General features: G+C 40.3%; 14 protein-coding genes across 20 annotated transcripts in view; 7 read left to right on the top strand and 7 right to left on the bottom strand.

Annotated features, from left to right (window-relative positions):
* Positions 1-12,805, bottom strand: part of hic2 (hypermethylated in cancer 2) — an 18,744-nt gene extending 5,939 nt beyond the window's left edge. The window contains exons 1-2 of the mRNA XM_034691318.1: positions 12,565-12,805; positions 1-1,779 (exon numbers count right to left, since the gene is read on the bottom strand). The exon at positions 1-1,779 is cut by the window's left edge and continues 5,939 nt beyond it. Of these exons, the coding sequence (XP_034547209.1) occupies positions 1-1,711 (1,711 nt within the window). The 5' untranslated portion in view covers positions 1,712-1,779; positions 12,565-12,805. The remainder of the gene's footprint in view (positions 1,780-12,564) is intronic.
* A 5,790-nt stretch (positions 12,806-18,595) lies between these two features.
* LOC117818569 (C5a anaphylatoxin chemotactic receptor 1-like) lies at positions 18,596-19,462 on the top strand. The gene has a single exon (XM_034691508.1). The coding sequence runs from the start codon at positions 18,596-18,598 to the stop codon at positions 19,460-19,462; it is 867 nt and encodes a 288-aa protein (XP_034547399.1).
* Positions 19,463-24,502: 5,040 nt separating this feature from the next.
* On the top strand, positions 24,503-26,636 carry LOC117818568 (G-protein coupled receptor 183-like). Its single transcript, XM_034691507.1, has 2 exons — positions 24,503-25,389; positions 25,512-26,636. The coding sequence occupies exons 1-2, from the start codon at positions 24,503-24,505 to the stop codon at positions 25,558-25,560; spliced, it is 936 nt and encodes a 311-aa protein (XP_034547398.1). The 3' UTR covers positions 25,561-26,636.
* Positions 26,637-28,236: 1,600 nt separating this feature from the next.
* On the bottom strand, positions 28,237-30,810 carry LOC117818451 (protease-associated domain-containing protein 1-like). The gene is made up of 5 exons (XM_034691319.1): positions 30,563-30,810; positions 30,188-30,288; positions 29,966-30,075; positions 28,568-28,735; positions 28,237-28,462 (listed from the first exon to the last, which is right to left on the bottom strand). The coding sequence occupies exons 1-5, from the start codon at positions 30,636-30,638 to the stop codon at positions 28,342-28,344; spliced, it is 576 nt and encodes a 191-aa protein (XP_034547210.1). The 5' UTR covers positions 30,639-30,810; the 3' UTR covers positions 28,237-28,341.
* A 3,110-nt stretch (positions 30,811-33,920) lies between these two features.
* si:dkey-88e18.2 (interleukin-12 subunit beta) lies at positions 33,921-38,763 on the bottom strand. Its single transcript, XM_034691321.1, has 8 exons — positions 38,536-38,763; positions 38,146-38,227; positions 37,731-37,985; positions 37,390-37,492; positions 37,073-37,254; positions 36,465-36,613; positions 36,263-36,373; positions 33,921-34,223 (listed from the first exon to the last, which is right to left on the bottom strand). The coding sequence occupies exons 1-8, from the start codon at positions 38,536-38,538 to the stop codon at positions 34,107-34,109; spliced, it is 1,002 nt and encodes a 333-aa protein (XP_034547212.1). The 5' UTR covers positions 38,539-38,763; the 3' UTR covers positions 33,921-34,106.
* A 2,017-nt stretch (positions 38,764-40,780) lies between these two features.
* On the bottom strand, positions 40,781-44,773 carry LOC117818455 (transcription factor BTF3-like). The gene is made up of 6 exons (XM_034691322.1): positions 44,671-44,773; positions 42,946-43,014; positions 42,733-42,846; positions 41,660-41,861; positions 41,504-41,560; positions 40,781-41,157 (listed from the first exon to the last, which is right to left on the bottom strand). The coding sequence occupies exons 2-6, from the start codon at positions 43,012-43,014 to the stop codon at positions 41,111-41,113; spliced, it is 489 nt and encodes a 162-aa protein (XP_034547213.1). The 5' UTR covers positions 44,671-44,773; the 3' UTR covers positions 40,781-41,110.
* A 1,192-nt stretch (positions 44,774-45,965) lies between these two features.
* On the top strand, positions 45,966-51,881 carry utp15 (UTP15 small subunit processome component). Its single transcript, XM_034691320.1, has 12 exons — positions 45,966-46,147; positions 47,045-47,158; positions 47,254-47,346; positions 47,474-47,658; positions 48,226-48,404; positions 48,572-48,697; positions 49,028-49,163; positions 49,319-49,403; positions 50,204-50,359; positions 50,579-50,680; positions 50,916-51,049; positions 51,196-51,881. Exons 2-12 carry the CDS (start codon positions 47,069-47,071, stop codon positions 51,494-51,496), a joined length of 1,587 nt encoding a protein of 528 aa, XP_034547211.1. The 5' UTR covers positions 45,966-46,147; positions 47,045-47,068; the 3' UTR covers positions 51,497-51,881.
* A 201-nt stretch (positions 51,882-52,082) lies between these two features.
* LOC117819585 (rho guanine nucleotide exchange factor 28-like) lies at positions 52,083-94,352 on the top strand. 3 transcript variants are annotated; one of them, XM_034693025.1, is made up of 38 exons: positions 52,083-52,301; positions 53,242-53,285; positions 58,069-58,210; positions 59,061-59,170; positions 59,474-59,660; positions 61,949-62,132; positions 63,324-63,525; positions 63,771-63,846; positions 65,187-65,233; positions 65,841-65,913; positions 74,850-74,971; positions 75,113-75,495; positions 76,368-76,548; positions 77,111-77,222; positions 78,467-78,509; positions 80,627-80,750; positions 81,527-81,671; positions 81,945-82,000; positions 84,465-84,522; positions 85,125-85,251; positions 85,440-85,570; positions 85,685-85,825; positions 86,298-86,548; positions 86,631-86,756; positions 86,852-86,969; positions 87,632-87,886; positions 87,972-88,048; positions 88,154-88,332; positions 88,441-88,538; positions 88,637-88,828; positions 90,362-90,490; positions 90,632-90,765; positions 90,855-90,902; positions 91,179-91,283; positions 91,379-91,543; positions 92,222-92,473; positions 92,579-92,957; positions 93,281-94,352. In XM_034693025.1, the coding sequence occupies exons 2-38, from the start codon at positions 53,253-53,255 to the stop codon at positions 93,469-93,471; spliced, it is 5,376 nt and encodes a 1,791-aa protein (XP_034548916.1). In that variant the 5' UTR covers positions 52,083-52,301; positions 53,242-53,252; the 3' UTR covers positions 93,472-94,352. The 3 variants fall into 3 exon arrangements, with proteins under 3 accessions (XP_034548916.1, XP_034548917.1, XP_034548918.1); XM_034693026.1 differs by having other exon boundaries at positions 52,097-52,301; positions 93,284-94,352; XM_034693027.1 differs by having other exon boundaries at positions 52,097-52,301; positions 53,242-53,289.
* Positions 94,353-94,486: 134 nt separating this feature from the next.
* Positions 94,487-103,215, top strand: osmr (oncostatin M receptor). Of its 2 annotated transcripts, none has more exons than XM_034691231.1 (17): positions 94,487-94,608; positions 94,693-94,847; positions 95,224-95,377; positions 95,859-96,131; positions 96,240-96,369; positions 97,432-97,580; positions 97,709-97,842; positions 97,933-98,074; positions 98,429-98,514; positions 98,594-98,807; positions 99,523-99,708; positions 99,793-99,894; positions 100,763-100,930; positions 101,150-101,302; positions 101,428-101,509; positions 101,611-101,695; positions 102,066-103,215. In XM_034691231.1, exons 1-17 carry the CDS (start codon positions 94,521-94,523, stop codon positions 102,444-102,446), a joined length of 2,682 nt encoding a protein of 893 aa, XP_034547122.1. In that variant the 5' UTR covers positions 94,487-94,520; the 3' UTR covers positions 102,447-103,215. The 2 variants fall into 2 exon arrangements, with proteins under 2 accessions (XP_034547122.1, XP_034547121.1); XM_034691230.1 differs by having other exon boundaries at positions 94,684-94,847.
* Positions 103,216-105,858: 2,643 nt separating this feature from the next.
* On the bottom strand, positions 105,859-108,768 carry sb:cb288. Its single transcript, XM_034692967.1, has 5 exons — positions 108,600-108,768; positions 108,055-108,112; positions 107,399-107,470; positions 106,880-106,964; positions 105,859-106,642 (listed from the first exon to the last, which is right to left on the bottom strand). Exons 1-5 carry the CDS (start codon positions 108,657-108,659, stop codon positions 106,594-106,596), a joined length of 324 nt encoding a protein of 107 aa, XP_034548858.1. The 5' UTR covers positions 108,660-108,768; the 3' UTR covers positions 105,859-106,593.
* Positions 108,769-110,310: 1,542 nt separating this feature from the next.
* On the bottom strand, positions 110,311-117,441 carry ykt6 (YKT6 v-SNARE homolog (S. cerevisiae)). The gene is made up of 8 exons (XM_034691597.1): positions 117,232-117,441; positions 116,661-116,827; positions 116,406-116,488; positions 116,081-116,181; positions 115,884-115,988; positions 113,425-113,490; positions 112,237-112,338; positions 110,311-112,140 (listed from the first exon to the last, which is right to left on the bottom strand). The coding sequence occupies exons 2-8, from the start codon at positions 116,762-116,764 to the stop codon at positions 112,105-112,107; spliced, it is 597 nt and encodes a 198-aa protein (XP_034547488.1). The 5' UTR covers positions 116,765-116,827; positions 117,232-117,441; the 3' UTR covers positions 110,311-112,104.
* A 1,062-nt stretch (positions 117,442-118,503) lies between these two features.
* Positions 118,504-125,179, top strand: gck (glucokinase (hexokinase 4)). Of its 4 annotated transcripts, none has more exons than XM_034691593.1 (12): positions 118,504-119,226; positions 121,107-121,269; positions 121,354-121,508; positions 121,710-121,829; positions 121,981-122,076; positions 122,170-122,269; positions 122,367-122,550; positions 123,241-123,396; positions 123,775-124,008; positions 124,171-124,277; positions 124,368-124,483; positions 124,591-125,159. In XM_034691593.1, exons 1-12 carry the CDS (start codon positions 119,182-119,184, stop codon positions 124,618-124,620), a joined length of 1,506 nt encoding a protein of 501 aa, XP_034547484.1. In that variant the 5' UTR covers positions 118,504-119,181; the 3' UTR covers positions 124,621-125,159. The 4 variants fall into 4 exon arrangements, with proteins under 4 accessions (XP_034547484.1, XP_034547485.1, XP_034547487.1 ...); XM_034691595.1 differs by having other exon boundaries at positions 118,517-118,632; XM_034691594.1 differs by lacking the exon at positions 124,171-124,277 and having other exon boundaries at positions 118,506-119,226; positions 124,591-125,179.
* A 535-nt stretch (positions 125,180-125,714) lies between these two features.
* On the top strand, positions 125,715-127,257 carry myl7 (myosin, light chain 7, regulatory). Its single transcript, XM_034692311.1, has 7 exons — positions 125,715-125,808; positions 126,013-126,114; positions 126,236-126,311; positions 126,441-126,545; positions 126,645-126,723; positions 126,839-126,887; positions 126,978-127,257. Exons 1-7 carry the CDS (start codon positions 125,806-125,808, stop codon positions 127,080-127,082), a joined length of 519 nt encoding a protein of 172 aa, XP_034548202.1. The 5' UTR covers positions 125,715-125,805; the 3' UTR covers positions 127,083-127,257.
* Positions 127,258-129,963: 2,706 nt separating this feature from the next.
* On the bottom strand, positions 129,964-137,606 carry agpat9l (1-acylglycerol-3-phosphate O-acyltransferase 9, like). The gene is made up of 14 exons (XM_034691843.1): positions 137,478-137,606; positions 137,013-137,219; positions 136,833-136,899; positions 135,149-135,297; positions 134,890-135,032; positions 133,875-133,949; positions 133,673-133,762; positions 133,492-133,585; positions 133,289-133,404; positions 132,884-132,939; positions 132,607-132,692; positions 132,384-132,512; positions 132,176-132,255; positions 129,964-131,511 (listed from the first exon to the last, which is right to left on the bottom strand). Exons 2-14 carry the CDS (start codon positions 137,154-137,156, stop codon positions 131,403-131,405), a joined length of 1,338 nt encoding a protein of 445 aa, XP_034547734.1. The 5' UTR covers positions 137,157-137,219; positions 137,478-137,606; the 3' UTR covers positions 129,964-131,402.
* Positions 137,607-139,422: the final 1,816 nt, after the last annotated feature.

Raw genomic sequence — 139,422 nt, 5'->3', positions numbered from 1 at the left:
GGTGACTGATGAGGTTGCGCTGCTGGGTAAACTTCCCCCCGCATAGCTGGCATTCGTACGGCTTCTCCCCAGAGTGGACACGCATGTGCTCTGTCAGACGGTACTGGCGTGTGAAGCGCATGCCACACTCTTCGCAAGCAAACGGCTTGAGGCCAAGGTGGCTGCGCATGTGGCGTGTCATGGTGCCCCTCTGGGTGAACATTTTGCCGCAGATGTTGCAGGGGAAAGGCCTGGTCAGCCAATGGCTCTTTTCGTGCTGTCTCAGCGTTGCCGGGTCTTTGTAACTCTTACTGCAGACTGTACACTTGAACGGACGTGTTTCAGAGCCAAAAGTGGAGGGACCCACCGGTGCAGAGAGGTCCTCTGCCTCCTCCTCGTCTTCCTCTTTCACAAAGGTCCCTCCCTCCTCTTTGATGTAAAGCTCATCCTCGGTGTGTGACTCCACATGAGCGTTGAGCTGCTCTGAACTGGGGAAGCCCTTACCACAGGGAATACACACATAGAGGTTGTCTCCGAATGCTGGCTCAAAACCCTCCTGTCGATACACATAGTTTGCACCGTTTCCTCCTCCTGCTCCGCCTCCTGCACTCTCCCCATCACTTTGCCCACTCTCTTCACTGTGGTCCTGACCGTTTTCTCCTCCTTCTTCCTCATCTTTACACTGGTCAGAGGTGAAGCTGCTGCCACTTCCCCCTCCGGCCCCAGAGGAGCGCTCTTTAGGCCCCACAATAACCCCGTTAACCAGGGGCTTCTCGTGGTCTTCAGACTTCAGCCCTGACGCCTCTCTCTTAGGCCATTCATTCTTGCGAGCACCCTGTCTGGACTTCTTCTGGGGGGGCGGGCCATCAGGCTGAATTTCCTCTGAGGCTTTGGAGGAGGAGTTGAGCTCTGTGGTCTCTGAGCCACATGTGTCAACTCCTGGTAAGGTGGTGGAGGAGTCATCCAGTGAGGCACTGTTGGTTGTGGATACTGAGGCAGATTGAGGGGATTCTTGGGAGTTGCTGTTTGGGCTGAGGGCATCAGTTACTGTGCCCGCAGAGGGAGGGCTCTTCTTGGACAGGTCTAGTCCAAGGTCTGGCTCTCCAGCACTTCCTGCACTGCTGAGGTTACCATTACTGCTGCCATTCCCCCCATTCCCATTCCTCCCAGAGCTGCCGACAAACATCTCATCGTCTGAGAGCTTGTCCCGAAGGCCGTCATCCGGCTGTGGCTGGTCGGCATCGGAAGGGGTGGGAGGATAGTGGTTGTTTGGGCCAGCAGGGGTCGAAGAGGAAAGGCGCTGGTTGTTGAGGCGTAAGCGGCTGAGGGGACCTGGAGTGGAGGGTTTACCTGGCAGTGGTTTCCCGCCACTGCGCTTGAGCTTCTTTCTGCACAGAGCAGCGAGGTCATGGAGCTGGAGGTAGCTAGCTGCGGTTAAGAGGGCACTGAAGTTCTGCTCACTGCTCTGGTCTGAGGAGGACATGAGCTTCCCAGTGTAGATGAAGTCCAGAACTTGTCTGAATACAGAGGGGTTAACCATCTCTGTGTCGAGGTTAATGAGGTTATCGTGGAGGACTAAAGATTTGAAGTAGATGCTGCTTGCCGCGAGGATGTTCTTGTGAGCGCGGAAGAGCGCATTTTCCACCACGATGATGACATCACACAGGAAGCCCTTGGCTCTCTGCTGGTTGAGTTGCAGCAGCAGTTGTTTGGCATGATTTGGCAGTTCCATTTCCACCTTCCTTCTTTCCTTCACTCTCTCTCTCTCTCTCTCTCTTCCTACACGAGCACCACCTAAAGCTGAAAGAAAAAGGAAAAGCGTCAGTTGTACAGTTTAGACATGAAGTATAAAGACTGATACCATTGAAAATGACAGGTTGCTCAAATCAGTTTGTAAGCCGGTCCAAAGAAACTGGGGAGGACCAGTGTTCCCTGACAGAGTGCACAAATGGTTTCCACACTTGAGTTGGCAATGTATAAGAGGAAGTCAAAACTTGTGGACCAAGCAATGCTTTTTCATTTGCTTTGTCAATGCAGCACACAAAGAGAGTTCTCTTTGTTGAAAAGCAATATTTTTTTTCTATGCATCCAGTTTATTCCAGCCTTCAGTTTGATTCAAATTCATGACAGGTTGAGAAAATTGCCAGTGGAGCCCTGATAAGTTTTTTGCTGTTCATGAAACAGACTGACCTACAAGAGCAAATTGTACTTTTAGGAAGAAGGCTGTTCATTACAATATAATAATCCTTAATGCCTGTTTCTGCTGCCACCAGATTGCTAACATGCATGGTGATTAACAGGACACCAAATAACGCTTTTTTCAATTGTTCAAATTAAAGAATGACAGTGAGATATTTAGAATAAAGCAGCATGAGATTTTTGACAGAAAAAAATGGCTTACATAAAAAACAGGACAAGATCAGGACCGACATAAGAGGTACTGGTTTGTCCAGAGAGATTAACGAGGAATGAAAGTTCATCAGTACTCTACATCTAAAAGAGCAGTTGTTTTATGATGTTTGTAGTGCTGTCAGTGTTGACACATTTATGATGATGCGATTGAGATCTGAAATTAGTGTGCTATTTTTCCAGTTGCATTCAATTTTGTTCCTTTTGGCACACAATAGTTTCACTGCCACAGTGTCTTCCTGCTTCCTCATGAAAATAAAACCAGAATTAAAATATACTCAAAGCTAGCACATGTGCTAAGTTTGCAGGTGCAGCTAATCAGACTAATGTCAACTTGCAACTACGTCATAAAAGCTGGCAGAACACTACTTTGGAGAGCATGAATTACCATAGACCTGTGGATGAACTAAACTGAAGAAGTTAACAGTTTGCTGAACAGGTGGCAACTGACTTTAGGCCTCCGAACACTGCCGAAGGGCTTGTGTCTGTATTTTCCATAAAAAGAACTGTGAAGCTGTCATGGTTCCAGATCACACTGATATAGCGGTGCAGCATTTATTTGAATAATAAATCTGAAAGTGGGGATCATAAGGAACATTTCATAGAATTCATTTGTTTCACAGATCAGATCAATTACTTAACACTGAACTTAAAATCTGTAATGAAATGCAAAAAATACTGGAACTTTGCATATGAGATTAAAACGTGATAGATCACTTTCAGAGTGACAATAAAAATAATAAAATATTAAAAAGGTTGAATCACAGCCTTAAATTGATTCTGTCTTGACACGTGCCACAATACAATGCAATGTGTTATGACCCCCACTGTGAACACATCAATCCAAGTTTTTTCTTCTAGCGGGTAAATCATCCAACTGTTAGCACAGCATGCCAAATAATCACACGGTAGCTCAGAAACTGGAGCCCTCCCATCCCTCTCATCTTCCTTTTTTAAACAAATTGCAACCCTCCAAGGATCAGGTTCTGATTGTCCACATTGCCACTGTTCTGGCACAAAAGGTAGAAGGGCGGAGCAGGATAAAGGGTAAAGTAACTGCTTCTGTAGGGTGCCTCCCCTCAGCCTCTCCTCCCTATCTCAATGGAGTAACTCTAGTTTCGGTGGGGTGCCCTCTTTGGAAACTTGGCCCACTGTCTTCTCCATTAGGTCATGGCAATGTCAGTCCTGCCCTATTGTGTGGGGTTGGGGGTCGGTGGCATGGCAAGGCCGGGGGGGAGAGATTAGGTGACACCTGAGCAGGTAAAACTACACAGGAGCTGGGGCAGAGGAGTGGGGGAGAGGGTGTGGCTCAAAGACAAGGACGGCAACACCTGATCCTCCGGTGAGGCCCTCATTTATGGAAATAGGACAGATGAATCTCATTCCCTGTCAAACTACATATTGATGACCTATTACATACCACAATGCTGTCCTTATGGTCTTCATTAAAAACCTACATTTAGTTTAAGAAACCTGATGCCATAGCTGCAAAGAGCATATCCACAGCTGTGGTAGAAGTATTAGTGTGCTTCAGCTGGAAAAGCAGTGTCTATCCTTACTCATGTTTAACATGTTTTTAAAGCCCTGGGTATGCTGGGAAAATGGACACACAGCTTTAATGTCCTGTCCCTGATCAAGGCAGGGTGTACTGTAATACCGGAGATTACTGTAATGCAATGAAATACTTAACTCAAGCCGTAAATACATGTAAAAATGTGCCATTTCAACCCAGTGCCAGCCTGGAGATTTAATGAAAATGATGTTTCATAATATGCAGCTGAAAAGGAAGGGGTTGGTTCTCGAACGCAGCAACAAGCCTTAATGCAAACATACACCACTGATGTCAGGGTGAAGACTGAAACTTAGAAAACTGTATCAGACCAAAGCTGATTCTAAAATCACATGATTGATCAAAGATGACTCAGCCTATTTTTTATGTTTAGAGTTATCAAAAACTGCTGAAAAGAAAGTAGCTTCACATCACTTCAAACTGAGATACCAACTGTTAACAAAAATAGGGACTTTCCATCATATGGTAACAGTGGCATGCTGTACCACATCTACATAAAAGAGCCTAAAATATAACAGCTGTTGTTTTCATCAATAACACAGCCTAAAAGAACAACTCATATACAAACAGCCAATGAAGAAGCTGAACGCACATGGTATAAATGTATCTGAAATATCTGGATGCAAAAATAGTCTACAACAGGCAACATGGAACGCTGGGCAAATATAACAGAGTGGGAATTGTTACAGGAGATGGCTTGCTGATCAGCCGTCTCAGTTGGAACAGTCAGGCTAGCTGATACAATCAGCTGGAGTGATCATTACTCTCAGGTCTAGGCCTGGGCTTGCCTCCTTTGCTTTGACACTTGTACTCATGGTCTTCTTCTTCTTCTTCTTCTTCTTCTTTTTCCCCTCCCCCTCTTTCCTCAGCTGCACTCTCTCCCCCTACCATCACCAGCCTCTCACCGGGCAAGCACACATCCCAGTAACCCACCGCTGTCCTCAACATGAATTATAATGAGCTACTCTGGAATACATAACCCAGATCTGCAGTTAATCGCAGAATGTGCTACAGGGGTGCACGGCACTCAACCCCGCAGGCAAGTAATGGAGAAAGGGGCTGCTGGAGAAAGAAGGGCCTCAGCTATGATGCCAGCCAGGAAGCCATATATCAGTCAAGTCTCGCTTTTAGCATACACACACACCTCTGCAGGCTTTATGGGGGGATTCAAGAGGCTTTTCCAGTGGGCCCGACATAAAAAGGGGGCTGGGCTCGTGGTAGAGGAGCCAGCTCAGGAGGAAAAAAAAAAAATGAGCCCTCCCCACCCCCTCCTCTCCTCATCCCTCGTTCTCTCTCTCCTCCCCCCATCACCCACTCGGCTACCCTCTCCCCCTGGCCCCTCCAGTGCTGTGCTGTGCTGTGCTGTGCTCTGCTGTGCTGTGCTGTGCTGTGCCGGCTGGATTCCAGGGAGCTGCTAATGGATTACGGCTGATCTATATGCAGCTAGGGTGGGACACGTGTAGGCCCAGCTCCCCTTCCAATGGAGCTGCCCAGGAAAGCAGGCTTAATACCACAAGGGACAGATAGGCCAGCACCATCATGGAGCCTCCATCTGTGAGTGCATGGTGCTCTTTGCAGTTTGTACAAACACTTTCAGCACATTATCTTGTTCCCTTCGCAGCATCGCAGCCAAAGAGTTGCAGTGTGGATGGACGATTAGAAAGAAGAACCCACTCAAACAGCCAGAGTGATGTTTCCAGTATCCAGGCTGGCTATGTATAATGTTACCCAGTTATCTAACAGCACTTCCTGCAGGGTTGGATCCCTGTATTTTTAAGCCTTGTGCTGGCAGAGAGATCAGGATATGGTTAGGTAACTGGTACAAAGAGCCACGAGAAATGGAGATGTTCCAAAACAGATACCAGTGTTGATATAGCCCTCTTATATTCGATAAAACAACACACTATATCAATATCATTAACAATAAGCTGCAAACTGGTAAATTATCATTTGACCAAAAAATAAATCAATATATTGAGAATATATCTGAAGGGTACTCTGTATCAGAGTGTGTATTGTAAGGACAAAATTGGTCTCCACACGTCTGTTGTGAGAAACAATACTTTCTCAGACCAACTATGGCACCACATACCACCAAAAGGCGCCGGTTTTGGGCTTTAGACCGCAGACCAAGAGGGTAAATGTTGCCCTTCAAACCCAGGTACAGGATCAGTTTACTTTTCCTGCAGTGTTAACCTTTTCAAAAGCACACCGTGGCTTAATGACAGAGAGAGAAACCTCATTTGAAAAAAAACAGTGCCCTACTGCTCGGCCTCAACCTTGACTCACATCAGGAGCCTGCTGAGGATGGGATGAGCAAATAGGGATGTTTATACACACATGACACACACGATCAGGATAACATTGTTTTTCTTCTGAAAGCTAGCAAGTGTCAAAGTGCCCCCAGCAGTAATTTAATGTCAGGCTCCTCTCAATTAAACTGGTTACACTGCAGATCAGGATTATCTGGTTTGACTTCATTTACGGCTTCCTTACATTGGTTCATTTTTTTTTCACAAGGAGTTTATGGATTAAATAGGGAGCTAGTAAACCTTTCAGAGTTAGTGTTCATGCAGGGAAGGTGACGGAGGGAGCAGTGGGCTGTGGCACTAATCTCCTGAGCAGAGGGGTAGAGACGAGGAGTGAGGGCAGAGGTGAGGCAAAGTCCTGTGGCGCAATAACAAAACACACCCAACTACTGTGAAAGGTCAACTGCTAAACAACCAACAGAAAGCAAGACTGAGGGGAATTCTAAAACATATTCAACCTCAGCATTACAGCAGGGTTATATCCTCAGGGTCTCTTTTAAAAAACTTCTGACTTTGTAAAAGTGTGTATTTTGATACAAAAAGGTAGAAAAGACAGATGTGTAGGTAATGTATGAAGAAGATTGAGAAAGAGAGCCAATCATGTGCACGAGCAAATGACCTCTGTGTGCACACACTTACAGAGACAGTGCACTTAAACACATGCACATGACATGCACTTATTACAGATACACACACACTCACGCACCAGCACACCAGTGAGTGTGCTGGTGGGCAGAGAGAGTGGGGGAGGGGTTAGGGGGGGATGGTACAAAGCCAGTTTGAAATACAAACACAGAGCAACCACCTCTGAGCCGTTTCAACATGGCTGACAGTGCTGCATGGGTACGGGTGAGCCTTGCAGGACCTATGGGTGCTTCAATCATTTGAGTTTCAGTGCTCCCCTGAGCAAAAAGGATGTCTCAAAGCACAAAGAGGAGATTAAACAGAAGAGCTCTGCTTTACTGCTACTCACTGGATTCTTTCCACCTGTCTAATAAATCTGGTGCATCAGAAGAAATGCTTAAAACCTCTCGAATGATCTGCTCATGATTTTATTTTAACTGGATGTTTTATATTTGTTCAGCCACAGCTTTTGTGTTTACATGATAAAAACAAAATTACAGGTTATGGTTCTAATTAAGACAGGGTGTGTTTACATGTTGCAATGTCCTTGGTGAACATGACCACTGAGTTTTCTCTCCTTATGAAAGTCTTAAGCAGCATTAAATTTGACGTTAATTAGTGCTGGAGATTAATTTACTTATTTCACAGCTTTGCAGACCATGTTTCTCAACTGTTGGTAACTCATTTGAAGTAAAAAATCTGTTTTCTTCTTCTGGCAAATGTAGTTTCCTCGTAGTGTTTGTCATGTACACGCACTGAGAAAAAAAAAACTCCATTAGAAACTCTTTTAAAGGCATATATTGAAAAAAGAGGGTTATTTCTAGCGTAATCTAGCAGAGTTAGCTGGGTTTCCCCTAATCCATTACCTCGTTGTAAGAAATCTGTGTTCATACTTAGTTGAATAAATCAGCTAAGGGCTAAAGCTTGCCGGAAAAATAAGTAAGCAGATTTCTGAATGAATCCAAAACTCTTAATATCTATATTTTTTTATGTTAATATCACTGAAATTCACTTTGTTCTATACAGTCTTGTGTTGAAATTTCTAAGCTGGATCTATATAATTATATAGTGTGTTACTGGAGTGCAATGGAAGGCACTATATACAGGGTTTTTGTTCCAACCTCACACTACAGATGGTGAAATCCCCTGCTGTGGTCTTTGCATGAAATAAAAACCTGCCTATACTCGTGTCTCCATGGCAAATTGTTGAACAGCTCCAATGCAGTGCATCTACTATAATTTTGGACACTGATCCAATCTCCTCAGAAGAGCTGCAGAAGGGATGTCTTGCTGATAAACAACACAGAAAAAATAAGCACTCTTCTCTTTTCTTGGAGGCATGGATTTCTGAAAGATAACTGGATACAAATGCTCTAAAACAGGTGCATGAGCCTTTAGCTGCATGACTGAAAGGAGAAGTACACGGGTTACAGTTTCCCCACCGCAGTGTGGGCAGGACCCAATTAAGACTCATTTTCTGTCAGGCAGCTCAGCCATGTTGCAGACAAACAAGTCCTGCCCGGGGTGCAGTGGAATGAAAAGAGCCCCGTCCATTTCTTCACAGGAGGGGGCCAATGTCTGCAGCATACCCCAGATATGCCAGTGCTGTGCAGTATGGGAAAAAAACGGCAACTCTCACACATATACAAAAGCACGAGAACACTGTTTGATGGTGGCAGCTTAACCCTTAATCAAACAGTAGGTCCATTTTTGTGCATAATCATGCTAACCAAGAAAACAGCTGTCTAAAAGCATGCTCTGCATTTCAGCGCATATAAACATTTACAAAAGAGATATGTTTGGAAAGTTCATAATATGATTATCAAATACATTTGAGCTGTGGTGTACAAGTTGGTAACACTAGATGCAAAAGTTATATCTTCAGGGTGTAATAGGCAAGTATAATAGCTCCTGATGTCTGCAAAAATAATGTTAATTTACAATTAGCCCAACTCAACTCATCACTATGGGATCATTTCTGTACTTCAGAGTTATTAAGATGTCCACTTGCAAAGATTGTTAGAACAGGACAGACTGTTGCATTTAAGGCTGCCTTGCAGGTATGACAGAAGCTGTCAGTCCCATGCAGAAAGATGAAAACATGAACTTAAAAAACAATCGTTCACTACCTTCAAGGCATCATAAATGTTCTTAAAAAGTTTATTCTGTTACATGTTGACAGTTTGTAGGACTTTCGTTGGCTCAGGCAAGTTCCACTTTTGCATAAATACACAAAAGCTTGTTGTCACTTGCTATGAGGGGTTACTGTGAGGAGATTGGTAGTTCTGTGGACATCCATAAAGTGTCAACACAGGGTAAGCCTCACTTAGAGCATTTAGAGTCATTAACTATTAAAGTTAATTTGATATTACATCAATCATTGGGAAGCATGATTTGACACGTTTACTGTATGATCCAATGAATTCCTGATAATGGGGCTCTGACTTATAAGAAAGGGAGGAAGAAAACGAATCATACTGTATTTGTGATTTGAGAAGAGTCTGCGGTATTTAAGCAAATGTTGAAATGTTAGAGCAAACCATCTTTGGCCTTTTTCAAAAACAGTCAAAATCTCTCCCATCTTTACAAATCAAAGAATGCAATGATCATGACGCCTCCAGCAACACTGACTTACTGCTGGCACCCATGACTGTGGTATCCAACTGTGTATCCTTACCAAAAGTGAAGCAATCAGCCTCCTCACTGAGCAGTAAACAGATGATTGTATGATAAAGTGCCCTCTGTGTTGAGAGAATGAACTCTGTTGATGAGATAAACCCCCCACCCGTAAAAAGCAGCACATCCACATGACCTGGAGCCTAATGCGTTGGCTAGGGACAGAGGGCATGTTGGGTAAGGAGAGATCCTGTATGGTCCAAGGTTTTACAGAGCTGCCACCCCCTCCTCCTCCTCCCTTTAAACACTGCATAACCTTCTGGCTATCAGCTCTACATTCCACAGACTGTTTCTTCTTCTTAAAGAACAACAACAACCCTGCCCTGAGGTGCTCCAGCCACTCAACCAACCCAACTGCCCTCCAACAGGCAGCGCAACAACAGAACATGCAAATCTGTTTAGGTACAACAGCCCCAGCACAATCCATAAGTCGTCCTGGAACATGTCAGCAGAACATATAGCCTAAGATGCCTTACTGCGTTTGCTGCCCACACACGCCACTGTAAGCCATGATGTACAGCATAGTGTGCATATAAAGGATACTGTTCCTGTGCTGAGAGGAGGAAGGGACAAGGAGGGTGAGGCAAGACAAACCAGCCTATCATGAGGCACACACACACACACACACATACACACACATATATAGGAGCCTCAAATTACCCTCCCGGCCCCACTTTGTAGTCTATAATCAATGAAAGTAGTCACACTGATCAGTTGACTTGACTCGCTCATTTTAATGGCCTACTATTAGACATACTTACTCACAATTTACATTGGACAAAAGCTACAATATGTAGATAGCTAGGATTAGCAATGACAAACAATTTCCAGTTTCATATTTAATCTATAAACTGCAGAAAGCAGGTGTGATTAATTAAAATACAACAAGGTAGCCTCACCACAAAATGTCCTAATTTCTGCAATCATTATGACTACTTAAAAGTCTATAAATGACTAAGTATTGAAATAACGAGATCACATGAACTAAACATTTATCACTGTCATTCTTCAACATGTATTGCTCTTTCAGATGCAGCACTGCCATCACCAAATGCTTCAGGGAGCACGGCCAGGAGCATATTCCTGTTTTGCAAGCCCAATTAGACTGTGTATACAAAGTGCAGAATACATGTGAATGCACTGTAAAAAATTAAAAAACTCCTAGGAAATTTCTGTAAAGCACATCCAAGCTTATTGTTCTGCCAAATTTCAGGGTGGCCACCAGAGAAACTGCCCACTCGACTGTAATTCCAGGAGGGTGTGACCACCTAAAATAAAAGTCCTTTGACTCTCATATTATAGGCTTAAGCACCCTGCAACCATGACCAGGCCAAGATGTAAAATATATATGGATTTGACTTGGTGTAGGCTAGAAGTTGTGACTTGATGAAGAAGATATCTTAACATCTAGAGAGAATGAAGAAAGAAAAAGGATGCATTTTTTTAAAACTCATGACCAAGTGTTAGACTAGTTTATGTCATCAATTGTAAACTACAGGAACACAAATACAAAAAATTATGGCTAACCAACTTAGAACCGCTGTTCATAGACAGAACTTGCTGTGACTTGACAACTGAGGGCCCCTAGCTTCTGCTGGATCAACCCTTTTTTGTCAAGGAACACATTTAATACAAACCTGGCTCTGAGTTTTTGCTTTACAGTTCTATCTGCCCTGTGTAAAACGCATTATCAGAGGTACTTCTCGTGTATTGTTTAGATTATGTTTGTCAAATGTAAAAGGTGAACAGCAGACCTTACGCTGAACTAAACATTTGGTTGAACAGCAGCCAGTCAAGGGAACCCACATTTCTGACATTCCTGTGCCTTATTATCGCCTTGCCCCTTACCACACTGATCACCTGAGAAGCCAAGCTGCCTTCACACCTGAGCATATCAATGTTTTACCAGCTAAAATGAAATCTAATGTTTGCACCAATTAAAGTTAAATTCAAAGAGGCAACATTCTGACACGTCTTCTTATTTTTTTTGCTTAATGGAGATTAAGTACTACGCCCGGAAATCATTGTCGCGAAACACTGTTCCTGTAGAGCAGTTTTGGGTCACAATGTAACGTTACACCCACACTGTACTGTAGCCGATCACAAAGATGGTCGATGTAAAGCAGTATTCCACCTATAGGCTCAAAAGACACACAATCGCCTGCATGGATTTAATGGTTGCAAGACAATGTTTGAAATCTCAGTGTAGCTGCGTCCACATTGCACTGAGTATATCTGCAATCCCATTAAATCATTTTTAATTAGCTCTACCTAATACAGTGGAGGCTTAACCTACATATAAACAATGCAGGTTACACTACAGGTATCGACTGCAACATCTCACGATTAAAAGGTATGATTGCGCAAAATATTATCCGTAAAACCCAAAGAAAGACTTCAGTTTCATTGAACCCTTTAAGTGGAAATATACTGCTATTTGAAAAGCTCAATGTTGTGATTACATGAGAGCGATCGATTAAAATGAAAACATCCAGGTAGTAGCTATTCATTTAGATAAACATTCATTCATCCAAAGGAGTATTAAAAAAGATACAGCGAGGAGGAAACATTTCAATGAAGCACTACGACAAGCCGTTTGGAGCTTCTCTCTGTCGCCTAATGTACTTTGCCAGCCTGGTATTCGTTTGGTACACATTCATCCTGTTGGGCATCTCTTTCAACAAGCACACGACGCCAAATGAGATGTCAAAATTTGTTTCGTATTTACGTTTCGGTTTTAGGCACGAGATCCGATAAGCGCGAGTAAATAAAGTACGATTCCTCGGCTTGCCAAGCAGGCTGGTAGAGCCAGAATAGGTACCAACGGAGCCCCTTTTTGTTGGCACGCCGTGGAGAAAAAAACACCAGCGTAGCGCCGAAAACGCTCTCGATCCTTGCAGCAGCAGCGATAAACACAATCCGACCAAAACAGACGCGAAAGCAGTATCTTTGCGCGTAAACAATTCATCTACAAGAAAGAAAAATCATTTAAAATACCTTATTACATCGGTAGGATCGTTCTCAAGCGTTCTTTACCATCCTCCAGCTCATCTCACAGCCTTCGGGACGCCATGTTGCAAGCTTATGACGTTAGGCTTCCTCACCCCTGACCCACATTTGAATAGGAACCAGCCCAGAGTGCAGCAGAGAAAACATCCCACTGTGGGAGGGTTTGGCCACTTTCTCAGCCCAGGACCCCTGGCAACTTTACCTGCAAGATGGCAGAGAGAAAGAAAGACAGAGGGAGGGGTGTGTAGTGTTCACACAGAGGTTTAGGCCTTCTTCTCTCAGCAGTATGACTCTACCATGTAGTTCTATACTGCTCAATGCAGCGCTACGCTGCAAAAAATGTCATGCTTGGCAAGTTATGTTGTATAATGTACAGACTTGCCTTTTCTTATGGTAAAAAATAAATTAGAATACACTGCCTATTCTCTAACAGAGCGTAGGTGAAACTCGCTGGTTTCGGGTGAAGTTTCATCTAAATCCTTAAAATGACATGGTGGAGCAGGGGACTTTTTCAAAGTGGTAAAATCGATCATCATTTTCATTGAGTGATTTTTTTTTGTCTTAAATCCAGTTTGTACGACCTCTAAATTGCATTTTCATTAACGTATTTACTAAATATTTATATCTGAAACTGTTTGCACTGATGCAGATAAAGTTATTTGATATTTTTTGCAGTGTGCACCATATTTCTCTGCAAGCTCAGAAGACCCTCCACTTGTACACTGTGATTTTGTAATGTACTTAATACATATGTTACAGTCACCAAAGGCAACTTTATCAACACATCTCTGTTCAGACTGGATTAACTTGTCTGTTAGATTTAAGACTATAATTGCAATCTGAGACTTCATGTCATAACAGATCTAAAGATGATTGATGGAGTATCATTGTATCAGAGAGAAAGGTGGAAAGAGTTTGAGTGGGAGATGGTTTTGGTTCGTGAATTGGGCACCAGATGTGCGGAAGTGTGGCGATCTGTTAGCTCCTCCTCTTAGCACAGAGGGTCCTGGCCATCTGTCAGCCAATAGGAAACCACTTACTGATGGGTTTCATCATTACATTTGTATCAACAGGATGACTTTAATGATGCCACCTTGCTGCAGCTTATCATAAATATTCTTTAATCAAAACAGCCGAGGAGGAACAGGGATCCATATATTGAACCAGTTTAATCTCCCATGCTTTAAATGGTTTACATTCCACTGATGTCCAAGTTATGGCTCGGTGCCAAAGAGCTCTTCTGACACTGTGTGGTTGCCGAGGAAACTGCATCCTCTGCAGGGAGGGGAGGCACGCTTGAGCTGTATTGCGTAATCCAGGTGCTTAGACGCACTGCATGTTTCCTCACGAAGAGCTTTCTCTTGCAGGGGATCCCCTCTCGAAAATCAATGACAACGAGGCAAGCGTGTTATTAACCCTTTGACAAACTAATTAGATTTAGTAACAGTCTGGGGTTTAATGGACAATTTAATAGAAGAATTTGATGAATACAGCCAATACATTTGCACAATTGATTTCCAATGACTAACTGTTGATATCCTGCACTTCAGCAAGAAACATTAAGCAAAGTGGAAAATACCAAACCTTGCAAGGATGTTGGAGACGTATCAGAACAAGTTATAACAAAGCCATTGGTAAACAATCATGCTTTGAGATACACCGAGGAGTGCTTGTTGTCTCTTCAGAACAAGTTATAACAAAGCCATTGGTAAACAATCATGCTTTTAGGTTTATATCTAATACAAAAACAATCAGCCCTTAAAGAAATAACCAAAGATTGACAAATTTAAATTTCAAATGAAACATGCAAACAAACAAAAAAACCCACCCCAAAACAATAATAATTCAAATGTGGCATAACACGAAAGTTAATTTGTAACCGAGTATGTGCTTTGTGGAACAATGTATCTCATTGACAAATAACTTTCAGTGTGATTTATTTAAAAATGGGAAAACACCACTTTGTTCAACAGTCTTGAGATATATTTTAAACGTCCTTCCATCATTGTTTTCAGAGTAGTTTGGTTGTGTTGACATAGATTGAAACAAGCGTTTACTTAGACATCCTTCCTTTCAAAGTGGGCCGCGGGGACAATGTGTCCGATGGACCAAGCCTTCCAAGAAATCGCCTAAGGAGCAGGTGGAAAGAGAAGGAGAAAAAGTTTCAGTTTTAAGATTCAGTCACTTACTGGTAAAACAAAACAAAACAAGCAAAACAACTGGAGACACTTTTGTGAGATTTAATAAATGAGGGAAATACAGCAAATTGAAGTATTTCAGGCAAGATCAAATAAAAAAAATGTAAAAACTTATTTTGGTGATTATGTGACGTGTGGTTCAGTTTCTGCGTAAAAAACGGACTTTGAGAATCATAAAAGCCAGATTTGGATAAAACTGAAAAGCACACATCAACCATCATTATACTTACCTCCGTCTGCCGCAGAGTCTCCACACCTTGGAGAGCAGCGTTACTCTGAGCGCAGTGCATCCTCTGATGTACAGGATAGGGGTCAGACACGCGTTAACTCGGGGCATAATACGCATAGGGTCAGTGCCTTCATTCTTAAAGGTTGTACATTCGGAACCAATAAAATTACACGCCGTGACATGACAGAATATAGGAAGCCATGTACCCAAGAAAAACGCAGCCACCACTAGAATGAGATACACCGAGGAGCGCTTGTTGTCTCTTTCATCAGATGGTGGCTCTCTCTCCAGCTGGAACCTGGCAATGATGAACAGTTTGATATTGAGCCCTATCATTATGATTACTGTGATTATGTTCGCCACAAACGTGCCAATGCTTGTGATCCGTTTGGCCACCCCGATCGTGACCACGTTGTGCGCAGCCACGATCAAAAAAGCGTAGACCCAGTATGAGGAGATGACTATCAGGGTTCTGTTTCTTGTCATGCGCTGGGAGTATTTGAAAGGTGCCATCACCGCGTGATACCTGTCCGCCTGCGCGGCCAGGATCGCCATGTAAGACAGGCCGAGAAAAGTGGGGACAACGTAGTAGGTTCTTTGGGAGGAATCGAAGGTGTCTCTTATATCGAGAACACCAACATAATAATAAGACACACCGGTGCAGATGTCGCTGAAGCACGTGCTCAGCATGTACATGAAGCGGTTCTCGCTGCGAAGCGCCTGGTTCATCAGGATGGACAGAGACACAGACACGTTGAGGAAAATGATCGTCGCTGCCAGGAGAATGCTGAAAAGAAACATCAACACATTTTCGAAGCTCGTGAGGGGGAGAACAGTAGATAATATCCAGCTGCTGTTACTCATCGGTGCAAAGTAGAAGTTTGCGTAAAAGAGGATTTAGGTCATCATGGCACAGCGCAGACAGACACAAGAGCAGCTGTGTGACTTTAAAGCTGAGAGGCTCAGCCTCTCCTCTGATTTATGGAGGGGGAGCAGTGAAGCGTGCTGGTGACTTTAATTTCCCTGGACAACAAGTCAACAGGCTCCTGTCACAAACATAGAAGTTAACAGCTACTGAAATAACTGCATAAACTGGCCTAGACTTGTTGAACATTTTTGCAAAAAGTTATCTCCTATCAATATCAAGCTTACCTTGTCATCACAGCTTATTGCTCTTACTTTAAAAATACTTAAAGCCTCACACTTGGTCCAAAAAGAAACACCAAGAAACACTGGTGCAATAATTCAGCTATTTCAGCCCTTATCAACAATCTACTACTGCAGACACCCTACACACATTTTGAAGTTGAAGATATAGAGTAATTCTTGTGGTTTAAGGCCAAAAACTATAGTACTTGGTTTTATATGTTCCAACAAAATACAGGATACATCCAGTGTAAACAATATTAAAATAAAATGTCATCTACTTCACACCAAGGTAGTCAAGGTGTGCTGTTGTGAAAATGTGAACTTTTTTTGGTTGTATCAGCATTTTAGAGTAAGTCACTTTTGATGATTAAAAACTTTGGGTATTATTGGTGATGCCAGCTGGTATGGAAAGGAATAGTTCAAGGACACCAGAGCTTACTGTTGAGCCTATCTGAGCTGTTGTGGGCCTTACTAGACCAAACACTGGTAAACATTGGTGCCTATTTGATAACCTTGATAATGTCATGGCTCTTGCTGCACATCTTTCCACAGGAGTGCATATTCTTTTCATCAGAGCACAAGTATTTTGGTTTTGTGTCAAATTTAACATGTTGTTTTAGGCCACAAAAGAACAATGATTTACTGTAAGTTCTGATAAGATAAGTCTCTTATATCAGCTATGGGAAGTACAGGTGTAGGACTGGAGGGGGTCTGGGCTCACAAGGTTCTCATTAGGAAAGGGCCCTCACAGATATTTAATTGAGTATATGCTGGGAGGGGCCATACAGACTCCTTATGTCCAGGTCCTTGAAGCTAATGACAACATATTCACTTGAGTGTTCTAGATTGTTTTTTTCAAGAGACAGATTGCTATTAGTCAAGGCGGTTAACTCAGCTGAGTGTTACATGTTTCTCACATTTTTAAACTTCCCTCGCCCTTTCTATTAATCCTATTGTTTAGGACAAGGGATTTTTTTCACATGAATTTGTTGCATTTATTAATGACTATTACTATTTAAGTCATTGAATTACACCTGGTTGTATTTTAAGTGTTTGTGAGCAAATTAACTTAAGGAGGAAACCCCATCAGTGCATTGTTGCATTCTGGTGTCCAAGCATCACTATGCGAGGGGATCAAACTTCCAAACAAAATATGTGTGAGAGTCATTAAACTGTGTTTACTGGGTTAAAATAAGGGCTGAAACGTGGAAAACAATCAAAGGTGATGACTGAATGTGAAGGATGAGTTAAACCTCCAACAGAAACAGAAGTCTTAGGCCATGGTACAATTTGCTTGTTAGACATATTGCTCCCTCTAGTGGCTGTAAAACAGATGTCAGTCAGATTATATATGGCGGAGAGTCTGAAATGTGTGAAGATTCTTTTAATGACACATACGTAGACAATGCACAACTGTAATACAGCAATACCTAATAGGAAACTTTTGTATGAATTAATCTTTTTTTTTTAAAAAGGGACATTCAAGGGATTTTTTTCGAATTGATTTGGAAACTTTAACTAAACCCTCTACTCAATTATACCCTGGTAAAAGACAATAAAGTGTCCGTGTTCATTTTGGTATCCTAGTGCAACTTAAAAAAATGTGAGTATTATGAAATGTACATTCTCAATGGTAACTCAGAGTAGTGAAGTAACCCAAAATGAAAACTTCAGATTTTTGAGGTATGTCTTTAACGTCTGTTAAGCTGTAGATCATAATTGTCACATTAAAACATTTAACCTTACATGTTACGAGTCAATAATATTTTCCTTTTTTACATCCCAAATAGCTGTAAGAAAATTTAAAACATTTTCCAGTTAATCTACTTCCACAAGTAATACTATATGCCCATACAGGGTGATAATATAGCGTTATAAATAAATAAAAACAGTAATGTGTCACAACAAAATCCCCCTCCATTTCAAATAAAGTAAAATGATAATCATACACATAATAATAAATGGTAATAAAAGAGCAATATACAATCCCGCAGTCTTAAAACGTCTTAAAAAAATCTTAAACTAAAATTAAGATGGATATCTTGATAAAATAATCCAGGCTATTTAATTTTACATTTTGATTTATGTTGATATAGGAGATAATAGTGCTTTTAATCTCTAATCACTCTAACCAGTGAGGGATTTGACACATATCAACCAAACATATGTAAGCGCATGTCTGGATCATCTTGAACCATTCAGAATCAAACACTAAGAAAGTTTGTCAAACTCGTAAATTATAATGAGCAGCTCAGCGCTGCTCATTATGACACGTCTGACTGTATTTGTTATTTTTCCAGCTGTCTGGCACGCGTCAGTTCTCCCTGTACATGTCGCTTGTTTGTGCTCAAACCTCCATCCTCTGGGGATCAAAAGGTTTGAACATCTGGGCACCAGTCCTCTATAAATACTATGACTGCTCGCCCTCCCGCGGAGCGTCAGGATGCTCCTCAACGCCACAATTCCTCTGTCGGTCGACTTTGACAGTCCGGAGGACTTCCTCATTTTCATCTTCCACATCCTGTTCGCCACCAGCTCCGCGCTCCTGGCCAGCTCGGTGGTCATCGGGATCTCCTCCACGCGCTCTCTGAGAGGCCAGAACCGGTTCATCTTCATGCTGAACACGAGCATCAGTGACACTCTGACCGGATTCTCGGCCTACTACCTCGGCCTCTTCGACGTCCAAGAGGGCTATCCCTCAAGAAACGGGACTTTCTACATTTTACCCTCCTTTCTAGGTGTTAATGTGCTGACCTTCCTCTTTGCTCAGTTTGATCGATACTTTGCTGTGTGTCATCCTTTCTTTTATAATCGCTACATAACGAGGTCTGTGGTGATCGGGATCTGTGCGTTCTGCTGGATTTACACATATACGATACTCACCGTGCAGAACATGGTGCCTATTTCAAAAGCAGCTCAAATAAACGCGTTTGGTGTGATGACTCTGCAGATTATAGTTCTTATTAAAGTGTTGATGACGATTAAATTATACATCATAGCCAGGAGTCACCTGGGGAGAGAGGCGCCTAGTGCGGAGAGAGACAACAAGAAGGAGTCTTTGCGCATTATTGTGTTTGTGGTTATTTGCTTCTTGGCTCTGTGGTGTCCGTCCTTTGTAAACATCATAGTCAGACAGCTGACCAGGAAAGGGCTGAGATTTAAAAATGAGGCCACCAACCTGTTTGCCATCATGGCTCGTCTGAACGCGCTGGTCACCCCGGCTTTGTACATCTGGGGAAGCCCGTCACTGCGCGAGGCCGTGTGGAGGAGCGTGTGGAGGAGGGTGTGTCCCTGGAGGAGGGCCAGGTGAGAGTGGTGTCAACAATGTGATAAAAAATGTCATGATTCAGATGATTTCCACAGGCTATGCGATGTTTGGCGTTAAGTTACTTGCTGTCTGTCTCTTTTTGTGTGTTGAATTCATGAAGTTATTACTCTCTCTGACCCCAACCTATCTCTCTCTCTCTCTTCCAGAATTGGCTTTACCTTCAGTGGAGTCACGACCAAATTATAACTAAGCAGACCGAATCATCACCATAAGGTATCTGTAGGAAAATTGACCAAATGTTTGGCTCACATGGCTGGCGTCAAAACATCGTGTGATTCAATCTGGTATGAAAATCGCACTATTTAAATGGGATATTTATCCTTGTGTGCACATGCAGTTCGGAGGTGGTAAACAACAATGCATTTATTTAACATAAAAAAAACACTGACAACAAAAGCCTCTAAAACAGTGCAACTGTATATCCGGATAGCCTGGATCAAAACTGCTGGAATTGTCATCTAGCTGCTTTTCGAGTTTATATTATATTTTCTCAAAGCTAATGTGCACAGTTTGTCACTTAATGATGCTCAGGTTAATGTAACTCCCTCTTTCCATCAACACAAATTAACTGTCGGTGGTGTGACTGTTCTTGGATACTACATGAAAGTGTGATAATGGTTTCATTTAATGTGCAGCAGCTGAGGTGGATCATTTGTGAATTATGGCTGTGCAACTGATACCGAGACTAATGGGGATCAAGAGGGAACTTCTCAGGATACGAACATACACTGATACCTGACTTAACAATAACAGACGGGACCGAATCATAGCCCTTTGGTTTGAGTTTGAGAAATGAGATTGCATTTTACTGCTCGTTTTTAAAACATGAACATTTGGGTCAACGCTTAATAATGGTGGTTCCCTATCGAGAAAAAGGTATTTTCTTCGTTGGCCCTTCAGGTCCGGAGCTCCTGGATGGAGATGTCTGCAAGGTTTTCGTTTATCCATGGAAGTGTCGTCTTAAGACTCACTTTTATCAAATAGTTGATCTAAACTAATGGGATTTCTTACGGTTCTTCCAATAAACCCATAACTTTATGATGTCTCATGGCGACAGGCTTGACTTGTTGTTATTTCATGATTCGATCTTATGAGGGCATATTCATTTTCTTTGTCTCGGCCTCATTGTTATGAGGTGTGCAATGTAAATAAAGATATTATTATGACTGTTATTTATGGCTTGTGTCTTGTCTTGTAATAGTTCCAGACGATTAGTTCTGTTCTCCGTTTTGATCGTGCGATGTCCTGTTGCCAAATCGTCTCCAAATGATCAAATGATTTTGCTAAATAATATATGAATGCACTAAATAAAGACAATTGTGTTTCAGGAAAGATCTAAGACTCAACACAAGCGTCAAAATAGTACACTTAGAGTAATACTAAAACTAAATATTTTTTTTTCGTAGGCTACATGTTGATTCATAATGTATTGAAAATAACTAGGCCTACTACAGTATTTCAATGATGTGTTCGATAGCATCTTTGAATCTGCTTGACGTATTCAGGACCATGGACAGCTACGTGGACGCTCATGATTAAGGTCACGGTAGAGTCCTCAGGATGCCCGGCCGTCTGTTCAGGACCGTGGTCAGCTCCCTCTTGTTGTCAACTATTTTTAAACACGGCCCGAATGACTGTGGTGTCTTTGACTCTAATTACGAAGATGGCGTGACATCTGTAGTCATGGAACGATGCTTGAACTCAACGGGATATTTCCTAAAAAGGGAAAAGAGAAAAGGCTACGGGGCGTCATTTATTGTTGTATTACATGGACCCTGTCTCCTCCTATCCCATCCAATCCCTAAAAAGGCAAGTGCATAAAAAGTCATTAAAACAGGGGTGCTGCTATATCGTCGGGGCTGCCTCCTGGCCCATCATGCGTTTTTCTCTCAATAAAACGCTCGTTCCTCTGAGTGTTGACTTTGAAGGTGCAGGGGACTACTGTCTCTTTATTCTCCACATCCTGGCAGGGGTAAGCACCGTGCTGGTGGCCGGTTCTGTTGCCTTTGGTATCATCAGAACTAATGCGCTGCTAAGACAAAACCACTTTATATTCATGCTCAACACGAGTGTCTGTGACACAATGACTGGCTGTGGTATTTTCTATCAGTTTCTGTTTGATGTGAGGGTTGGCTTCCCGTCCAAAAACGGGACTTATTACATCTTGCCCTCTCTTCTAGGAGTTAACATCAGGACGTTTCTCTTCGCCCAGTTTTACCGTTACTTCGCCTTGGGTCATCCGTTCTTTTATGGTCGCTTTGTCAACATAAGATTGGTGATATGTGTTAATGTGTATAGCTGGGTGCATGTTTACAGCTTCTTATACAACAGACTGTGCCGCTATCTAAAGCCATAGAGATCGGAATATATAGCAGAATAAGTCTAATGTCCATTATTATCACTAAAGTAAGCATGACAGTGAAGCTGCTCATCGTGGCCAGGTATCAGCTGCTGCGCGAGCCTCCGGGCCCGGAGAGAGACAGTAAGAAAGACTCCTTGTCGATCATAGTAGTGGTGGTGGGTTTTTTTTCTGCTGCTGTGGGGCCCATCCATACTCTACACCGTGGTGTCTTCGCTGACGGGGAAACATTTGGTGATGAAAAACGACGCTGTGAACCCCATGAAGATTTTGTCCAGAACTAACGCTCTGTGCACCCCGACTCTGTATTTTATGCGCTAGCCCCTCTCTCAGGGTGGCCGTGTGGAAAACAGTGTGGAGCAAAATATGCAGCTGCAAACCACTTCAAAGGTTGGTTGGAGTGTAACAACGAAAAAAAAAAAAAAACAGCAATTAATGTTTGTTTGTTTTGTGGAGTGTAAAGACATGAAAGGGAATTTGAAAATCTACAAATACACATTACTCACTGTGACTTTAAAAGGTCGTACATCATCTAGGAGTTTTTCCTTGGGTGGCCCGTTGAATAATTTGATGGCAAACCCTGCCCCCAAGAAAAAATCTTACTATTCAAACTATTTTTAAAATCTATATCTTTAAGAGACCTTAACACATTAGTATTTCTGGTTAATATGAGAAAATTTTGCATATTGCAAATTGTTCGGAGTGAATTATCACCAAATAGATAACCACTTACTGTTTCTTTCATTCTTGCAATAAAATCTATTCATGACACACACATCACTTTGTTTATAATGTGAATGCGTGAGACAGAAGTTGCACTTGTTCTGAAGACGACTGAAAAGAAAATATTTACAGTTCAGGCAGCCTTCACTATTTTTCATGCTAACGTCAAGTCTGCCTCGTTAAGGGCCCGTTCAATCAGAATAGTTGTTTAAAAGATACATAGACATGATCTCTGCCAATTAAATCATTGGGACACAAATTATATTTAATATAGGATATTATTCATAACTGATCAGCAACGTTTCCCCCCCCCCAGGCTCGGTAAGGTTGACGGGGTGATGAAGACTTCGCAGTGAAAGAGTGCTCATCTCTGTGTCCTCTCGAGTATTTAAACAAAAGACTCCACATGTGAGAAGATTAAAGATTTAAAAAATGAAAGGGATTTTTTTTCATTATGTCTCTCTTTTTTTCCTGTACCATTCAGTCAAACTGTTCGCGTCCAGTGGCGCACAGTCAAAAGCAAAAGTCCTCAGCAGTCAGTTTAGTGATGAAGTACAGCCATCGCTACTGAATTCTGCTATATTTTTATTTCAAGAAGTCAAGATCTTGATATTAGACTAAATAATTCTACATATTTAATCAGCTCAAACTACAAGTACAAGAGAGAGCATGTAAAAAGATCATAACAAATTAGACGACAGATGTGTCCATATCGTGCTCTGCTGTCATACAAATATTTGTAATGTCTCTACTTTCTTGTACTTTACAAAATTATCAAATTGAATGAACTTAATTTTAAATAACTTACTTTTTTCTGGCTAAATAAGTTGTGAGTATTGTTTTTTTCTTTTGCATACTTTATATTTTCCATACAGTAAAAGATGGTGAGCTGTTGTTTTGTTGCTGCAGGATGGTTCAGATGATGGAGTCAGCCCAGACTTGTTGATAGCAATAAAGTTGTTCTCTACACTACCGGTGCCTGGCGTTTTGTTTTTGGTATAACTTCTTTCTGATAATAATTCAACAGTTATAAAAAAATGTCTATATTTAGACGGTTGGTGGTGATGGTTGTGAAATGTAGTTTATTACAATGGTAAAGAAGCAAGAAAGCACACTAAATGTCCTTTCATAACTTTTCAGGAAATCTAACACTGACAACTATATTTCAGAACCCCTGGCTTTCCAAAAGACAATAACAGGTTTCAACCATCATCAAAAAATAAATAAATAAAATAAAACTAATCTCATGACTTCACATTAAGATCTACTTAGCCCAGTAAGCGATGGTATGACATTGAAAGGTCACTGAGGACAGTTCCTGGTGCTGAAGTTAGGTCTGATATTTAACCTATCAGAGCACCTCTTTTCAAATACAAAAGGCCCTTTGTTTAGAGTGATAGAAATTGCTATCAGTTTATAGGACTGAAGCTCATACTTATTTCCGGGTGGATTAATCTACTGATTTTTTTTTTTTTTTTTTACGACTGACGGTTTATATTTTGGTTTGAGAGAATACTTAATAAAATAAAAAACGAATTTCTTAGATCAAAAGTCAACACCTCACATGTTTCTCTTGTCAAGACATCTTCCAAAATAAATATATATTTTCAATTCAAGAAAACAATCCTCATTATCCATAATGAGTTATTAAAAAAAATCTTCATGGTTCAAAATGTTGCAGTTTTATTTTCTTCAGGTGGTTGAATGAGTATGTCTCATGTTTGCAAAATAAAGCCTTATCTTCGTCATGTACATAGACTGAGAGTAAACTAGTTAAAGTGGCTTTTTCTTTAAAGTGGACTGTTTTCATGAGGCAGGGGTAAGGGGGAGAAATAACGACGTTCGATCCACGCATCTCTTGAGATCAGGGCTCGTGACTTCACGGTTGTCTTACATATAAAAATGATGGACTCACTCTCAAACCATTTTACGCACGAACAATGCTCCTCTCCAACACCACGGACTCTCTGACCGGAGGAGGAGTGCCTCTCTCGGTTGACTTCGACAGTCCGGAGGATTACTTTGTCTTCATATTCCAGATTGTATTCGCTACCACCACTGTTCTCGTGGCTGGAACTGTAGTCATTGGCATATTGGCCACTAAAGCGCTGCGCCTCCAGAACAGGTTCATTTTCATGCTTAACACCAGTATCTGTGACACTCTGGTTGGCTTTTCAGTGTATTATCTGGGTCTGTTTGATGTTCAAGAGGGATATCCGCCTAGAAACGGCACTTACAATGTTTTACCGTCTCTCCTAGGGGTGAATATATTGACATTTATGTTCGCACAGTTTGACCGGTACTTCGCTGTGTGTCATCCATTCATCTACAGCCGCTTTGTAACCAGACACTTTGTGATTGGCGTCAATATCTACTGCTGGCTTTATAACTTCGCTCACCTCCTCGCCAGGAACTTGTTGCCTGTGTCTAAATCCTTACAGCTGTTCGTGGTCAGCATTATCTTATTTCAACTAGTCGTGTTCACCAAAGTGGCCATGACGATCAAACTGTATGTCGTTGCCAGATTCCAGGTGGAAAAAGACCCTCCGAGCGCAGAGAAAGACAGCAAGAAGGAATCCCTGAGAATCATCATTTTTGTTGTCATAAGCTTCTTGGTGTTGTGGTCTCCCTCTTTTGTAAATATAATTTACAAGTTTGTGACAAGGAGGGGGCTGACCTTCAGAAACGATGCCACCAATCTTTTCGCCATCATGGCTCGACTGAACGCGGTGTGCACCCCGTCTGTGTACATCTGGGGGAGTCCGGCTCTGAGGGACGCCATGATGAAGACAGTGTGGGGCAGAGCGTGTCCCAGATGCAAGAGAAGGTAAACGGTCTGCATGCAAAAAGCAACCCCATGTTCAATGTATTTATCATAAAAATACTGAGTTTTTTTTATCAATTTGTGCAGTCATTACTGATAAAAAAGTGTCTAATCATTTTCCTCAGAGTTGACCCATGCCACAGGAGGGAAGATACGAAGACTTCGTGGAAATAAGAACCAGAGGTCTCCGTTCAGCACGTGACGCTAGTAACACTATCATTTTTGGACATTTTCCTCTCTCTCTGTAAAAAGGTTAGAAATCTGTGGAATGGATTTAGAGGATGTTTAAAAGTTATGCTGCAGTAAATATACAGTCAAAGACAAAGACGGTCCAAATACGCAAGGGCCCGGCTATGCCCAATTTCCAAGGAAAGTATGTGTGTCTAAATTGTCACGAAAACATGAAAAATCTACCAACCAGTTGCAGTGTGGTCATTAAAGGTCAAAGACAACAATATTCTATTTTTCAATGATATTTCCACTGTGTTTTCAGCCACGGTAACTTACCCACATGTGCATTCTTGTGATCAGTGTCGCTGTCCACGGTGTGTGGTGCTGAACCTTACAGCACGCAAGTCGTTTTGGTTTGTTTTATTGTTTATCCAAATATTCTGTTGTGTATTGTTTTGTTTTCAGACTTTTCTCAGTGTAGCTTCACACGTTTAGAATCAAATGTATCACTAATAGTGATTTAATACAATACAATAAGTACGCACAAAGGACACTAAACAGGAAGATTTTCTTTGTTCTTATCCCAACTTAAAATGTAATAATGCTAAAAAAAAAATTGATCTTGTTTCTGATTTTATCTCATTTTTATAAAGGGATGTTGAATAATCACAAGTTGCTGGGTGTCTCAAAAATCTCACCTTTAGATATTTTGTGTACAGGGCATCTATGGGACAAAGATTTTAATTTAGGGGATAAGGTATGCAGTGGCTTCATCTTGGACCTGCAGAAAAAAAGCAAAACTTGTACCACCATGTTACTAAAAGGCTATCACTTCAAGTAAATCCAACTTTAGGTCTATATTTAATTTAAGTCCTAATGTTTATTGTCACATGTTTATCCACTATTAAGGATGCATCACAGCACTGACATGACTGCAGGAAGCTTTGCCACCACAATAAAATGGAGTTTTTATTGAAAGATTACTTCTACATAAACAGACATATTTTCAGACTTAACAAACTTCTCTTTCTACTTGAATCCATACAAATGAATAATGTGTATGTACTGAACATATTCATAGCCCCGTCTTTATTAAACAGCTTATGTAATGAAAGCTATTTTCTTATATTTAATTCTTTATTCATATGCAAATTAAATATTTGCTTTTGTGGGTCAATACATCTTGTAGTTTCAGACACATAGCTATTAATTCCCTGAAACTGCGCATGATTGCACAGATTCCCTCAGACTTCATCCCTAAGATTTAAATTGAACACGTTTCAATAAATGAAATAACTTTTTATACTTTTAGCAAAAATAACAAAAGTAATACTTGCTATCAGACTCAAATGTATTGGTTCTTTATCTATACCTGATTTTTTCAGGGACACCGATATACACAGTTTATCCAAGAGAAGTATCACATGTCTGTATGTTGGGGACTGTGTAACCACATGTTTTGCAAAGTTGATTAAGCCCCTCATCAATTTTCAAAATACAGCTTTGGTGGAAAATTTAGGGCAACATTAAGACCTGGACACTTAAATGTCCACTTCAGTAATAGGGTGAGTCCTGTTCAAAGCTCCTTACAACTGTAGTGCTATTTGCAATGTATGGGTACTTCACTCCATGTTATCAGACATTCACACAGTCCAAATGGGAAGTCAATGACATATATATGTATCAAATAGGGTTTAAAACCTGTTGGAAATGATTCCTGATCAATCCAAATCTATCTGAGAAAAAGAAAATAACTCGCTAAAAACTCTCTTGAATATTGTCAAAATCCTGGCTGGAAAAGCTGAGGTCAAGGCAAATGTGAAACTATTTATTCTCTGGTCAAATCCCCACAATGACTCAGAGATTGACATTAAAGCATTCAAATTAAATCAAAGGGTCCCTACAACTTACATTAATAGAAATACTGAAAGCAAAACTCTTCCTGCTACAAAGGCTGAACCCACAGAGTGAGGTTCAGGTGTTGATGGGAACACAGCACACACAGAACTCAAATTTGCCAATTGCTTATTTGGATGACAATGAAGTCACTAGATAGCTAAATCAGATGAACAAATATATCATATGTAGTTACTGATATCATTATGATTGATCATGCACATTTTAGTAGCAAAGTAATGAAAATGTCATTAGATATAAACACGTTTAAGCTGACGATAACATGTTTCACTACCAAGTCTGGGGGAAGAGAAAATGTACGGTCTTGAAAGTTGTATCAATGTTACCTTAGAAGGTAGGTAAAAAAAACTTAATTTATTTACCTTAGAAGACTCAGTGTTTATTTTTGGTCAGGGTTCCACTTTTTATGTTAATGAAAATAAGCAGAAATTTACAGCTGGAACTATTAGAAAGGTGTGCTTCAGTCTATATGTGTGAAAATATCAACTTTCCACTTGTCTTATTGCTTACTGTTGACCAACATATCATCTGTATGTACATTCTGTGATAAATAACAAAATAAAACGCTAATTTGCTTAAATTACATTTGCTATTTGAGTCCAAATTAGTTGAGATTAGCATGTTTCATTCTTGCTGAGTTGTACTGTCCACACCTGGTTTAAAGGTTTTGCTCAATCCCTCTTGACAAAATTCAAAGATTTAACAAATGTAGCTGTATGTTTCAGCCTTATTTAAATCATTATTTGTTTAACCAACACCAAATAATTTCCATAGAGGTGAGAGTTTATTCAAATCTGACAGGATATGCATGATGAAGGAATGTTCACTGAAAGAGGAAGTGGATCAAGTTGTGGGTGTGCGTCATTTCTACCACAGTGTCCATGGAGGCTGCTTCAGTGGGAAGGAGGCCAAAGAGGAAACGTTGACAGGGATGGAAATGACAGCCCACGGCAGTGCTTGTCTCTGAAGGGTTCGTCTGATCATCATCCTACAGTACAAGGAACAAGGAATCAATGTCAGTAAATGTTTTGTATTCATGCTTGTAAAGAATAAAAACAATCTGAAGGGTTTTGTAGTGCACCATCAGTCTTACCCATCGCGTCCCAGCAGGAATAGAGCAGGTATGCTTGGTTTAGCAGTGCTCCCATCTGTGATCATATCAAGGTAATGACTGTCATTGTCAGCTGCATTATCCGCAATTAGAACAGCCTTGCCTCCTGCTTCCTCCACATTTCTGGCCTTTTGTACAAAGGAGCAACCTCTGGAAGGAAGACAAAAAGGGAAAAGAAATATGAGAAATTACATCGTGTAAATGATCTGCAGTTATGTAGTATGAAGTAAAAGATTCCAAAACTACAAAGACCTGCCTCACAGCTAACAACTAGAGGGGGCCTCGCTTGTGAATTACCTTCATGCACAAACCCTGAGAACCAAAACTGAGCACGGATCAAACTCTTTCAACAGAGCCAATCTATACATCTGTGGTAACTATAAACATCTCTTAGCATCAATCAATACTCAAGAATAAGTTTGTCACATTTTGTTTTCATTATTAGGGCCCTTCAGTTTGGTTTTGAGGCTGAACACTAAACGTAAAATGTTCTTATTCCTTGAATAGACTGAATAACAACTCACCACATTTACACCTGCAGTAGTTCTAAAAACGTTTTACAACAGAAAGAGCTGCATTTAGATTGAAGAGAGCTACAAGTCAAAGCTACAGTCTCCTGTTTGTCTAGCAGTGCCCAACCCATGCTACTCAAAATGTCATGTACAGCAACAGCAATGTGTTATCTTTGCCCCATGCAGTTATAAGAGCATGCAGGCAGCCAGTGTCATCAGATAAAGACTCTTACATGTGGAAGTTACATGCCAATATATCAGCTTTGATTGATAAATGGCTTTATCCAAGCTTACAATCCCAGCTTCCTACTACTCTTCTTAAAACTCTGCACTGTCTCCCTGTTTCTTTTAGAATTTATTTTTAAATTATTTTACTTGTTTTTAAAGCTCTTAATAGCCTTGCTCTTCCATACATCACTGATCTCCTGTCATTTTATGTTCCAGCCCGATCACTGAGGTCCTCGAATGCTTCCCTTTTAAATTATTATTTTAATCATTGCTTTAATATATATTTATCTTATTTATTATCATTTATTTATCTATTTCTTATATTCATCTGATCTTGTTAACGCTACCTTATCTTTAACTTTTCTTTCCACTCTTACTTATTTTATTAATTTTACAGTATTCATTTTATTTTATTTCTAAGCATTTTATTTATAATCATGCCTTTTATAATTTTACCATTGCTGTTGTTTTCTGTCTCTCTGTTATTCTGTGAAGCACTTTGGGCTGTATGTTTTTATGTATGAAAGTTGCTATATAAATAAAGTTGAGATGAGTTGAGTACTTTTCTACGTTCACAATCTTTTGTATGGTTAATACAGCATACAGAGGACATTGTAGGTAAATAAGCTTCAGTCCATACCCTCTTTCTACCAGGATTACTTGTCCCTGAACCATTTCTCTGTCCTCCAGGTCTGTGCAGCCATCTGCTGGGTTTGCTGGCACCAGGAAAATCTCCTCATAGGATGATGTCTAGGGACAAAGAGGACAGGATCATGATTAGGTGGAGTGTGTCCATTCGTCTGAAGCTTGAGAATTATATGGAAAACTAGTTCAATTGAGAAGGCAGAGGAAAAGTACTCACAAAATGTCCCCCAAAGTCTTTAGCAGGTGCAGCACTGAATATATATCCTATCTCTTCTGGACTGATGACCCGGAAATAAAGCAGTTCATTGACCCTTAGACCTAGAGGAAAGGAAAGAAAGAAAGACGACCAGCTTACCTCTGAGCTGTGAATAACTCTACCGTCAGTATGAAGTCAGTGTTGGTTAACCACAGCTGCGACTGGAAATGAACCCGAGACTATGACACAGTGCGACTATGAGACAGTGCGCCTCTGCACTTGACTTCATCAGTGACACACTGTGAAGCATGCTATTTCCGTCAAAACCAACATCTAGCGTTTTTAGAGGTTTTCCCACGTAAGCAATTGAAACTTGTCCCTGCCCCACGCGCTCACCTGACATGCAACTGAGCTGCATGAAAACGCTCCAGAGATATAACAGTAAAGCCCCTGTGCGAACAACTATTGCCATTTTCAAGACAATTGTCGAGCTCCCCGGCGTTACATAGACGAAGCGTCAGTTTGGTTGTCTTTTAAGGAGCGCTTTCTTATCCATAAGTGGCTGATATTATGTTTGTGTACACTGAGGCTTCAGGTTAGCAACCACTTCCGCCATTTCTTTGCTGCGCATGCGTATGTTGCAGAGCCGGATTAACCTGCTCGGTAGCCGCGGGAAAGTTGGGCCCCCTTTTCTGGTATCCCAGAAAATGTTATTTCCTAAGTTGAGCTGTTACTATTCTTTTATTGTTTTTATTTATTATTATATTTGTGTATGATTATATTGTATCTTAGTAACTGTACAGCACTTTGGTCAACTGAGGTTGTTTCTAAATGTGCTTTATAAATAAAGCTTGACTTGACTTGATCCCTCGCCAATGCCATTAAGAGAAACACTTATAATTTCCACAACAATTAACCTTTCTGTGCTTTCTGTGATTGTGTAATCTGAATTTATATTTTATATATCAGTCACCAATTATAAGCATATGCTAAAACATTTAAAGGTGACATTTTAGGCTCTTTTTCATCAATATATATTGGTCTAAGAGGTCCCCAAAAAATGTCTTTAAAGTTTATGCTCAAAAAAACACTTTGAGGAGCACTGGTGGCCTAGCGGTCTAAGCGCCCCACATACAGAGGCTACAGTCCTCATCGCAGGGGTCGCCGGTTCGATTCCCGGCCAGTCGACCATCTCCTGCATGTCTTCCCCCATTCTCTACTCCCCACATTTCCTGTCACTCTTCAGCTGTACTATATAATAAAGGCAAAAAATATAACTTAAAAAATACATAAATAAATAAATTTGAAATCAGATTTTGGCATGCCTGAAAAACCCTCTTTTTCAGCCCTGCTCAGAACAGGCTGTTCACTCTCTGACCGCGCCCCCTCAGGAAGTGGATGTGCCCACGTCTGTCCAGGACCTTGATCTAATGTATACATGTTTGCTGAATATACACGGCTGCTTACAGACCCGCGTTACTTCAACCCTCTGAATTTGATCCAGAATCTGATCCTGACGGAGATGCGCCTGCAGCAGGACCTTTCTGAATGATTGGTCACAGATTTAGTGTTTCTTGTTGTTTTATTTGTCAGTATGTCGACGTGTGTCTTGGAACACAGCTACGAACATGTAGCTATGTGGCTATGCTAACTAGCGCTAGCACTTTTCCATGAAAAATACAAATCATCCACTAGATCTTCAAATCTGCAGACGTGGGGAGTAAAACCAACCTTTGTGTTTATTAAGACAGCCTACAACTATGCCTCCCTCCTAAGCTCCTTGTTACCTGATTTGTTTTCCATGTCTGATGAAGATAGGATTCAATTCCTGTTTACTCACAAAGTGTCTCAGTTTGCTCAGTTTGTGTTAAATGCTGTTCAGCAGCGTAGGAGCACACTCTATGTCTGATTTAGTTTTCACTGTCAAATGTCTGAAGTGTACCACTGTGCTATTGAATTACTTTAGGTCATTGTTGGGCATGTGCAGTATTGTAACTGCTCTTCTTTCTTCTTTTTTCCTTTTCTTCTTATGTTGTTGCTCCTATTTTTTTGTTTTTGTAGTGTCTTGTAAGTCCATATGGGCTGGGCACCTTTATGGTGCACGACACGATGAATAATAAATAAACTAAACAAAAAAAAAAAACCTAAAATAAAGTAAAATTTCCACAACAATGAACCTTTCTGTGCTTTCTGTGATTGTCTAATCTGAATTTATATTTTTATATATCAGTCACCAATTATAAGCATATGCTAAAACATTTAAAGCAGGGCTATTCGATTAAATATTTGGTTGGGCTGGATTTTGAAACTAGGGACATGAGCTGGGCCGGACATTTTTAGCAGACAGTGAGTAAAGTTAACCATTTTAAAAATACATATATATATATTATATATATATATAAGATAACAAACACACTGGATGTTTATTCATGTATTGCCACATATAAAAGGGCATAAACATAATAAAAGAGCAGTACTTAAACTAAACCTATGCTGAAATACTGCTTCTTTAAGTTTTTACATTTAAAACACATAACTTCAACACATTTTGACAGGTAAATACAAGCACATGTTAAGGTGCATATGAACAAAAAAAACAAAGTGCAGATTAGGAACACCATCTTTTGTTTATTCTGAAAGTGCATAAAAAAGTAACTTGCTTAACAGCAACTTTTCAGAACTTGAGGTATTTTTCTTCTTTTGAAGTAACAAAAAACACAGTTTGTCCCTGTCCTTATTTGGTCCCATTTGAGACAGTCACAACTTCAGTGCATATAATCAAAAAACAAAAACAAAAACAAAACAGTGGGCACGGTGACACTTTTCCTTTGAAATGAAATAAAGACCCAGCTGACATCAAAGTGCATAATGAAGCGCAATGAAGTGAAATAACTGTGCGAACAAAATGTCTTTCTTAAATGTTAAACTTATAATAAGTGAATCAGAAAACAGTAATACACATAAATACATCTCAACTTATGTGATGTATGTTACAGTTCCCTTGTTGATTTTTGTAGTGGGAGAAATGAAACTTCTTTTGAACAAGAGCACGGATTTTTGGCTCATAAGATGTCATGCAATCCGAAGGCAGTGACGAAGAGTACTGTCGGTCAAAAAGCAACGATAGCAGCTTTTTATCATGTTCATGTGTGAAAAGCTTGATTCTAATGTGTATGTTGATCCAAACATACTGAGCAAGTGGACTGGCAGTTGCTTTCGGGCCACTCAAGGGTTGCTTTCAGGCCGCTTATTGAATAGAGGTGATTTAAAGAACAGTTTGGAACTTTGGGAATTTGATTACTTGTTTCTGTCCTAGATGTTTAGTAGGCCCACTCTAATGTGTTCATTGTGTTCAGTCACCCCAATTCCCCTGGTGATGAATATGTATTTCTAATTTCTAATTAATGATGTAAGTATGATCCCATTTTGAGATGAGTATAATTTTTTGTAAATTGTATATCCACATATCAAGCCTCATGGTGTATTATAGAAAGCTAAACTTAGCAAAGGTCTGTGCTCAATGCATGGTTCCATTTATTCCAAGAAACACTATTTTTTGAAGGTCAATTTGAAAATGTGCAAAATAATATTTCAGTACTACTTTTCTGATCTTAATATGTGACAGAGTTACTTGTTTGTGATTACACTGTGACAAATAAAATGTAAGTAATAATAATCATCATAATAAGAATAACTATAGCGCTTTTCTAAATACTCAAAGATGCTTAATAAACACTAGCATTGTCTTATTCAATTCACAGCTTTCAAAATACAATTTAATGTTCTAGTATCATCCAAGCAATTCACAAATACATTCAAAGCACAGTTTAATCCCTTCATACATGCCCATTATAATTTCCTACCAGTGCTTTTCACAGTAGAACAACTACATTTAAAATGTAGGTTTCTATTGAACATCTCCTTTTTGAGATATTTTGATTTAGTTAATAACGTTCTTTCCTTTATTCCTCTTTCTCTTCCTGCAATGGAGCAACTCTGGACAGAAGGATTTCCCTGTGTTCCTACATTTGTCTTTCTTCTGTTTGCCTGTGGTTACCTGCAATGAATAAATGAAAGATTCCGAAATAAGTAAGAAATGAAATGATAGCACACACACACACACACACACACACACACACACACACACACACACACACACACACACACACACACACACACACACACACACACACACACACACACACACACACACACACACACACAATTCCTAAAAACTTGCATATGCAAACTTCCATTTCTATTTCAATCATCTGGATATGATTGTGAGTATCGAAGATGACTCAAAAGATAATTAAATGTTATTTTGGTAATTTTCAGGACCATGCCTAACATTCATACTTGAGCTTGTAGTCTCCTCACACCATAGTGTTTTTACATCTCTTACTGGGAGACAAGTAAGCTCTGCTGCAGGTGTTATAAGATCAGAGTCTTCACTAAAGATTGTTTTTTAGTTGATTATAAGCTGTGAGCAAATATACACATTTTTCATTGTCGGTTGACAGAACTTGCTCTGCATGAAAATGCAGGTAAACTAGCAATTACTGCAAAAAATTCTAACTGGACATCAATGCATTTGTCATCTATAAACATTTTAGCTTTAGTTCAGATAAACTCATAATTCATTATACATTTAAAAGGGAACACATTTTACACAAATAGCCACTGAGCCAGATTGTGTAGTTTTTTTTCCTTACCAAATGTTTCCTTTTCATTCTACCACTGCTTGAATTCTTCAGATACAGATGGACGGGCGCAGGTTTAGCTTAGCGGTGCAAAGAGGCTGGATCTTGATGCAGAAGGCCCAAAACCTTTTGCTTCACGTCGTTCCCCAGCCTCTTCTACACTTTCCCGCTCTATTCACTATTCTATCCTCTATATAAAGGTCTATAACAAAAAAATAATCTTTAAAAAAGATGGCCTTATATTTCTGGGTTTCCCTGTCTAAATGGGTTGAATGAAAAATTTGATATAAGGTACTACTGTTCCTTTTACCGCTGAATCAAAAACAGTTGAATATCAGTCTTTAAAAATGAATGAGAGTGAAGTAAACTGGCTCATTATTTAACTGAAATGTTCAGTACACCACATACTGCAGTCCCCAGTGTAGTAGCAAACTTCAATTTGTTCCTGTATAGTTCCCTTTTTATTGTAAACTTGCTTTTAACTTCTCGATTTGAAGCGACATTCTCTTTTTTTAAAACTCTATTTTCTACAAGTGACTCAGAGTATATTTGCTGCTTTGACTTAACTCAATCAGTACACACCTAATGACAAATCTTTCTGAGAATCTATCCACCCCCTGAAGAAAATGTTAATTAAAACTGCAAGGGGGTTTTGATTGCACATGACATGAGAAACACATAAATAAAGAAGGAACATGTATAAGGAAGGAAGCAAAAAGCTTTTTTTATTTCTTTTTTTTTTTTGCGAAGTGCCAAATCACCAAAGTACAAAGTAACACCAACACACTCACACAGACATAACATGGACAAGAAACACAATGTGGGATATTCTGCTTGAAGTGCAGAGATGAAAACATAACCTCTGATTGTTGTTAACTTAATTATTTTAGGTTGATATTCTATGATTTTTATCTTCAGGATATTATGGATGGGGAAAAACAGTCAGAGACCCGTTGTTAAAGATTTTGTCCATCTGTATCTGACATTTGTCATGGAGAATGGAAGTGCTTTTGTAAGCAAGAGAGATGTTCCCTTAGGTTATTTTTCTCTCTCATAGTGTCTGTATAATGATGTTTTCTCAATTTTCTGTTTCATTTTAAATAAATAATAAATATATATTCATATAAATAGTTTGGGTTCAGTGAATAAATAATACATTAAATTGTGTGCTGCACTTATCTCCTGCCAGTAAACAGAGGTCATGACCTAAAACAAATCTTTTTGTGGTTGTTGTGTTTTCTCTTGGTCATCAGTGTGTAAAAGGAGACAGTCAGAAAACAAATTGACAAACAGTAGGTGAAAGGACATGAAGGGAACCTGAGTTACAGACATGTAGGAACAAAGAAAGAGCAGGAGCAGACAGTTAAGTGTTGAAATAACTTCAGTGGGTTACATTTTTCCAGGGAGTCCACTGGCTCCAGGCGGAGCGCACAAGCGGGTCTCTGGAGCGAGCCCTCAGACGCCTGATCCTCTTCGGTATCAGACCAGAAAAAGAGCTTTCATTCTGAAACACAGACAGGTCACACAATAAGAAACCCAAATGCAGACACCTGATGAGAGCCCCTGGTCTTCTTTCAGTATAAGTTGCTGTTTACCTGGCCGTTGTCTTGAAGTTCATATTGAATCTCGTGCTCAAGGCTGAAGTAGCTGTGAGGAGCTGACCAGCTGGATGGAGGCTCAATGGTCACCATCAGGTTCTGCTCCACCTCACGACATCTGCCAATCTGGGGACTATCTGGTTCAACTATGGAGAACAAAAATGACAGCAAATAATCATAACATTGGTCAAATTTAACAGTTGTATAAATCTAACCAATTACAGAGTGTGTTCAATTTGCTCAATAATATTGCTAGTATGATCAAATGAAACATAATGATGAACTGAGGAGGAAGAGCAGTGCTGCCAAGATTTGACTTCTTTTCCTCTTTAAAATATCAAGTTTGAATATTTCAATGTTATGCTGTCACAGCTTTTTTTGTTTGTGTACAGATTACTGGAAAGCATTTCTTTTCATAAACATTAAGCAGTTTTAATTTTGGTATATGTGGAAAATGGCTTTATACTCGAGAGAGTAATTATATTAAAATCACACTCTTAATGAATAACTCTATCAGAGATCTTTGCAGAAGATGCTCTTTACTGTTTCAAATTAATTATATTCTGATAAATGCCTTTAATGTGGCTCCTTTTTGCTCAGCTTACCAATGTCTCTGAGATAAAACTTCTTGGTTCGCCTGAAGACGGAGAGGTTAATGAAGGCCTCGGCTGTGAGTTCAAGCATGGTGCTCTCCTCACCATATGGTGAGAGGAAGTGAGAAACCTCAAACTGTAATGCCCCATGATCACTGCTGTTGACCCAGTGACACGACTTCCCACCTTCACTGCTGCAGAGCAAAGAAAAAAAAAACAGACTTAGAGAGAACTTTGAAACTTAGAAAGGTAAAAGTCTGTCTGCTTCTTAGTCTCTACTCATACAGTAGTTATGTCTTCTTTACAGGAATGTGCTTTTATTTATTTACCAGTCTTGGCCCAGCCCAAGGCGCACTAATTTGAAGTCCCTGTTGGTCCAGTCACAGCTGAAGACACAGTCATAAGACTTTGCCCGACAAGTGAGAAAAGAGTCTGTAAAGGTGCACATGTTAAATGTGAGTTACATTTCAAACTGTCTAATCAAAAAGGCAGAGAGTGTATCACTGAATGTGAAACATTCATTCTGTTAGTATTTCGTAAAATATTTCAGCAAGTCAGTAAGTTTCTGTCTTGACCTTGAGAGAGAAATATTCCACAGTCTGGCTTATGTTGGAACAACAAGTTCCTTATTTAAGAATGATACATACAAATTGCAACAAGGGCATCTTACCCAACTCCACTCCTTCCTTGGCCTCCAGCAGCAGATAAGTTGATGACAATAGCTTCTCTCCTCTCCAGCAGCTGTATTCCCCCAATGTAGGAATATCTACTTCTGACACCAACAGATTTGGACCATCCTGCTGGAAATGTTCTTCTGAATCGAAATCAATCAGATCCCCATCATACTTCCACGTGACATTTTCATTGGTCCCCACAACACAGGTCAGTGTGACTGGAACTTCATTGTTTCTTTTGGCGACCACATCTAAAAAAAGATAGACACAGAATGTCAGGTGCGCACACACATGGAGTCTACACAGAGACATGCAAAAAACACTTCAATTTTCAAAATGTTTGAACCAAGAGACTGTTCTAGATAGGAACAATGACTTTTATAAAATATGTGAACCATAAAGAAGATGTACAATTTTCTGGGAAGCTGCTGAGTCCATGTGTTTCAGAGAGGCTGAGAAAAAGAAGCCCAAATGTCCACAGTGCCAAGGTCTTCTGATAGATTGTATGAAATCAGGAGGAAAATTGAATATCAGTCATTTTCAATTGAACATCTTCAAATCAATAACTTCATGCTTTAAACTCAATAAATAATCACTTCATTTGAAAGCTGTTAATATTCATTTCATCTTAACTTAAGAAACAAGAGGACAAACTTGTTAATGGACATTTAAAGTAGTGAAAAGCAAATGTATTCTTTGATATGACATTTAAAGACAAGAAAAACAAGGTTGGTTGTGTATTCCTTATTCTGACATCAAATAGTCTAACACCTGCAAAGACTCAAAGAAGTTATTTCTTACCATTGGGATGATGTTACACTGAAGAGCGGCAAAAGAAAAATTCAGGAGCAGAAGTTCAGCCGTGGTCGTCTTGATGATTGTATGCTCCAAATGTCAACTGACCATCATATTTATAACGCTGCCTACAGCATCATCATCGCCTTCAAAGGTGTGAAAGAAACTGAGAGGTATAGTAAACAGATTAGGAACCAATACGCAGAGTTTTCCTGCAATGCATTTCCTCAACAGTTATTTGCATTTGTTGACTAGATAAAGTTACAAATAAGGAACTGCAAGATAGAGATAACAAGTATGAAGTGTGGGTGTGAAGTGGGGTGGGGGGCTGCCCTTGGCCTTTAAAATTAAAACACTGCAAACACGCCACATCTGAGATATACTTTATCTGATTAACATTTGTGGAACCACACAAATGCGACTGACACATCAGAAATACACACTCCAAAAAGGTATACACACATTTGATCCTCAGTCTTCACAGACTCCTATTGTATGAACTGAATCAAAAGACAGTATTTTGATATAACATGGAGATCACAGACTCTCTGCTCTAGTTATCTACTCCTCAGGTGTTGTGAAATTTGTTTTCTTGTTGGTCTTTTTTTCTATAGCTGATTTAAAGATGAAACTCATGAAAATCTAAACTTGATTGTTTTTTTTTTATACTTTATTTACAGTGTTTTAGTATTTCTCAAGCTAAAATGCCGAATCAAACACAAGTTTCACCTTCTCAAATATTAATAATTGTTATTTCTTGCCATTTAAAAAACAAGAAAATGGAATGGTCTTTACTTCTGTCTTAACAGTTGTACAAAATAAGCAACTTGACCATTTAAACCTGAGCTTTAGGAAACAACAATTGACTACTCCTTCCTCCCACTTAATACCAAATGATTTATCACTTCATTTTAAATGACTATTAGTCATCAACTGCGGCTCTACAAGAGAAATTCTCTTTAAGTGTATTTTGGAACTGATGGTTTCTTTTTTCTTGTAGACCTAGTTTGAACCCAAAACTCGATGAAACTGGTCACCTGTTAGAGGATTTTCCCCCATCCTACGGTCATTTGAAGACATGTGGTACCCTCAAATACAGTATCAACAGGATTCGCACATCTGTGCCCCCTCTCACATAACACAGCAAAAAAGAGAGGACTTCCCCTACCCTGGGACAAACCAGTTTGCCAAATGTCAGCTATGAGAGAACTAACCATTAGATTCACATTAAGTTAAAAAAAAAGTGTCTGCTCTCACACATAGGTGAATGATCTAGTCCCAGCAGGTGCTGAACTGGTTGTGACGTACTTACATAGCAAACAAAGCCCTTTAGTTCATGATTTTTACATATTTGTCCTCCTACAGTTTGAATACATTGCTTAAAATGTGTATTTAAAAACCCTTCTTTTGAACATATAAACCACATTACTGACCGAAGATTCTTCAAAACCTCTTGCCATTTGAGCAGAAATAGTTGGTTTCGGTTCCTTAAAATCCTGAAAAGCATTATTCATATTTCAGCAGTGGAGGAGCATTTCATGTACTAAAATAACCTCTCAACCTTCCCTACATAGTTCATATTTTGTAAAAAAGTATCACACTGATTTAAGCAGGTGAACTTTACAAGTGGATGCCATAATACAGGACAGAGTACAACCTTTATCAAAGTACCTGTGGTAGTACTATGTGTTAGCATGTACAGTAGAACACAGCTGTGTACTAGTCCATAAAGGTTCATTAGGTCTGACACTATATCATATTAAGACAGTTCTAAAAAAAAAAATTTTCTTGATTATAGGGTTATGAATTAAACTCAACATAGGTAGTTTCACTTCAACAGAAGTGAAACCAAACACTTTGACTGTGATGGATTTTTCAACTAAACCTTGGATTAAAATAGCATCACATCTTTTTCTCTGATATTAGATTAGTAAGTGTGAATAAAGCAAAAAATCCCTTGCAATTCCATGTAGTACTTTCATCAAGGCTACAAACTGAAATCACTTTCATTAATACGTTTACAGATTGTAGCACTATGTACAGCACCGAGGTCACTTCAGGCTGAACAAAGTGAGAAATCATTCACAGCCCATAAATGAAGTCAACTGTTCCAACATCAAAGCCAGTTATGACAAAGATGATAAAACTTGGGCCACTAGTTCAAACATAATGAAGTCAACAAAGTTAACATGTTAAATCCTTAAATGAAGGAAAGATATTGGAGCTCATTAACCAAAACTTAACAGAGAGATATATCTGAATTTTTTTATTACATGATCAATTCCACCAATACATTTTTGATGTGTAAGCATCACCATGCAGGAGAGACAGCGTGAGAAAGAGAGAGGTTTGCACATTCCACCAAGTTTAAGTATTTCACTGGTACTGTAGAACGAGGTGAATCAGACGAAGGGTATTAACAGCCATAAAAGTTAATCTGACTTGTATTAGCTCAATTGTCAATGTTACAATTAAAAGCTACTTTTGCTAGTTGGCAAGGACCAATAACAGAGCTGAACAATTATAAAATGCTGCTTTGTCAAAGAACAGTGAGTCGAGAGGAGCCTTGTATTGTTGCTGGCTAGTTTGCCTCATCCTTTGAAGCCTCGTCAAAGTTTTCAACAAGATCTGAAATGAAAACAGAGGGGCAAAGAAATGTGGAAACAGACAAAAAACATACAAAGATTAGAAATATGTCTCAATGAGCATAAGAAAGGTTTACCATACCAATTAAACTTGCTTATAAATAGAAACAAAACCAAATGATCAGCCCCTTGAATAAACTCACAAAAGGCTTTTCTTGTGTTCTGAAATACTGTCACTGACACCTACTATAGTTAAACTAATGACATCATGTAAAACTCCAAAAACACTAACACCAAGGACAGTCCCTTCTAAACTGCCAAGTAGTAATTATGAGTCTAATATTTATGAGAATGTATGCAAATCTTTAAAAAAAGGTTAATTTTCCTACCTGGAACCTCATCATCCTCCTCTTCAACAGTAACCATGGGGGGGTTGTTCTCTCCAGCTATGAAAAGGGAGGAGATGGACAGTCAACTCAATGTTGAAAGATACCACACACGCACACTTATGCATGCAAATAAATCCCTAAGAGCTTTATGGGTACCTGGTTTGGGCAGAGTCTCTGCTAATCTCCGGAGGCTGGTCAGACTGTCAGCTCCCAGCTGGTTTAGGATCCCTGGAAGCATCTCTGTGAGCTGCTTGTTCTCAGCATGCCCTGTGATTGTGAAGGTGTTGGCAGCCAAGGAGGCCTGAACTTTGGGATTGTTGAAATGGATCACTGTTCCCTGGTTTGTGAACATATTCACCTACAGCAGGACATCAGATGATTTGAAGGAGAAAAAAAGAAGTAAGGCCACTGGAAGCAATATTTATGTTATTGTTTCAACAGGTGATTAGACTTTGTTCCAGACATATGACCCTTTTCATAAGAGGGATGCTTACTGGCAACAACAAGTATTTAGTCAATGATATAGCACCATGCATGCATAAAAGGAGTTTCTTTTTTTTTTTTAAACCAAAACCTTTTACAGATAACATGGACAGAGGTGATGTATGTATTGGACTGATTATCAGATCAATGCATTCACATTTCTCCATGTATGATGTTGTATATAATCATTTAATAATGTAATATATAGTATAGGGCAGGGGTTCCCAAACGTTTTAGCCCGCGACCCCCAAAATATAGGTGCCAAAGACTCGAGACTCCCACTGTCCCTCACAGTGATTTAATGTGGCTTCATTTAGCTGGTTTGCAGATAATGACCCTACCTATATGAGCATGTGGCTGTTTTTCCTGTTATGAATGAACCTACTGCTTCTGATGCTTTTGATAATTAACTGTTCACTAACCCTAAACTTAGGAGTCATCTGGCAAAAAGAAAGACAGAAAACTCATTACATTTTCTTTTTTCAAGGTTTTACTTCAAGTTGAGCTGATATTTTTTACTATAATCGGTAAAAAAAAAAAACATTCTGGAAGACATCTCACGACCCTCTATTTGTGTCCCGCGACCCCCCATGGGGTCCCGACCCACACTTTGGGAACCACTGGTATAGGATATGTAATGTTAAGTATATATTACTAAATCCTCACCAAAATGAAGACCTGTCTACCTACTTATTTGTGTACATAAGCGGAGGAAGACAATGGATGAATGTAAGAATATCCTGTACCTCCTCAATGCCAGAGATGTTGTTGACTCCCAGCTTCTTGAGGGAGAACTGCAACTTCTTATCATCTGCTGTTGCTGTTCTGTGAACCACCTTCTTCTTCCTGCGAGCTGACCCCTTGAGAGGACAAAAGAAACAGATTTAATGAATGAGCCCAATGAGTAATCTCTTTGAAAAACCTGTTTTAAAAGGTGCATGCGCATTACTCCAACTCACCTTGCCGCCTATGCGGACCTGCGCCTGCAGTTTGGCGAGCTTCTCCTGGTTCATTATCGACTCCTTCATCTTGACACATGAGAGTAAACAGACATGATGATTTTTAGTATGTCAAAAAGTTACAGAAACACCAGTTAAATTCCCAAACTGTCATGGCAGACTCAGGGGCGTGTCGAGGACTTTTTGACCGGGGTGGACCAACTGAGGCTCTCTCATACCCCTTTTCGACCGAGGCAGTTTCAGGGCCAATTCGGAGCCGATGCTCAATTGAGAACCGGTTTTTCGTGTTTCGACTGCGAGTGAACCGGCTCCCGGCCGGGCTCCAACTCCTTGCTGGTCTAGAACTGCAAACTGCTTACGTCAGGGGCGAGGGGCGGGGCGCAGAGTTGCCATCATCAAAAACACCAAATGTGTTTCTGCCATTGTCCTACAGCTAAAAAATAAAAGAGACTAATGGATTCCAAGGCAAAGCAGTGGTCGGCTGAGGAGAAAAGCTGCCGTTGTTCGCCATTGATGTTGTTGTGAGGGAAAGTTTGCGCTAGTGCTGCTGGGAAAAGTGGTCACTTAAATCTGACGTCATGACGTGCCTCTTCCACGGGCTCGAATGGGTGGAAAAACAAATGGGTGCTGTGTTGGTTCGCAATTCAACCAGCTCCGAATCAGCGCGAGCACCAGCCCAGAAATACAACCCGGTTCGCGTTGGTCAAAAAGGGGTCACAAAGGCAGGGGTGGCCAGTGCATTTACAAATAAATAACATTCACCCTTTCTGTCTTCACAACCTACTTTCATTAAAGTATTAAACAGTTGTTATATTCCCTTTGACTTAATAAAAAAAAAAAACATGACAAAGTGGCATAAGTCTTCTAATCTTAATTCTTTAAGGACTTACAAAATATGTTTTTTTTCAAAGTCACATTTGAGGGCACTAATAAAGAAATCTACTGTCAGCATTTTAACTCATCCCAAATTACAGATTTGAACAGAAACCCCACCTATGACAAGGCAAAAAACCAATATAGTTTAGGATTTTGGGGTGGCCAATTGGATTTCCAGGGGTTCCAGTGCCACCCATCTCGACACGCCACTGAGCAGACTAAAGGTTTGATCCAGATAAACACGCAAAGTAGTGCTCACAATCACAATCAATTGCATGACTAACAAAATTAAAATGAATGTAACGGCATTTCATATCGAGGACTTGTCACTAGAATTGGGTGACAGACCTAAAACTCCCCCAAATCCCCCTGTCCTTTGGTCTTTTAAGCCCAGCACATTTACAAGAATGCACAGCTGCATGAAGCCCAAAATAGCTGCTCACTTTTTAGTCCTGACTCAAGTTCTGCAGAAATCTATCAGAGGTGATCAGATAGAGATAGTGGCTATGCTCTTCAGCGCGTGAACAACGGGTTACCTTATTTATAAGATAGGCTTAATTCTTCAGAGTTAAAGTGTGCTGTGTGCTTAGGCTCATTATTCTAGCCTTCGAATTGGGAAGGGAATTTGTCCACCCGAGTTTTCATACTGACAACTGATCTACCGGGTAGTTAGCAAGCAAGGCTAAACAGCTAGCTCAGGCCCTTTCAATTTGAAGCTAGCATTCAAGTATAATGAACATTTTCCTCGCATTCAAACGCATAATGTAAGCTGGGGAGTTGTTCTTTCTTTAATACTGAAAGTTAGTAGAGAGTAGGACAGTCTAAAAGGCCACAGGGACTTTGACTGACCTGGGAGTGTGTAAACACGCGGATCCCACAGTCGACAGGAGCTCGGAGAAAGGAGGGAAGGACGGAAGTGACGCACTGTCATCGATAACACGCAGGATGAGCCCTACATAAAATATATTTTATTAAAATATATAAAAACACAATAAATCAAAGTAAAACAAACCAAAGTTAAATTAAAGTAGAAGTATCTCATTTCAAAAAGCTAATTTAAAATCTACATAGAGCTCTGTACAGCAGCTTCTTATCAAGACTAAAAATAATTACTTCTGACTAAAATGTCCACTAAATTATTGGTATGTTGTTTTAACTGCATTTCTATACACGAAAATTGCCATAACCCTTTAACCAAGGCATTAATAATCATGCATATGACAAATATACAGTGGTCCTGAAGGATAAAACAAATTTACAAAAGATGAAACGCTTTTACAAAGTTAGAGACAAATTTACAATTTGGAAAACATTTTTACAATTTATTAAACAAAATTAAATCAGTAAAACACTTTTGCCAAGGCCAAAACCAATTTCCATTTAAGAAAACAAATTTACAAAAGATGAAACGCTTTTACCATTTCTGAAACAAATTAACGTTTCATTTTTACAGAAAGGGAATGTACCAAATACTGTAAGTGATCCGTAAGTGATCGTGTGAGAGGTCATTCAGTTTGTTTTGATGGAGAGAAACCAAACAGAGGGACATGGTTTACATATTAGGACATCCTCTGGTTTCAGAGTGAGGTGTCAGACCTCAGATGAAAAAGCATCATGTCTCCAGTAAACCTTTATCATGTGTCAGAATTCAGATGAACCGGCCTCAGACCACATAGCCTCAGGCTAAACAGAGTCAGGCTAAAAGGAGTCAGACTTAATGGTAAAAGTGTTCCGTCGTTTGTAAAATTGTCTCCAACTTTGTAAAAGTGTTTCATCTTTTGTAAATTTGTTTTCTTAAATGTAAATGTGTTTTGGCCTTGCTAAAATTATTTTGCTGATGTAATTTTTTTTATAAGATGTAAAAAAATGTTTCCAAACTATAAATTTGTCTCCAACTTTGTTAAAATGTTTTAACTTTTGTAAATGTGTTTTGTCCTTCAGGGCTACCATACAAATAAGTACAAGAAACAGATCACCGAAAGATTAAAAAAAACAAAACAACCAAATACTCTCACTAATTTCAGGCATATTCAGACATTTAAATTCTAATGCTACCGTTTATCGCATTCAAAACGCAAATGTATAACAAATTGTTGCGTTTTGGTTAAGCGGTATATTTTGGAGGGAGTGATAAATGTGTGACATAAACAACGGAAGTCGTCACGTTGGTAATCATGGCGTCCTCCAGTGCGCTCAGAGGCAACGTGATAACTCTTTAAAATGAGAAACTTTTGGTTTACTCGATCAACCCTTATCACTTTCGTTTAATTTTAACACATTCAACTTCGAGACACAAGTCTTCACATCTGGGCTGTTTAATTTAAAGGTGAGCATCATCGGAATTCAGTAGATTAGAACATGTGAGCAAGCTGAACCGCTTTGTGCTAACTGAACTGTAACATCGGGCACCGAGCACGTTGGTATAATAAGGAGATGTATGTATAGAGTTGTTGTTTTCAAATCAATTATGCAGCATTAAGTGGAAAGATATTAGTAAAGGATTGATCATAGGTCAAAAATACGTAATTGAATGGACAGTCCAGTGAGCATGCGGCTGTCCCGAAGTAGCACTAGCGTTAGAATAGCGTTGAAGACTGACATAGTTTGGTATGTTGTGATGCTGTGTGATAGAAAGTCTAAATATGACCTTGGACGCTACTCATTTCATGTTGTTGGATATTCTGCCTTCTGTACCTGTGGCTCAAGACAACCTAAGCCAAAGCAGTAACTATCCTAAGTGGTGTAGCTATAATCCTACCTCATCAAACTATAAACCACTAAAGACTTGTGATATTTCACATACGTGCAATACTTTGATTTACGGTGCAATACCTCAATAACCACGTCCAATATTGTAATTTATTCCATAACATATCTTATTATTATATTCATCTACTACACATGTACTCTGGCTTAGGTTAATTTTAACGTATTTCATGTCTTTAAAAGTACTTATACATTTCTTTGCACAGATAGTATTTTTATTTTTATTTAAGCAAAGCGCCTTTATAAATAAAATGCATTATTGTTATTATTTAGATGTTTGGGATTTGTGTTTAGGTTTATATATTTATTGCCCTTACTGTCTTGTTGTGTCCTTACTGTCTTGTTGTTAAGTACCAGTGTTCCCTTCACCTTGTCAAATTCCTTGTGTGCGAGCTCATTTGGCAATAAAGCTTTCTTGAATCTTGAATATGTTTTTTTATGCTTTGTATCATTTCAGGCAAAAAATATTCTCATAGCCAAAATGGCTTCATTCAAACCTACAAAAATACAAGTGTATCCTAAACTTGGAGAAAAAGTCACACAAGACACCCTGTACTGGAAAAACTACAAGGTGAGTCTCTATATCATTTCTTAATAATGCTTTGAAGCAGATCTGAGAATGTTGTTTTTTTTTAATTCCACTGTATCTTGATTTTCTCCTTTCAGGCTCCAGTCCAGATAAAAGAGTTTGGAGCAATCACAAACATAGACTTCTCCCCAGTGGCTCCACATAACTTTGCAGTGACAGCATTCACAAGAGTATGTTAGCTTCTCTTGTATGAATTCAGCAAAATTAATCAATATTTCCCTTTTATATAGCAATTGTGTTTCCTGTCCATTTTTTGAATATCAAAGTATTAAGTGTGCAATATTGTTTTCCCCGCAGATCCACATTTACGGGCCATTCTCCCAGGAGCCTGTGAAGGCATTTACACGCTTTAAGGACACTGCTTACTGTGGGAGGTTCAGGTCAGATGGTCAGCTGCTCGTGGCGGGATGTGAGGACTCTGTGGTCCGGTTGTTTGATGTCAGTGGCAAGGTGGCACTAAGGATGTTCAAAGGACACACAAAGTAGGTATCCCATGTGTCACTGTCTTATAGGATTTTAGTAGCACTTTGGAAAGAGTTGTGTAAAATGTGTTTTAAACACCCTGCTTTATTTTTAGGTGGCCCCTCTTATCACGTTTATGTTGAAAGAAACATTTATTTTAGTCATTTATCAAAACCAATGCTGAGTTTAGCGGAATCTGAGCAGTTGTTGACTATTCACTTGTTATTCTTAACTGTTCAGAGATACATAACATGTTGGACTTGCATACTGAGTTGTCTGAAGTTCTTTTTGTGAACAAATTGTTGAATGATGATATCTTGAGTGATCCATCGGCTGAATTTCATGATGATCTCAAGTATTCTGACAACCTGTAAACTCTGAGATGGTAAACCAACTGCATCTCATCTTTAATAAATGGCACCTTCATTAAATTTCACATTAGCTTACAGATTGAATATGCTTTTGGGAGCATTATGTTTATTGTGTAGGATGAGTAGATGTCTGTTTTATCTGTATAGTTCTGACCTACAAACACTCTTATCATGTAATCAAACTGAGATAAACTGTCTTGTTTTGTGTCCTCTCAGGGCTGTACATGTGACAGATTTCACTTCAGACCGTTACCAGATCCTCACAGGCTCAGATGACTACACCTGTCGGCTCTGGGACATTCCAAATGCTACAGAGCTAAACACCTACCAAGAACACACAGATTACATCCGCTGTGGTGTCACAAGCAAACTCAACAGAGATCTCTTTATCACTGGTGAGATGGAATCTCCTTACCCAGCATAATTGAGCAGACAACATGTAAAGTCTGGTAGCCATAGAAAACTAATTTGATTCAGTGTTTTTGCAAATGAAAAAAATTAAATCAAAGCTAAATGAAATAGGTCTGTTTAGTGTGACATACAATCCATATTTTTTTCCCAGGATCTTATGACCACACGGTGAAACTGTTTGATGCCAGAGCTGATAAGAGTGTGATGACAATGGATCATGGGCAGCCAGTGGAGAGTCTGCTTCTCTATCCCTCTGAGGGACTCCTCGTATCTGCAGGTAATTGGACAGGGGTGTCCACAACGTGTGCAAACTTGTTGTTTAGCCAAACACTTCCTGTGTAAATAGCAACTGAAGAAACATCCATAAGCCTACTTCAGATTGTAATGGTATTGCATATGCACAACAAGTTAAAAAGTAGATAGTGCTTGACAGACAAGGCCACAAAGGATAAAATCCTGTCATTCTGTTGAATATTTTACTCTAAAATCAACCAAGACACAAAGAACCAACCGCTCGTATAACCTCCCTGCACTTTTACATAAATACTTGACTCTTTTTACTGTTTATCCAGGGTGTAAAAAAACATCTCTTCATCATTCTCTATAGGTGGTCGCTTTGTGAAAGTGTGGGATCTGCTAAAAGGAGGTCAGCCTCTGGTATCTCTCAAAAACCATCACAAAACTGTCACTTCGTTATGTCTCAGCAGCAATGGACATAGACTGCTGTCAGCTTCTCTGGACAGGTATGTGGATGAGTGTTTGCACAGCAGACATGTGTAACAGAGCAGGGAAAATATTAGAAATGTATTAGTCACAGTTTCAACTGACCATTGACCATGACCATTGCAAAATTCTAAGTTTTTTTAATGTGAACCTGATGCCACTATTTGTTTTTCAGGCATGTGAAGGTGTACAACACATCAAATTATAAAGTGGTCCACAACTTTGACTATGCTGCCTCCATCCTCAGCATGGCTTTGGCGGTAAGAAATGACCTTCATCATCAAACAAAAGAAGTGGAGGAAAGTGTATTAAAGCCAAAATGATGGTGCTCACTTCATAGATAGACTCCAAAGGTGGTCAATTCCTTGTTGGACTCATTCTTCTCTCACTATACAAAAAAACCCTGAAAGTGAAGCGGTTCAATTTGCTAGTTTCTAAAACCTATCTTCAGTTGGAGCCCTGAGAGTCTTAAGATGGCTTTGCTGCAGCTGACAGAAAAATCAAGTATCACCTGATAATAATGAGTAAAATTGGATGAAACAGTATATCCTTGGTTTGGTGTCGGAATGAGGATGTAAGATTTACAGAACACACTGTGCAACCTCAGTCTGAACTGAAGACACTTTGCACTTAAAGCTTTTATTATTTTTGAGATGTGCTTTCAAGCTACAGTGTGGAGAAATTGGAATGTTTAGTGATATCTACATCAGATTCTCCCCCTCATATCCTCCCTTGTCCTTGAAGTGACGGTGGCCTTCAAGGACAAAATACTCCTGTGATGCATAATGAATATGATCCTCCATTTGTCAAGTTTTTACCATCAAAAAGTCTATCAGTACTATTTTTTGGACACAACCACTTCCTCTTCTTCCAATGTTGCATAGCCACTAATGCTGCTAATTACAACACTGAATGTACTCTGTTTTTCAAAGATGAATATTGATATATTTTATATCCCAAGGATTATGTTATGCCCTGCTATTACATTAATTGTAGCAGTGTTACTAAAGAGGCCCTAAATCCTTGAATGATAAAACACTACATGTGTTTTCCTCCTCAGCCGGATGATGACTCCATCGTTGTGGGTATGACCAACAGCATTCTGAGCATCAAACACAGGAAAAGCCCAGAGGAGCCAAAGGAAACGTCTGGCCAACAGAGGCGACGACCATCATATCGCGTCTTTGTGAAGGGGAAGAACTATGTCCCTAAACAGGTAAGTTAACAGTATTATACTGTAGTGTATCACACAGTAGCTGAAGTGAGCAGTTTTATACATTGTGTTTGTTCCCCAAGAGATACAGTACATCGAGTGAATTCTGCAAAATTTGATGACAAGCTGACAATGGCTACTGTTTATGCCTCGATCCCTCAGTACTAAAACAAGGCTTATGGGGCTCTTGTAATTAATGTCTTGGTTTTCTGTCTTCTTTAGGATGATTATCTTGTCAGTAAGTCAGTGAAACAGCATTTGGCCAAATATGACAAGCAACTCAAGAAGTTCAATGTCTCGAAGGCTTTGGATACAGCTCTGGAGGTATGCTTTATGTTTATTAAAAACATTAAAAACAAGGGATATTATTTCCACAAGTTTTGTTTTTGTCTTCAGTGTAACTCCTTTTTTTCAAATGTGCTAAACGCAGCAGTGACATGCATAGTGTTGTACAAGTGCAATTTTGTAACTTGGAAGTTGAACTGCATCCCCCTTGCATAAATAAACCTTTGGAAATGGCAGTAGTGTGATTTACAGACATTTTTTATGTTATTCATAGACATGGATAAGACTGAGAAAGCCAGAGATCACAGTAGCTGTAATGAAGGAGCTGGATCGAAGGGGGACATTGAAGAACGCCTTGGCAGGAAGAGATGAACAGGGACTCTCTCACCTGCTACACTTCCTTGTCGGGTAAGATGCAGATAAAACTTCATTCCCTAACCAAATGCTGACAAAATGTATTATCAGATGCAACAAGTTTGATAGCTTGAAGTTGAACTTTTGATCAAAACTACACATTTTCATGAACAAATGCATACTTTTCACATCTTGTTCAGGAATTTAGTGGACCCCAGGTTTGCTCCGGTCCTTGTTACAGCGGCCGAGATGATACTAGACATTTATGAGTCAATCATTGGACAGTCACCAGTCGTGGACCGGCAGCTGATGCGTCTGCAGGAGCTGCTGGAGAGAGAGATCGACTATCAGCAGGAACTCCTGGAGGTGCTGGGCATGTTGGACACGATGTTCGCCACCTCCCTCCCCAGGAAGGAGGTGCCTTGCTCTGGCACCAGCAGGTCAAATGGCCTCGTGCAGGGAGAAGCAAGCACCTCAAGACCACAACTTCAGACCACCTGAGGCTTGTTGAAGGCATAAAAACTACTTTAGACCTGGTTAGAGTGCCTTTAGAACTCTAAAGTCTCCTTTTTTGAGACATCAGACACAAGTTTTCTGACATGACAGGCTGCATGTCCTCAACAGAAACATTTTAAGAGACTGAAAAACCCATGGTCTCACTCTGGTGTGAATGAAAACAAAACAAAGATGACATGCTTTTATTGTATGAAATGTGTGTGTGTGTGTATGTATGGGACAATTTAAATTACTTTCAATTGTAAATGTGTCGTGTGTGGGTACGCCTGTGTTTGAATGACTTCACTGTGATGTCTGCTTTGTGTTTTCATTTATTTGGCATTTACAAATGTTTTATAAGCAGATAATAAATAAATCTTTGTAACTGAAAGTGACTCGAAGTGATTGTGTTCAAGTTGTTTGAGAAAAGATGACAGAGGTTGCAATATGCACTGATAATCATCCTTTGATCATCATCCATTTTCATGGTGTCCTCAGGGTCTATCGCCTTCCACTGGAGGTCGCTGTAACCTCAAGGAAACAGTCAACTTTCCCACATAGGAATGAATTTGCATTAAAACAGACGGAAGACAGAAAGCATCAACACTGTCTTAGAAGAGGATGCTGTGTCAGAGGAGGCTGCAGCTCACACTGCGAACAAACGACAGAAAGCCTTTTCTCAACTTGTCGCTTTAACAGCGACACTTTGAAATAGCACACCGAGGATGAGTCTGAGATAGCTGCTCTTTCTTCCTGCGACATTCACGCGTTCTGTAAGGTTTCTTCAGTGGGAGTTTGAGCTCCTGTGAAGGTAGGTGCATGGATATTATTTAACCCTTTCTTCCAGCTGTAGACTTTTTAAAATGACGAGTCTATGTGTTAAAATGTCGAGGGTTTGCTAAAAGTAAACCTTGCTAATTGGGTAAAGAGACCTGTTTCAGTTATTGCGCAGCTAAATAGGTCAACACTTAACTCATTTTGAGTCACTGAAAAACATAATTGATATTTATAAAGCTGAACTACTGTGTTTGCATGTGGATATTAGATTATGTAACATTAATATTAGATCTGTAATGAGCATTTCTTTTTCTATTTCACAACATAAGGACTCTTTTTAGTCTAACTGCTTCTTAGCTTTTTCATGCTGTAATATATGGTCTATAATTGTTCACATAAATTCCTATAAATTCTAAAGAAAGAGTAATGCATTGGAAACTCTTTAAAATGGTTTAGATATGACTTGGCTGTTCTGTTCAGTTTAGAAAGAAGCCACCGGTAATAAAATAAATAAAGATCTGGTTCCTGCGGCAATGAAAATAATCAATCTCCCACTTGACTTGCAGTACTTGCTTTCATATTGCTTGAATTATTTACTCTGTTTTGTTCTTTTGCACCACTATACTATGGAAAATTCCTTGTCTGTAAAAACTTGCATTGTAGAAGCAGACTAACTCTGCCTGCATATGAGATATTTGGTCTATTTGGTGTTCTGGTTTCTTTTCCTTTGCATTGCACAATAGGATAAAGTATCATCATTACAATCAGTATTTCCATATTTGAGATCAAAAGATGATCCTGTCTCTTCAGACACCCACCCTGGCACAGAAAAGATCTGATAATCTCTTCTGGATCTGAGTACCAGGCAGTATGGCCAAAGTTACTGAAAAATGATCATGAAATCACTGCAATTCTTCCCTTTTTTAGTTTTGTGTCTCATACTTTATCTGTTCATGTTTATCTTTTTCCTGTAGTTTCTGAGGAGATGGAGCTGAGCAGGAGGAAAGTGCCTCTGTATGTGAGTATGTGCTCCAGTTTACAGTTCGAGACCAGCCTATCCTTTTAATCTTGAGAGTTTGCTATCCTGCTGGAAAATCTCTGCAAATTGAATTACGAATGCAAGAAGAGATCAGCAGCCACATTTATATAAACTGAGAGCCTGTGTAGAGGTTTTGTGCTTGTGACCAAACAATTGCGTTAAATCAAACTGAATCGACTGTTGGTCTGTATCTGAAATGATTTAATTGTTTCCTATTTAAGCATCAGTACAGAACATGTAATTTAATCACGTTCAGCAAAGTTGTACGTGCTTTTTGAATAAGAAGTCAGACTCGGCACTGGGGTGAGTGAGGGCGCCTGATGAAAGGAGAATAATGCTTTCAACTTTGATCAAACATATTGGTCTTTGAATGAAACATTTAACAGTTTTGCTGACAGAGTATTTGAGCACTGAATCCTACGTCCTTTGCGGAAAAATATTCTTATTCATCAGCCTGGCATTTGTGTATATAACTAGTAAATCAGTAACTCTGTGATTCATTCATACTGATGTTTTTTATTTGTGCTGTACGCCAAGAGGCTTGTATTTGCACATTTGATTTGCGATGTCTTTGGTTGTGTTGAACCTTTTAATGGATCTGTTTCTGTAGGGTTAAGCTGAAGTCAAACAGGGCATGTCTGCTGTCAAATATGTTTTTATTAGTTTCAGTTTGGGATCTTATGTGCTGCTGAAGATCAAAGGGGAACAACATTGCTCAAACTCGATTAATTCAATTGAATCCTTTCTAATTTCACATGTTTTTAATCCTGTTTTCCTTTAACTCGAGGTTACTTAAAGGTTACAAAACTTTGTTTGTCGACACTTGCCTATTTCATGTAATGAAACAACCACACCCCAGTTTTGTACTTGTTTTCCATACAAGCCAACAAAGCAAATAATCCATCCATTTATTACATGAGAGCAAAGGAGCAAATGGCTGACATCAGTGTCCTGAAATGCCCACAGTAATAATATGATATAAATAATAATGCTTCATATGTTTATCATCTTAGCCTGTTATTGGAATGTGACTTCAGGGGTGTGTCCAGAGGGGTGACAAGGGGTGGCTTCGGCCCCCCTGGAAATCTGATTGGCCATCCCAAAATCCTAAACTATGATTGGCTAGTTGCCTTGTTAGAGACAGGAATCAGCTGTTTGGGTTATGTTGCAACCATTAACTGTACATAGATTGGACAACGTACCTTCATTTCTGTCCATTATGAGCATTAAAGCCATACAACTTCCTCCACAGATGCTCACATATGATGCTGGTGAAGCCAGGGCATGCACTGAAGTGACCAGGCTGGTAGAGTCTTTGGACGACTGACGTCACATCCTTTTCACTAACCTGAACTATTACGATAGAGATCTCTCAGTTTGGTACATCCACAGCATAACAGATACTTGTGTCGATCTGAAGCAGACATTTATAGCTATGGAAAGTTCAATGACTGCTATGTCAGTGTTGGTTTCGTTTTAGTCTGGTTGTTCCTCCTCTATGCTGCTAGGCTGGTTCAGAACACTGCAGAAGCCCTCACTAATTAAGAATAAACTGCTCAGAAAAATGAACACTTGGAATTAAATCAGCATGATAAGACATAACTTTAATGACAGAAACCATGTTTGTGAGAAATGTATTTGACCTGTATTTTAATTTTATAATCTGGCCCATGTTCCATCCGTCAACTAGGTTTATGACGTATACTGCAGCCAGTCAGCAGGGGAAACTCTAAATCTTAATCTAAATCGTAAATAAACACTTACAGCATCCAAATTAAAATACGGTCTATGGTGGCAAAAATCTACAAGTTGCTTTCCTGGCATTAAAATGTTGCGCATTTTCTTTTGTTACTACTAAAAATTGAAGAAAAATCCTTCACACATATCTTTTAAAAGACAGGTATGTTTAAGAGAGGAATATTGGTACTGAAACATTGGCAGTAAATGTGTTTTGACAGCAAGTGTACAGAAGTTTGCTTGCAACTTTTACGTACCTTACACTTGTGTGTGTTTGTGTGCACATCTTTTATGCCACTCCAGCCAGAGTCAGTGCCCCAGTTTGGCCACCACAGTCAATAAAGTCTTTGCACATCCCTGTGTAATTTGCAGGTGTTTGGTGAGAACAACACTGGACACACTGTTGATATATTTTGTAAAGCTTGTGGTGCAGGGAGAGAAGTAAACGGATCAACAGTTTTAACATTCATCCTAAGGGAGGCATGACTTTCTAAACCAATTTTTATTGCAAACCATCAACAGTTGTTGAGATATTTCCCCCAAACCACTTCTGTGTGCCTGCCAGAGCAAAGCAAAGAAGTATCCCTATCCATTTACTCCCTGCTTTAAGATCTCACGTCCAATATTTCATCTAGTAGCCACTGAATCTTTAGCGTTTAACATCTGGTCAGATGAGGAGTTTTAATGAGGGCACTGGGAAGGTGGTGTAAAGCTGTGTGTAAACCTGATGTTCCCTCTGTCAGAGAATATCCGGCTCAGGGATGAAGAAATGGATAAGTGAACTGAAAGGTGGGATTAGGTGAGACAGAGAGCCATGGAGAAAGGATTACTGACATTGTTTCTATCTGAGAAAGTGAGAGGAGTAAAGAGTAAAGCCTCTCACTTTCATGGCATGAGAAATCAGGTCAGTGCTTGAGGTGATGCATGGCTAATAGACAGACTCTCATGAGTAAAAGAGAGAGACTACTTAAAAACATCCACCCATTTTTACACCACTATACTCTCGCATCGCATTTCAAGTCAAGCCTTATATTCTATATTTTTGCTTTTCCTTCCAGCCTGTCTCCTAAGCTCCTGCCTCTGTCGGTCACTTGATATGTTTCCCAGAATAACCCATACTCAGTGTGTCATGTGGCTGCACTTCTGTTTGGTCTATTGAGGCCACTGTAGGTGGACAAATGATGTCTTTTACAATAGATTTCTTCCCCTGCAACTGTTTTTATATATTTGTGGAAAGCAGCCACTCCACTGGACTCCAAAAAAGAAGCTTAGTGGCTTTGTATTTGCTGTTTTTTTATTATTCCAAAGGACTGAAAATGAAAGGGAATGTTCAATTTTAGTAAATAAACTGCAGATGTCTGCTTTCAAATCAATCACAGTTTATCAGATATTTTTATCCTGCAGTCATGTATCCACTGTAAAAATGTCACAGCCTAAAAACTGCAAGGGACCAAAAATGTTTAATGTTATACTTTTAAAAGTTTTAGATAGTTGTGACTGGGGATGTTGTGAAGTGTCAGATATTTAAACCCGACTAACAGATTAATTTAGAGGAAAGAAAACAATCAAAATTAAACACAATTTATTTAACATGGCTTCATTACAGAGTCTGCTTTTAAGCAATGTAAAATGGTTTGCAAAGTGTGGCTAACAATAGCAGAGCACCAGCCTTTGGCCCTCCTTACAAGTCCAAGTCCACATGCCTGTGCTGGTTACACATTGCTCCAGTTGCCAGTTTAACCAGACACAGCCTACATACAACTCTATGTCCATTTTCTAGATTAGAATAATGCCAAACCATGCTGCACTACAAGATGCCATCTGTCAGCTGTGCTGTTTAGATCCGGGTAGTAGAGCATTAAAGCATTATAGCAGCAGATATTAACTGGAGCTACAGCTGCAGCTAGTGGCATTAAAAATTACTACATAGAAATGATCAGTCTTGTCGCTGATCAGTATTAATTACAGTATGTTTGATAACCAGCCAAAAACTCCCCACAGGTGCTTTAAGATAATCGTTTGGGTTTTAGAAGTTGCAGTTTTACGTTTTGGGCTGAGTCTCATGGCTCTCATCAAGCCTTTAAATTGCTTTCCAAGAAACAAAAATTCTAATAAACCCCTAGGACATTTCCTGCCCAGACAGCAGACTTGCAAAGTCAGCCACTAGCTAGTGCAGATAGTGGAGCATTTAAGTGTTTAAGAGCTAGGTATTTCCTCAAAGCATGATACTTTTATTCCTTAGGTAGACAGAAACATGGCTCCAAATGATTGATGTTTGCTTGGGTGTGTGAATAGGCAACAGTATGCTAACATGTTTGCTATATCTACCACAAAGATACAACAAAGATGCAACAATGTTGGTGTCCCGTTGTACTCAAATAGACACAAATTTGAATTAGGATATTTCAACTACAAGGATTGGATCTTCGTAAACCACCTGACCCTGTATCTTTTCACCCCAGTTTTCTTTATAAAGCTTTAAAAAACTGTTTACTTTGTACTGGGATCAAAATCAGGTTTTCTTTAAGCTCTTGAAAAAATAAAACAGCCTGAGATACATCAATGGTCTAGAATTTGAACAGCTCAACCATGGCCCCTTGAGTGAGGATTCACAGTCTAGTGAAGCTGACGCATAACATGTTGTCTAACCATCATGAGGCCTGCATTAAGTTCTCTAAAAGCTGTCCATCAGTGTCCATATCAGTGTGGCTTCTCCGTCTTATTTCAACTTCTTCTGCCTCAGATCAGAGGTCTAAGTCGTTCTGGTGCGTTGGGATCAGGGCAGGTCTTTGCACTAGACGCTAAGACATTCCTGTTTTTATTGAGGAGGGATGCTTTATTGTTACCTCAAAAGGAATGCTGTCGGGGGATTTGCTGTGCTTTACAAAAATGTTGAACTTTGCATCAGAATAGAGTTTTACTTTGACTGTGAGCCTGTTTCTTTATGAATAGAGATATTTTTTACACTTGAGCATCCTCCTTTTTTATTCCCCTTTTCAACCTTTCTCTCCTTTCTTTATCTCAGGGCCAGGCGAAGGTATTTGCTCTGCTGGAGGGTTTAGACTCCATGCCAGAGGACACAGAGGTCTACGTTGTTTTGGAAGGATCCACATTGGTCCATGTCGCCCGGGCTCAGAGTGATGTCATGCTTTGCTTTATAGTGCCTGGTATGTGCATATTATTTTCTATTGTAAGAATGTGTTAATGTCCTCTGAGGTCATTTCCTGTGTTCTCCAAGAAAAACGGGACAGTTCATTCAGAAAAGCATGTTTAGACGTGAAACTGCACATCCTGACAATCGTAGGTTTTCCATGCCTGTCTGTGATACACTCAGGAACTGTTAATCACAGTAATAATCTCTACACAAAAACACACACACATGCACACACATGCACGCATACATAGGCTGTCTGTGGAACTGGTCTGGAAGGATGCAGGATCTTATCAGCTTCCTCTCAGGAGGGAAACGTCTCCATAAACAATACGTCAACATCACTGAGCCTTTGACACAGACATCAGTCAGTCCTGCCTGCTGGAAAAAGCTAATAGTAATAGCTTAACTAATAAAATGCAGTATCTTTTTCCATTAAAAAAGAGAAAATAAGGCTTTTAAAGCATAAAAAATAAGAACATTTAAGCCTCAATTAAATGTTATTTGAAGCACTGACTGTCTGTTTTTAAGGCCCATACATGTAGTATTTTAATTTGTATTTTGTAGCTTGCCACATAAAGAAATGTTCATTATAACTCTAAAAATTAATTCCATCCATTCATTAAAAACATATGCTTGGATTCTCTGTGGAAAGGCTACCTTCCTTTCACTTTATTTTATTAAAAGGAGATCTAGTTGTAGGTATTTAATGACTGCACATTTTGCCTAGTTTTTTTTTTTTTCGATGCATTGGTGGACAGTTGAAGGATGCATTTGTTTTATAGTTCTCATTCTTTATAAGCAGCTCTCTTTAAATTTCTGTCTGGAATAAAGCTTGTTGTTTTCTGTCTTGGGTCCCTCTTTAGGGCATAACCTGGCTGAGATGGTCTCTGTGCAGGCTTACATGTGCTCTGAAACCACACCCCTCACTTGGGTGGGCGGAGCTTCACTTGAGTATGTCCAGGATGATGCTCAGGTAGGAAGGAGCCCCAAAATTTAGCCGACATTGCATGCAAGTTTAAGTGCCCCATGTGGTGAAAATTAATAGCTTATAGTGTAATTATTAGTTTTTTTCAAAAACATGTCCATCTTGTCAAGAAAATAAATTTAAGATTTATTTAGAAATAGTAACAATCACTCATCACAAGTCTAAAACTAAAACTGAAAGTGGTAAAATATCTTCTCACCTTGGTTCTCTGTTGTTTTTTTTTATTTTTTATTTTGCATTGCACAGAGAATATCACAGATTGTATCTTATTCTTGACTGCTTTGTTCTCAGGAATTGGCAGAGCACCTGGTTATCCACGGACATTGCCTGAGCTCCACAGATCACAAAGAGCTGAGCAGCCTCTTCAACCTGGGCCAGCAGAGCTCTCGCTGGGCCATGGATCATCGCGTGGCATTGGCCATGGCTAACCTGGATATCCCGCAGAACTGGAATGTACTGGGGAGCCCCAGCGGAGACGGTGAGAGCAGGATTGTCTTATTTCGCTACACAGGCATTCCTGCACAGTTTGTTGATTAAAAGCACACAATCTTATCCTTAAATGATGTCTTTGCATATGAATTGACGGATGAGGAGGGTTTGAGAAATGTTTTTAAACATGAGAAAGAGAGAGAAATTTTAAGCTGGAAAACTTGTAGCTAGTGTAATCCAATGAAGGTGAACCGTTGAGCTCTGCTCACCTCCACTTCTCCGACATCATTCCCGTTTTCCATCCATGCTCACTGGGCTGAAAATCGGAAGTCAACATGGTCACGTGTTCTTCTGTTGAATTCATCAGAGCCAATTAAGCAGCATGTAATGCGGTTAATAGAGCCTTTCCATCTGGAAGTAGCCTGAGGCAAAGCTTAATAAATCTTAGGGCAAGTGTGTGTGTGTGTGTGTGTGTGTGTGTGTGTGTGTGTGTGTGTGTGTGTGTGTGTGTGTGTGTGTGTGTGTGTGTGTGTGTGTGTGTGTGTGTGTGTGTGTGTGTGTGTGTGTGTGTGTGTGGTGTATGCATACACCATGTTTGCTAGATGCCAGCATCTGTTTGTGTAGGGCCACCTACATAAAATACAAACCAGATTTGGCGTTAATATAGTTATGGCAGTCTGTTTCATTGCAGCGTCTCCCTCTAAATGTCTGTGGTTAATTTGATAACACTGCTGCTGACATCACTCTCTTGCTGCAGTATGAGACTGAATGATCAATCTCTAACTTTGATTCGGTAGCTACCATTTTTATAGTGGCAGCATTGTTGTAGGCGCTGTAAACAAAATAAATCCTCATTCTGTCACAACAACAGCGCCTGATCTTTAATGGGTTTTTGATACAGAGTATCCTTGGACACGTGGAAAAAATGAGCCTTAAGATCAGCAAAAAATCCCCCTTTGTTTACTATTAGTTTACCTCAAATTGAATTTAAAAAATCTCTCGTAAAAGTATGTTTTTCTTGCCTCAGTTTGGAAGCATAAACTGTTGTAAATATGTGGATGAAAATTGCTTTTATCACTTGTTTTTTACCACTTATTTACCCTTTTCATCATTAAGTATGGAAACATTATCTTTACATTTTCATATGTGTAGATAACTCAATTAAATAACTTCAACTAGTGTAGTGTGTAATTGTGGTTAAGTGTAATTTGGATGATCCCACAGAAACCTCAATATGCTTGGTGCATTCTTTTTCCAAAGAAACATGATGTACAGCACAGCACCTTGAAGCAGAATGGTCCCCTGCAGTGAACATCAGTTTCTATGATTGTCTGGTATTTTAATGAGAACAAGGTCTATATCATGTTTGATGGCCATAATGGAGGCTGAATCATGTGGAGGCAATCAAAGCATTGATTTGAAGTCCTTCAGTCGGTGCTGTCAGTGTAGATGTGTGTTTCCCTTTGCTAGTGTATATTTCATCAGATTAACTCTGAGTTTTGAATCTTCCTCTTGCTACATTCTTGCAGTATTGATGACTGATGTAAAATCAGATCAGGTAGAATCTGTCTGGCCTCTTAGTGTCTCTCTGAGTCATATTTTCATCACCATGCTTTTTCAGACTCAGGTATTAAATTAGTGTCTAATGTGACTCAATTGTGGCCTTTATAATTGGGACTTCTTGAAGTTAAAGTCTATTCCCTGGTGCATCAGTAACAAGTGTTGCGACATAAGGTGGGGAAATTAAAAAAGAATCCTGATGTCTTATCCCAAACACACAAAAACCTCCAAAGAGCGGTTACAGAAGGCCGTCACCTTCATTGAATTACACTTTAGACACATTCAATATTTAGAAACAGTCATAACAACAAGAAAATATTAAGCTCTATGAATATATAGACTGCATAGCTAGTACTGTATAGCATCATAAGGTGTTTGTATTATGATGTTCTTTCAGAGGGCACTACTTTAATGATGACAGTTGCTGGACTGTAGCTGATTTAATGCAGTTCAGTTACCTGGATACAGGTCTTGTTTGGTGTTCGTGGCAAGAAAAAAAGCTTTTATTTCCTTTAAGTGGGTCAGTGGGGCAGAGAGATCCAGAGAAGAATCAATCATTGACATTTAGGTTAATTATCATGGGGAGGTTGGTAGTTATGAAGAAAAAGGAATTGTTATGCTAGTTTCCTCCTAGTTTTCTCACATTCAGTCACTGCGTACTTCTTCTCATCTTACTCACTTTCATTCAGCAGCTGCCTTTGATCTTACTGCATACTTTAATCTTTAGAGAGTTGTTTTTTTTTGCTTGAGAGTATTTTAATCTTCCCTCATCTTCAGACCACAGTCTCAGAGAGTCCCCCCTCCATCTGGCTGTGCGGTGGGGTCTGTATCGCCTGGCGGAGCTGCTTCTCTGTCAGCCGGGAGGTTTGATGGCCATCAGCCTGCCAAACGAAGAGGGTGTCACACCGCTGTGGCTGGCACAGATGACAGGCAACACCAAGCTCCTGGAGCTGCTCACACAGTATGATCATCGGCACAGACAGCACATATCATGTGGAGAAACTGACAAATGAATTACAGCCATTACCCAGTCATAGATTCACTTCTTTTTTATAAGGTCATAGTTTCACGAGGAGAATGATATATGGGCTGTTTTTGAAGCGGCCTGCTACATACTACTTACTAATGTAGTAGGCAACAGGTACAGCCTACTACATTCTGCGTTTGAATTTTGTATGTAGTATGACTGTTCTGTTCGATCTGTGTTGCAGTACGATGGGCCAGAAGTCACTGAATTTCCGGTTTCCGAATGCGGAAGTAAACAACGACCAAGCTGATAGCGAAACTGCTTCTTTAGCATCCTCTTATGATTAAAAAAAGTTAGGAAGTGGTTTATATGGAATTTAATAATTTTCACAGCACCTAAAAGTTTCTCTCGTCCAAAAAAGAAGAGAAAAGAAAAAGCGGAATGAGTGCTGTGCATTATGGGAAACAGTACAGGCAGACTGGTCCGATGCATACTGTGAAATTTTCCCAAATCAGTAGACATCCGGGTAGTTTTGGCTTACTGCAGATTTTGCTCTTATTCACATACTACTTACTACATACTGAATTTTGGCCAAATCAGTACGTACTGCTAGTATAGTAGGCGGTTTCAAAAACAGCCATATTGTATATGTCTACACCCTAGACAGGTCTCCAGTCAATCACAGGTCATAGAGTCACCAGTGAACCCAAAGCAGCATGTCCTAGACCGTAAGAGGGGGCTGTGCAAGACTCTACCAGGGAAAGGAACCCTCAACACAGAAGGGCCCTATTTAGCCGCCAGGTTCAAACCCAGAAGTAGTTTTTACTAAGGACTGCACAGCCGTGCCCTCAAGCTATTACCCTAGATTATTTGGATTCCTTAGATATCTGAAGTAATATAAATATACAGGTTAAAGTACTTATTATGGACATGTTAAATGTGAAGCGTCAGTTTGTAAAACCTGTCAACCTCAGGAATGTTTTGTGCTCAATCTGGATCCATAAATCTTTGCGCTCACCTCTGGAGACTTGTTTACTTGGCCTAAAAACCTAGACTATACTTTCATCTGCTGAGTGACACTGATTTGTTTATATGTAGTTTGGAAAGTCTTTGCAGCCACATTTCAGAGTGTGAACCCTAATGTTTTCCCTTTCTGATTAAACTATCTCACCTGTCGCTCTGCAGCCCACCCAACCCTCTGGCCACCCCACCAGCAGGTCTGTCCCAGGTTTGGGCAGACCGTTCCCGCTTGTTGAGGTTCTGTCATGATACGGGGAACCTGACTCTGACTGTTCGGCAAAACCTGAGGTGGAGCTCTGAGGAGAGCCGGCACTCTGACATCCTGCTCCTTAGAGACCGACTCAGAGATGAGGAGTTCCTCAGAGAGGTGAGTTTGAGACATTGCTCTGGTCACTCAGAAGTCATCTTCAAATTGGTACATTGTCAAAATAAATAATTGCTGGGGTAACCTTCCAGATAAACTGAAATGATAATGTGTGTAACCACTATAGCCGAAAGAAAATTCAAAATTGATTCAATTAGTAGTATGGAGTCCACGTATAGAGACAAAATTAGCACATGCCCTAATCCTATCTTTCATTTTTTACTCAAACATTACCTCTGTACCCACAGATCAAAGCTTTAAGGAGAGAGCGTGTTGAGACCATCTTGGGTAAAGAAGAACTGGTGGATGATCCTGCAGATAACGGTACCACTCCCCTCTTATCTGTTTGATTTTGTGGGATTTTTGAGACCTGGTTGTTCTAAACCATCCAGTTTTAACTTCTCTTTGATCTTTGAATCGTTCGTCATTTTTAGGTTTTGTTGCTTTGTGGGAGATACTGAGAGGCTTGAGAGAGAGGCTACATTATTGATAGACATTGGCTGCCCTCTTGTGGGGGGCTGAGGTATTGCAACACTGAAAATGTATTAAGCTGATAATTCTGCAGAGGAGTCAGGCTGTTGCAAAGACATTGATAACAGTACACTGATAGAAGGTTTGATCATCGTTTCAATCATGCAGGTGTTTTAATTTCAAATATGTGAGTCGTTAAAATGTGCAAAATAGCACAGCTTCCAATCTACATGTTTATAAAAAGCACTGAGGTTCCAAGTAATAAGAAAACAAACTTCAGTTTCAAAGGCTATCGCAATTTATCAAGTAAATTTGGCAATTTCAGTATCTTGAATATGTGCTTTATGATGTTTTCTGCTTTGATTTAATGTAGATTTTAACATCTTTTTTGTTTTTAACTGTTGTTTGGAGGCATAACATACTTGCATAACGTGATCCTCAGCTCCAAGGCCCTTATGCAAACAGTAATTAAATTTAACATAACAGATAATACATAATGAAAATTATGTGATCATGCTTTTTTTCTTTCTCCTTTTTTGTGTCACTATATTTTTTACAGGTTTATACAGTGTTGAGGGAAGCAAAATAAATCTAGTTTGTTACCAGGTGAAAATTGGAAGGTCACAGCCTCATTTACAAGATTGTGCTCCCTTATTCTCTCCCTCTATCTCTCTCTTTCTTTATGTGGAGCAACATCAGAGCCAGCTGGCATCACTGTATCAGTCTTGAGTGAATGTGTTTTATGACCTCATGCTGAGACACAGAAACCTTTGTCAAAATACATTTGTTGTGTAGTGTTCTCATAAAGTTCAGCTTTCTAAGCCATCCTCATGCTCACATTGATATACCTTGTCTCTGCCTTCCACTCCGAACCTATATAGACTTAATTGGTTGCTCCCACTTCCCTTTTCCCGCATTTCCTGCCCTCATGTTTTATGTTACCCCAGACCTCCTATCAAACCACTGAAACACTCATTTCTGCTTTCTTTGTGTTTGCTTTGATCTAGGATTCACATGGTAGTTAAATGAACAGAAGGGAGATCAAGGCCATGTGGTAAAGATCTCTCAGGATATGTAAAGAAAAATAAGACCTTACAGGGGACAAACATTGTTAAAAACTGACAAACGTGTTTGTACCTGAGCCTCTATTGAAGTTTAATGGCTGCATCTCAGTATGTTTTCTGTTCTTTCAGCTCTGTATTCTGGTATCAATGGAGGGAACTCTGCTGTAGAAGAAAATGTGAGTATACATCTTCTAAAAATGATATACAAACATTATGAGCTATGGACTTGTATATATATTTAGCTGTAAAAACTATGACTTGTTTATAAATAGCTGTATCCCATGAGTCCAGTTTGCACTCCCTCCACAACTTTCCAGACTTACTTTGTTCTTCTTTTTTAAGAGAGCAGGTGTTGTCTAGAACATCTACGTTACATTTTTGAACACTCAAAGGTCAGTTTTTCTCCATGCACATCAGCCAACCTGCAGGCAAGGCTAGAAAAAGGAACTGACTCAAGTCCCCTCAATGCTCCACATTGTTTCACTCTTATTGTTAAGGTGTTGGAATCAGCACCTCACACACTTCAGTGAATAGCTGACTGTGTAAGGAGTCAAGTGTATGTTCCACGCTCATAGAGGTGTGTTTAGTGCAAGTGAAATCCAATAGGGCCTGTTTTATGTGACACAGATGCTTGCCTAAATGATAATCTGTTACACACTTTAGCACTCGCTGAACACGTGTGTTTTTTCTTCTGTTTTTGTGATATGCCTGTGCCCTGATGTGAAAGCCACAGTGTGTAAATGTGCATGCTGTTGGCTTAAAGGTTCCCGTTTCTTCTCTCAGGACTATGAGGAGCCGCTGATGTTCTGCCTGAATGGGGAGGATGAAGAGGATGATCCATCACAGCCTGAGCCTGGTAAAGATTATACTCTTTCCATTTTAAAACATTCTTCAGAGAAAGGTTATTTTATTTGAAGCCTGTATTTAGATTTGGTTTTAATTTTAGAGCTTGTGGTGCCTCAGCTGTAGATCATGTTTTGAGCAGGCTGAAAGTGATCATTGTTGTTTTACATGGTGTTTTATTCATAGACAGTTATTCAAGCAGCTTCCAGTCATTAATGAGTCCAACTGCAGGAAACATTCCCTTTCCTGAACAGACCTCTAATCCTCAGCTATGACCGTCTACCATCCCTGCAGTCTACAGGATCACATTTCAGCCCCCTGCCTTGTCTTCACCCCCTGCTCTCTGCAGTTTTTGGAGTTCCGTCACTCTCTGTTTACAGTGATCATAGCATCGAGAAGGAGTCTCTTTAATACCTCATTGCGGGAAGACTACTGTAAGCCATCCTGTTAGTCATCTGATTCCTGCATGCAGTGACAGAGGATCATAAATGAACCTCAAAGGTGGCTGAAGGTGGCTTCACTCTGATCCTCTCCTGGATGGGAAAGGGGAGGATTGTGGGGAGGGAACATCCTGCGGGTTAATAATTTGCTTGTATTGCTGCAGAGCAGACTGATGCCTCAGTGTAAGAATGCTGTGGTTACAAGCTGAGGCTGTAGGCTTTAAAACACTTGGCATCGAACATCTGCAATCTAGACTTCCTGTGGCTGATGTTTTCCATGCTGTATGGCTTGGCCACTTTGACTCTCGTCGTGTGTGTGTGTGTGTGTGTGTGTGTGTGTGTGTGTGTGTGTGTGTGTGTGTGTGTGTGTGTGTGTGTGTGTGTGTGTGTGTGTGTGTGTGTGAGTGTGTTTGTTGGCTGATTGAGGTTGTCATATTTCTGTGCAGTCTTTGAAGATGCCTGCCTGTGACCTAGATTGATCCCCTTTTTCGTGGTTCAGACGAATAACATTGGTCACTGGAATCCTGTGTTTTTGTTCCAAGTTTCCCTTCAGAGTAATGTTTGATGAAACAATAGCTCAGCCTGAAAATGACTCAGGATTCATACATGTTATTCTTCCAGGATTACAATGCTTATTTGACCCTTGAAGAATTTCGATTCCTTATTAGACATTCTTAAGCTGTCAGGCGTTTCGAGTGACTGGAAGGTTTTTTATTTTTTTACACGCTAGTGAAGCACAATGTGGGATTCCAGTCTGTTTGTACCACATGCAATATGGCTGCTTGACTTGAGCTTATGCGTCATCAGACAGAAAGACAGACACAACTCCCCTTCCCAGGGCTTCAGCAAAGGATGAGGAATTTTGAACCAAGCTGTCATGTTCCCCCTGCCTTCTTGATGCCAGCGTTTTCCTTCCTCCATTTAAACTGTAATTCCATCACCATGGCTAAAATAAAGTACAGCCAAGCAACAGCAGGTTGGTCAAAGTTTAGAATTTGAGTATAATGATTTAAAGGTTTAAAGAAAAATAGATAAGCCTCTGTTTGTTGTCTTCAGTCCAACTAGCCCCCCCTCTTTCCCCCACTTCTGCCCTCCTGATGCCCCTGAAATTTAAATACCCCACCCAAAACACATACTTGCTCCCAAATACGTACACACAAACACACACGCACTCGTGCACCCATGCCCTTTCAGGTCCCACCCTTCCAGGTCAGCATTTTAATGTGAGTTTAGTGAACAAACAGCAAAGGCCACTTCATCCCTGAGGAGCTCTGCTTTCCACCACAGAAGAAGAAGAGGAGGTCAATGTGTATGTGTGTGTGTGTGTTTGCATGATGTCAGTGTTTGTGTGCAGGCGGATTTCAGTGGAGAAGAGCGCTCTGAAGGGGGCAAAGGGGTATTGGGGAAGTAAAAAAAAAGGGGGTAGTTTGTGGCTGAATGGGGGTTGCCAGGGCTTTGCTGAATACAGTTTTCCACCAGCTTGTTGAGATCCCCAGGGAGAGGAGAGTGGTGGAGTGTGAGAATGGAGTGTGTGTTTGTCTGTAACTGTGTGTGATGTGGGGAGAAAAGAGAGAAGGAGAGCACCAGAAAGGGATTTATGATATGGATAGTTTGGCCGGGTGACAGCGGACGATGAGTTCAACCCCAGAAATGCTAACAAGAGTCTCCGACCCCGGCTGAGCGATCTAATTGGAGAACGGAAAAAAGGATTAAACCCCACATAGACCCCACAAAGGCAGCATTAATGTTCACCAGTACAGTGCCAACACCCCTTCCCATGCACACAGACACACATAGAAACCTCTTTCTACAGTCTCAGTGTACCGCTTTCCCTTTCCCTGCGTATATTCTCCTTACAAAACCCTTCCCATCCTTTTTATTTCTCTGTTTTTCTTTCACATTCCTCCATTTATGTGCGTTTATAAACCCATGTTTGGCATTTTTCCAAAGAGCCATTGTTGGACATGTCTCTTAAACCCCCTTCACCATCCCATTCTCTCACTTTTACCACCTCTCACCACATTTATCCCCGCTGCTGCAAATGGGGCACTGTACTGCTGCAAGTTGGCAGAGGGGAAACGGGGGGCGGCGGAAGAAGAAAACAGCGGCGGCTCTCACTGCTGTCTCCATGGTGAGGCTGCTGACCTGGCAGTCTGCTGCGCCCCCCTCCCCTCCAGTCCCCATGCACCAAACCCTCTTTTCCCCCTTCAGCTTGGCTTTGACATGCTAAAATATAGAGAAAGACACAGAGAAAATGGAGAGACACAGGAGGACGTGGTATCGGGCAAGTTTTAGGATGAATAGCTTTCACCTCGGAGTGTGTTGCAGCTTTGCAGCCTGACGTTTCTCTGCGAAAATCATGAACTCGCAGGGTTAATGATTTCACCCATGTCTGAGACTCACCTCTACTTAACTGTCTGCCCTCCTGTTTGTCTTCGCTGTAGGCTTCGAAGTCACTCCTCTGTTTGACTTTGCCTCTTTCTGTTTCTCCCTCTCTCTCCCTCCTTCAGTCACTCTTTCCGGCCGTCAGTACACTCCTCCCCCCCTGCTCCTGCTCCTGTCAGCATGTGTTGATCTCTCTCCCCCCTCCTTCTGTACTGTGTGTGGTAGATGAGTGACTGAGGGGGGACCGAGAAAGATTTAGAGTCCTGTAGGTTGGCACACATTTGAGAGGAGCAGTCAGAAACAAAGTCAGAGGACAAGAGGAACCTCAGAGAAAGTAGCAGAGGGGGAAGACAGGATTCTGTCCGACAGTTGGTACAAAGTTTTAGAGGGGGAAGGGGAGGATTTAAGGGGGAGGGGTGGCTGGGGGAGACAGAGGGGAACATGCTGGCTCACTCCTGAAGTGTCAGAGTGTCTACAGCGCTGGAAAAAAAAGGAAAGTGAACGCTGCAGCTTGTTAGCAGTCTATGAGAAATGGATGTAAACTGAGGCGCTGTTTATTTATTTATCAAACACCCTGAGCTGTTTGGATGAAGATTTTCTTGAAGATTACAAACCATGGATTCTGACTCTGACTCTCCGTTCAACTACTCCTGGCCCTCTTTTCCAAAGATGAGGATGCGCAGAAAGACGGGGAAAAAAGATAACAGTGAGTGGTTTTGTAATGAATACTGAACTCTTAACTGATTCATTCACAGATGTATCTCCTCATCTATCTTCTGGTATCTTCTGATCTCACAGATAGTCACACATTCTCAGAGCACAGTTTTTAAGCGAAGACATACTGATAGGTCTAGTGACACAGTGTGTGTACAGGTTGTTTAGTCTTTCCTTCTCTGTGACATGCTCCTTCTCATGGCTCCATCCTGTTACACACTGCAAATGGGAGATTTTACCACAAGTTTTCCTCCATGCAGACACGTCTCGGCATTCGGAGCCGAACAATACAGTTAAAATTAGCCTGCTTTCCATTACACATTCTTATTCACAGGCCTCCTCTGCAGCAGCCAGTCATCCACAGTGAGATAACTGCATGTTTGCCTCTGATGTAACCTGATATCTGACAGTACGATGCGGAATGTCAGATGTCCACTCGAGCCTTATTGAGCATCTCATGGCTTTCAACATCCTCCGGCTGCACTGTTGTTTGCATGAATGAGCCCCGCTGAGAAGTTGTGGCCTCGTGTGACTGCTGGGCCCCACTTAGTGCAAAAGGGAGACCCAGTTCTTAATAAGGGCCTAAATATACCTACGCTGAAGCATCTGTCGCTTTAAGTAGCCTGGCTTGTTTATGTGTCACTGAAGTGTCACTTAGTTGTGCCAGTTTGTGACTAACTTTTGAGACTACCAACATCTGGTGCTTCAACTTGGAATACAATGTTCTTGCTTTATTATTAGTCATGGGAAAGTTGATGCCGATGCTTAAAATAGTGCAAAATTAAACTACAATGGTTAAACAGTTCATTGCTTGTGTGCAAATGACTGTGTGTGGGAAGAGAGGGAGCAAGAAAGAGAGAGAGAGAGTAAGAGACACAGAGGGAGATCAGGTTACTGCCATGTCTGTGTCATGGCTCAGCTCCAGAGCTCTTTTCCTCATCTTTCACCATAAACCTCTGCAAGATTGTCCCTGTTATTGCTCTGTAATTGTGATTGACATCCACAATGTTTTTATGCACTGCTTGTCTGTGTTTAGCAGAGACAGCGGTGCATAAAAACAGGCTGATAAACTAACCATAACTTCTTCAAGTGGATACATAAACGCACAGAAGTCAAAATCCAAAGTAGAGCAGCTCTGGTGTCACCGTGCACCTGCAAAGTGAAATGTGATTTCAGGTGTGCAGAGCCACAAGTTTATTTCTCTACTCTGAAGACTGATCGGTGCTCACTCTGGGTTTACCTCTTCCTGGATCTCTCGGGGCGGGTGACGCGCTGAAATGTAAACACAATGAGAATGCACAATGTGATGCTTGGACCAGGATGTTTGACCACAGGTGTCATAACTCAGAGTGGGTTTGTGGATTTTGGTGGACAACTGTTTTAATGATTTAAACGTCCCTCCATGAGCCCTGAAGTCAAACAATTACCTCTTCCATTTTTATGCGCTATTAACAGCCGCTGTTGTGATTCTTTTAGACCCTGCTTGTTATTTTACTCAGCTCCTAATTTCTCCCAGCTCTCACTATGGTGACAACTGTTTAGTGAGGTGCTTAAAAAGCAAGTTACATCACAGAAGAAGGGACAGCAGGGGCAAATCAATCAAGCCTATGTGTTTACATGATTAACAATTATATCTCTCTGTTTATCTTCAATTTTTTTCCTTTTCAGCACACCAGCAGCTTATAAAGAGAGTGAACCTTGAGAAAAGAGCCCTTGTGACAACCCTGCCTCCCCCCTCTCTCCATCCTGCCTTACTCGATCCCTCTCTCCCAGGGGTGTGCATGGGTTGAAGGGTCACTCTCTGTGTTTAACTGCCCTGGTCTGGAAACCTGGCAGTGACTGCTGTCTTTGTCTGGCTCTCTGCACAGCTCCGGCTCTTTCTTTTTTCCCTCGGCTGCTGCTTCAGGCTCTGCTACTGTATAGGGTTGGCTCTTGCTCAGGGACATGCTCTGAATATCATGTTGCTCCAAATATACCTTCTCTGAGCGAAATCTTGAACAAATAACCCCCCATGCTGCCCTGCTTTCCCTGAAACGTCTTTGAAATGGCAGCCTGCAGACAGAACTCTCCATCCCAGCGACAAAGACAGCTTCTCCTGCAGAAAGATTGATTCAGTTCGACTCTAACTTGTCAGTAATATGAACTCCCTTCTTCTCTGTTATTCCCTAAGTTAACTAATGTTAAACACAGATCGCAGTGCCTGACAGTAATGTTCACTGAGGCAGTGTTTATGGGTCAGAGGTGTGTGAATGATCTGGCCTGTGGCAGCCAGCTGTGGCTTTGGATCTGGCCCAGAGCCTTAACTATTAGTCCTACCTGTCAAGCTCCTTAAGTGGGCTTCAATGAAACAGTATCTACTTTCAAACAGTGGTTTGACCCACATCCAAAATCTGACCCCCAGTATGGTGTAAACCTATTCCTACAATGCATAAAAGAAGGTCTGCCTTCTTGCCACATGCTTTTGTGTAGGTACTTTGGATCTGGATTCAAGTTCATACGCAGTATAATGTTTTAACATTGAACCAAAAGGATTGAGATGTACAACAGCAGAGTAACAGGTTGTAATGTTTATTACATGTGTGTCATGTTCTGCTATATTAACTTGTAGTATGCATACATCTCAGTTGGAAGATATGAAGCAGTTTGAGAGATACTTCAGAATTGATGAGGAGTGGGATTTGTGTATCCTGCAGCCCTTTTCTTTGCATTTGATGTGGACGGAACAGCGACCATCTGGTGTTCTCATCAGTGTCTCCCCTTTACCTCTCAGATTTATTAGACTGACCGCCAACAGGAAGCACAGCCAATTGTTGTGCTGATTTATTCTCTGCTGCAAATGCTGGACCTCCCCTCTCCTTCTCTGCAGTGCTGGCAGCTTGGAAAGTATGGATAAACTATGGATTTGTTTTAAGGTCTTGGTTTGATATCTGCTCGAGGGGCTTAGTCTAAAACAGCAGTGCCAAAGGTATGCCTTTGCACAGCTGGCGTCATTGCAGGCCTGGCCAGCGTAAGGTGAGACCGTCATTAGGAACATAATGATATAACTGAGCTGATGAGGCTGCCTCTTCTTGTTAGAGTGATGAACATTGCAATGTAGATATTGGTAGCTATTACGGTTGGAAATGTTTTTTCCACTTCACATTTATAATGCTGTTATACCTGTGAGACACTGAATTCAACCACAACCTGCATCTGTGAGCTTACTTAGAGGCTCCACTAGACCACTGAGTGGGAGTTGTAAGACTTATGAGCATGAGGGGGGGGGGACCTAAAGGTGAATTGTGTTTTTCCAGATTTTTTGTCTTACTAATTAGCAATAATCCTACAGAGAAAATGTCATTTTTGACGCATAGTAATATAGTGCTACACTGATGTACTGATGACTAGCAGCAGTAAACATTTAAGAGTTTAAAAGTTGGTTGAAGCTGTTTTATGTTTCATGGAAGTGATTTTGACAGCATTCAAAATCAGTTTTGCTCAAATAACTCTACAGGTTGCAGATGTTAACACACAGGCCACACAGTGAGTGGGGCTGCTGTGATTGAACACAGTTAGACAGAAAACTTGAACAGTGTTGTATACCATCATGGAAACGAACTCATCTAGCAGTTCACACACTTTTAAACATCCCCAGCTGTTAGGTTTCACAGTCATTTCTTTACCTAGAAAAAGTAACAAAGTTTCAACCAATGTGCCAGAAGAGTGCTATTTTAATCCACATATGTTAGAAACTAGTAACGGACTTGTGGCACAAACACAGTCATGACCCATAAATCCTTGCTACCTTGGAGGTCCTGTACATTAAGGAGGGAGGACAAAAAATGCGCGCAAGCCTCCGAGTGCAGGACGAATCATCACCTTTAATGTTTTTCAAGAAAATAAACTAAATATCATCAAGGAAACCTACAAAATAACTTGTTTAGTCCCAGTTGGTCACTGTTAAGTTGACAATTAGCAGAAATGTGACAAATGTGTTAAAAATGAAGCATCTAATTTGATTTTACTGTAACAAAAGTATCTCTTTTTAAGCTGCTTTGGGGCTTTCAACCTTACCACATTATTTGCATGAGTTGAATTTGAAATGTAGATTTTCAATTTGGACCAAGAATTGTAACTATTTCTCTGACAGTCAAGAGTTTTCCTCTTACTTTTCAATCTTTATTCATATTGTGCCAAATCACCACAAATGTTATCACAAGACACTTTTACAAAGAGAGCAGCTCTAGAGCGTACTCTATCATTAACCAATACCCAACATCAAGACAGTATAAGATCCAGTCCCCTCTTACAGACAGGACTCAGTCTGACCTCATCTTATTCCACCATGAGCAGAGCACTTTGCAGCATTTAGCAAGTTACAGTGGCAAGGACAAACTTCCTTTTAACAGGCAGAAACCTCTAGCAGAACCAGACTCATGTTAGACACACATCTACTGAGACCTTTTGAAGTTTTAAAGTTTTGAAGACTTGTACTTTATGCTCTATTCTTTTAATGCAAAGTGAGTATTTACTTGAACAGTTAAGGTTTATCACATGTGCCTTTTTACATACTGTGCATACTACAGAGAGTATTTCCATACTTTATGAAGGGTAACAGTCGATGAGCATTGTTTTTAGATGTTTCTTTTAGATGAAGATTTGAGTGTTAGTGCATGCTTTGTTTTTGTTTCATACAGCTTTTGCATCATGTTTCATAACATTGTGCAAAGAAGCTTAAACGATACTTAACTGTCTAACATCAATGTACACTTAATGTATAACGTGTTGCAATAGGTAACGTTCAGTCCCTTTGTGTTTGTGCATTTCTGAAGGTAGTTCTCTGAGCTGAAATACTCTCTAAGAAGCTGTGTTTTTGTAGTGTGTGTGTGTGTGTGCGTGTGCGTCTGCGTGCGTGCGTGCATGCGTGCGTGCGTGCGTGCATGTGTGTATGTGTTTGGAGAGCAGGACTGTTTTCTCCTGTTTTAACAGCAGAGCCAGGCTGCTGCTCACAGTGACTCCACTGTGCTGAAAGGGTTTCTCTCAAAGCTACTGTGTGCTCACCGGGAGTTATTTCCACTCACCCGCTGCATCGAAGGCAGGGTGGGGAAAAAACATGCCTACAGATGCCTGCTCACAACTCCATGCATGCCAGTTCACGTGTGTGTGCAAAGAGCCATTCAGACAGCCGCGCACACATACAGAGTTTTGGTCCTGAACAATGATTTGCAACTGCCCAGGATGTCTATGTCACTTCCCGTGTTTGTGAGAAGTTATTTGGTGTTGCTGTGGAAACCAAATGTAATATTGAAAAATCTACTCTCTCTCTTTGCCTCCCTTGTCTCTCTCTCTCTCTCTCTCTCTCTCTCTCTCTCTCTCTCTCTCTCTCTCTCTCTCTCTCTCTCTCTCTCTCTCTCTCTCTCTCTCCGTGTAGAGAAAAGCCAGTCCATAGGGGAGAGCCAGGCCTCGTCCCCGACTTTGGCGGCTGCTGCCAGACTCTCAGCGATGATACACGGCAAAGACCGAGTGTTCGCCAACACCATGCTGGTTGACCAGGTGAGTCGAACTGAACGTATACTGTACATCATAGACAAGTGAAGTAGGAAGGACTTGCCTCATATGATGTAAAATGTTCCTTCACCAGCCTTTGGACTGATTCCTTGTCTTTTCCTCCACTTTCTGACTGTTCTCCTCCAGGTGGGTGATGCTGACATCAAGTACCACTCTCCAGGGGAGGATGAGGTCAGTCCTGTGTCCCACATTGGCAGCCCATGCTGGGGCTCCTTTTCCATGACTCCCAGTGACTCAGGGATCTGCTCCCAGAACCGGCACCCAACCTCTGCTCATAATGGAGAGAGAAGACTCCAAGGCCCTGGCCTGGAGAATCACAGGGAACCGTCCCCTTGCATCTCTCCCTCCTCTCCCTTTGCTTCCTCCCCGTCCCTTCCTTCCTCCCCGCTGGCTTCCCCCTTTCGTATGTTGGAGGGAGCGCTGAGGCGTCAGACCCAGCCCTGCCTGCCAGTTTCTCCTGCTTTGAATCGTAGAGGATGCAGCTTGACGGAGGCAAGCCGGGGTCTGAGGTATGAGCTCTATTACTGTTGTGATTAAATTAAGAGTCTTGCATTCTTAATTCTTGAGTCTTCATCTTAATTTCTGAATTTTAAATGTGACCGACTAAAAGCCTGTTGAGCTTTCCTTTATGTCAAACTAAGACAAACACCCCCGGCTTTATGACGAACTGGATTTGTTTAACAATTCAAATCAGTGTTGTGCTTCATTGTTGTGAAGAATTGGAATAATCACTGCTACTTCTATAACTGTACCTGCAGTAAGGTATAACCACGTTGAAGTTTCACTGTAAGCAAGCTTTTATGCAGTGATTTCATTCCTTGAAGGTGCAGAAAGCCACAGGAAGTCTGGAGACAATTGAGCTGTTTGTGTGTTGTAGCTGTTGAACATTCCTTCCAGTTTCTTCAAAGCAGCAATATGTTCTCTGTGAGCAGTGAAGCCAGCTAACGTCACTGTAAAAGCCTGATTATGGATCTGTTCATGATGATTGTCTAAAGTGATTCTAAAGATCATGGTCAGATGGGCTTATCTGGGTTCAATTCTAAAGTTGACACAGAGTTAGGCAATATCTTGATGCATGTCTGAGGCAGGGATTTAAATCTGAACCCCCTCCAATAGGAGGCATCATGATCTTATTAAAGTTGGTTGATTTTAAGACCGCTATCTCACTTTGTTAATGACAGGAATCCCACCACACTGTTGATGTCTAAAACTGCAGCACTCTGCGAAATGTTTTACATTGCCGCTTGCTCAAAGCATAACGTCATCACACAGACTGAAGTAGACTGAGTTTGTGTGTGTGTGTGTGTGTGTGTGTGTGTGTGTGTGTGTGTGTGTGTGTGTGTGTGTGTGTGTGTGTGTGTGTGTGTGTATATATAAACAGCCCTAGTCTGGAGTGCGACAGTGGAGAAGAGGACATACTGGGGCATTCCTACCCCTGCTCAACCTTGAAGCAGCACTCCATCCTTCAACTGCAATCCAGCTCAGGAGAAGAGAGGGACTCTTTTGACACCTCGCCGGACTTAAACCGCACACTCACAGACAGCACGCACAAGCCCACCAAGGTGCATACTCTCTAAACGTATTAAAAGATCTCTACAAACTTTGTTTTTCTCCATGCATTCGATATCTCATGTGTCCTGCAAAAATATCCTCTTTCTTCTTTAACTCAAACAAACAAAAGTAGTTCTAACTTCTTACTACTTCTGTTAGCTCCTTTGACTATACTATTAAAGACAGTTCACCTATGTCTTAGAGGGTTTTAACTAAGACATGATTTGTTGAATTCACTTTTTTTCATTTATTTTTCAATATTTTTTTGCCGCATTTGGAGTGAAAATACATCACAAGCCAATAAAAATTTAAAACTCAAATCAAAAAGTTAAATCAAAGTAAGAACACTAAAGCAGACGCAGAGGTCTCGCAAGCAAACACCAGTTGGTATGCCCAGACTGTCAGTAGCTCAGTAATGTTAAAGAAAAGTCTTATATATGAGTTAGGTTTAGTGGCTTTTTCAGCCTGTGGTATTCTTCTTCTCTTTCAGTTATTTGATCTCAGAGTAAAAAATGTGTATCACTGCTAAATCCTCCATCTGATCTGTTCCTTCTGGTTCTGTTTCTCACCCAGAGCACAGAAGAAGCTGAGGTTCGTCTGCGCTCCTACTCTTACTCCTCCCCCAAGGCGAAGCCGTCGCGGCCTCTGCTAAACCGAGACGCAACCATCACTGACCTGGCAGAAGGTGGGTGAACTTTGACCCTTTTGCCCTTCGACCTTTCTGTTCCAGGAGCCAGCTGAATGGACACATGTCCAGCAGAGGGAGACCAGACAGGTGTCATATACCAGCTAAACCTTGATAAAGTATATGTGTGCTTAAAGTCAGCTCCAGCAGTCCTGTGTGTTTATGAGTACATGGGAGTGCACAGCACTAAGGCCTTGCTCTGTCCTGTGTAGACGGTGCGTTCAGCAGCAGCGGTCGTTCTCTACTTCAAGCTTTATCTCTCTCTAAATCTCTCTCTCGCCTCAACCAAGTTAGTAAGTACAAGAACAGAGTCAAACAGAAAAATGAATGCTGCCGGCTGGCTGGGGAATGAATCGAAGCTTTCTCTGTTCTGCTCCCTCTGGTAAACCATGTGATAACATGGTAATAATCAAGGTCTGTGTAATTAAAGGCATATTTGGTATATTCAAACTGGTTTGATTTAAAAGGTCTAGTACAGTTGTATAAGGAGGAAAGGAGAAACCGAATCATTTTACTGCGTCTTTGGCTGTGATTGATTTTCCCAGATAATAATTTCGCAGTACAATAGTATGTCTCATTGTGGCTCAGATTGTGCAGCCTAATATCTGTGTTTTGTTCTCGGTGGTGAGTGCAGCACTCATAATATGCGAAGCATAAACCACTGTCTCAGTGGAGGAGATAATTATTATTATTTTGAATCGCTGGGAGATCAGGAGCAGAGTTTCTCTAAAGCTTTATGTCATCACTTTGTTTTGTTGTCAGTAACAAAACAATAGTCACCCAAACTTAACTCCACACAGATTTATACATAATGACTGACAAGGAACAATCTGCATGGTTAAGATTGTGTACTTTAATATCCCCGGGCTTTGGAAAATACTCTCTGCTTTACTCTTGTAGAAGATCTGAAGGAGGAGTGGTTTCTTCCCTTAGGGCTCTGTTTTGCTTCCATTTGAGTGCATACTTTGTTTCCCTCTTGGTCTTGGTTTTGATTTTCCATCTTTGGTGTCTTCTGGTTTTTCAAAGCAAAGCTCTCATGCTTTGTTTGTTCTTTCTCTGAAGGGGTTTACAGGATCTCAACGGTTTCAGGGGTTCTGTAATTTGTTTCTAACTCAATTTTGATTGTGGATGGAGGGTTTTTCAACCCCTTCAGCTGATTCACTTAAAATCTGTAATGTCTTCGATTTGGCCAACTTGTAACTCTGATGTTCTTGTATTCCTGTCATTGTTGCTTTACCTTACAGAGCAGAGAGCCTTCAGCCTGACTGAGACTGCCAAAGAAAAGAGGTAAAACTAGTGTGTGTTTGATGAGCTCAGGAGCTTTACTCTCATCTGTTCTCACCACCCGCTACTCATATGTTCTTCCCTTTTTAGGCATCACTGTTGACCTGTGGTTTTAGAATGACTTAGAGAGGCTTACATGTGTGTATGTGTGCATTTGCATGTGTATCCTCAGTATTAAGTCTGTGGTCAGAGTGTGCAGGATGTGACATACTTCCTGTTGAAAGACCGGAGGTCAGAATATGCTCTGATTGCAACCTCAAAATACACCCTGAGTAAACAGTAAACCTCCAGGCTTTCCTGGACTCCAGACCTCAAAGACAGTTGTTATATTGTAGACCACATTAGTAATACTGAGGTTGTTGTATGTACATATGTTTGTATTCATTTTGGATGCTTTGTAATGTTTTCATGTTTATTTATGTTATGATGTAACAAAATGAGCTTTTTCTTCATTTCACAAATGACGCAATCCATTTTAATTTTATAGTTTGTTTCATCACACTGCCTCATATGTTTTTAATGTGCTAACATACTTTGTCAATGACCATGCTTCGCTAACAGAAAAACCATAACAGGCAATGAAATCATCATAGTGGATCATTTGGTTATTTTTTTAGAATAGATCATATTGATACTGCCAGTCTAATCACACACATCAGCCATGCTTGTTCCTAAAAGTCAGCTTCATTTAACAATCACAGGTGTAGCCCCTGCCTTAAGCATTGGCTAATATAGTTTGTGGTTTACTAAATCAGACTGTCACTCAAACATCCATGTTACCTTTTAACCCTCCTGTTATGTTGCGGGTCAAGTTGATCCTTTTTAAAGTCCATTTCAGGCAATATATGCCTTCCAAACAAGCTAAATGCTGCATAAAAATCTGGGCAGCATGTGACAGAAGAGGTGTCGTGTTAATCTATCAACATCACTTCATAAAAAAAATCAAAATTTCAAATAAAATAAACAAAGATTTGTAATGTAAAACTATTGTATTTATATTTAGGGCTTTCCAATGTACATTAAAAAAAGTTTAAACATTAATTTTGATTAAAAACGAGTGAGTTATCCTTATTGAACCATGATCTGTGAGAATTAAAGAACACCAGTGGACTAAATCTTGATTTAAATGGTTAGTAAAGGAGTTAAAAACTTAGATTTAAAAAAATGTGTATTAGGATTTTTTGGGGTTCTGACACTTTTGGATAATTGAATAAGCCCCGGGTCAAATTGACCCAGGAACATTATTGCTGTTCCAGAGAAACGAACATATCAGGAGGGTTAACAAGTTAAATCTGTAGTCATGTTTCTCTTCCACACAAATTTCATTAAGCTGAGATGTCATGTTTACCTTCAAATCCTGGGTGCCACACCTGTTGCCGAAACACAACAAACTGGTCTGAGGTTTGTTATATCTACGCAGGGTTTTGGGTTTCCGTAAGCGGGCCCAATCAGCAGAGGAGGAGAGCAGCAGCGCTTCACACCAACATCTCACCCTCACAGAGTTCCTCAAAGAGTATGTTTTCACCCATATGCCCTCACAGCCATGCATGTGTGGCTTCACTCTTTCTAACCCCGTCGTAAAACCAGCCCCCCCCCCCGACTCATCCATTAACCACATGGATACTTTGCAGCTGTATTTGTCATACTGGAGACCTAAGAAGTAGATCGTATCAACATCTTTCCTTCAGGTCACAGAATTGGTTGATCGGATGTTGCATGTTCGTCTTAACGTCTGTCATCGTTGCCTTTCAGAGAGAATGCCTAGTGTTACTAGCATAAGTAGCTGTGGGTTGTTGACAAATTATTAATTGCATCTTGTCAAGGTCATACTATGAATAGCATCTACTTGAGTCCATAGTGACTTCCAAGCATGCCAAGCATGTTGTTAAGAGTAATAGTCTGTAGACCCGGGGTCCTGGAAGACTGTCTGGACATTCTTCCTTTCCAGCATGACTCTAATGTTCCTTATGATTTGGTTTTGCTGTATGAATAATATAAGAAACTGAAAATCTCGGTTTCATAGAGAGTGTGCATGCTGGGCTGAATGCTCCAGTCTTCCACAGGCCGAAATTATGTATAATTATTCATCATTGCTTACTGATATGCTCGCGTTGAAACAGGATCGAGGATGAGGAGTGGGATAAATACATAATCCCGTCAAAAGTTGAGTCAGAGAAATACAAAGTGAGCCGGACCTTCAGCTTCCTGAAGAACAGGATGTCCAGCACTCGCAACAAAACCAAGGTGAGACAACACAGACTCTGCTCCAGCATAAGTATGGTTAAAATGTCACCTACATGTGTGTAAAACATGACTGAGAAAGCATTGCATCTGAACTTTATATATAAAAAAGACCAAGTCAGAGCTGAAGACCTCCCAAAGTATCAGACTCAAAGGTTTATCACCTCTCAGACAGGCCAGGTCAGAATTCCTGTGCCGGGGAACCTTTGTCTATGTTCGCTGCCTTTATTTGGCGAGAGAGAAAATTCCCTCTCCTGTGGTCGTAGCAACACGACCTGGTTAAAATATCCTCTTACATAATAAGTAGACCCCCTCCACACAGCGTGAGGAACCAAAACACATTCCATAGTATAGTCTCAATCCAATCAACGCGTGTGCATGTGCTACAGAACGTGTTTCCATGTATGTTCAGACACGCAATGCTCATGAACCGTCAAAAAAAAACATGCACTCTTACACTTCCTTGTAAAGTTTGATCAGAAAATAAACACTGAACTATCACACACATACACAGAGGAATCCCCCTAATGCCCCCCTGAGGATAAAGCACAGCAACAGCAGCCTGTCCCCTTGGACCTTAGCAAAGTAAACAAAGAGGCTCGCTCTGAGGCCCCATTATTTCAGCTTAACTCCACTTAAACAGGTGTGTTTCAGCAACAAGATGACTGCTCAATTCCTGTGTCCTCCTGCTGCTTACAGTCTTGTTATTTCTACTTTGGTGGCTTACATTATACTATGGCATTAACTGCTACATGAGAATGTTATGACCTGCATTTCAGGTGAAGGGGAAAGAAGTAAAAGAGGGAAAGGAGAAGTCAGGAGCTGCTAATGGACACCAGTTTGTGCCCGTGTCTCCATCTGGCCCTGCTCTCTGTGTGGCCTGTGATAGGTCTGTTTCTGGGAAAGAGCTGTTGCAGTGCTCCAGTAAGTACTATACTGTCAGTGCTGTTGTTATTTTATGTGTGTGGTGGCTCAACTGTTTAGGGTTTGTGTAAATCTTGTTGCACGTGTTGCCTTGATGTTTTGTTTAGCAGTAGACATAAGGTTGCTTTTCTTCCTCCCACAAAGCCAGCATGAATCGTGCGCAGCAGGCCAGTTTGACAGCCATCTGGACATCAACTCCAGTGATGTTGTAATTGTGTTTATTATCAGTTAACTGATGAAATTAACCGAGAATTCATATGTCTTTCTCTGCAGACTGTTTCCTGAACGTACATAAAAACTGTCGAGAGTCTGTTGCAGCCTGTGGAAAGGTAAGATCAAATATCACGCACCTCATTTGATCTCCAAGCAGAAAGCAAGCATAATCAACTATTTCAATAAAAGTTTAAAGAGAGAATTCGTTCTAAATTAGTGTACAAACATTCAAACCAGCTGTTTGTGATGAAGAACTTGTATCTGGGGCTGCTTTGTGTTTGATGTGTTTCTCATTATGCCATGGGTTACAACCAGATGCTCACATTCTGTTGTGATTTTAAGATATTTACCAGAGTGTCGACTGTTAAACATTGCATGGTTTCATAAGTCAAACAATCTCTCTAAAGGGGAACTCGGTAAAATCTAACAATCTATCGGTTTACTCGTCCTAGTTAGAACTGCTTAATCCTCAAGGAAACACTGATTATCTGATGATATCATCTTGTTTATCTGTTTTTTGTTTAACACTTGAGTGAAGTCCGCTGAAACACATTTTGTTTGAGACGCAATAATCGTGCATCCCTGTTCTTACAACATTTCGCTCTGCTGTTTCTTTGAATATTTTTAATAATGCATTATACATTAGGGATGTTCAAACCCAACTAATTTCACAGTCATTTTAAATTCTGGCTGACTGGCTAGTTTGAAGGTCAGAAAACAGTCAAAACTGAGCACAGTTTATTGAACACAGCCAAACACAGAGTGACAGTCTTCCAATTAGTATCTGCTGTCAGAGCCGGAGGGTGCAGCTTAGGGACCGCAACTCTGGGACAGCATCTCTAGGACCCTTGTGTTGTTGCTTACAATGAGGTTAGACCCTAAGAATGCTGTCCTTTGCAACCACTGGGGGATGCTGTCACAAACAATAATGGTCTTAGAATTGAGAAATGTAGTCTTCAATCTGCAACCTACAAGTCTGCAAACACATTCTACTCTAGTCTGCAGGCGAATTATGTCAAATTGGCTTGCTGAGTGTGGTGAACATTAACAGAGCTGGCACTAACAGCCTTCAGTCCTATTTGCAGGTTAACATCCACATGCCTGTGCTGGTTACGTACTGCTCCAGTTAAGTAGTTGCGTACCTGTTTAACCAGAAACAGCCTACATTCAACTTTATCCCCATTTTCTAGTTCAAAATATCAACAAACCACGGCAATGAGATGCCAGCTGTTATCAGTGCTCGTACATAATAGTTTATTTAATTGCCTACTGATTCTGGTGTCAACGAGTGAGAGTGACATTATCATTTAGTGCCTATTCAACACAGGCATTATACACATGAGGAGGGGCTAGACTCGGGGAAAATAAGTTGCTAAAACACCACTGTTTTTTTCAGTACACAATGTAAGGGCCTGTGTCCACCAATGGTGTTTTTTGTGCCAGCAGTACTTATTTTCTGTCCAAAACCAATGCAAGTCAGCGTTTCAGTGCTCAACATCCAAGCTGAAAAACTACCATTGGTGTCTGCTGTTTTTTGCCGCTGCACTCACAGCAATCTCAGATAAAGGAATTTGACTTTTGAAACACCGATGCAAATCAGTGTCACTTCTTCACCACCGACCAATCATAAGCAAGAAGTGGTAGGAGCTCTGAAATCAGCTTTGACAACAACAATGTCAGAGGTCCAAACAGAGGAGAAACTAACCACATTTGTTTTTTCGAGGGTACAATCTTGAGGTCTAGAGTTGCTGCTAATGCTACTACTCAATTATTATCGATAGTTTTTAAGTTTTCTTTGTGAAATTTCATCAAATAAAAGCAAGCATACAAAGCATTTGAAACCAGACTTAATAGTCAAAATGTATAGAAGTAGCAGTGCCACCGAACAACTTTTGTTTTAGCAACAGCAAGTGCTGGTGGGGAAGTGCACAGCCAGTACAAAGAATGCCATCAGTGGACACAGGCCCTAAGTACTCACTCTCTGAACTGGAATCTGAAATCACTCTCATGTTATTGCTACTCTCCGGCTATAACATTAACTAATTCTGCTCTGTACTTAACAGTCTGAATTCAGACTGCTTAAACATCATATTTCCAGTGTATCAGAAACCTTATAGGGAAATGTGAGGAAGTTGTTGCCGTCTATTGAGCATGTCTAGTAGTGTGAAACGCAGGCTGTGTGCCAGCATCTTCCGCAGTGTAAATCCTGCTTTTGTTGCTGGTCATTCTCCCAATCCTTCTCTCTGTTCACTGTCGCTCTCTGCTCTGCTGTGTATAAAGGCGACAACATGCCAAAACAACACAATAAATAAGTTACTGAAGTAGAGAAAGGCTGATGGTGATAAAAAACAGAGAGTCAATTCTAAAACTTGTTTACAAATGGACTCGTGAAACATGTTCAACATCACAAATTGATTATGTGTCTAACAAGAGAATCTAAGGGGGGGTCTCTTTGATGTTTGTATAAATTGACTCAAGCATCGACTGTAGGTTGTATTCCAAGCACAATAACTCGATTCTGAAAGCAAGAACACTCTGATTTACAGCTGTTGATTTTAATATTGTTATGTCTGTTCTCAGAAGCCACAGGAGAGGAATGCAGTGCTGATGAAAAGCAAGACTTTGTCTCTCCCACTGAGTGAGTCAGAAATTACTACAGGTCTCCCCTCCTGCAGTGTCCTCCTCCTTATCTCTGATTAATTAACTTGTTACCTGTCCTCCCTTGTTCCCCCTTAGTAGATCAAGGGAGACCCTGCTTCTTACGCTCGCCTTTTCTCTACCATGTTTTTCTTTCCCTGGTAAAAATAGTTAAATTTTAATCCCTCTCAGTGGGGGATGTGGCCTGGATTGTGTTTATGTGTGTGGTTGTGCATGAGTGCAAATCCTGAGTGTTTTTCTTGCTTTTTTTTTTTCTTCATTTTTCTCCATAATATGATATTCTGTGTCTTAACTGACTGTGTGATGTCCAACATTGGTGTCAAAGTCAAACAGTCATCTTCAATTACTACAACATATTGTCACAATTGTAGGCCACACGCCCAGTGAAGCACTGGAAAATAACAAACCAGACCTCCTCACAGCTTCATAATCCAGTTAATGTTACATTCAGTGACTACATAAAGGAATACACAAAGCGTTTCAATACAAAACAGACATTTGAAGTATTTGTTTGTAGGATGGGAAAGATGCCAAGAAGTGACCTAATCCCTTTCCTGCTCTCTGTCCTGGTTCTTCCTTCAGACTCAGTGAAAGAAAACTCGTCCACCTCCATTTTCTCCTCCTCTTCTTCACTGCCCACGATGACCAAAGAGAAGAAAGAAACCACCAACCCCCTCTCCAAAAGCCTCTCCATCTCTATAGACAGCAGGTAGCGTGTTTTACCACCAATTTATCAGCCAGTTTAGAAGAATGATCATTATCAGAACACTACATTAAGTATGGCTGGCCTTAAAGGGGTAGTACATAAAAAAATTATTGAATGAATTGATTTTTGTGAGGTTTTTATGTGCATAAGTTATATACAATGACTATCACTTCTCTTGTTTTTTTCTCTAGACGGCTGAGTGATGCAGCAGCAGCAGACAGTGAGTGCGGTGTGTCAGCATGTACTAACAGCTCATTGTCTGATGAGGGAACGCCGGTCACTGCAACACCTCCCTCAACCAAACCGCAAATCATCTCACAGGGTGAGAAAGAAAAGTTTAAATCACAATCTATCACACCTGTTGCACTAGAAAATTGACATTCTTTGGACTATGATTTAGATTAAAAGACATGTATTTTCCTTTTTATTGCTGCAGATGCTGTTGAAGCTTCACTACTGAGTGACCTGTCAGCTGACCTGCTGGGACTTGAGGTGGAGTCGTGGAGTCTGGCGGTCAGTCCGGAGTTTTGCAGGCAACATGACAGGCGGACAATCAAACGACAGGATGTCATTTATGGTATGAAGATACTTCTAAAAGAATTATTATATATGGAACATATCTACAATGCATACTTAATGGGTTATTTCAAATTAGATCTTATTAGTTGAGTCAAACCTCAGAGGATGGAGCTCAGGTCAGGCTTACTAACGAGCAGAAATAAAAAACAGATTTTTTATCTAAATACATCTTATGACACTCGCTAACTGACTGAATTGTTTGACCTTGTTAAACTTCAAATTGAATTAATAAACAAAGTTCCTTTTTGTAAGATTTTCAAAGAAAGGGTTGCAGTTATGGAGCCACTTGTATCCCCCTTGGTTCCACTGTGATTTTGCCAAACATTAGCTTTTAACCAATCCCATGATCAACTGAGGTTTCTGTCAAACAGTAAGGTACTTGCAGCTCCAGAAGGATACTGTAATGGTCAAACTCAGCATCTGATCTGCACCTTTAAAAATGCACATCCACTCTCTCTGCCCCCTCACAGAGCTGATGCAGACAGAGCTGCACCACATCCAGACTCTGACGGTCATGTCAGAGGTGTTCAGGAGAGGCATGCTTGAGGAGCTTCAGCTGGACCTGGACTGTGTGGCCCGGATCTTCCCTTGCCTGGACCCCCTATTGCTCTTTCACAGGAACCTCTTTAGTGCTCTGCAGGAGCTCAGACAGGCTACAGCCCAACCTGAGAACCCCCGAAATTACCTCATCCATCGGATCGGAGATGTGCTGCTTCAGCAGGTTAGTGAGAACAGTTTGGAGCAAATACAAACACGTACAAAGATTCATGTCTGTAACTTATCTCTAATGGCCACTTTCTCAGTTCTCTGATGAAAATGCGGAGAAGATGAAGCAGGTGTACGGAGAGTTCTGCAGCCATCACACCGATGCCGTCGGTGTCTTCAAAGAGCTGCAGCAACAAAACAAAAAACTTCAAAACTTTGTCAAAGTAATCCCCCTTTCTGATCTCCTCTAGCTTTTAGATAAGGAGTTTACATAAAACTGTCATGGTCCTCACTTTGGTGTTTACTTCTCTGCTCACAGCAACAGAGCAACAACTCTCTAGTGAGACGAAGAGAGGTGCCAGAATTCATCCTGCTGGTCACGCAGCGCATCACCAAGTACCCAGTGCTGCTTGAGAGGATATTACTGTACACTCAGGGTATGTCCACTCCACACATGAACAATAATTAGAAATGTTATTTATTCTGTTATTTATTTCACTTATCAAGCACAAACACATTACATAACAACACATTATGTAACAGTAAACAACTCTGAATGTGTGAATAATGTGGGCAGACTTGAGGGATAGAGGAAAAATAACTTCAAATGATGGATGACTGGCAATGACAGAAAAACATCTTAGATAAAACACAAAGCTCACAAGAAAATATATATGTTAAAAATGTCTTCAAAAGTTATTTATGAAAATGATGACTAATGATTAGAAACAAATGTGTCCAAAACAGAGTTGTAGTAATTGCAAATCTTATACCAGGTAGATATTCTGAAAAGTGCAAGAGATATTTATTTAGATTGATGCCTTTTTTAGTGCAAGATGACATCTCTGTTTTAAAAAGCCTGCTTTGGAAAATGGTGAGTTTCACAGCTTGAGTTAATTGGCAGTCAACTGACAAAGAAGAAACAATCTGCATAAAACCGCTAAGTAGGCAGAGAGCTGACATGTGCTTGACACTTCTGCCTGTATTGAACATATGAGAATTCTGAATGGCCAATTGTTTTTTGTTCTGTCTGCCTGAAAAACAATGTTTTGTAAATATTATTCTAACGTGGCTTTTTTATTACCATTTCCCTCCACAGAGAGAAGTCAGGAACACTCTGACCTGTCGAGTGCCCTGGCACAGATCAGAGACGTAATCGCTGCAGTGGACCTGACTGTAAATAAGTATGAGAGGTGTCAGGAGCTGCAGGAAGTGCTGGCCCGGCTGGAGAACAAGAGCTTTGCCAAGCTAAAAAATGGCAAGGTTTTCCGCAAACAGGACCTGCTTCGCAAACACAGGGATCTGCATTACAAAGGGCTTGTCTACTGGAAGACTGCTACAGGGCGACTAAAAGGTGTGAAGGAAATCATCAGTCCAGCAAAATATTCTTAAATAACAAAATAGCAGGTGTAAATAACTTTCTTCTCTTCCATTTTCAGATACTTTGGCTCTTCTGCTCACTGATGTTCTAGTTTTCCTACAAGAGAAAGATCAGCGGTTTATGTTTGCTGCTGTGGTAAGAAAGACTGGACCTGAAGAACACTTTGATATCAAAGATATCTAGCTGTCTATTTCCTTCTGTCCTTTAACTCATCTCCATGGGTTGTATCTGCTTTTACAGGACCAGAAGCCTCCTGTGATCCCTCTGCAGAAGCTCATTGTTAGAGAAGTGGCCAATGAGGAAAGAGGGATGTTTCTCATCTCCGCCTCCTCAGTGGGACCAGAGATGTACGAAGTTCACACCACCACCAAAGACGAGAGAAACGCATGGATGAGACAAATACGACAAGCTGTGGAGAGGTGTGTTTTTGAGAATCTGTGGGCTGAGTTTGAACCTGGTTAATGTGTGTTAGTATATGCATGTCTGTGTGTGTTATTCATTATCTAACCTAATGGTCTACCTGGCAGTTGTCCTGAGGAAGAGGAAGAGGAGGAAAGAACTGCTGAATCAGAGGAGGCCAGGCGAGTAGCAGAGGTGAGAGCTCAGAAGATCACCAAGTTCCAAGGTAAGAAAACATTTGTTCAAATACAATCTGTTCCCATACTCGTCACTCTCTGAGAGAGCCAGAAACAACACAACATCGTCATTTTTGTGTTTCTGCAGAGACTCTGTTGGGTCAGGACCAGCAAATCTGCAACAGCCTGGAGGAGAAGTTACAGCTGTATGCTGAGCTGACAGAGTTAACCCTCCGATCACCAGAAGATGTGCCACATCGCCACCTGCTGGTGCAACCAGAAACTGACAGTGAGACGCCAAGACAGGCCTCCTCCCTGCTCACAGCTGCACTTAGAGAAGGTAAACATAAAACAATACTGTTGATGCTACACATTTGAGTTTGAAAACACACTTACATATCTAATGTTGGCAAATTACAATCACTAGTGAACATAAATGTAAACCCGTCTGACAGGCTTTTAAGTCATTATTCCCTCATAATGTAAATTCACACTGGTATATAAATACAAAAGTTGGGTTTATAGGTGGGTGCAAATCATTTTTGGAATCCATGTTAAGATTTATCTATAGAAAATGTAGTTTTTCATACTTTATCTAGCACTACCTTGTGGTACTCTCTATGCTAAGCCAAGGCTGAAAAAATGCTCTAAGCCTGATCCTAGAGAGAAAAACCTTATATTTACACTCGTGGACACTACACTTTCAAGCAAGATGTATCAGTTTCTATATCCCTTGGTAGACAGCCATACACAAACGATATTTGAGAAATAGAGATTCCTTTATAATCCTTTACAACCTTCCTTACTGTCCTGTCAGTCCATAAAGATTACTATAGCTAAGCTCATTTCTTATCACTAATCTGTCTTTATGTGAAGAAAAGCTAACTGTGTCCAGCTTCCTGTGACACATTATTCTGTTTTATTTATATTGTACCATACATTTTACACTTATGCTAAATATATTGTGGCAAGCTGATGAGTTGAATAATGCTCAAAGTTTGAGATCTTCATCTAAAGAGCAGCTTCCACCGCAGGAGTACAACTTTATCGACAACCTCAGACAGAACACTGGCCAGAGGTCTTTATCTGTGCTTACAGTGTCAAACTCGTCAGCTGACTTAATGCTCTATAACACTCTGAAGACGTCATTTAACACGCATAACTACCACTGATTAATAACTGTACAACAATTATAATGTTGCTATCACACTATTTTTTTGTCATTCAACTTTTTATTGCATTTTTTTTCCTGTATTTCTTAGTTCACCACAAGTTGACAAAAAATGATATATAAGTTATACAAAACCAACAAAAAAAACAAAAAAACATATAATGATAATAAATAAATATATAAATACAAAAAAAGAATAATAAAGATAATAATAAAATAGCATTCCTAATTGTCTCGGTGATGTTTAGAGGTTAACATATATAGTATTTCATGTCACAATATTACATTGCATAATCATACATGACGTTCATCAGACATAGAGACAAATTAATTGCTCATCAGATACCATAGTCACCTTCTCCAATCATTTCCAAATAAGGACCCCATATTGATCCAAATACTTTAGTGTTATTATTGATTGTTTAGATAAGCTGTTCAAAAGAAGCTATCCTGGCCAGTTAACACACTTTTTAACATTAACAGTCACATGAGCCTTTGCTCCCATAGTTTTGTCCAAAGTGCAAGCTAAAGCCCAAGTCCAGGTCGCTACAATATTAAATATGTAAATATCAATTAAAAAAAAACAGTCTGTAATGGAAAAACACAAAAGTCTAGGTGAATAATCGAACAAAGTGACGCTGTACAGTAGTGAATACTAGCAGACTTGACCACAATATCACTTGACATGCTCTTCTTCTGCAGCGGACAACCTGATAACCATTCTGCAGGCTCGTGATGGTTCATCTCTAAGTCAGAGCTCTCCTGTGCGAGGACCAGAGGGCTGCAGCTACAACAGCCATGGCAGCAGCATCCAGGAGTCACCCTCTGAGCGTGAGTCACAATGATTCTGTAATTACTATCCAGATAATTCTACATTCTAATGTGTGTAGACTACAGTGACCAACATATCTCAGCAGTCACACTGACTCAGTCACTCACTCAGTCATTATGTTTTTTCCCGTGTTGCCTCAGCGGATTATTTGAGCACGCTCAGTATGAGCTCTACCTCTCTTGGATCAGAGAGCGAGCTGACGGGAATGGACAGTGCGTTGTGGAGCTCTGCTGCTGAGCTGAGGAGAGGAGACACCAAAGGGACACTGTTACAGGTTCAAACACATGAAATACTCATTAGCAGTGTTTGGTACTAAAACTAAGATGCATTATCGTGCCCCTGTAATAACACAGATTTCTGCAGGTGGCAGAGAGTGTCCAGAGTCTGACTCAGCTCCTCTATAGTCTGCAGGTAAGAAAGTATCTGTGACTGTATGTATGAGTATTTGGAATTGTGAAAGACTCAAATCAACATTAAGTATTAGTTTTTCCAAATTTAAATATACGTTTTTAATGCTTTCTGCCTTTTTTACTTTTTAGTTTATGTGACCTGAAAAAGCTAAAAGAACAATTCTTGATAAAGGACTCAACGGTGTTCAGATTCAGCAAGCTGGATACCCATTGATCAACAGTAGTGATGTTAAGAGGAATTCATTTGTGATCAAGTGTCTCTTTCTTGGATCGGCAGGCCGCTGTAACCCTCCAGGACAGCTGCTATGAAGTCCAGAAACTCCTTCTCCAGGAGGGAGACAAGCCTCAGCTTCGAACCCTCACTTCCCTCCAAAGCAGCGCGGTAAAATCAATATCTTTACTACATGCAGAGCAACACTACTATATGAGTATTTTGAGGAAGTATGACTAAAAAATCCTGTTTCTGTTGTAACCCAGGAGCTGGAGAAGCAGAGGAGTTTTGATAAGAGGAAAGATGAAGTAGAGAAGAAGGGTTTAGAGAGGAAGAAAGAGGAGGTGGATGAGGTGCAGAAACTCCACGTGAAGCTAAAACAGGAGCAGCAACGCTGGGACAAAGAGTGTCTAGTCAAAGAGAAACAACAGGTTAGTGTCATGTTTCTCAAGTGGTGATTGCTATTGTAAACAGAGTCTTATGCCAGTTTGCAGTAATTTCATGCTCATCTCAAAGCTGGCAAATCAGAGGCAACAAGTCAGAAACATCAGCTATTTTAATGTGGGATACTGGACGTTTAAGACAAACAGACTGAAATTAGATTTTGGTAAAACATAAAGTCAAGGTTTTGGTGTATCACAAAGTCCTGTGAGCTTAACCTCTGTGTTATCTTATTCCTTTAGATGGTAGATATCAACAGAACTTCCTGTGCAGTGAAATTAGATATTAATTTGTGGTGAAATGGTGTAACTTCCTTTTTCCTCAGAACACGGGTGTGAGTTTCTGCCTGAACATGAGGCAAACGAGTTTCTGAACCTGTGCAACTTTCTGTTGAGAAACTCTTATTAAGTTCTTCAAATATAGAACATGTTGTAGAACTGAAATCTAAAGTTTCAAGGCAATGGTTGGAGGGTTACTCTGGGTCCCTGCTTATCAAATGACTGTGATGAATTGTGTGCATATAAAGTAGCCCTTTACTGTGATCACTTTGTGTTTTCTCTCACTGTGGAGATGTATCATATCAATATCAGAATGGCATATATATATATATATTACAACAACAAAATCTGTTCAGCTTTCCATTGAAAAATGACCATCTGTGTCTCCAGAGTGAGCAGGAGAGTGTGCTGGAGCAGCGGGAGCAGCAGTGCCTCCTGGAGGCCGAGCGTCTGCGTTGCGAGCGTGAGGAGCTGGAGGCTCAGTTGCTGGAGTATCAGCAGAATCTGGATCGACTGAGGGAGGGTCAGAGGAGCGTGGAGAGGGAGAAGGAGACGATTGAAGCCCAGCAGAGGCTACTGCAGAGCTGGAGACACAACCGGCAGAGCAGCCTGCCTGTTACCATACCACTGGATGTATACAAGGTGAGAAAGAGGGAGGGAAGTGAAAGGAAGGTGGGGGATCATTAAGAAGATGAAAATGTGAAGTAGGAAAAAGCATGGATAATAGGTTGTTGTTTCCTGTTCAAGGTGTCAGGCCACAGCCGCTCAGGCAGCCTGGATGGAAGTTGTTCAGTGTATGAGAATGAGGCGGCTCTCCTCGCCTCCCTCAGGCAGAACCGCCTCAACCCGCCCGCCAATAACAACCAGCACCAGCGTCTGCTCTCTGTGCCTAGAAAGAACCAAGACGGCTCTCTGCACAGCTCCAGCTACACCGCCAACATGGGCCTCAGCGCCAGCCTTTACAACAGCCTGAACACCCTGCTGAGTCAGGCACACAGCAAACAGCCAGCAGACGGTCTTACATTCCCAAACTACAGCAACAACCACAGCTGCACCCAGCCTCTGAACCACTCCATCCACCCCTACAGCAGCAGGGTCCCTGCACAGCCACAAAGGCCCAACAATAGTAAGTGGAGATGTAGTTTTTCCAGAGTATAGCCAGAAACTACAAAAGTGTTGCTGTGGATTTGTGTCAGTCTTGGAATGCAGCTTCAAACATTGTTGCAGTTTTTCGTCAGATATTGCATTCATGATTTTTATGACTGTCCCGCCCATTTAAATGAATGTAAAGTAATGTTCACATATTAAAGTAGCATTCAATAAAGTTTGAAAAATAAAGCTCCTGTGAGGCAATCAAGGCACAAACTGATATTTGTTGTAAAACACATTATCCACCATATTGGTGTAGACATGCTCTCTCCTCAAGCTTTTACATTGTTCTCATTCTAGCAGACTTCAGCCCACCATCAGACAGGAGACCCCTTGGTCCCTGGAGGTCAGAGGTTACCGGTCACAGACTGTATGAGGACGACTACTCCTCATCTCCCTCTCTCACCCCCCTCCTACCCCCACAGGCTTACCTCTCTCTTGAAGGACAGAATGGGGAGGACGCAGGTGAGGAGAACATTGTTTATCTCTGAGAGTCGTCACAGCTGAACAAGACGTGTGACCTACCTGACATTCAACGGGACTGATAATAACACACATATTTGTTGCTTTGTTGTGCTTGTATGCGTGCCTCCACAAATGTGTGATGGGAATAAGTTAATTTTTTAAACCTACATGATCAAATAAGGGAAGAGTTTAAACAGGGGGGGGTGTATGTGCCTTTGTCAGTGTACATGTCAGCCATTAATATTTCTTCCTGTTTGAGGAAACCATTGTGCCTTTTTGCAAACAAACTCTATTTAAATCAGCTTTTGTAATTCTATTTCCCATGCTTTTACTCCTACCTTGACTCTCTGAAGTGTTTGTTGCACTTAGATGACGGCAGATGTTGCCCCAAATCCTGAGAGCTGGAGAATCAAGAAATCAGAGCAGAAGTTTCTTAGTTAGTCATGAGCACTTAAGAGAAATATTTTAGAGGCAAACAAAGCCCTTCCCCAAACTATGTATGTACAGAGTACTTTAATTTCTCCATGTGATCTTTAACAATATTTATAAGGGATTGTTGTCATCTTACAGACAAACAGATAAGCTGAAATGATTATATAAATATTGAATATGTGTATAGTTTTATTGAAAGCTACCTATGCACACCATGTTTGAAAAGAATGTTCTTATCATTACTTCTCTCACGTAAGTGCCAAAAACATTGCTATCTGATACTGTAAGTGATTTCTGTAAATGGTTGTACTCTGCCTCTTCATTTTTTGGATAATTTATTGTGTGTAAATTGCTTCATGCACTGTCAACATTAATAATATTTTGTTTGATATGTGTCTTCTTGTAATCTGTGTAATCAGAACTGTGATGTGCCCTATTAATATTGTGCTGTATATAAAACCATTGTGGAAAAACATCTGTGTTCTCAGTGTTTTAACTACATCAGTGATATTTATGCTCCTCCCAGGGATTGAGATGTTACATCATTACACAACACTCAGGCAGGCTGCTATCAACCATTGACTCATCAGACAGTTAGTGTGAGCAGTGAGTGTCAGACTTTCATCATCTCTCTATCAGGAGGATGACACATTTCAGGATATCCTCAGTTAACTGGCTCGTGTTGTATCTTGTGTTTTCTGAGGATCCCAGTGGATGCTACTCGAACACTGGTGAGTTAAAGTCATTTAAGTTTTCTCACCTCACGTTAAAAAACCTTTAACTAAGTCATGTTCTCATTCATGAAGTTGCTTCAGTTTGGCAGCTGCCACCACCAAGCATCAGTCTCCTGCAGGCCATCAGAGACAATCAAAGCCTCTGCGTGAGCTTGCAGCTAAACCACAGCAGCTTAGAGGGCAATGTTTACGAGATCCAGATCGGTCGCACCGAAAACCACACCGTTATTTACAATGTGAGTACTGAGGTGAAACTATGGAGGCAAAAGCACTTCCTGTATTTAAACGTGTAAGTTTGAGGGGCTGTTTGGATAGGGATACATGCAGTAATGGAAAAACTAATTTAAAACGCTCAATTTTTGTTCCCTGACATCTGTTTGACTTTCTGATGAAGGCTTGATGCCAAAACACCTCATGACCTTTGAAGATAAAGGCATTTTAACTCTTCAAAAGGACACCTTTGCACTTTTTTCTTGTTCTCCTGTGAGAACTGAATAATTACCTGGATTTTGAGCTCAATTCAAGTACTTTCAAGGTGTAAACATTTCCATCATTCATATTTACTGACCTGATGAAACTCCTGTGCACTTTACAATGTTTTTATTGTTCTAGGGAAATATAAGTATCCTTTCCACTGATTCACATAATTACACATGGACATGGACCTCTGATCTGCCTCTTGAGTGTGTTGATCACTCAGTCAGGATAAGACTTTTAGACAATCAGTCTGTCCTGAGTCCCTGGAGCAACTGGAAAACAAACTATGGTGAGATGATCTGCTTCTTTGACTTGCTTTTGTGTTGAATCTGAACCCCTTTCTATTCCTATCTAATTTTTAACTGTTAATTCCCTCTTAAATTTTGATTTCCTGTACAGAACCACCAATACGCACTTGTTTCTGTTTTCTAAGCAAGATTGAGTCGCCCGTCCGGTTTCTCTTTCCTTTCAACAATCTTTATATCAGAGTTTCGCAACTCTTGCAGTCATTCCAAACATTTGCTGCATTGCATATCCTATGCAAAGCATTGCCTAACTAAAATTGGAGAATTTCTATTTGCATAGTGGGAGAAATAAGGTATGAATTTCTCTCCTCTCTTTGATGGTACAAAAGGTTACTCTGTTTTCCAGAATCTTATATTACAGCTTGATGTTTTGTAACTGTGGCATCAGAATATAAATCTAACAGCACCTCTGCTAGTGCACCCTGCTCTGATATGACTGTACTTTCACTTTGCTCTGATATTCAGGAGACCAGGCAAAGGGAAGGACCAAGATTTTCCCCTTCCAGAGGGTGCTGAGAGAGGGAACTAGAGCCGTGATCTGCTGTGTTCCACCAAAAGGAGTCAATATTACCAGCATTTCCATCAATAACAGAGAACAGCCTCTTATCAGCATTGGCGCCATAGTCAAGGCTGTCACTATAGAAAGCCTGGCCATCCAAACAACATTCATCAATGCTCTGTCGGTCAATTGCAGTGATGACTCAGGAAACAGCAGGTTCATCTGGAACTACGTGAGCTGTGAGTTGAAATCATAACTTTATTTTTATGTAGAAATCCATTTAATCGTATTTTCCAAAGAACCTTTCCCTTCATATACATGTGTGTGTTTGTGTTTGTGTGCTGTAGCTCCTCCCAAGAAGCCCAGAAACATCAGTTGCATGACCTCAGACATGACAACTGTCACTTGCACCTGGGAGTCAGACCACGAACGTGAGGTGGATGATCACAACAAGAAAACACACACACTGAAAATACAGTAAGTACACATGTTAAACACTAAGGCAGGGAGTGCTTCATAAGAGATCTTTCCATTATGGACAGCATGCTTGTTTTGAGGAGAATCTGACATCCAAAGGTCTTCTACAAGATGATAGCGGCTGTGGCTCAGTGGAAGAGTTGGTGGTCTATCAATCCAAAGGTTGATGGGTCAATCCCTGCTGCTTCAGTTTCTTGCTAAAATGTCATTGGGCAAGTGTCATTGCTCCAGGTGACATAGTAAGCGTAAGCATAGTGTGGATGGGTATGAATTGAATTAGTTGATACTGATGGTCACCTATTATAGTGTGTGAGTGTGTCATGTAGTGTATAAGCTCTTTTGGTGGTCAGAAAGACAAGCTTCATCATTAATATTGGCATGTAGGAAAACGTAACTACACCATGTTCCAAATTATTATGCAAGTTGCATTTTTGTGAATATTTTAAAAACTATGTCAACAGTAATTTTCAAATTTGTCAAGAAGTCAGATAGTGAATATATTTCTTCAACTGAGTGGTTAAAATGATGCTGTTCAAAGTACGTTGGCTGTATTTTTAAATAATTGCAGAATCTGCAGAAATGAGTGTGCCAAATCATTATGCAAGTTGGTGATAAGAGCATATAACTTGTGAAAATTAAAAACTAGGCACTGTTCTATGTTCTATTGATTGAAAATAATAATATTAACTACAACTGTATTCAAATTTCAACAAAAACAAAAGCTTTATTTACATTTGTGTACAAAGTACACCTGTTAATGTCTTTGAATCATTTCAAATCTAAAGGGTTTCTCAAATGTCCAATATATCCTCCTTTTCTTTCAGTGAGGGTCAGAGGAAAAAATACAGCCGAAAAGCATCATTTTAACCACACAGTTGAAGAAATATATTCACTATCTTACTTCCTAACAAATTTGTAAATGACTGTTAACATAGTTTTTAAAATATTCACAAAAATGCAACTTGCATAATAATTTGGAACACGGTGTAAACTCAGTTAAAATGGAAGGAAAGGTTGAAAACAGTTTATTTTTAATTTCCCTTCTTTCTTGTTGAAATCTAGGAATTCAGACCACTTTCAAATCCTCTGCAAGCAGACCTCTTGTACGTTCCCAGCTGTCCCCCACCTAGAGGAATACAGCATCATTGTTGTGGTGAAGGACCGGCTGGGAGAGGAGATGGAGAGCTACAGCTTTAATATCTCTGAAAGAGGTCTGACGTCTCAACAGAAAGTTTAATTCACTGTGTCTATGTTTTGTAACACACTTCAAGTTGTGTTTTTGAGGGCTTAAAAACCAAACCTACAACAGCATGCAAAAATAAATGTCATGTCCTTCCAGTGTTTCCTGTTGTGGAATGCGACAGAGTGAGACCCAAAGTGACAGACACTGCTGTGTCCTGGCTCGTGAAAGGAAACTTGTCTCACATGAACTTCCTCTGTCACGTCACTACAGATTTTCACAGCACAACTGAAGTAAGTTTAACCTTCATTTTAACTCTCCTCGTGTAAAGTTTGACATTTCAGTGAAGTATTCTCAAACTCTCAGTCTGTATGTTTTAACAGATGAGATGCCAAAGTGTGAGTGGGTTCTGCACTGTCAAAGTGGAACATCTGCTTCCAAATACCCGCTACTCTACCAGGATACGCTGCTCTGCTGATGGCAAACTCTGGGGGGAATGGACTCAGCCTGTAGCCTTCATAACTTGTGAGTGATTGGTCTGTTTTACCAGTGTAGTATGGTAGGTATTGGCAAGTGGCTTCCAAGTCCAAGTTATCTGAAGTGGGACCCAAGAGCTGCTAAGAAAAGGGCATGTAACTAATGAGGCTTCTAATGACCCTCCATCATTCATAAACCCAAGACATCATGGCTCCCCAGTCCTTTGTCAGTAAGATAAAGGATATATACCTTATTTTATGCAGGCATAAAAACAAATGAGCTGACCAAGTCATAAACATCCCAAAGTTGGTTTTAACAGTCTTAAGATTGTACCTGCAGTGATAAATGATCTACAATGTCAGTGATGTTTTTAAAAAAAACGATGTCCTGTTTTTCCCTCAGTTCCTTTGGTGACCTTGGATGTTTGGAGGAGCATAAAGCAGCTGCCTGATTCAAACAGTCGCCAAGTGACTCTATTGTGGACTCCAGTAAGACTCTATACCCACCTTTTTGTCTGTTGTTTTAATAGTTAATATAACTAACTTGCATGACAACCTCTGTTCTCAGTATGTTCCTGGCTCAGCAGTCACAGTTAACATCCAAAGCTACATCGTTCAGTGGTCCCAAGAAGGCAAAAAGCAAACTGAGTGGAAGGACAGCGGACAGAGGCAGGCAGAGGTGTCCATAGGACCAGGACAGTGTGACTTCACTGTTCAGGCTGTTATCCAGAGCAATTCCTCTGTCCCTGCTCACATCACAGTCCTGCAGAGGGATGACCAAAGTGAGTGACACATGTGGAATCAGCCAGGACTGTTAGCCTAACACCTTTTCTTTAGGGTAACACCTCTCATCGATGAAGCTTACCTTTCTGTAAATATGTCCATCTCTGCTAAATGTCTCAACAGAGCTCGGCTTAATTCTATTATATGATCATCATACTAAAAATGCCATTATTTTACAGTCATACTTGACATATTAATTTTCTGTAGCAGAGGGAAAAGAAGGTTGTAGTGTTTTTGAGTGTCCTCACTCGGCAATTGTTTATTGTTTTTTGCAATCAATTGTTTTTTATTTCAAAAAGAGAAGGGCATGACATAGTTCAAAGGTAGTAGTACAACAGGTTGTAAGCATTTCTCTTTAAACGCCCCTCTAGAAATCCCCCCCCCCCCCCCCCCCCCCCCAAGTGGCAACATCCCCCTCCCTCTTATCCCAGCAAGATCTTCTACATTGTTGTTTAAGGTATATACAGTAGTACAGTATGTAATACCCTAGTCGCCTCTGTGTTCAGTAGGTCAAGGTAAAGAAAATAAAAGGATAAAAAAAATACATGAATAAATTAGTAAATAAACAAAAAGTCACAAATAAGAATACAGTCTTCATTACAGTAAGGCAATTGTTTATTGCGAAAGTTTATTTTTCTGCATTAGTCGACTCTTTGTGATTGAAAAGTGTTAAATTGTGCATTTGTGCATTTGTGCATTTGTGCATTTGTGCAGAAAACCCCCCTGCAGAGAAGAGGTTGAGCTGCAGCACATCAGCTGGTTTTAATCTATCCTGGGAGCTTCATGAAACTGCCCCCTGTGGATACACTGTGGACTGGTGCATTGAGGGAAATGCAGTGCTTTGTGCTCTGCAATGGGTGAAAGTGTCGCAGGGAAACAACACATTGTTCCTCCCTGCGAGTAAGTCTTTGTTCACCTAATATGTCCATCAATTTTTTTTACTATGGGGTTAATTTATTTATGATTGACATTTATGTTTTACAGGACATTTCAAAGCAGGTTGCAGGTATACATTTAATATCTATGGATGCAGAGAAAACATGCACCAACTACTGGAAGTACAGACTGGATATTTACAAGAGCACAGTGAGTGTTACTACCTCTTATTGCATTTTCTAGAAATGTATCACTTTGTGTTTACGTACCAGACGACTTCATTTCCTAATGAGGCTAATAAGAAATCTTCTGGTCTCATTGGCACATACAGGATGATTAAATGTCACAGAACTAACTCCTGGACAGACAGGGCAGAGGGGGAGAGAAACTTTAGGAGATAAGAGGTCCTGATGAGCAAATGGATACAAATGAAACTTTAAATAAGGTGTGACTGCTGAAGTTTTGACACAGGATGTCTTCACCATAAGCTATAATGAGAACAACCTCAAGATATCATCTATTCATCTGACAGGAAGAAAGAAGGAGATTTAGATAAGAGTGCAATGCAAATTATGTTCAGAATCAGAATCAGAATCAGAATCAGCTTTATTGGTCAAGTATGATTGAACACACAAGGAATTTGACTTGGTAAGCTGTGCTCTCTTTGTAAAAGAATAAAGATCAAAATAAAAATGTACTAATAATAATAATTACAATAATAATAATAATATCAACTATAAACACACAAAAAAGAACAACAAGTAGGCATTACTAATATGTACAGGCTAAAATAATATGATAATAGTGCAGTGGTGAGTAGTGCAGAGGTACATTTACATCATATTACATCTTTAAGCATGGATTACTTTTTTATGAAGCAAATAAAAGGAGGCTCCTCCTCCTGATGGGGAAAAAAACACCAACTAAGTGAGGAGTAGAAGTTGCAGCAGCTGCATTTTTAGCAGCTTCAGACATTGTCACAACAAGTCAGAAGTTGCATTGTTGCGTGAAGTCTGTTCCCTTAATTCTAATTAATTTTATCAGTCTTCCTTCCTCAAAATCTCTTTCATTTCTCTAGAATCTGTACCATCCCCAAGTCTGGTTAAACCTGTTCAGAGCACTTCTTCATCTGTGACACTGGAGTGGCGTTACAACGAGGATGATGCGGCTCATCCGGCATTCATCACTGGTTACCTTGTCACAGTGGAGGAAGTAGGATCTGATACGCTGTCAGGACATGCTGCAGGTGAGTGCAGCAGAGAGCTTCAGTGCGGGTAATTCCTGATAATGATCTCATGTCAAGAAAAAATGCAAATTACATTAAAAGCTATTGCATGCTACTGAGTGTTTCGAACAACATGATACAAACACTGATTTTGAGTTTCAGTCTTGGTTTTAACTCGTACGTTTTGATGCTTCAAAACAGCTTAAATTAAGGCGTTAATAAATTCATGTATACACTCAGATCTGATCAACGTGTCAGTGGCAGACCCTCACAGGAAGTCTGTGACCGTAGAGGGCCTGCAGCAGAACCATGAGTACGCTTTCTCTGTGTGCGCTCTCACTAAAGAAGGGCCTGGACAAGCAGCAAGCATCACAGTCAGGACCAAAGCTAACTGTGAGCTCCATGTTCAATCATAGATACACTACTACTCAACAAAATATTTGTAGTCTGTTTGTTCTTGTAGTTTTCTAAGATTCTACAACACAGGCTCGTATTTAACCAGTTGATCACTCTGTCAGATACTGCTCACATGGTCAAGATTGTGACCCCTGTCTTGTTACTTCTGGGCTGCACCATCCTCCTGTGGCCTCAAAGAAAAACGTATGTTACTTCTTCTTTGGATCTTCATTTCAGAAATTATTCCTGCATAAAATAACCCAAAACCTCCATCTTCTCTTTTGGGTTCTGTTTCTGTCCTCCAGGCTGCAGAGTGGGCTGAAGGGGATATTTGTTTATCCTGCTGGTATGAACATCAAAATTCCTCAGTTAGCCAGCTTCCTGCAGGAGGTATGAACAAAGCCTTGACAGTCGAATCCTAAAAAGAGGGAAAATATATGCTAAGATATATTTTACAAACTGAATTATGCATAAAAATAATGCCATATACCCACAAAAGTTTATGTTGTTTATTTTGGATTTTACAAACTGTGATTCTGTGGATTAAATGGGAACATAACTCTAATTCTTTAAAAATGTAATGTGCTTTTTTATGCATTAAAATCATTCCATTAAGAAACTTAATGTGGAAAAAAAATTGCATACAGCACATTACATATGTTTGTTCTCCAAAAAAGAGCAAGCCTCAGTTATTTAAACTCACATAATAACTTGCATTAAGTTCATACATCTCTATATTTCCCTCTGCATGGTTGCACAGACTGGTGATCGACTGCAGTCTGAGAAACCAGAGGAGTGCACAAGCTGTAACATTGAGATCCTGAATACCAGACCTTTTCTGACTGAAACAACACAGGGAGATCCCGAGGACCTGAACACATCGCCTTCTCCTGCTCCTGCTTTAGATTTGCCGCTCTCCTGTGTGCCCTTCCAAACAGACTACTGTCCCCAGCTATGGGACGGAGCAGCTCTTGAACAGAATACATGCATCACTAACCAGACTTACTTTCACACTATGGAGGAGGATCTTTCTGAAACACATGTTATGCTCGCTGATATCAAATCAACCCTTGAACTTTCTGAGAGTCAACAGGAATCCTGTAATGTAATATGTGGATATATCTCCAATGAAGTTTTATAAGACAGAGACCAAACTTGTTCCATTATTGTCTCAGTGCAGACACTGTACATTGATGCATTGTTACTCAGTCTTACTAAAATCTTCAGCTCTTCTAATGTATATGTCTATACTTTTTTATGTACATTCTATTTGAACTTATACATATTGTAAATGTTTTCAGACTGTATCAAAACAATACTAAGGATGATATAACTTAAAACTCATCAGTGTTTTTCCCTGCAGCTTTGCAGTTATAAAAACCACCCACTGCGGTTAGAAGTGAAAGTGTAGCTCCAGAGGAGGAAGTCAGACAACACACTGTGAGGTAACTTAAGTTCAACGTGCAGGATGTGACTGAGTGCACTGATAAGTTTGGATTTTCTTCGCTTCAATTAAATTGAATGGTGCTCTGAATTCAATTATCAGCTTGTAGGAGCTGATTTGTGCAGTATGAATGACATAGTAATAATAAATTAATACAACAGTGAACAGATGATGGGGTTAACACTTCTAAGAAACATTGATATATGCAGTTCCTCTGGCTTAATGTTCATTAATCTAACACTTCAATAATCTAACACAGAACTGAACTGGGCCCAAAGGCTTTTAAATTTTCAGCCCTGTTTACCTGGAATGATGTGCAGAAGGACTTGAAACTGATACATCTTGTAACTCCGGGGGAATTAAAGTCAATCAGAAAAGAAAGAGAAACAAGCTCAATTAGATCTTGTGATTGCACTGTGTAATCATGTAACCATGTGAAACTGTAACCGTATTCTATTTGTGTTGTTTTGTGTGCTTGTTGTGTGTTGTAACCTGTTTTGTGCTGCCGTCTTGGCCACGTCACTTTGAAAAAGAGGTTTTAAATCTCAATGAGTCTTTTACCTGGTTACAAAAAGAAAGAAAGAAAAAGAACTCCCTCAACTCGCTTAAACTGGAAACCTCTGCATTTGACATCCCAGTTACAGACAAACATACCCTCCAATGCCAAGCGTTTCCCATACCTGATAAAATGATTCAACAAAGTGAATTTATCAAGTGCTTTGCAGCCTTTTGCATCTTCACATGTCAACAGAAATCTGATCTGTTAAACACAGACTTTAGAGTTTTAGATTTTAGTTTTAGTCATCTCCAGGTTTGTCTGAGGAATTGACTATCCAAACTTGGGGGGACAGGGCCTTCTCTGTCACTGCCCCCACCCTCTGGAACTCTCTCCCCAACACCTCAGATTCTCTCCCTCACTCACCAAATTCAAATCCGGACTCAAAACCCACCTATTTACAAAGGCTTTTAACCTATTATTGATTGATTTTTGTTTGTTTTGTTTTGCTGCTTTGCTTTTCTATTGTATAATTTATTTATTTTCTTGTAAAGTGTCTTGCAGAATATTTTAAAGCGTTTTTATAAATAAAATGTATTATTATTATCATTATTATTATTAATATTATTATTATTATTATTATTAGGTGTGTTCTATTTTTTACAGGAGCAGCCTCATCAAGAAACACACAGAACTGGTTTCACAGCAGGAAATCTGCAGCCTAAATGATGGTGTCTTACTGGTACTCTAATCCAAAGTTTGACTCAAAAAAAATAATAATTGATGAACACCATTTGAACGGGTGTGGCTCATTTTTATTTTGTTTTCTGTCTGAAGGATGAGTGAAGTCATCGCAAACTGTGCTGCGTCTTATTCAGTGATGTAAACCGATTGTTTAAAATGTATGGTATATACTGCGTATAGCACAAAGCAGCTACCATACCATCTCTAACCAAAACCATTCGCACGTCTTTAATTGAATCACTTTGAGGCCTGAAGTCAAAGGTGTGACTGTACTGCATAATTCAAATCTTCAATGTCTTGTTCACTAGTTGTTGATCTATCAAAATCTGGGGCTTTCGTTGACATCTGATGATTTCAGCAGAATTTCCCGCTCCACCGAGCCACATTCCCTGCTCATTACCTAGTCTGCATAACAAACCACAGAGCTGATGGAAGTTGTGGAACAGGTTCTGAAAACAACAGTGTCGATCTTGTGCTGGGACGCTGCTTAACAGAGCCAGCTACTCAAACAGTGAGTGAAGCCAGGAGGCTCAGCTGCTGCTGGACTCAGTACATTCATGCAGGATGTGTTTATCCGGCAGAGGGACCTTCTTATGGATGACCGCATGGATTGTAAGCTGATTGTAAGACTGACCTGAAATGTTATCAATGCTCAAAGGCTATGTTCACGCTGCAGGCAAAAGTGGCCAAATTCCAATTTTATTGGGGTCAAGTGACCAGGTTAGATTTTTTAGAGGCAGTGTGAACACTGAAATCTGGCCCAAGACCACTTCAATATGTGGTCCTGAATCAGATACAGATACGATTTTTTTCAATGCGACCTCAGTGTGAACGGCCAATGCCGATTTGAGCCTTGCAAAAATGGAGGATAGCAACGATGAAGCAAGTCAATGGAAGGGCAGCGAGGTCTTGGGCCTTATAAATATATGGGGTGACATTTCCATATAAGCAAAGCTTGAGGGTTCATACTGTCGTATCTTGACCGCCCGTGATGTGTAGATGCAGAAGGAATCTTCGTGACACTGGCTTGCTTGCATAGTAATACGTTTATTACAAGAAAACAATACCAGTATCAAACAAGCACCCGGAATGCTTGGGAGAACAGCTCTGCATATCTGCTGACTCCCAGAATGCTGTTGACCAGCACCTTTTATAGGTCTTTGAGCCAATGACATAGCCTACTGCAAAGCCCAAACTTATCTTGATCTCTAGTTATCTACTATACCCTCCTGGGCTCTGCTAGCCTAATGGTTACAAAACTTGTCCATGCATGTCACTAAATTGGAAGGGGGTCTCAACCAAAATTCCTTGAATGTCTGGGGCAACATAGGTTTCTCTTTGACTTGTTTTACGTCAGTTACTTATTAACTATCAGATACTTCAATACTGTAACCGGTCTGTGTTTGGAAGTATATCGAAAGAACTTGCCGAACGGGGACACAAAACTTTGTAACAAAGGCGAATATGCTGACTTCCTCCATGTTTACGCTTGTGGAACAGCTGCATGTGACGTCATTGTTACTGTTCTTTTGCACATGCAGGGCAGTTCGGAGCCGCAAACGGTTCCCACTGGCATCAGATACAGGTCACATTATAGATGGTAATGTGAACAGGCAAACAAAAAATCGGATCTGAGCAAAAAATCAGAATTGAGCATTAAGCCCTGAAGTTTGAATGTAGCCAAAATGTACTCAAGAGAAAACTCAGTTTACAAATCAGAGTGAAAGTGTTCCTCTTGTACAAGCACCGACTCTTAATGTGTTCACTTCCCTGCTTCATATGAGCTTATTTCATCCATCCAAAGTATTTCTTTCATTATTCCCTTCCCAATGTAAGTAAAAAATATGCCCCCAAAGATATCTCAAAAAGTGTTTTTCAAAGTTTGACCAAAATGTGACTAAGTCTAAGTCACTGATTCTGGCATTTATTTATATTCACGTGTTGAGAAAAGAAAAAGTCACAGTTTAGTTTAAAGAGTCAGAAGTCATACAGTGGGTAAAAACATCCTGAGTACAGTGAATCAAACACCTGGATTTAAAGAAAAAAAGAGGACATTTATGAAACAAAATCCCTTTTAAGATTTTCAGTAAAGCTGCGAGGGTAATGCGCTTTTTTCCTGAAACATCCTGGCAGCTTTAAGAGTTTCCTCCGAAACACCTGTAACTGTGACAGATTTAAATGTACTGATACAACCTAAAGATGTATGCAAAGACTTCTGTGCTCATAGAGAGAACATCTTTCCAATGCAGCAGTTCATTTGGTTCAAATTCATTAAAGAATACACAATATACCACAACCTGTCTTTCAGACTCATGCACATGCAGCATGTTGGCCAGTAGAGCAAGCTGCCCCAGTCCTCAGTAGTGCAGAGTTCACAGAATAAAGCAGCACAATCTGACCTGGCAAAAAGTTTTTCACATCAAACTTTCTCTAAGTCAACAGCAGCCTCCAGCAGACATGTGGGTCCACTTTCTGTTGGTCTGAGATAACATCAGGGGATCCTCTCCAGCGACAAACTGTCACAGGTCACTTAAAGCAAAGTCTGCCCCCAGATTTAAGTCCACACCGTAAACAGATGAAACATTTCAACCCGGCAGCCAGTCATCACACAGAACTCCTCTGCTGTACTCGCACCCTCACCTTGTTGTGCTTTCTGAAAGGAAAAGATGAATAGATGTGTTTCAGTAGCGACAAAAACAAAGGGAGGATCATTGGGAGGTGGAAAAAAGTGATGATCATGTAAGGCTCTTTGTCTTTTTTTTTTTTGATGAGCTGGGATACAAAGTTCAGACATGTGACACTAAAGAGCAGGTGGAAATGCCAACTTGCTGTGCCAGCATAATCAAAGTGAGCCAAATTAAGTTGGGGCCTGTGTGTGTGTGTTCTGTACCTCTGTGGTGGTGACACCATGCACTTCCACAGGACAGCGTAGAGGGCAAGAAGGAATGTGATGAACACTGTGGCTGCAATGGCTCCTGAAAGCATACATGCAGAGTGCATACATTTATTTGACTGTGTTTAAAGAAATACACACAGAAAAGATAAGGGCCGAGGACACATGCATGTACCAGGAGAAAAAAATTACTGAAGACAAAGCAGTGCTGAAGATTTTTTATTTTCTAATCCATCTTCTCTGTACAATTAGAAAACAACTGTACCAAACAGACGCAGTGAAACACGAGGGAAAACGCAGCCAAAACAAACGCTTGAAGAAACTCTTTTATATTGAATGTATGACCCAAAATAATGAATCAGTCTTTGAACAGAGCACATTGTGAATATTTATATATTAGGGACAAACAACCTGAGAAAAATAACACTGAGCAACTTGGTTAACATGACTTCTCTCTCTGAACCGGACCCCACAGGTATTGTAAAGAAATCAGGTTTTTCTCAAAGTTAGACTCACCAGGTATGATCCCGCTGTTCCTGGCTGAAGGGTCTTCAGTGTGAGAAGGCTGAGTGGATGCTGCTGTCGAACCTATGGAATGAAATCAGACATCCTTCATAACAATGTCAACATAAAATAACTAGTTCAAATACAATTCAAAGCTGTAACTTTGGGCTCTAGCAGGCTGTTAACACATGTTCGACCTCTCAAAGACTAAACAATCGACTGATCATAAAGAAAATCAGCAGAGTGATCAAAAAAGAAAAGGATAGAGCGTTAATGTCAAAATTCTGTGCTTATTCCTTTTCATGCAGACTACTTAGCTCCTTTAAACTCGGTTTGTTCTCGGTTGTTATTTCATTTCTAAAGCTGACATACTTCATAGAATCCACGTGAAGTGGATCTCCCTTTATCTCAGAGTAATCTGATTCAGTCATTCAAAATAGTCTCCTTTAGTTCATTTGATCCATCGATGGATCTAATCAGAGCAGAAAGGAGGATAACATGTAGTCCAGCTTCTCCCTAAAATGCAAGAGGTTACCTTAAAACTAAAAATCACCTCATAGGGCCTACTCCTGATGCACTTAGTCTCAGATTAACTCAGTGAACCTTTTGCTCAAGACTCAATTAGATAATAGAAGAGGTAAAAACCTTTAAAAGGTAGTAAAGCTCACCATTCATCTGCTGAACCGTGTGTAAAAGCTGCCATGTACGGAGATCTGGGTCAACCATCTGAAAGTGCAGTAAACACTGATGTTTGAAAGAAAAGAAAAAGTGGAGCAAAGTGCAAAGAAAGGACAGGACACTGTGCTGCTCCAGGTCGGATGTGTGCATATAAAAATTATTAACCTTATTATTTCTGGAGTTCATAAAAAACAACAATGTGGGAAAGGTTTTGCAAGAAGTCAAGTAATGGGTAAAATCACGGCGCTTCGGAGCTCCAGGCGTGCAGATAAGAAAATATGCAAGTTAAGTGAAACAGCGACCCACAAACTTTCTAAAGAGTTGCGTTTACAGCGCTTTTGTTTTTAATGAAAAGCGCATACAAAGTGTCAAACATTCCCAGAACACCTCTACAGAAGCCTTCTGAACAATAAGTGAATCAGCGAAGTCGGAAACATCCCGAGGAGGAGACCCACTCCTGGTTCAACAGGCTTTTTACACACCGGAGTTTAAAAAACGTGTTCTGCGTTGTTAGTGTTCGTGGTTGGCTTCTTACCTTCGAGCTGTCTCCGTCTCTGTCGGGCGTCCTGCTGGTGTTTGTCAGGGCTGTCCACATCACTGAGGTTCTGCGGCTCGACTACTACATCAGGTCTTGTTTTTCTGCTGAATTCTGCTGAACGCTCCTGAACCGCGCTGCTTGTGATGCATTCAAGTGCTGCTTTAGAACGTCGGTCAAAATTGTTTCACTGATTTTGACTGAAGATTGGCGTGTAACTACTGTAGGGTTGCCAACTTTCTCACTACTAAATAAGGGACAGGTGCACGGTGCCAGGGTGGTGTGAGCATGATGGTTGAATTCAGTGTATATTCTGACTCAACTGGAAATGCAGAAAGTGTGTATATTCCCTTTAATCCTTGCTGTATCATTGTGTAACCTCATATGAATAAACCTCAAAGAAATCTCAATTTGGCTCTTTACTTCAAAAGACAGACAACAGATAAATCAAATGCAAAAGAGGAGTATAACTCACCAAATGTCCTTTTTCTATGGATACTTTTTGCTGCTCTTAAAGCTGGGGTTGGTAGTCAGATTTAGATACACTTTTTGTCATACTGGTTAAAATGATCTTTATGTCCTGATGGCAATCAATACATAATGTGTTCCTAAAAAAGAGTGAAAAAAACTGCTATCTACTGCCGGAGTAAACCTGGGAAAACACCGACCAATCACCGTTTTTTGGCTCCCCAAATTTTAAACCAATCAAATCCCGTCCAGCCGTTCTGCCCTTCTCCTGCGCATACATTTCCCCGGCGTACACTCATTCGAGTCCCCGTCTCCTGCCTCTACGTCCCCTGACTCTACTGACTGCCCCTCTCTGGTTTTCCGAGACTACCAACCCTAGCTTTAACTGACTCAAGCAGTATTTTGTCCTTTGCGAGAAGTCCTTACATGACAAGTCACAGTTTACAGATATTTGAAGTTCATTTTTGATCAGCTCTGTGCTCTGTGCTGCATCTGTTTCTTCAGTGTGACCATTTAATGGCCATCATAGAGACAGTCCTCTGTGATTGGATGACAGGCAGTGTGACTGACACATGATCTGCCACTTGTGTTCTATCTGATGTAGAGTGCAGTCTGCTGTATTTACAAGAGTTGATAGTCAATGTTCGGGACAAATGACGTCCCGTATGAAACAAACCAATTAAGCCCAATATACGGGATGTCCCGGCTAATACGGGACAGTTGCCAACCCTAGATGTGACATTAAAAAAGGTCTATCTGAATATAGTGCAGCTTTATGTGTAGTCGAGCCTTTGATTAATTGACCGTCTTTTTGATAATGTAACTTATTTATTTTGCATAATGTAACTTATTTATTTTGCATAATGTACAATCTATTTCATCAAATTCATTTTTATGAAGATGCGATATGTCCAACATCTCGTGAAGGCATCAATAGCTCTTCAGCTCACCCACCTGTTGCAGGGTACAGAAGCAAAGGGTTCAGCCTGGTTGCTGATTGAAAGGTTTTTGAAAAAGGACTGTCAACTTTCAAATCTTGCAGAGAACAGGTTTACCCTTTACATGGTCTTACAGGATCCCCTGCGACATTTTTCTACCCCTGCCATCTTAAAGTAGCTTCAACAGGAATGCCTGAAAATATCACCAGCACACCAGAAGGCATTTTTGTCTGTTTATCTTGGCAAGATTACATGTCCTGAACACAGTGTGAGCACAAATGTCCCAGAAATAAAAATACAGTTACTACAGACAGAAGAGAACTGTTTATTCTGTGATATCTTTGTTTAAATTTGCAGACCACATCAGGATCAAAACATTTAATGCAGACCGTTCATAACACACTGATCAGCAATACCTGACCTGCAAATAGCTACAGCATCACTTTATAGATTTTAAAATTCAGTACATTAATTGGAAATTTGGAAAAGAAGAAATTAACAAAAATTTCAAATGCAACCCCGGAGACACTTCAAATGGGAATTAGTCATAAGAATAGAATATACAAAGGTCAGTTTACTGTCCTTGAGAACTATTTCAGTTCTCTCAATGTTTAAGAGAGACGCACACCAACAGTCTGCAGATATTGCACACAATTTTACACTGTAAAAGCAGAAAGAGCAGTTCAGATAAAACATACACAAACACACAATAGTCCTCACACACAGGCACTCAACATCTCTGCAGTCTGCAGATGTTGTATATCAGCAAATCATACACACACGGCAGAAAGCGAGCAGAGAAACATCTACAATACACAACCAAAGGCATCTCTTTATCTTCAACTGATCAGCAGTTCCTGAAATAAGACATGTCTACCCAGTCAGACCTAAATACAAAGAAAACAAAGCTGACAGTACAAAGAGTCAGCTGTTGTGGAGTGTCTTAAAATAAGACCAGAACGTGAAGAAAGTCAATTTATAACATCTCTCAGAATACGTCTGCTCTCCTCTCAGGCCCGTTTTAGGAGAAACAAGCAGAAGCAGAACCTGAGGCTCTCCAGATCCGCCTCAGTCACACTAACAGATGGTAAAGTATCAGTGATCTGAGAGGTACAGACAAGTCCTGGTCTAGACTTCAGAGGTCAGAGTGGACTTTTGAACTCTGAAAACCATCTTTGTGATTCATTGTGTGTGGTGGCTATAGGTGTGTAAAGCAGAGCTACAGTACACAGAGTATAAGAGGACAGCATTACAAGTCCAGTCCTTCTCATGAGACATTATATTCAAACAGGACTGTGAGGGGTTAAATGTTAGCCACACTGCAATAAGGCTGTGTCTACTAAGATTCGTCTTTCTACTCTCACTCCTCATCAGCTTTAAGATGCATCACTCAACAACACACTCACCCAAAGTGGGAATGTTTAAGATTTCATTGAACACTATGAGACAAAGAAAAGCAAAGAATCATGTAACATAATCTAATCTAGCAAACATCTTTCCAGATCATTTTTTTTAAACTGAGTATTAAAATAAGGTTTATTGGGACAATAAAGTAAATGAACAGAGCTCTCTGAAGAATTAAAGTAAAACAACGCACTTCATGACTTCACAAAATAAGACTGGGATTGTCAGAGTTGCTTTGAAACAGAAGCACAACCATGGTTAATACTCCTTCAAGTGTTAAGTGTTTGAATCAAACTGTTAAGATTTGATTGAATCTGAAAAACATTAAATGGTTTGTAGAAGTTTAAACGACACATCACTGATACACAACGTCGCACTATTTGTCCTCAGCTGGTATTGAAACACTGCACGGATGTTAACCCTTGTGTAAAGGTTAAAAATAATTCAAATGTTACGTCTTCCCCGGACAGAATCCCACCACTGCTTCAGCCCCCATCAGTCACAGTCCCTAATAATTCACACTTCATCTCGCAACCACCGCCTTCCACCCTTTCTTGCTCTTATCTTAGAGCCCCATCCCAGATTAGACAAAGTCCGTTCTGTCCTGATGAGCTGGTGGCTGGTGCATGATGGGAGTTGTAGGAAAAGCAGAAAGGCAGAGAGAGGCGTGTGTCCATGAAGACGAGGCAGCAGCATCACATGATTTCACAGCAGGAGTTCTGTTTCCGTGCCTGCAGGATTGACACAATGACACACAAACGCAGTCAGGGATCTGAAGGAGCAGATGAGAAATACACTTAATGTGTTATGGAGTCAACAGTACTTACAGTCTTGTAGAAGGCTTTGGACTGGTTTCCAAGGTGCTCTGATTTTGCGACAAGATCATCCAGTTTCTCTCCACGCTCTAACAGACTCTCCATGGTGTTGTGCTGCAGAAACAAGACAATTGTTCAAGAAATGTTGAGCAGCATCAAGACTTTTAGACACTACACAGATAGGGAAAATCTGATATGTTTATGTTATGTTGAAACCATAGACTGTATAAAATATGGACGTAGTATCTGTAACGTCACCCATCTGTTTCTGAAGCGCTGTTTTGAGGCAAGTCGGCGGGGGCAGCCATATTGCTGCTGTTGAGCGATTGTGACGTAAAGAGGCGGGCTTTGAGCTCCCTAGCCAACAGCTACAGTGTTCCCGCCTGTCAATCAAGTCAGCTGTGCCTCATTGAAAGACCCGTAATCTCAATATCTTCGGAATTGCCGCGTTAAAATAAAATTCAACCCCTACAGTGTGTGCCGATCGAGAAATTAGCTATCCAGACTACACTCGTCTTTTGTACCAGGCTGTAAACATGTTTATTTCTGCTATAAAGATGGTCTTTTTTGAATTGGTGTGTATGTGGTTTCCAGTACTTCCGGAGCCAGCCTCAAGCGGTCCTCGATGAACTGCAGTTTTTAGCACTTCCGCATTGGACTCATATTTTTAGACCGGAGGATGCCGCTTGGTTGAAACTGCGTCACCAGTCCTGTGATGGTAACTTCTAAATCAATAAAACCTTACTGTCATCCTCTGCATGGGATTTTTCACAACACTATACAACACAACACAACACATGCTGTACAGGTGTAAAACTAAAACACTCCATTGTTCTGCAAGTGGTCTGTATGTGTGCCATCAATGATAATGAGCACCAGGGTGAGCAGGAATACACTCTTGAAATCTGTCTCATTTAATTGAGTGGTCGCAGGGTAGCCATGATGATAGCAATGTCCTATACATTTTTACAATTAACAGTCATGTGACAAACAAAAACAGACTCTGTATGCACAGTGGTCAGTTCTCTGTGTGTGTTAGTGAGGGGCTGCATTTTAGGAATATCCATAGACATTTTTATTAAAATTAAACAGATTAGTACTAAAGCATTGGCTCACACACAACTCTGGGTGACAAAAACATGGTGTAGGTTTAAAGGGTATTCTAGTATTACTGATATGGTAGAGTTAGGAAGTGTTTACCAAAATGATCTTGGTCTCATCCAGCTCTGCCTGAACTTTGGTCATTGCATCAGCTTCCCTGGGGTTCTGAGGGAAAAGAGAAAACAAGCCGTCAGATACACTGCTCCTGCATACTGATTACTTTGCAACATTTTGTAAACAAGGCAGATTAAGAATGCATCTTGATATTTATTCCAGAACATAATAGGGTTCCCACTCTTTTCCAGAGATCATTTTCCAGGACATTTTCCTTGATGATTAAGCTGCTATGACAGTCTAAATTTAGTTCCTAAATAGTCTAATATGTTCCTCTCAGTGGAAGTCTACATTGAAAGACATGTAGTCTATGGCTATCAATGAAATCATCTCTTACATACTTAAAAATTATGGCAAATTGATAATAGAATAATGCAACCACAGCTGTACAGCACTTCACTTTATTAGTGCAACCAAGTAACAATGATGGGCAACATCACTGTTCTCTTTTCTCAAAAAAATATAAAAAAACAAAAGAACAAGCAAAGGAATCAGGAAGCTGCCTTACTGAAATAATTAAATAATAACAATGATCAGAGGATCAGTGCTTTAATGACCTAAATAGAACTGAATGACAAAAATGGCCGCAAATGTTTCTCAAATCAACTCAAACTCAAAATATACCTGCTTAATTATGATATTCATCCTGCTAAGTGGTCGATATAAAACAAAACAAATGTCACATTTTTTTATTTGAGTTACAGTAAACTCTGGGTTAGGGTTAGGGTTAGGGTTAGGGTTAGGGCTCAACTTTCAATGAATGGGGATGTGTTTTGTTAATCGGGTCAGGTCGCACGCAGCCATGTTGGAATAATTTTCCAGGACTATATGTGATTTTCCAGGAAATTTGACTTTTTCTCCTATTTTCCAGGTACTGGAAAACTGGTCAACTGTTTTCCAGGTTTTCCAGGACGCGTGGGAATCCTGACATACCTCAGTATGAAATAGTAAATGATGCTTAGAACATACAGACAATCTGAAAGCTGTGAAGGCACCCAAGTTAGTGCTGGGCAATTTATCCAGTTTTTAAGATGTATCGATGAATGGATGTATCTTCAAACGACATATAGGGTAAGACAATATTGTTTATATTGATATTTATGTTGGGTTAATATATTGTTATGCATTTTTTCTGTAGAGCCGCCTGTTCCTCTTCCCCTGTCCTGCCACTCTCCTTCTGAGCAAAACCAAAACTATAAAGCCTGCCCCTCCCTCTGCTCCTTCCCAAGTCCTGTGTGCAGAGACAACATGGAGACAGATCAAGACTGAAGCAACTCATCTGGAGCTGGTCAGTGAAATAAAAAAATACTACCATGGTTATTTGGAATTGGTTCGGGTTTAAAATTTCAGATGAACAGCAGAATTATGTGTTCTGTAGTGAATGCCACCAACACATTGCAACAGCAGCGCAAAGTGCATTACGAAGAGGGTGGGAATGTAAGAGCAGCAACTCAGAACATGAAGCTCCTTGTGAAAAAAAATTGGGACAATATTACCAATGCAGCGTCCTGCTACCATATTCCTAAAGACATGTTACCCGTTGCAACTGACTGTGGAAGACTGGGGGATGAAAAGTGTCAGTCTACAAACCAACTATTTTCCCCATGATCACAGAGGGATGCCCTCACAAGCTGGAAGCTCAACCCAACATGACTGCTATAACAATCAACAGGAGTAATTTCAGACAGGTGAGACTCAACATGAGGCAGGAGATTCAGTGTTTAGGTCACAGACTTTATCTGTAAATTGGTGAGTGATAATATATATATATATATATATATATATATATATAAACATTGAGATATAATTTTGATCCATATCACCCAGGTGACCGGTCTAACCAAAGTGAATCTGTTAACAGTACACAATCATGTCTATAGTTGTACTCATGTTCTGTAAGTAGTGTTGTAGTCAAGTCACCAAAACTGGTGTCCAAGTCGAGTCTTGAGTGCTTAGAGTTCAAGTCAGAATCAAGTTTGCGTCACCAGAGAAGAATCAGAGCCAAGTCTGAATTGAGTCCCCGTCACCCGGGTCTGAGTATGAGTGTGGGTCGAGTCCTCATTAATTACATATATTACAAGGTTTGCCTCCAAACTATTTACTTTCTGAACCTTTTCAACATTAGATTCCTGACTGGTCCTGTCGGTTTAAAATATTAATGGAGTTAAATTGATGCACATTTTGCTGAATGCACACTGCGTCTCTCTTAATGGGGAGATGCACTCATTGTTGCTGCAGCAGTGGTATCACTACACGTGTCTGATAAGCTCAAAAATAACTACAACCTTTATACTTTTAATTAAATTTTAACTAACCAAATCATCAGTGCTCGAGTCCAAATCACGAGTCCTGAAAATCAGGATTCAAGTCCAAGTCCTGGACTAACAACAGTGGCTGTTATAGTTTTCTTCTTCATGATATTGATAAACAGATGAAAAGCTCACCTGGTATTTAGATAGATGAATATCCAAGGCTTTGTAGTTAACGGTTTCAGGACTACCAGAGGGCCAGTCTATACTGTCCACCTGCCTGGAGAACTCTTCTAATACCTAAAAGAAGCAGATCAAAATCTTGGTATAGAATTTTACAGCAAAGTGGAATGACCATGGGATTATATATGTGATCATATTTTCATACCCACCTTGTCTAGCAATGTAAAACAGACTCTCTGTGGGTATTCATTATCAGCAATGACCACTGCACTCAGGTTGTCATTTCTTACATACACATGGCACAGGTACTCTGAAAGCAAGAGAAACCATATGTGGTATTATCAAAACATTTCCATGACATACGTTACAAGTGAACCCAAATCCAGCAGGTGGACTTTTTTTTATGAAAGCAGAAGTGATAGAATGTTTTAATACTTTCACATGAGTCACGTGGTTATTAAGATATTTCATTAAGCAATTCATTTGACATTGTAAAGTTATTCCTGCCAAGTCTAGAACTGCAAATATTTGTACCTTGTTCTTTGACAGAGGCACGGCTTCCTTGTGATGTTCGCTCAACAATCAAGGCACTGGTGAAAGTCATGAACTCTTGAACACTTAAGGAAACGAAAACAGTAATGTCACTGTTAGAAAAAAAGCCAAATCAACTGATAAACAAGAGCAGAGTGGAACTGGTCCCGTTATTTCCCCAGTCTACACGGAGTGCGTTACAAAAAGTGAAGACACAAATCAAAGCATGAATTATTCATCTTCATCATTCTGACCCACCTGGATCGCTGGAAGAAGCTGAAGGAGGAGAGGTCATAGGCCGATTTGAGGAGGTTTGCTTTGCTCGCACCTTTATGGTGGATACTGAGACTGTAAAGCTTCATGCCGCCTCCGGATCAAGTCTTGTCAGTCAGTCACAGGAAAAACAACAACAACACCCTGATGATCTAATTTAAAAGACGAAAAGAACACAATCACGTGAGAGTATTATCCCTGATCCAACTCAGCCAGCTACCGTCCACGCTAACAACAATATAGCTAAGGCACACCCATCGGCGAACGCTGTGGAAACTTCAGGACTGGCTTATAAGTGAAAGTAGCCGCCTTAATATTAGCTACAAAGCTAACCAAGTGTTGTTAGCTATGCTCGGCCAATATATACATGTATAAAGCAATCTCTTTATCAAGCCAAAGAGAAAATAATGTCTGACATAGACCGGTAGAAAAGGACGATAGGCCAGAAATGCGGTTCAAAACCTGCCAGTCTACTTAAAGACATTTCTCAAGCCAAGTCAAGCATACAGATGCTAGCTACAGATGCTATCTGATCTCTGGGCCTCAGATAACTTACCAGACAGATCGGCAGCAAACAGCTTCAAAAAAACAGAAACAACTTTTTAACCCACATAAAATTAAACTCGTTGATGTAAGGAACAAACTACCAGCGACTTAATCACAATGTAGCTGTTTCAACTGACTAGTTTTCAATATGCAGTTTAGTGACCAATCACCACGTCACGATCCTCCAACGGTCCACCAGGATGTTTGCTCCGGTGGAAACAAACACTGGAATTCTTTCGTAGTTCCGAGTAGATACAAAATATAAGTTTAAGTGTTTTAAGATTTAAGATTCAAGATTCAAGAAAGCTTTTTCTTGCCAAGTGAGCTCGCAAACACAAGGAGTTTGACGTGGTGAATGGAACACTGATATTTAACAACAAGACAGTAAGGACAATAGAAAACCTAAACACAAATCTAAAGTTCTAAATAAAAAAATACTATCTGTATTTTGAAAGGTGTAGAAGTATTTTTAAAGACATGAAATAAGTTAACTTAGCCTAAACCGGAGAGCACATTTAGTAGATGAATATAATTATAAAATATCTTATGGGATAAATTACAATATTGCACATGTTTATGAGGTAATTCGGTGAAGGATCTTACCTTTCCAGGACGAGAATTCTGATATCGTTACAACTTTTTCTAAAAGAAGACTGTTTTTTTTTGTCTCTAGATATTATCATAAGAACAGATAGTACGTTGTTATGTCTTAACAACAGCCGCATTATTTTCTTTCTTTCATTTTAAACTAGTTTACAAAGTGCATATAAGCGGATAATATCATTTTTTTCTACATTCATTTTTTAAAATAATGTCATCCTTTTTAAGTATTTTGTCAGCTATTGAATCTATTAATGTAGGTGAACCAAATAATAAAAGATGCGCGAAAAAAAAAAATGAATAAACTATCTAAATACATTTATAAAAAATAACCAAAAAGACTATTAGATATGGTGGCTAATGCAAATTAGAAAAAAATATATTGCTAGATATTTTAAACCGGAAAAAAAGACTAAATAAAAACATATAAACACTCTTATCGAATACATTTAAGAATTTCATTGTACCATGGTGGTAAAATGTAAACAATAGTGTCTCTAAGAGACAAAACAGCTGGATTTTTTTTTCTTTTTTCTTTTTTTTTTTTGGTGTACCAAAAACATGGCACCCTCAATTGATGTTTACTCAGGTAACCTTGCTCCATTAAACAATTCTATCCTGGTCACTTAACTCAGTGGTAAGTGTTTTCCATGGCAGAAGTGTGGCCGTAATTCATTTCCTAGGCAACATACTGAAATCGTTTTGGCATGGAAACCGCGAAGCCTTTGGGCGCACCTGTTGACAGCTGCTCCAAGGGGAGAAATGTTTTTTGTCTTTCCTGGAACTAGTATTTGTTGCGTGAAGCTATGGGGTAACATGTGGAGGCTTGTATTTTGTCATGAATATTCCTGCTCTTTTTGCTGTAAAATATTATGATTAGTCACTCAAATTAGGTGGAATATACAGCTTCTATTATTTATATTTTAAACTCACTTGGAGCTGATTTCTTCGTGTGCGGATGTGGACATTAACTGGACTTGTTCTGTTCACCACAAAAATGAAGACAAACTTACTTATTTTAACCTGATATCTCTACAGTAATCAAGAATCTTGCGTTATCTTTTTTTATTTAATTGCTTAGATGCTCGCTCGATTTTATCTAAAATTTTCATGTTATTGTAAATACCCGCCAGCTTAGCCGTGTGAATAGGCCCATTGCAGTAATGCAAACATTGAAAGACTTGCTGCAGAAAATAATGTAGGGTAAATCGTCTCGGGAATATAGAAGCGTTTGGACAGTTTGCCATAAGGATAAAACAACTTATCATCTGATGAGCGGATGAAGAGTTAAGACACCTAAACATCATACTTGGGAATATTAAACATTTCCGTGAGGAACGAGTGAACTTGAAGGGCACAGATGGCCGGAGGGACACTCAGTCCTCGCCGTGGTACGATGGATAAGGTAAAGAAAAAATAGTTTATCCTTATTTCTTCATGGTTAAGGTGCCACTTTTACTGATGACGAATGGTTTCCACTGGGCATGGATTTTGCAAACTTTACTTTTTTTCTGTTTCTTGCATTTGCATGTCATAAAATATTAAATGGAAGTTCAGGGTTGTATATTATAATCCATCTATTTACATGTGTGTCTGCAAAAGCATGTTACTATATGAGTAAGTGCATTAGTGTCCGTCAAAAGCTCATATCCAGTATAAGTTCATGTGTATCCATTAAATGATTTTAAAAGTACAACATTATTTTATGGAATAAGCAAGACAACTGCTTGATGGCTTGGTTGTATGTGTTGAGTTTAATGTAATGTGATTAAGTGTTTAATTCTTTAGGCAAAATGTTAACTTACAGCTTAATGAAATTTGAGGACACTATTTTCAACAAATGAATTCTAAGAGAGCCCATGGCTAAACTCTCAATTTGTAGTAAATAAAGTGATAAGCCATAGTTTCTTCTTTTTCAATGTTGTACTCATTACTACATTTGAGTCATATTGCAATAATGAAAAAAGGCGATACTTAACATATAAAATGATATAAGAATTGAATTATCCAAAACCCAAGCAACTATTCAAAGTGAAATTCCTTGTAACAGCTCAAAGATGATATCATTTATGAGCATTGTGGGGCTATTTGTGTCTTTGGATCAGTGTCACTATTTGACTTGGTTAGAAATCAGTCAGTGTATCACCCCTGTGATGTAAGGGTCACAGTTACCTTACATTCAGAGGTCAGAGCTAAGAAAAGCTCTGACCTCTGCTCAGGTGAACTGTCAGAGCTGATAAGCAGCAGAGACCTTCACCTGCAGCACAAACTGTTGGCTTTAGAGGTCCCTCATCAAACACTGTTGATAATTTTAGTCATGTTTCTAAATTTACAAAGAAAAATTTCAGGCATTTGAAGTTCAACCACCTCAAGGTTCAGGTTCAAGTTTGTTTGATGTGTCAGGTTGATGGGCTGTAAAGAGGTCACAGGTCAGACACGGAAACAATAAATGAAAGAATGGTTTAGGTTGTGTAAAACCTTTTCTGGTAAAAGGACCCCTGAGATAGTTCATCTGCATATAGTTATAGTGTCTAAATTTACGCACTGATCATCAAGGTCAATGTGTTTTAAGGTGGTCAAAGAATCAAAGTGGCTCTTCCCAGATTAGGATGACTTTGCACATTGAAAAAACTAGGTCACCTCAATTTTTTGTTTTTGGACAAGTGCTGTATGTGTGTGTGTGTGTGTGTGTGTGTGTGTGTGTGTGTGTGTGTGTGTGTGTGTGTGTGTGTGTGTGTGTGCGCGCGCGTGCATTTAAACTCTGATGGCCAGATGGGGTGACACAAGGAAAGGGTGGGCATTTGCATCTGGTGTGGCCAGCCCACTTAACCTGGGCTTTAAAACAGCTGAGGCTTTCATTCAGAGGAACTCACACTTCAGTGACTCTGCACACACACAGGGTGGACACACACTCACCACAATCCTAGAAACACACACACACTGAGGCTCATTTAGTGAAACCTGTGAAGATGCCGTGTGTCAGCTCTCATTTGGACCAGATGGTGAAAATGCTGAGTAGCTACAGCTCAGTGGTTGATAAAATCTTTATGGTAAAGCTGTATTTTCTCTCTGACTGACTTTGAGGTTTAAATATTTTATGAGTTTAGTTTTTCTAAGTTTTTTGTTGTTGTTTTATTCTTCTAGAGTATGTTATCTGTCTATGCTGATTCCTTTTTGCTGTCACTGCTCAGGCTCATGATCTCAGACATGATTCCACTTTATATAGTGTATATAGATTGTACTGTGGGCAGCTCCTGACCACCTCTAATCTCTTTTCGGTTGCAGGTGGAACAGATCCTTTCAGAGTTCAGGCTGAATAAGGAAGATCTCAAGGAAGTCATGAAGCGGATGCAGCTAGAGATGGGCAGAGGACTACGTTTAGAGACACATGCGGAAGCCAGTGTCAAAATGCTTCCGACTTATGTCTGCTCCACCCCTGAGGGATCAGGTATGTGTTTAATTAACAATCAGAAGATTGTTTATAAAGGGTAAAGCGAGTACGAGCATTGAGATAAAGTGTGTGTTTTGGCAGAGGTTGGAGATTTCCTGGCTCTTGACCTTGGAGGGACCAACTTCCGGGTGATGCTGGTGAAGGTGGCGGCAGATGAGGAGAGGAGCTGGAAGGTGGAGACAAAGACTCAGATGTACTCCATTCCTGAAGATGCAATGACGGGCACTGCTGAGATGGTCAGTGATTGTAGTGTGAGAATAGTAATTGTTTTCAGTACTAATGCTAATTACTATTTTAAACTGTGCTAAAGCACCATGATGGGCACCTGTTACACTGCTCAAAGTCATTGTTGACTTTAAACCACCCAGAATGAAATGAGCACTAATATTGAGCAGAATGTACACATCCCATGTCTCATTGTCTCTCTCTGTGTGCAGCTGTTTGATTATATTGCAGAGTGTATGTCAGACTTTTTGGACAAGCATCACATTAAGCACAAGAAGCTCCCTCTGGGGTTCACTTTCTCCTTTCCTGTACGACATGAGGACATTGACAAGGTTTGATTTTATGATGTACAGAGGAAATATGTTAAGAGATTACTCATCACCCCCACCCCACACTCCCAAAAAAGGGGGTGTATCTATTTCATTGACCAAAACTCTGCAAGTATTTTAAGGTTTTACTTCAAGGTTTCTTTTCCTCCCTCAGGGCATCCTGCTGAACTGGACTAAAGGCTTCAAGGCATCCGGAGCAGAAGGAAACAATGTTGTGGGTTTACTCAGAGATGCTATCAAGAGACGAGGGGTGAGTCCATGAGAATAAGGATGAATTTATGTTATGATTTTGTCTGGTCAGGTTATGGCTCTAACTGTAATTCATGATTGTGTTGTCATTTAGGACTTTGAGATGGATGTTGTTGCCATGGTGAATGACACAGTAGCCACCATGATTTCCTGTTATTATGAGGATCGCAGCTGTGAAGTTGGGATGATTGTTGGTGAGTATTTCAAAACAAAGAACCATCACACTTCAGTGCAGAAAAAAGCACACCAAAGCACATCTGAGGTTCATATTTTTCCTCCGTCTCTGACTAGGTACTGGTTGTAATGCGTGCTACATGGAGGAGATGAAGACTGTGGAGCTGGTCGAAGGTGAAGAGGGCCGGATGTGTGTGAACACCGAGTGGGGGGCATTTGGAAAAAATGGAGAGCTGGAGGAGTTCAGACTGGAGTACGATAAAGTGGTTGACGAGACCTCAATTAACCCCGGACACCAGCTGTGAGTATTGGGGTGCAGCCAGTTAAATAAAAAGCAGCCCTACTGTACCTGTCACCCATCTTCATTTACTGTAAACACATGAACCCATGAGTTTGTCATTAGACATTCACGCTTCCAGTAATGTATCTCTAAACGTGCTGGTAGTGAAAGATTAACACTTATTTAAAACGTGCCACACACTCCCTCTCTCATTCTCTCGTTGTTTCTCTGGATTAATTACCTTTCTGTGGCAATACTCACCTGACTCTCACCTTGGGTCTTTGTGGAGTTGCTAGGCTACCAGGTGATTTTCCTGAGGATGTTTGTAAATGATCAGAGCCCTCATACGTCAGTGGTCAGTCCGCGGGTGGGGCTATCAGATTAATGATCCCCCCTCTGCTGCCTGCTACAGTACCTGTGGAACTAATGGCTGTTTACCTTTTACACCAGCAGCCCCTTCACACAGACAACTGCTGAGGCCAGCCTCATTCAGCCTCATTAGCACTGACGTTGTCTTCCTCATCCGCTCTTCTTCTCCACCAGCCTGCTTTAAGAAAGAAAGCTGGCTGCTCATGTGTTTTGTTAAATTCACATCCTTCCTGTTTTTTGTAACATTTCAAAATCCTCTCTCGACTTTTCCCCAAACTTCCCCTTTAACTTTTCTCTATTTTAAAAGACGCCCTTCTCTTCTTTTGCCCTCGCCTCCTGTAGGTACGAGAAGCTGATCAGTGGGAAGTATATGGGTGAGCTGGTCAGACTCGTTTTGATGAAACTGGTGAATGAAGACCTGCTGTTTAACGGGGAAGCCTCAGAGCTGCTGAAGACACGAGGCAGCTTTGAGACGCGCTACGTCTCACAGGTGGAGAGGTGAGCATCAGTGAATCCTAACAGTGATCTACTAGCACTAAATAACTACATCTTCATAGAGCTGCTGCACTGAAACGCAACCTACATTAAGACACTGCTTATCCAATCATTACATTTGCATGAACACAGAAGGAAAGCGAAGGGAGACGTGCAGGCTGACATGTCATATAAGCGTATACGCTGATGACACATGCTTATACAACAGTATTGATGGGGAATACCAGTAAGAAATTTGTTTCACTGAACTTGCTTTTGTTAACCCCTGCTGTAGTTTGAGAAACTTGTTTTCACATTTGACTCCTTACAACAGAAGCGTAATATATAACATGAACTAGAAACATTTCCCTTTTTCAGTTTATCTTTTTGCTCTTTTTTCAGTGACATTGGGGACAGGAAACAGATCTACAACATCCTGTCCTCGCTGTGCGTTCTGCCATCAGAGCTGGACTGTGACATTGTCCGTCTGGTCTGCGAGAGTGTTTCCACTCGCTCTGCTCACATGTGTGGCGCAGGGCTTGCTGGTGTCCTCAACCTGATGCGTGAGCGACGCAGTCAGGAAGCCCTGAATATCACAGTGGGGGTTGATGGTTCTGTCTACAAACTGCACCCATGGTGAGAGACACCCTGCTGCTCTGGACTGTAGAATATCTGGGTTAGGTTATGTTAAAGAACTTTGTGAAGGAAAAATGGTGCTTATTTGGTGGCTACAAAAAGATAATTTTTAGTAGTTGTCAACATGGATAGAAAATTAATCCGGTGTAACTCCAATCACAGGCAATACTCCAACATTCAGCAGTCATATGATGAGGAATCAACTGTGAATATAGCTTTAACCCTATTTCTTCTTCCTGTACTTGTTTCATCAAATGAAACATACAAAGGTAAACATTGTAAACAGCTGTAGTATATATTAAAGAAAAGGGAGTAGGAGTGATGCGGGTTTGACTGAACTTGTTTTCTCTTTGTCTCAGTTTCCGTGAAAGGTTCCACAAAATCGTCAGGGACCTCACGCCTCACTGTGAGATCACCTTCATCCAGTCAGAGGAGGGGAGCGGTCGTGGAGCTGCTCTCATCTCAGCAGTGGCCTGTAAGATGGCCGCATGCATGTTGACACATTAAAAGGGAGCTGTGCGTCGAGCTTGTGAAGCGAGCCTGAACTCTGATCTGAGAACTTTGATGACATGTCATCCACAGATGGCAGCTCTGGTCTTCTTCGAACTGTGAAAGATATGAATCTGCAAACTGGAAACTCACCACTGGAGGATGTAATATGAAGAATGCGGCAAAGACTTGTATTATAGACTATATTTGGTAGTATTCAACTTAACCTGTAGCAATTTACATGTTTCTGAAGTTAAAGGATCGGTTTGCTGTTGCACTCACAACATAAGCGGCATGAAAGCGCTTTAAAAAAGCATGCTACTTATATATCACCTATCGCCTGTTGCTGATGTTTGGGTATGAATGATAGTACAATGTATGATTGTAAATTATATACAAAGTGCAAACGTGTTCATGTTCAACACAAGGATTGATTTTGTAAATAATATTGTAAGACATGACTTAATCTGGTTCACTGCTTTGTTGTTTATTAATTCTTCTTGTAAACAATGAAATGTTTCTTTTTTTTTTCTTACATTGTTTATTTAAATCTTATGTTTATGACCTTATGTATGTCTGCCTGAAGGTTGTAATTTCTCATTTTTGCGTTATAAAATGTACTTGATGTGAATATGCTTACCTGTATATAGAATTACTTAAATAAACTGAGGTATTGTACATTAAAAATTCATGTGTTTTCTTTAAAATGCAAAAATGTCTCAGAGTAAGAGTTTCTAACAGGACATCTCAGAATAGAACACCAAGGTTTGCCATGAATGTAACAAACTCCAGATGCTGTAATACACCTGAGACACAACAACAACACATTCATTTATCAGTTATAAAAATATTACCCACATACTTTGTAGTCTTCAATCATAACCTCTAGGGCTGCTGGGAATAAACGATTCCCTGCACAGGCTGTGATTTTTCAGTCGATGAAGATAATACCTATTGATCCACAAGCAGAACAAAGTAAACTACAGGGGGAAAAAAATTGAAGTCCATACACGTCAATTCAAAACACCTCCAGAGTAAGATTTTCCCTCTGAGGTGTTCCTGTCAAATGTCAGAGGTCACTTTTGCCCGTCTCCTCTTCATATCTTTACTTTCCAGCCAGAGGAATCCTAACTGCTTCACTTCTTATCAGTATCCCTTTAGTGACACACAGAGAGCAGCTATGGCCATGTAAGGGGCTTTGCTGCCCAGCAAAAGCTATTACAGGAGGGTAGGAGATAAGATGGGGGGTACATAAAACCCTCCCCAGCACCACAGCGCTGCTGGGAGTCCACGTACGACCACTCAGTCATGGTAAGTCAGTGAGCCTCTTTCAATACTTTCATTCAGTCATTATTCTAAAAAGGGCAGCCTGGAAATAATATGATTGTCTTATATTAAGATTTTTGTGTCCTTCAAAAGCATCATCTTGATATTGTGAAACGATTTATGTGTACTTCTAACTGATTTTTTTGAACAGTACAACTCTATATCGTTTGTGTTTGTTCATCCTCTAAGGCAAGTAAGAAGGCCTCCAATAAGAGACAGAGGGGAGCACAGAAGTCCTGCTCCAATGTCTTCTCCATGTTCGAGCAGTCACAGATACAGGAGTTCAAGGAGGTACACAGTTGTCTTTTTGAAAAACCATGCATTTGTGAAAACACCAAAGTCAAGAGAAAAAAGTTTAAAAATGTGATTCCAAATATTCATCATTGTATAATTTAGTGCTTTTCCTGTTCAGGCTTTTGGCTGCATCGACCAAGACAGAGACGGTGTCATCAAAAAACAGGACCTGAAGGAGACCTATGGACAGCTGGGTAATTCTTTACATTAACTGCATGATCTCTTGAACTTATTTATTTGTAAAGAAATAAAAAGTAGCCATACTAATAAAACGACCCTCAATTTGATTCTTTACTGTTTGTGCATTTGTTTGTGTATACCAGGGAAGCTTAACGTCAATGATGAGGAGCTGGATGAGATGTTGAATGAGGGGAAGGGTCCCATCAACTTCACCGTGTTCCTCACTCTATTTGGAGAGAAGCTCAACGGTGAGCGCTTTTCACAGACCTGTTGTTAGTTGTTGTAAGTTTAGAACTTTTCTTTGTTGAATAAAAAAAAGAAGCTCAAGATCGCTTTGTTTTATCCAGGCACCGACCCTGAGGACACTATCCTCGCTGCTTTCAAACTTTTTGACCCCAATGGGACAGGCTTTGTAAATAAGGATGAGTAAGATATGTTTTATGATCAGCTTTCATGTTATTCATATTTAAATGTTGCTGTAACATCACAATCTCTTAATTTACCCCTCCTTTGAAACTCTGTGTCCTTCCTCTTTGTCCAGGTTTAAACGGTTACTGATGAACCAGGCTGACAAATTCACAACAGAGGAGGTATGTGTTTCCTATTTCTGTAAAGAGTCATCATTTTCTCTGAAACTGTAATCTTCATTGATCAAACTGTGCCTTCATAAACCTCTGTAGGTGGATCAGGCCTTAGCTCTGGCTCCCATCGACCCCACCGGCAACATTGACTACAAGTCTCTCTGTTACATCATCACACACGGAGATGAGAAGGAAGAATCCTAAAAGAGAATTAAAACACTGGTTTTAGACTGGATGTTGGAAGTTGGTTATTGTTTATTCACTTCAGAGAATAAAATGTGGGCTCTCCAAAAACATCTCTGTTGATTGAAAAATACTCTTTTTGATAAGTTTGGACTACAACTTTTTACCATGGCTGTGATCCCAGAATAAAAATCTAAACTGCTGCATGCAAAATGACTTGTACCTTTTTATTTCAAAGAGATACATTAAATTCAGCTTCGTCTGAATTGGGTCCATACAAATGGACGACCTGCTGCTATGGACGTGGCAGACTCCTGCAGCAACAACTACTACTACTATCCATCTCATCACCTTTCTCTAAATTCAATTCAGTTCAATTCAAATTTGCTTTACTGGTATGAACAAAGACATGTTATTGCCAAAGCACATACAATTCATATACATACATTACATATATATTCATAACATATTATATTTATTACATATTAAATACATCTTATATATATTACATATTTTATATGCATTAATGAACGATTACCCATACAGCATATCTCAATGTCCTCACTTGATGCGGTATGCTCATAAAACCTTCACCTAAAATCAGATATTATGGGATGGTGCATCCCTCAGGCTCTGACAGGCAGACAGAGGAGCTGCTGACCCTTCCCCCAGGAGAACTGACGGTTTCTCTTCTGGGGTTAATGTTGGGAAGTTTGGTACCATGTTAGTAATTTCCCTGTAGTGGGAATCTCTAAGTAAAGAGAACTTGTTACAGTGGAGGAGGGAGTGCATCTCTGTCTCTATGTCCCCTGTAGAGCAGTGAGCACATAGACGCTCCTCTCTGGGCAGCCATGTCTGCCTGTGTCTCCCTGTCTCTACAGCTAGCTGGTGGTCACTCAGCCTGTTTTTGGTCAGGATACGTCTTTGTTTTGTATCTCTGACACTGTACAGATATTCAGATAATTTATAATCACGGTTTAGGGTCAAATAACAATTCATTCTACTTTGGGTCTTTGTTTGGTTTCTCCAGTGTTCTAAATACAGATCTTTGGAATGCTTCATGATGAGTTTAATTTGGTTGTGTTTTGGATCAGTGCTGACTAGAGTCTAGTTGATTAGCTTCCTCACCAGCTGACTAAGGGGAGAGTTTTCAGGGTTCAGCTCTTGGGTTTTTAGTGCTTTATATTGAAGTGAGTCTTTTGGGCTTAAATTTAGATATGTCCAAAATTTGATTGCCCGTTTCTGAATGTTTAACAGTAATGGGGAAATGTCCCAGTTCTGCTCGGCAGGTGTTATTTGGAGTTTTTCTTTGAACACGTAGGATTCTTCTACAGAATTCAGTATGGAGAGCCTATATTGGGTGTTTGTCCCATGAGCCATGCTCCAGTCTACTGAGGGGGCCCCAGATCTAACTTCCATACAGAGCTATAGGTACAATTACACTATCAATTATTTTTGTCCAGATTCTAATTGGAATGTTAATCTTGAATAATTTGGTTTATAATGCATAGAATGCCCTCTGTGCTTTTTCTTTAAGTGCATTTATTGCCATGTTAAAATTTCCTCTCTCTCTCTCTCTCTCTCTCTCTCTCTCTCTCTCTCTCTCTCTCTCTCTCTCTCTCTCTCTCTCTCTCTCTCTCTCTAACCCCAACTCTGTGATGGCAGGTAGCTGTCTGTGAGTCTGGTTCTGCTCAAGGTTTGTTCCTGTTAAAAGGAATATGTCCTTGCTGCTGTAACTAGCTTAATAATGCAAAGTCCTCTACTCATGGTGAATTAAGATGAGATAAGGGTCTTGATGTTGGGCCTTTGTCAATAATTAAACATAGAGCATTGATAGGTACAAATGAAATTGAAGGAAATTTTCAAAAGACAAAAAAACTTTTGGTTTTAATTATTAACTAAAGTTTAATGATTTGAAAATTTCGATTCAGTCTATGAGAAAGAAGGTTGTATTTACAAGAGTTGTTGTACTGGGACTTTTGTTTTTCTGTAGCCTATAGTAAGAAAGTCTCAGAAAAACAATAAAACCGTTTTAGAAACAAGTGGATGAAATTTGAAACAACTGGTTAGAAAGTTTTTCTCATTTTTGGAGACTAATCAAACCTCTAAAGAATGTTTTCCTTTAAGGTTTTTCACTTAAAGTAAACTAGATTCATCAAGAAGCATTAAGTAGCCTAGAGTAAAGCAGATGTCAGTGGACCCGTCTTGTTCACATAGGCCTCACTGCCGCCCCATTCTTATGGAGCCCTGTTGCCATGGATACAACAACAAACACCCCCATAATCTCCTCACACCACGTGTTCCTGCTCACACAGCAAACAGCCGGTCCACAACCAGAGGGGACGAGAGGCTGTGAACCACTGCAAGGCAAGCTCCTCTTACAGCACATTCACAGCAGCAGCAGGGCAGCAGCCAGACGAGCGTGAGTTAATCTTTGATTGATGAAATCTGTCCTTCTGCCGACCGACACAGATGCCTATTGCATCTGGAGCTAAAGGCAGGGCGGATGGAGGAGCAGATGCCAGCACAGCAAACGGGGGGAAGAGGAACACCAAACCAAACAGGAACTGTGACTCCTATCTGCAGCTGTGGGTACATCATTACACATTTACTCAAAGAGAGTGCATCTAATATCCACAGTGTTTGTTCTTTTAAGTTGTTTTCTGTGGTATTTAAATTCAAATGAATTATTGGGAGAAAGTGCATAGAAATGTGGTTGAATCTTGTTTCTTTACCTGGGAGAGATAAAAGAAATGTATCAGTGTTTAGACTGCAACAACCTTTGCTTTTGCAACTGTTGAACAGTAATCACATTAACTTTAACAATTCACAGTCAAGCTGATAGAAACAAATTGAAATTTTATTTGCTCTGAATAGAGAAAGAATTGAGCTCATTCAGATCCAACATTTTTCACAGAGCAGCTTTATTGGCTTTTATTGCCGGGTGATAAAAGAAGCTTCATTTTACATGCATCATAACCCTCTTTGTTATTTGAACAGTGCAGAAAGAGACAGATGTTGGGAGCACTAATCAGGCTCATAAATACTTCAACATAGAATTAGTTTCTTGTGGCTGTCTCACTAAAAAACAGACTCAGTTCAATTTTTATCTCTGACATGTAAACTTTTCATTGATGATATTTGCAGATACCAAGAACAGAAAAAGAAGAACAAAATCAACGTGCTGCCGGTACGTGCTGACATTCAGAAGTTCAGAACTAAAGCTATCAGAGACTTTATGATACTGTGACTGTGATTAACGTGACGTTTGTTTCTACACAGAACGTGCAGGAGCACACGGCTCTAAGTGTTCAGGATGAGAGTGAAGGTGAGAGAACTTATCATTTCAAACAAAATACGTTCCAGGATTGTGTCCATAGTGATTTTTCCTTCTTTAATCTGCGTTTAGTGGCCAAAGAGGAGATCCCACAGAGAAACAGCAGCACTGAGGATCAAACTTCAGGGAAAACAACCAGTGGAGATGGATCCAAAAAGTCTCAGCTGTGTGTTCTCCTTTAAGGCAGACACATCTCGTGTGGACATTTAATGAACTGAGCTTCTCACTCTCAACATCATCATCGTCATGTATTATTTAAGTGCCAAACCCTCGTGTCTCTTGTGTCCTTAGTTAACCTTTCCAGTTGAGTGAAAAAATAGTGAGGGGTCGAGGGTAACTTAAGACACCGTGCAAAAAAAGGAAGTAAATTAGAGAAAATCCAAAAAAGGGAACTTGTTCAAAAGTTGTTTTTACATTACACCTTGTTAAATTGGTGCTTGTCAATATTGGTTATGTTGCAGTTAAATACCAAAAGGTGTAAAATCCATATTTCAATCATAATCGTCTTTCTGGACAAAAGAATTGGTGATGTTAAATTGTAAAAATATCACAGCTACCTCCACATTTCTCTCACCATTGCTCGATCACACCACAGGTGTTAAAAGTGTTAACTAAAATGTATTTAAAAACATAATGACTACTGGTGAGATCAGAGACATAATTTCAGTTTTTCTAAACAGTGGCTCATTTGAGATCACACATTTCATTAAGAGCATTAACAATACAGTACCTTCAAAAGCAGTTAAAACATAGAGCTTTCCTTTTAACCCAAAGTCAGTCCATTTTACAAAAAGTTCTATATTGCACTTGTGATTCTCAGAATCACTTACACTCTCCTCCTGATAGCAGTACCTGAGGTTTCACAATGTGTTGAGGTCCACTTGGCAGTACTCGCCATAAGGTCCAGTGAATAAGAACATGCTTTTAAAGAGAAAAGGCTGGTTTTCCAGTGTATAATCTCCAAGAACAGGGCTGGGGCTTGTGCAGCCTGCTGCTTGAGGATCTCAGTCACTGTGGCCGCTGCTGTCATCTCCCACCACCATGCTGCTGTACTGCTTTTGCTGCTGCTCTTTAAAGGACTCTTTCACCTTTGCCCTCTTCAGGCCTCCGTCCCTGTAGAGACAGAACACTCTGTCAGTGGTGACACTAATCTGATATAATGTCAATATTGTATTGTACAGTATTGCTGTGTTTTTTTATGTATGACTTTCAGGTATAGTGCTAAATGTCCCTCAGTGGAATAAAAATGTTTTCACTGCTGTACTTTTTTTTTTTTTTTACAAAGTCCTGTAAGGGGACACTTCAAGCTCAACCATTACAGATTTTTCCACCGGCTATGATTTAATATAACTAAACATAGCTTTTTTAAGTCACAGATCCAACATTGGCTGGACTGAACTGTACTTTAACAGAGATTTAAATGACTATAGATCAAAATGTAAGACATATCACACAAGAGGGAGTGTTGTTGTACTAAATAACAGCACAGCCTCTAGTATGATATTGCCATTATACATGAGTACATATTAACAAGCAGAATATACTAGTAAAGAGTCACGAGAAATAACAGATTATTGTTTTGTTTTTGTTTACTTCATTTTAATTTTGGCTCCTGACTACATGACTACTTCAGGAACTGGACTGTTTCAGGAAATTAGTTGATTTTTGTGGTTCAGAGAACCTACTCTTAAGTGTATCAGCACACATGGATTTAATTCTGTCCAATCAAATGACTTGGTCTGAACTTAATGTTGTATTAAAAAGGAAACAGTCTTACCACTGCAGATCTACCAGTCCTCCCTGGTGAGCGATGGCTGACTTTACTCTGTTGGCAAACTGGACCGCATCTTCTCCCTCCTGACATAATTAAATAAAACAAAAACAAACTCAGTCTGCTGGAGTGTATGTGAGTGTGTTTACATTTGCAGGTGGTCCAGGGTGGCACCTCCTGGCCTCACAGGGGAATCAGCATTTGTCATACCCACCTGTTGGTGCATGGCTGGCAGGTACCAGACGTTACAGACGAGGGCCCAGCTGGTCATCATCATTAGCAGGTAACTAACCATACTGTACTTGGAGCTGTTCCAGAAAGCGTCTCCAAACTTTGGGTCATACTGAGAAAGAAAACACACACAGGTGCAGTGAAGGACAGAACTTCATATACCTGTAAAAGGGATGGAGCTTTAATGACTGCCAGGATTGAAGTACCTTAATGGCTACTGGGTATATTGTTGCTCCGATTTCAAAACTTCCCTTCTTGAACATCATGACAGATGTGTTGTTGACGCAGGTTCCTACGGAAACAAGACATGAGGAGATGAAAGGGGGACAGAGCTGTGTGAGCTCGGGCCAAAGCTGCATATAGAAGCTGTTCATTTATCACCACTAACAAAAATATTTCCCTGAGTCTTATCTTTGATGATCAGAGACTACAGAAAACAAATGTGGAGAAAGTAACTCTATCTCTGCACATGGTCACACTCACCCTCTGGAAATATCAATATGGGGAGCTTTGTCTTGTCATTCACATGATCCTTCAACCTGGAAGAAGCACAAAGACGGAATGGAAAACATTTCATGCTGTATGATTGTCTTCACATTGCACCTTTGAAGGTTTTTTTCACAATTGAAACAATACATCAAACATCTGGAACTATGTCTGGGTGAAGATGTGATATGATGAAGTACTGGAAACTGTGTGAGTCACTGTTCAGAAGCTGCTTTCTAAAACGAATCTGCTCATGTTTGAACAGTTAGAGATATGGAAATTTTAGAAGATTTCACCGCCAGGAAAAAATGCAAACCTCGTTTGGTGCAGCCATTGAAGGAAAATATTCAAGATAAGGACGTGCAACAACAAGCCCGAAGACTTGTGCTGAGGTTCACCAACCTTTTGGTCACAAGGTGGCGATCTTTCATCTCTGCTCTCTCAAACCAGACATGAGGACAGGACCTCACCATGGCTCTCTGCAAGACTCCCATCAATCCTCCATGGATCTGACCCACCTGATAAACAAATTTATCATCATATTTCAGCATTAAGTATTATATGTGAGCATGGAAATGTTTGAATGAAAGAAGCTGCCTGTTTACCATCGCATAACAACCATCATTGCAGAGAATCACAATGTCAATAGGACTGGTGTGATTGGCCACACATATTCCTCCTTTCTTAGGTTTGTTTTCCCTGTTGTTGTGAAGTAAAAACACGAAGTCAGCTACAAAAAAACACTGATATTCATAAGAGGCTGATGTGGTATGGAGGCTCACTTACCTATTGTGATAGCGGATGGTGGCAGAGAGTCCTCGAGCACAGATCCTGTAGCACATCACATGGACCCACTCACTGAGCCAATACTTAATCCTGTAAACACACACAGAAACAATCAAGCATTGGAGAGGAGGGAGTCCCTACCATCATGAAAAGTTATGTAGAATATGAGTTTTAAGAAGTAATCAGTGTAAGTTGCAATCACCTCCAATTTGGAAGTAATCCAACTGCAGATGTTCCTATGACCAACCAGGTGAGGCCGATGCAGGCCAGTGTTATCCTGGAGAAAGAGGAGCACATATAGCTCACATTTATTTTACTAAAAGAAAAATTAAAAACTCAGTAAGTGCTAAAAAACATATGAAGTGTAGCTACAAGGCCCATGAGGATATTACTATATGTAAATCAAAGGTTAACTAATCATAACACACATTAAAACTCAAGCTTTCACAAACTGCAAGTCCCACAGTCAGAAAACAGGGTGTTAAAATATGCCTGGCTTGAATATACTAAATACTAATACTACTAATAGTGCAATTCATGGACTGAAAGGTGACAGATAGATTAGAAGATCAACAGTTTCTTTCTGGTGCAACAGTTTAACACATTTATGGAGAAGTAAGCAGTCTGGGATCTAAGTTTCACAGGACTTCTCTCTGTCTTGCAACTTACATCTTTTGCTTTGTTTCCATTTCAGCCATGTGTAATGTTTAAAAAACAAAGACTGTGTCAGTATATTAGGATGGACACAGTCATCTTATTATCACTGACTTAATACTGTTTAAAGGCCTGCAGTTAAGCAATCTGTCTTTCGCTATTTTGGATTTTTGGAGCCAACAGTCACCATCTTTAGAGAAGTAGGTGGAATCCTGGTTGACAGGCTGACATGGTGGTGCCTTGAAAATCCCAAGGCAGCTAAGAGCTGAAAGAATGCTTTGCTTTATCAGCTAGTAAAGACTGAAATATTGTGCAATTTACAAAATACACATGGCTCTGTATTGAAAAACATGTGTAACTAGCAATAAAGACAATAAACTCAACAGGAAATGATTACTGAGGTAGTAAATCAGCTTGAAAGCTAGTTAGTTTCCTGATAGACTTCAATATACTTAGTCATTAGGAAACACACATGTTTAGAGTGCTGCTGTTTATAAAAATACTACATTTATTTTACAGAAGCTTTACTCTGTAGAATAAGACTGTATGCAAAGTCGATATACCTGAGAGGGGCAAGGATGCAGTATCTCAGAAAGATGCCGATGCCGTAAACCAGCGTCAGCTTCAGACTGATGTATTGAAAGTCATTAGTGCGAGTCAGCAAGTTCCAGGACACCAGCTCTTCGGAAGAAAAGCGCTGGGTCACCTAAATTTAAAAAAAGTTTATAACAAGCAGACACTGACCACTTTAAATTTTAAGTTTCAAACTATTTATTACAGAAAACTTCTCATCATTGACATGCTAATTAAGTAAATACATACCTCATCCTCTACGATGCTCTCAATACCTCTCCGGCTGAAATAGAAACTGTCACTGAGAGTAAAATCACCACCCACTGAAGGTTTGGGGCGACTGCGCCTGAGTTCCTCAAACTCTTTCTCCATGGAGCCATCTTCCCTCTGGATGAGGCCTGGTGAACACAAGCACACACACAGCAAAGTTCAATCTACTGATATGAGTCAATATCTTCATACCAAATCTGAAGATAAGTCAGCCTTGCATATCTGATTGTGTCAATAGTGTCTGAGGACAAATTGGTTTGAGTAAACAGAAGAAAATTAAGCAAAGTTAATTCAGGAATGTGTTTCTTGGAAGGATGTTTCACTCTTTACTTGAAGAGAAAAATAAATCACAGAAATAAATGAAAACAATAAATCAATGCACTTCCTAGGAGATAGAAATCAACGATTACTCTGCAACACATTTGGCAAAACAAGCCAATTTCAACTTGCAACGCTGGCTCTGATACAGTGACATTCCAGGGGAGATATTAGTGTCCTTCTTTTAGTAGCAGCTAGCAAAGAGTGTCATCAGTCCACCTACAACATGGCCTTTCACCCTCTGGCCTGAAATACATAATAACAGGAGGTTTGAAGTGATTAGAGAGCAGTCTTAGGCAATGAAGACTCCCCTGCTCGGGATCTGACACCATGCACTTAACAGGTCTCAGAACTGTTACTCCACATGATCTGATAACCCAGGAGGCAAAGTCCAAAACCTTGAATTCAATCAGAGGTCAAAACTTTAAGAGCAATGTCGGATTCAGCTCGGTTTATGAAGCACTTTTACTTCCCGTTTCATCCTCCACTTTTTAAGGTCTTAGTATATTTTATCTTTATGGAATTAAAAAAGGACTATGGCTTTTCTTGTTGTTGTTCAACTGTATTGTTTATGTTTTTCCACTATGATGAAGTATGCTCTCTCATTCGTTCATAATATAGCATATTTTTAATGTACGATGCCTAACACTTCGGTAAACACTACAGCTAAATAGGGTGCATTGACATCTGTTTGCATGATTTTAATTGTTAAACATTATCCCTTTTCACATGAAGAAATAAATACAACCCTGACACACTTTGGACTTTGCAGAGGCTTCTTTTTGCTGACAAAACTATTTTTTTTTCTGTGTTACAGCAGGGGATAGCACCCTGTGCAGCTCAGTGTCTGATAAAGAGTTCAGTAATTTCGTCTTGTGAGATAGGTAGAGTTACTGAAGCAACTTCACCTCGCTGCCTGTCATAAAAGTTCCAAAGTTAAGTGAGTCATGGTGCCAGGGAGAGCCAGCCCTCTAGTCCAAAATACAACCTCTTAAACCTGACACAAAGGTCACAGAGCTCTCATCCTGAGATAAATTTATACTTGTGCAGGGACACTGCATTCTGCGCTGCACAGATAAAACAATTCATCTCTCAAATGTGGGTTATATCAGTGCAACATGCCTGCTCAGACTTGTCAAAATGCATCTTATGAAATCCAGTCTTGCAGCATGACATACATCTGTCACTTAACACCCATCTTTCCCAATCAAGGATATGAGTAGGACTGCTCTGTGGAGGAGTGCCCATAGCGCAAGTATGTACTTCCTTTACAACTCAAAATGTATCAGACTGTCTGTTATTCATCTTGACCTTTAACATTTTCAAGACAAAGTTATTCACTCACCATTAGACGGAGAAGGTGTGAGTGTTTGTTCATCTGTTTTTGCTTTTTGTATCTTCAGAGTGGCCCACTGTAAGGAGGAAAAACAGGAGACATGTATGACCATGTGTTGTGTCAACCATTGGATATAAATATGAACATACACATGTGCAGTACAACCACAATCAACAAAAACAACCTTACCTCTAATGTTTTGACCAGGATGTTCATGTAGGTCTCAGATATGCCCAGTGAGAAGCCAAACATGGCTGGGATCATGATCAGACTGACGATGAGGTACAGCCAGATCGTCAGGACCCAAAGGGCCGCTGACCAGAACTCCTCCATCTCCTGTGTTAGGATTCCCTTAGGTGTTCAGGAGCAGCCCTGTGGCTCGGATGCAGATTAGTCCTGCAAATGGGGGACCAACGTGGTGTCATATCACTGTCGACGATTGCAAAAGTATTACAATCACCTTTCGCTCCATAGGTCACAGAAACCCACAGGGACAGATCACAAACAGTCACTGACGATCACTATCACATGCACTCGTGCCAATATAAACAAATCCCTGAAAAGCCTCACCGGACCTGTAGGTAAGACCGCATTATCATCTGTTTTCAACGACAATCAGCAGCATTTCATTCGAGTTTCACAGTCTTATCTTACCTGTCACACTTTTTCCATGTCCTTTCTTCCTGAAGAATAACTCAAAGTTATGAGCTCAGGGAGAAAAACACGCCCATTTACTACTAGAACAAAGTTCAGGCTTCAGCGCCCCACAGCGCCTCCTGTGGACAGAGGGGGGAGCACAGACGCCAGAGGATCAGGGAAATCCACATGAGAAGCTAAAGGCAAAACGGAGCTGTCCACTTCATGGGTTAACTCAGACGATGGAAATGCTGCAGGATAACCTGTGATAGGACCTGTAGTCTTCAGTGTTAGGGTTAGCATCAAACTCACTGTCACACAGATTGAATTTAAACTCTTTAACTCAGGGGTGTCAAACTCATTTCAGTTCAGGGGCCACACACAGCCCAAGTTTATCTGAAGTGGGCCAGACCAGTAAAATCATAACATAATAACCTATAAATAACGACAACTTTACATTTTTCCCTTTGTTTTAGTGCAAAATAGTACAAGTATGTGCTGAAAATGTAATCAACTATCTTTCAACAAAAACAGTTCTCCATGATGAGTCTCATAGTGGGGCAGAACATTTTACTCTTTAAGCACTGAAACCTGCTGCAAACACACCAAACAAGTTATCAATTCACCTGACACAGGGTATAATTTTTACTGCAAAAGAACATAGAGATTATAATAATGAAGAAGGTAAAGTTGGCTATCCTGGACCCCTCAGCTCCGAAAGGAACTGTTTGCTTGCTGGACAGTGTTGTATGCAGGGGTGTTGTGCTAGTGTTAGTAGTTAGTGGATCATCTTATAGTGCTCTAAAAAGACTTAATGAATCTCAACCGGATTATGCAAACAGCAAGTAATCTATTTTCTCACTTTGAGAAAAAAGTCCTGGGAAAAAGTGCTGTTCAGGTGCGCTCCATCAGCACTATGATTGTATGCGACCCTCAGAGGACAAATTTAAAATAGTAGTTACTTTTATTGAAAATTTGCAGTTAATGTCTAATCTGTAATTTTTTCACTTTGCAAAGTCGTTCTGTGGGCCGGATTGCAACCTCTGGCGGGCCGGTTTTGGCCCGCGGGCCGCATGTTTGACACCCCTGCTTTAACTGAACCAATCTGCTGTTGGTGGTTTTTCAGACTCTGTGTGTTGCTGCATTTTGTTCAGAGTCCTATGTCAGTAATTTATCTGGTGTATGGGGTGTCTCTGTCCCTGACAAGATATCTTAATCTTAGAAAAATTACCTAATTGCTTCAGAAAAAGCTGCTAACAATATGACATAATAAAACAAAATTGAGCTAATTGTTTAGTTTAGTTTCCATGTTGGACATGGCAGGACACTGTTTTTGAAGGTGATGCTGTTTACTTGGTTTTATTGATTGCAAGTGATAATTCTGGATTTTTATTCATTTTTCTTCTTCCATCATTTCCCTATTGGGTTGCATTTTGCAGGTTTCTATCTATGGTGGCCTTAAAGATCAACTGCACAAACATTTAATGACTGCAAAAAATATCTCAATCAATATTCTACTTCATGAACAACAACAAAACGATTTTATACAATGAAAAACACTCACTACCTGCAAAATGTATTTGCATTTAGTGAAGTATTTTTAGCATTTAATGAAATGTTTATCATGGTTATGAAATGGTTTAGGGAAACTGTTTCTTTCTTCTTTTTCGTTTTTCCTTTAGAATCATGAAATAATTTGTCAGCATATCTTTTCATTTTGCAGCATGGATCCCCTTCTCCTGCTGAAATGCTGACTGGTCACTGCTGCATGTTGGTGGACAGTGATGCTAATGCTAATCTTAAATTCCCCAAAGCCGTCAGACATGTTACAAAACCACAACAAGGGGCAGCCTCCTGAGGTATTCACCCTGCTTAAAAGGCTATGTCTTTCTCCATATGAGTCACAATAGGTCCTGATTATTTTCAAGGTTCAGACATTTCACAGTCTGTTGCACATTGCTGT

This window comes from Notolabrus celidotus, chromosome 9 (assembly GCF_009762535.1).
Source record: "Notolabrus celidotus isolate fNotCel1 chromosome 9, fNotCel1.pri, whole genome shotgun sequence".
Taxonomy (NCBI): domain Eukaryota; kingdom Metazoa; phylum Chordata; class Actinopteri; order Labriformes; family Labridae; genus Notolabrus; species Notolabrus celidotus.
Note: the sequence above shows the minus strand (reverse complement) of the source record. Positions and strands in the feature narration are given on the sequence as shown.

Bases quoted from the DNA above. Each gene is read 5' to 3' on its own strand.
- agpat9l (XM_034691843.1), bottom strand. From the start codon at position 137,156: ATGGAGGAGTTCTGGTCAGCGGCCCTTTGGGTCCTGACGATCTGGCTG. The intron at 133,950-134,889 runs GTATATCGACTT...CTCTTTCTCCAG, and splicing joins TGCATCCTTGCCCCTCTCAG to GATAACACTGGCCTGCATCG. The intron at 132,940-133,288 runs GTTGGTGAACCT...TGCTTCTTCCAG, and splicing joins CGCCACCTTGTGACCAAAAG to GTTGAAGGATCATGTGAATG.
- LOC117818455 (XM_034691322.1), bottom strand. From the start codon at position 43,014: ATGAAGGAGTCGATAATGAACCAGGAGAAGCTCGCCAAACTGCAGGCG. The intron at 42,847-42,945 runs GTGAGTTGGAGT...TGTCCTCTCAAG, and splicing joins AGGTCCGCATAGGCGGCAAG to GGGTCAGCTCGCAGGAAGAA. The intron at 41,862-42,732 runs GTACAGGATATT...GTCCTGCTGTAG, and splicing joins ACATCTCTGGCATTGAGGAG to GTGAATATGTTCACAAACCA.
- osmr (XM_034691230.1), top strand. From the start codon at position 94,521: ATGACACATTTCAGGATATCCTCAGTTAACTGGCTCGTGTTGTATCTT. The intron at 96,370-97,431 runs GTAAGTACACAT...GTTGAAATCTAG, and splicing joins ACACACACACTGAAAATACA to GAATTCAGACCACTTTCAAA. The intron at 100,931-101,149 runs GTGAGTGCAGCA...GTATACACTCAG, and splicing joins GCTGTCAGGACATGCTGCAG to ATCTGATCAACGTGTCAGTG.
- utp15 (XM_034691320.1), top strand. From the start codon at position 47,069: ATGGCTTCATTCAAACCTACAAAAATACAAGTGTATCCTAAACTTGGA. The intron at 48,405-48,571 runs GTGAGATGGAAT...TTTTTTTCCCAG, and splicing joins CAGAGATCTCTTTATCACTG to GATCTTATGACCACACGGTG. The intron at 51,050-51,195 runs GTAAGATGCAGA...CATCTTGTTCAG, and splicing joins CTGCTACACTTCCTTGTCGG to GAATTTAGTGGACCCCAGGT.
- LOC117818451 (XM_034691319.1), bottom strand. From the start codon at position 30,638: ATGGCAATAGTTGTTCGCACAGGGGCTTTACTGTTATATCTCTGGAGC. The intron at 28,736-29,965 runs GTATGGACTGAA...TCTTCCTTCCAG, and splicing joins GTAATCCTGGTAGAAAGAGG to AGGTTGCTCCTTTGTACAAA. The intron at 28,463-28,567 runs GTAAGACTGATG...CTTGTACTGTAG, and splicing joins TTCCTGCTGGGACGCGATGG to GATGATGATCAGACGAACCC.
- LOC117818568 (XM_034691507.1), top strand. From the start codon at position 24,503: ATGCTCCTCTCCAACACCACGGACTCTCTGACCGGAGGAGGAGTGCCT. The intron at 25,390-25,511 runs GTAAACGGTCTG...CATTTTCCTCAG, and splicing joins TGTCCCAGATGCAAGAGAAG to AGTTGACCCATGCCACAGGA.
- ykt6 (XM_034691597.1), bottom strand. From the start codon at position 116,764: ATGAAGCTTTACAGTCTCAGTATCCACCATAAAGGTGCGAGCAAAGCA. The intron at 116,489-116,660 runs GTGGGTCAGAAT...CGTTTCCTTAAG, and splicing joins AGCTTCTTCCAGCGATCCAG to TGTTCAAGAGTTCATGACTT. The intron at 112,141-112,236 runs GTAAGTACTGTT...TCAATCCTGCAG, and splicing joins CCAAAGCCTTCTACAAGACT to GCACGGAAACAGAACTCCTG.
- gck (XM_034691593.1), top strand. From the start codon at position 119,182: ATGGCCGGAGGGACACTCAGTCCTCGCCGTGGTACGATGGATAAG. The intron at 122,077-122,169 runs GTGAGTCCATGA...GTTGTCATTTAG, and splicing joins ATGCTATCAAGAGACGAGGG to GACTTTGAGATGGATGTTGT. The intron at 123,397-123,774 runs GTGAGCATCAGT...CTCTTTTTTCAG, and splicing joins TACGTCTCACAGGTGGAGAG to TGACATTGGGGACAGGAAAC.
- myl7 (XM_034692311.1), top strand. The intron at 126,115-126,235 runs GTACACAGTTGT...TTTCCTGTTCAG, and splicing joins AGATACAGGAGTTCAAGGAG to GCTTTTGGCTGCATCGACCA. The intron at 126,888-126,977 runs GTATGTGTTTCC...AAACCTCTGTAG, and splicing joins ACAAATTCACAACAGAGGAG to GTGGATCAGGCCTTAGCTCT.
- LOC117818569 (XM_034691508.1), top strand. From the start codon at position 18,596: ATGCTCCTCAACGCCACAATTCCTCTGTCGGTCGACTTTGACAGTCCG.
- LOC117819585 (XM_034693025.1), top strand. From the start codon at position 53,253: ATGGAGCTGAGCAGGAGGAAAGTGCCTCTGTAT. The intron at 81,672-81,944 runs GTAAGTACTATA...CTTTCTCTGCAG, and splicing joins AGAGCTGTTGCAGTGCTCCA to ACTGTTTCCTGAACGTACAT. The intron at 90,766-90,854 runs GTTCAAACACAT...AGATTTCTGCAG, and splicing joins CCAAAGGGACACTGTTACAG to GTGGCAGAGAGTGTCCAGAG.
- si:dkey-88e18.2 (XM_034691321.1), bottom strand. The intron at 37,986-38,145 runs GTACATCTTCTT...ATCTTTTTTTAG, and splicing joins CAGCAGCTTCCCAGAAAATT to ATGTGGTCGCCAAAAGAAAC. The intron at 37,493-37,730 runs GTAAGATGCCCT...GCACCTTTACAG, and splicing joins CAAGGAAGGAGTGGAGTTGG to ACTCTTTTCTCACTTGTCGG.
- sb:cb288 (XM_034692967.1), bottom strand. From the start codon at position 108,659: ATGTGGACAGCCCTGACAAACACCAGCAGGACGCCCGACAGAGACGGA. The intron at 107,471-108,054 runs GTGAGCTTTACT...TTCATTCCATAG, and splicing joins CACGGTTCAGCAGATGAATG to GTTCGACAGCAGCATCCACT. The intron at 106,643-106,879 runs GTACAGAACACA...TTTTCCTTTCAG, and splicing joins ATGGTGTCACCACCACAGAG to AAAGCACAACAAGGTGAGGG.